Genomic DNA, 144,179 nt, shown 5'->3' with positions numbered 1-144,179 from the left:
ATATAAAGGTGCCCTATTCTCCTCTCAATCCTTATGCCCAAACCACCACATTTCCACACTCAAGGGTAACCAGTACTTAATCGTATTTTAAAAAGCTTTGACTAAGAACAAATTTCTTCAGTTGTTTTTAAGATATGAAGAGAAAGGGTCGGAGAAAGAGAATTCACTTATATCTTGCCCCTTGGATGGGCAGAAAGAGAGAACACTGATATAGAATGGACTCAAGGGTAGAAAGAGTCTTATAAAGGAGGTAGCAAAAAAAAAAAAAAAAAAAAGAGAGAAAAGATAAAAAAAAATTCTGAGAGAAAAGTGTATCTCCTAGAGAGGAATTCAATTTCTTGGGAGGAAATGAAGAAAAGATTCAGTATTAGCACATTTTAAGAATTGAAACTTTCAGAGAGAAGTAGATAGAGTGTGGTTCACACACCATGGGAAATGGCTCACTCAAGGGAATGTGGAGGGCACCCGCAGGATGGTGACAGGCCCCCAGGGCTACCAGGGAGATAAAGAAAATGTTGGTGACAGTGGATTGCTGCTTGCTCAATTTTAAGCCCTCAGGCACAACGCCTTCTGCATAGAGGCTAAGGGAAGATTGGATGGACTAAAAATGGTTGGTAATAAGAAAACGTTAAGCAGACTATAGAAAGCAGGACGTGAGAAGAGGGACATTAATGACCCCAATAATATATTTCTTTTTTCATACCTGAAGATGATGATTATAATTGGAAGGTGTGGCTAAGCAAATAAAGACATGGATGTTTACCAAGTAGGAAATATGAGAAAATCTTTTCTTTTGTTTATGGCTACAACTGTTTGCAAAGCCTATTACTGATTTGTAACTAGGCTTCTTAGAATTTCTTTTCCTCTCTCTCAAAAATAGACAACGTATTTTTGGAGATCATTATGTTGAGATTAGAGCCCTCAAGGCATTTTTTATGTGAAAATGTTTGAAAATAAAATCTTGTACAAGTTTTCACAGGACTAATTATGGGCTTGAGCCCATTCAGGAAAGAGAGAAAAATTCTCTTTAAGGGGAAGTGAGAAGAAAAATGAGGAACAAAACTATAAGAAAGAGGTAGGCAAGAGATGTTTATGTTCGGTAACTTTGCTTTATTGGTTTCTGACTTTATCGGTTTGGTGTGAAAAAATTAATAGACGATGATTGAATAGGAAGTGGCAAAGTGAGGAGAAGAGAATAAATTTGTCAAAATAAGGTTAAAACTCTTTTTGTTCTTATTCTTGTTAAGCAGTTATTCATTGAACTGGGTTTTTTTTAAGTGTAGGAATTAGGAAGATAAAAGAATTGATATGTAGGAAAACTTATTTTCTTATTTATGTTTTTAAACATATTTTGCAGCCTTTTTTTCCTACTCCAGTATGCCATATCATTAGCTTTGAAAAGTCAGCAGCCAGTATTTCCTTTAGTTATTCCATGGATGGATGCCCAATGGTTGAGCCTTAAGACTAGAAGAAGGGAGAGTGCAGAGTGAGCATTTCTTCAGGTGGGCGGGAAGCCCGCAGGAGCAGAGGGAGTGTTGAACAGAAAGGGACAAAACTAGATGTTCCCCCTCCAGTCCTCAGTAGCTGTTTCAACCCAGACAATGGGTTCTAAGCTAAAGGGGCAGTTTACTTGAACAACTCTTTGTAAGTCACATGCTAATCAGCTGCATGTTTAAAAAATACCCGACTTGCCTTTCAGTCTGTGGAGCATCAGGAGCCCCTGCTACTCTTGATTGTAAGGAACAGTGTGGTCACATGCTGACACCAGGACAATGTGATCACTGGACACAGGGAGGGGAAGAACGAATGCAGCTTTGGGCTCTGGCTACATTCTCTCCTCTTCTGACCTGCTCTCCCCTGTCTTTCCCTCCCACTTCCAGTCTTTCTCCTCCCCTTCTCTCCTCTCCTTTTCTTGGCAACTGTTTTCTTTCCTCTGTCTACTTAGCTGGTCCAAAATGGCTTCTTCTGGGTACAGCACCTTCTCTCCCTCCTCTCTGTGCATTTGCATGTCTCTTCACCCTGGACTGTTCTCCCTCCTCTCCACCTGGCTACATCCTATCTGCTCCTTCTAGGGTGCGGCTCTTTCCAGGTAGCTTCCCTCCATCCCCCAAGGCTGGGATAAGTGTCCCCCTGTGAGCCCCCAGGTTCGTTAGTGCTGTTCATTCCATCTTAGGTCTTTCTGCTTTCTGTATTGCAATTGCTCAACCTCTTGTGCTTTTCTCCCACGGCACATGAGCAGGACTATACCTTGTGCCCACAAGCCTTGCACAGAGCATGGAAACAGCTGTGAATGGCACGCCCTAGGATTGTGTATAGCTCCTTTGACCAGGAGCTTAATATACAGGGGGTGGGCAAAAGTAGGTTTACAGTTGCTTGTATGGAAAAATACATGCAGGTTATGATTAGTACAATAGCTTTATTAACTCTGTGTTTCATGTACTGACAACTGTAAACTTACTTTTGCCCACCCATGTCTTAAGGAATGGATGAATGAGTAAATGAATGAAATCTATTACTTACACTCTGAATTACACATAAATTGTGTTGTCACGACATCTAGGCTTTCCAAATTTGTCTTCCTTATCATGGCGTGCATCAGCTTTACTTGGGTCTGGAGTTTAAGTCCAGAATTCTATAGTGCATATTACTGTACTGAAACTGACAGAGAAGGACCCTGACTCATCCATCGTCTTGAATTCCCTGACTCAGGATTCCAGTGCTGATGCAACCTGGTGGACAAAGAAGCAGCCTCCCTCCCCAGCCCAACCCCAACCCACAGGGAGACAGCTCAAGATGAGTGGCTTTGTCCGGGAGACAAGGTCTACTTTGGACAGCAAAGGACTGCACTGGTTGCTATTCCCCTTGAAAACTTCCATTCCCAGCTGGAGAAATGCATGATGTGCCGAGAAAATAGTGGGTTGGGATGTATATTTTTGTGATCATAAGAATATTCCCAGGAGGCACCTTTGTATTCATCCTCTCACCAGGCTCGTAAACTCTTGTTTTGGGTCTTCAGTTAGACTGCAGAAATTGGTTTTAATGTTTCTGATTTGTTTGCATCATGGCCTGTGAGCACCACAAATTAGCCATGTCTCCAATGTAACAGTGGTCTATTTCACAGGTACTGGTTCCTCGGGAATCCATTACTACCCACTTCCATCTAGGCTCATGCTCACCTGTGTTGGAAGCCGCCCATTGTCTTCACTAGCAGAGAGGTGTTGACAAGGAACCCGGAAGGCTGGAGACCTGAGCTCTGAAAGGTCAGAGCTCTGCACCCACGGTTTAGTTGAGACAATGGTAGCTGAAGCAACTTCCACCTTTTAGTTTTATGTAAATACTTGCTGATTGGCTATTATTGGAATTGCCTGCCTAAGGGCAATGGGTGTATCCCAAAACCTAAATAAAAGGGATAGCAAGGCTAGAGCAAAGCAGAGTCCTTCCTCTTGATCTGGGCTCCCGCCTGGACCCCAATTCCCAAATTAGTATTTTCTTGTCTTGTCTCTTTCATTTGTGTGTAGCCTCCTCCAGAGCCCGAACCCTGAACCCCACGCGGGACGTGGTGGGTACACTCACAACTGGCAGCCCAACGTGGGGCATTCACACACCTTTCAAAGGAGAGTGAAGCGGTAGGTTTAAACCCTAGCATAGTTCACAGTCTGGAGGAAGTAATCCTATCCTAGCTTTTTTCCATAAGCACTGGGTCTAACTGCTGAGTTACAGGTATCATATTCCCGGTGGGGCTTACTGTGAATTCTTGGGGTATCAGCATCAAGAAAAATCATGCTCTCTTTCTAATTGGAAGCAGAAGGGGATAAACTACATTTCTTTGATAAGAAAGTGGGATTTTCCTGCCAGAACTCACGGGGAAATTTTTGGCTTACACGATTTTGCTGCCACAACCATGGAGGTCAGAATGTCCTTTTAAGAAACCCATTTCCAGTTGTTAAACTCTATACCAACTCCGGACTAATTTCTCTCTTAGCTAGTTTCAATGTCCTTGTCCCTAGTTATGTTTGTGCCTCAAGCATCCTTTTGTCAAAATAATAAGTGCAAAGACGATCTCCATGGTGGCCTGAGGGGCATTCTTTAAGCTCGAGCAGAGGAGGAGCTTCCAGGAAGCACATGAGGATCTGGCTGGGCAGGTCAGAAGAGAATCAGGTCAGTCATGATTAAAAATGGCTCCTTAAAGAGTGAGCCTCCACTATAGGAAACGGCATAAAATTTCTCAGTATGACAGGAAGCCATGTGGATGTCCACTAAGTATTTTGTTTTGTTAATTTCAACACCAGCTTTTGGTTTCTGGGATATTTTAGATTAGGCAGACGCTGAAAGCAGGTAGCTTACACATAAATTATTTCCTTTTACAGTATAAATAATCTACTGGTGAGGTGTTGGCTGATGGTAATGGTTTTGTTTTCTCCTGGGTTAAGATTTTTCCAGAACCACATTTAGGAGCAACTTCATTAGAAGGAGGAATGGAAAAAGGGGAAACTTACCTGTCAGTGGGGTCACTAAACACTCCATTCATTTTACTACACATATGACTAGAGATAAAGGGCAAGTTCAATAATAAAATGTTCAACCAAATATCAATGGTCTCATAATGAATGGAAACAGAAAATGAGCATTTTAAACTGTTTGCCTTTCCTTTTTTGCTTTTAACTCACTTTCCTCCATCCCCCAGTCAGAAAACACTATCTGGACATTATTCGAACTAGTTGCTCCCTTTCAAATTAAAAAAAATTTCCCTGCAAAAATTTTGTTGTGATTTAAAAAGAGTGAGTGGAAATCAATAACTAAGTGACAGGTAGCCTAAAAGACAATTAGAAAATAAATATCCTTAAGAATGGAATGACTAAATTGTAATTTTTGAACTAACTACCTAAGGCCACGAGCGAGAATTAACCATAAGCGTAAGAAACTTTAGGAAATTACTACATGTGGCAGAAATGGATTCTCTCATTGAATTTCTTAACATTTTAAAAATGTGCTTTTTGAGCAAGAAAATATATTTACATGGTTCAAAATAATAAAAGATTCAAGAGGACACACAATGAAAAGTTTCCCTTTACCCTCATCCTCCAATGACTCAACTTCTCTAGGCATAGGCCTCTAAGATCATCAGTTTATCATAAATCTTTCTAGAAACAGTTTACACATTTAAACATTTTACATGAATTTCTTCACAATATAGTCTTCTACATCTCACTTTTTGAAGCTTAAGAATATACATTTCAAACCATTAAAAGTATGTTTTATTTAAAACTATGAATCAGAATGATCAGTGTGCCTTCCCAAAGAGTATTCCCAGAGTAGTAGAGCATGGTAATGTAACTTGCCCTTCTATGAATAGTGCTGCAGCCATAAGCTTCATTATACCTAAATCTGCCATCCAATATTGGTCTCTTGCTATTAGAGAGAGAAGCAGATAAGCTGGTGCCTCCTGTGTATATGCTGGAGCTGGGTGGCTGAACATGAGGGGGCTGCCACCTGTCACTATCATCCCTTCCTGTCACTAGGAATCGTGCCAGCTCACTGGGACTCTAAGAGAATACTCATAAATGCTCATTTCAAACAACACTCAAAAGGGTCAAGTGGAAGCCCGTTGACTGGTGAGTCCTGGCTCTCCTCCAGGTAAGTCCACCTAGGACACCGGATCACTGTCCAGAAGGTAAAAGCAGAGGCAGAGCCTGAGGCATTAGTGGGTGATATTATCGGCTTTTGTCATTGAGTTACTCATCACTTTTGGTGAGGAAACTATGACTTGCATAGTTATTTATTTCCTGAACAGTTATTACTTAGGCTTATCATGTGCCAAGCAGTTGACTCCTATTATTGCATTCAGTTCTCACACAGTGCTCCAAGGTAGGTCCAATGCATATGTTACAGATGAAGAAGCTGAGGCTAAGAATGGTTAACCAACTTGCCCAAGGTCACTGGAAACTCCTGGCTAGTCCTCTCCACTCTCTCTTTATGATCTTTGGACAAACCCTCCAATTCACACATTCACTCCTCACACAGGCTAAAGAAATCTGGGGTCACAGTTCTTTTTATTACATCTCAGTCCTGGTGACACACCTGGTACTCCAGCACCCATTCCCTCATGCATCAGCATCACTGGCTCTTTGGATGCTAGAGATATAAGTAAGAAGGGGCTCCCACCTGCAGCCCTAGTCTAGGGGTGAGAAAAGACCCATAGACCAATATTTCAACGAAGGATACTCTCACAGAGACGAGGTGTATCAGACATTACCAGAGTGTGCCAGGAAATGACTAGGATGACTACCATTTATTGAGCACTTACCACATGCCAGGAACTGCTCTAATTTTTTTTACACTTAATCATTTTAACAGTCCCCCAAGGGAGGGACTATTATTCTGTCATCTTGCTGGTGAGAAAAGTCACAGAGGTTATGTAACTGGCCCCCGGTGGCACACAACGTAATCTAAGCATTTCCATTATGTGTTTTTCTGAGTTCCATTCAAAGGACAGCGTATCTGAGTTTCGTGGCACCTTGCCATGTCTTTAAGAGCTAACTGTGCTATGATAGCTAATGTTTGATGATGTGGTCACTGGGATAGTTTCTGTGGAGCAAGAAAGTATGACGGTACCCAAGGAAACTGCTTTGATTTCTAACAGTGTGGTCAGCTCACCCTTGAAGGAGAGATGGGGGGGAGGAGAGTTGACTCGAATGGCATAAGTCATTTTCAGAACTGGCAACTCATTTCATTTAGGGTGTGGTGCTATTGTGCCTGGATTAACTTTTCACTCCCTGCACTGGCCACCCAGCCTTCCCACAGGGGAAAGCCCTGTTTCCCAGTCAGCCAAAGGCTGTCCTGTCCCCCAATCAGTCAGTCTGCTCTCCAATGTGAGGTATTAGTCACAAAGGAAACCAGTATGGATGACTCAATGTGGCCCATCACTGCCGCCAGAAAAATAACCCAAGGCAAGACTTACTGGCTCTGATTTCCTGGTCTCTTTTCTCCAAAGAGCAATGTCATCTCATTGATTCTAAATGAATCCCCTCCAGAGAGGGGATTTCACAGGACAGTGTAAGTGTGCAGATGAACAAGAGTCCACATTTCTCAGGGTGGGACCTGTAGGGAAGGAGGATTCCAGAGACCTGTCAGCAGTGGGTTGATCTGGAATGGAGTGTGGACTGGGAAGGGAAGACAGGCATGGTCTATGCTAGGAGAAGGTTAAAGATCTGTCCCCAGAGAAGGATGAAGGGTAGGAGTTGGGGGAGGAGTCAGGGGAGTGGCTGCATCTTGGGACAGTTGTCACTCTCTCATTTGCCTGCTCTGAGAACTGGCCCCTTTTCACTCAGATGGACCCTCAACTGCCATGTCTAAATACATGACACTATTCTTAGCTATAGCTGATTGGTCCAGGAGACTTCCTGACCTCAATGAAGCCAATCCGATTTGTCTCTGAGGCATTTGGAAGTTCGAACTGAGAACAGGTAATAGGAAGGCATGCTGCTGAGTGAGGACAGCAGCCTGGAAGGGTTGCTAATGCCAAGGACTGAAACTACCTTGAGTGCAGCCCTCCCTCAGGCTGGTTGTTCAGATTTTCCTGGGACTTCTTGATCTATCTATCTATCTATCTATCTATCTATCTATCTATCTATCTATCTCTATGTATCTATCTACCTACCTACCTATCCATCTATGTTGGCTAGGGTAGAGTTCTGTAATTTGGGATCAGAAGAGCCTTATCTAAGACTGTCAGAAAGCTAGCAAACACCTCTTCAGGCTTTGGTGCGGTCTTCCCAATTCTGTAGAAGGAAACCAATTTCTTCTAAGTAAGATTGACAGGTTAATTAGCTGAAAATTAAGGCTCCATTGAAATCTGAGACTACTTGAGAGTGAAAATGAAGAGAAGTGATCTCTCTCTCCCCTGCCCTTCTCGCCCAAATCACTTAAATTACATCTCAGGGAATAAGCTTAAGGTCCAACTGTGATTGACTCCAGCCAGGGGTGACTGAGAAGTCTGCCACCTGATGATGGTTGAGATTTCTAGAATACGTGAGGGGCTGCTAAATCAGACTTATTGCGTCAGAATATCTACAGACTCTCTCTGGGGCTTAGGAACGTGTATTTTAAACATGCTCTCTCATGTGTTATTTTTTGTTTTATGTTATTTTTTACTTTATATATATAAATATATATAGTTTCTATAACAATAGGGAATTTATGCAAACACTTGATTACATGGGTTCTAGAAGTGGCTGAGGAGCCATCAGGGGAGGGGAGGTTACCCAGAGTGTAGGGGCAAAGCCAGTCTCATCCATGTGGGCATCCTATGGAATCTAGAACCACAACAGGCCTGTTGGGCAGGAACTGAAGTCCCAACAGTGGCTTTCAGAGGTGCCTCCCAAGGCATGGTAATAAAATTGGAAACTGGACAAGCAAACAGAAAACTATTAAAATCCCCTTTAACTTTACCACTTAGTGACAGCCACTGCTAGTAAGTGCTTCAGACGCATCAGCAAGTGCTCAGAAGCTGAGTGGAATTATGTATGAATCGTCCTATCACACACAAGTGAGAGCTGCCGTTCAGGAGAGTGTCCATTCTCTTTCTGAGCATTGAAGCTTCTCTTTGATATTTGTTCTCCTGACTTCTCGGACTTACCTCACTGTCAAAAGATACAGCATGACGCAACTCGAAAACCCAGGAAGTTATCCCACAGAGGCTGCCCTCTGATGTCCTGGCTCAGTGATTCAGCTTGCTGGACGGCAAGCGTTCGGAAGACCTTCCTCCTCGGCTTCATATCCCCAAGAGCAGCTCAGTGCAGGGCTCACAGTGTGTGTGTGTGTGTGTGTGTGTGTGTGTGTGTGTGTGTGTAACACGAGAGAATGAGTAGATGAGTATTCTCTTTGAAATTAACCACATCAGCACAAAAACACAGTCAGCATTACATAAACACGAAAGATAGGGAACCATTTTCTCACAGAACAACATGAAATACCACCCCTGGCAATGTTCTCAGAAACAGAGGAGGCTTGCCTCAGGCTCTGACATACACCACTGTCCAGAGTTCACCCTTCCCAGGCGAGGCAGCTTCCCTAGGCCTGTGTCTATACTGACTTAAAGTAACCCAGGAGCACACCCAGGATTCAGGCAGCATCTCCGCACATGAGTGACAGCCAGAGGACCTGCAGAAGGAAGCAGTTAGCTCATGTCGCAGCAGAGCCCGCGCTGGTCCCTGGCGCCCGGCCCTCGGCTCACAATGTCAGCGGCCCAGGCAGATCAGAGGCAGAGACTGCCTGCCCACCACCAGACTCTGATTTGTAGTTTCTTTCTTCAGGTAATTGAAGTGATGACAGAAAGCCCTCATAGGTGCCATAAGGGATATGAGGCACTTTGCAACTTTGAAATAATTTCCAGATACTTATTTTCCATAAAATTCAGAGTCCACATCATGTTTGATGTCATGCCACTTCCTAGGTACTCAGAAAGATTTACAGCTTTATAACATGTATCATTTGTATCAGGCCAGTTCAACTTCAAGAACAAATTCTGGCCCCAACATCCTACTTGGGAGGGTCAATATCAGTCTAACATCTGTCATTTTTCATATTCTCCTTTTCCTTTGCCTTGCACCTGGACTGTGGCTCCTCCTAGATGTGTCTCCAAAGATGTGCATGCATGTGCACATTTGTATGCATGTATGTGTGAGCATATGCACATTTGTGTGTGTGCATAAGCATGTGCACATTTGTATGTGTGTGTGTGAGCCTGTGCACATTTGTGTGTGTGCCTGAAGTATACATATTTGTGTGCATGTGTGTATGAGCATGTGCACATGTGTGTGTATGTGCACATTTGTGGTGTGTGTGTGTGTGTGTGTGTGTGTGTGTGTGTGTGTGTGTAGGGTCCCTGTTCACCCTTGCTGTGACTGGCCTTCTGCTGCACACTACTGTTGTTGAGGATGCCCCGATTGTTGGTGAGGCCACTCTAGACAGGTTCTAGCAGATCTCTGCTTCCACTGGAGGTCTAGACATCAGGGCCCAGCTCTTCCCTCAAGCCCAGCAAAGTCATTTGGCATCTGGCATCTGCAGGCATCGCACAGGTCCTGCGGGTTAGACCCTGACCCGTGAGGAGCGCACAAGCCCCTGTCTCTCCTAGTATCCTGGAAACCTGTGTCCTCAATAAGAAACTCTCTCCTCGTTTATCTTCAAAACACAAAAGACTTCCTCCATGCGGGGTCACCTCAGGCCTTGGAAAACAAGGCCTCTTTATGGTTGTCTTCCTGGGATCTGCCACTTTTCGTGTGTGTGTGTGTGTGTGTGTGTGTGTGTGTGTGTGTGGCATATAAAGCCACTGTTAACGCCCCTTTGAAAGTAAGAATAAAGGCTCACTGCTTAGCCTTTATTTGTGGGGCAAAGGGGGTAAAATACCCTTTGTTTCTTTCCAAAAGTCTAAAGTAAAGAGGGGAAAAACAAACAGAAAGGCAATAATTAATATTACAATAACTCATCTTGTTACATATTAATTTATTCCAGATTCGAAATCAGGTCACATCTGGATTCCAAAGCTGAAATAGACATGAGCCAAAAGAAAACAGTGGGGAGATGGTTTATGCTAAAGAAGTGGCACTCATAAGGGGAGGAGGCAGGGGCCTGTTGCAAATCTAAGTGCTCAGGATCTACACTCCTAGATCTGTTCAGATGACCCTCCTCTGACCATTCTCTGAGTCTCAATACCCATCTGAGTATGTGGATCTCAGAACAAGTCACAGCGTTCCAGGTGGAATCTGACCCCATTCACTGGAATATTACTTCCCTGCTTCCAGTCTTTTATATTTTATTCATGCTGCCCGTAAATGCATTTGTTTACTTTTTTTGCACATATTGACTTTGGGCCCGAGACTTCCAAACATTTTTTAAATAAACTATTCTCAAACTTAGCTTTCTTCCATTCTATGCTTATGTAGTAATTCTTTTTACCTCAACACAGGGCTTTACAGTTATTCTTGTTAACTTTCATCTGGTTTGTTTTATATTGTTTCAGCCAATTGGGTTTTTGCTTTGTAATAAGTCTCTTTATTATTTTTTCTTATAAAAGGAAATATTTGTCCATCACCAAAAATGTCATAAAATATAGATAAACTAAAAGAACATTACAAATAACCAGGCTTCACATAAAGTTGACTATTTGTAGATTCCAAAACCCAGTAGTATTATGCTATCCTACCTCCTTTCAAAAGTAGTCATTTGTCCATTTCCAATTTTCATGTGCCTTTTCCATCCTTTTTTTATTTTCCCAAAATTACTGGCAGTGAATCTACAGGTACTTTGGTTAGTTCTCAGCACCTTGGGATAGAATTCATCCAGGTCTGAAGGATGAAGTCGTTTACAAAGGCTTCTGTTCCCCCACTGTCCTGGCTCCTATCTTGGACTTCAATGACCTCCTGACCATGTTTATTCCACACTCCCAGGTTTGAAGGTCTTTCACTTTCATGAAGAAGATGGAAGCAAAAGAAGAGTTGAGAAGAAGTTTGATTTTCCTACTGCCATGCATTAGCCTTAGAGCATCAGCTTCAGTATACTGTCCTGGCCGTTTTGATGCCTAAAAATTTTTTCTTAAACTTTGATTCATTTTTTTGTGTGGCTTCAGTATTCCAACTGCAATTTTTACTCTTACACCAATCTTTCTTTTTCCCCTTAGTAATGCACTGTTCTCTGATCCTCTGTGTGTGTGTATGTGTGGTCTTTTATAATCTGACTAGAGGCCCGGTGCACGAAATTCGTGCACGGAGTGGGGGGTGTGTCCCTCAGCCCAGCCTGCACCCTCTCCAATCTGGGACCCCTTGAGGGATGTCCAACTGCCCGTTTAGGCCTAAATGGGCAGTCGGTCATCCCTCTCAAATCCAGGACTGCTGGCTCCCAACTGCTCACCTGCCTTCCTTCCTGATTGCCCCTAACTGCTCATGCCTGCCAGCCTGATCACCCCCTAACCACTCTGCTGCCAGCCTGATTGATGCCTAATTGCTCTCCTGCCAGCCTGTTTGCCCCCAACTTCCCTCCTCTGCCGGCCTGGTCACCCCTAACTGCCCTCGCCTGCAGGCTTGATCGCCTCCAACTCCCCTCCCTTGCAGGCCTGGTGCCTCCCAACTGCCCTCCCCTGCTGGCCATCTTGTGGTGGCCATATTGTGTCCACATAGGGGCAGGATCTTTTACCACATGGGGGCAGCCATATTCTGTGTTGGAGTGATGGTCAATCTGCATATTACTCTTTTATTAGATAGAATAGAGGCCTGGTGCAGGGGTGGGGGCTAGCTGGTTTGCCCTGAAGGGTGTCCCGGATCAGGATGGGGGTTCCCTTGGGGCGTGGGGTGGCCTGAGCAAGGGGCCTGTGGTGGTTTGCAGGCCAGCCACGCCCCCTGGTGACCCAAGCGGAGGCCCCTGTATCTGGAATTTATTTACCTTCTACAATTGAAACTTTGTAGCCTGGAGCGGAGCCAAGCCTCCTGCTCACTCTGTGGCTGGCAGCCATTTCTGTTGGGGTTAATTCACCTTCTATAATTGAAACTTTGTAGCCTGGAGTGGAGGCCTAGGCCAGCCAGGGCAGGTAGAAAGCTTGGCTTCCTCCGTTGCTGGGGGCAACCCTGGCCTGCTCTCTCCAGCTACGTGGCTGCCGCCATTTCTGTTTGGATTTGTTTACCTTCTATAATTGAAACTTTGTAGCTTGAGTTGAGGCTTAGGCCGGCAAAGGCAGGCGGAAAGCTTGGCTTCCTCCGTTGCCTGGGAAACCTTGCTCTCTGTGGCTGTAGCCATCTTGGTTAGGTTTATTTGCATACTCGCTCTGATTGGCTGGTGGGTGTGGCTTGTGGGTGTAGCGAAGGTACGGTCAATTTGCATATTACTCTTTTATCAGGAAGGATATCATTGAAGTGACCCATTAGCCACTTTTTTGCATCCTTACATTCCCCCCTCTTTTCCTTCACACCAAGATCTCTTTTGAAAATCATATTTTCAGATTTATATTTTTGTAAAATCTGAAATCTAATCTATTTCAAATTAGAAGTACTAGGAAAGACAGTGAGTCTGATTGGCCTGGCTAAGTCCAACGCCCATCCCTCGGCGAGGGGAAGGCAGAAATCCTGATGGACACATCCAATAAGACTGCATACAATGGCAGGGAAGTGATCACTCTAGAGGGAGCTAGGGTGCAGTTACCTGTAGCATGCCAGAATGCTGGAGAACAAATGTCCACTAGCTACTGTCTCCTCAGGTTCACCTCACTTCCACTTTACTAATAAGTTCTACCTTTTTTTTTTTTTAACGCAGAATTAAGCATTGGCCAGTGTTGCCTTTATTGATATATTTGCTTCTGAAAAAAGATTTTGTTAGCAAAGGGCATTAGGGATTTATGAGATACTCTGTCTTTAGGAAGATGGGACTTCCCGCAGGTATCTGAATAGTGGAAGTCCCAGAAATACCAGTAACCTCTGTGCCAATTTTAACAATACCTCTAAGATTCTATTTATGTTGTGGTCCCCAGTCTTTAAGAAGAAGTATCAACAGATAAATGCATTTACCTCATATTGAATTACTTTATCAATCATATTTTGGGCTTATTATATAAACTTTGGAAATTATAAATATTATTTCTGAATCTTTTCCCATTATTTCCTCCTGAAAAGTATTAATTATCCCTCCAGTATAACCCCTTCTATATAGGTGTACACTGGGCCTCCTGGTACTGTTTAATCTTTCTTTCATACCTGGGACCCTTCATAATATTTGATGTTATAGTTTTTCTCAGAATTTTTCTCCCACCCCATAGTTTCAGGAATGTTATTTATCCTTATCCTATTAAATGCATTTTTTCAAGGCTTCATAACTTTTGCAGGAACTTATGCCAACTGTGTAACTAGCTACTCATTTCTCATGACTATCTTTCTTTCAAGACAGAATCTTTAACAAGAAGGAATTAAAAACATTGTTGTGATGCCTAGTTCTTCAGTGTCCTATCTAGAATCAAAGGTATGTAGGTTTCTTCTAACTTTACCATTTGTTCCAGTGTGGCAGTTAACTTAAGGCAGGTTTTCCTTTTCAAACATCCTTCAAGCAGATGACCCAGTTCTAAATTGACCGGGATGGGTTAGCTACCATCATCTTCTTACCCCTCCCTACGGGTAAGCTTCACAAAACCCACCTCCACCTAAAAGTCACTGGGCATATATATATTGGAGGTGTAAGAGCCATTCTTAGAATCACTGATTCAAATGCAAGGTCTTAGGAGGTGGGGATAGTGGTTGGGAGGATGAGATAAAGGGAGTAACACGTTAATATGAAGAACACAATTCCTTGATTACTTGTTCTGTAAATGAGTTTTCTCACATCATCCTGAAGACCTGCCCTGCCTAACAAATCAGACTGATGATAGATCCAGGGGACAATTTTTGAAAGCTTCTGACTTCCAGAGACTGTATGTAAGACAGGCAGGGCAAACAAATAGTCCTAAATGTCACACACAGGTGTCATCATTCAGAAAGGCCTGGACTTCATTAGAGAAGTTGAGAAACCACAGCTGCCAAGATGTGTTGAGAGACTCATAAGATTTTACTCTGGAACCTGTTATTGACATGCTCTCTTTTAAAAAACGTATTTTTCTTTTCTTTTTTAAAATTATTTTTATTGATTTCAGAGAGGAAGCAAGAGGGAGAGAGAGATAGAAACATCAATGATGAGAGAGAATCATCAATCAGTTGCCTCCTGCACACCCCACACTGGGGATCGAGCCCGCAACCTAGGCATATGCCCTTGACCGAAAACGAACCTGGGACCCTTCAATCCACAGGCCGACGCTCTATCCACTGAGCCAAACCAGCCAGGGCTAAAAAATGTATCTTTCAATTACAGTTTACATATAATATTATACTTGTTTCAGCTGTAAAATATAGTGATTAAGCATTTATATATCTTACAAAGTGATCACCACAATAAGTTTGGTAACCATCTGTCACTTTACATAGTTATTACAATATTATTGACCATATATTCTCTGTGTTGTACATTACATCATTGTGACTTATTTATAACTGGCAGTTTATATTTCTTAATCCCCTTTACCTTTTTCTAAACACCTCCCTAACAGCCTCCCCTCTGGCAACCATCAGCCTATTCTTTGTATCTGTGACTTTTTTTCTGTTTGCAGCCACTATAGAAAACAGTACAAAGTTTTCCCCAAAACATTAAAAATAGAACTACCATATGACCCAATAATCCCACTTCTGGGGTTTTATCCAAATAAATCTAAACACTAATTCAAAAAGATATATGTAACCTCATGGTCAGTGCAGCATTATTTGGAATAGTCAAAATATGGAAGCAACCTAAGTTGGTACATATATGGTACATATATGTAATGGAATATTAATCACCCATAAAAAGAATAAAGTAATGCCATTTGTGACAACAAGGATGGACCAACAGGGTAATATGCTATGTAAAATAAATTGAACAAATAATGTTAAAAAACCCAAACAAAATTCCCTTTTAATTTCAGAGACATAATAATTTTGGAATTTGGAATTTGTGTATGACTTAGTTTTCCTCAAATCTCAGTGTTTTCATTTGTTTTGATAAAATGCACATGCTATTTCTGTACATCTAGTATTTCAGTGGCTTTCAAACTATTTTGACCATGACCAACAATAAGAAAGACATTTACATTGCAATCCATCAATCCATCCAGCATCCATCCATCTAAATATCTAAAAACAATCACCAAAAGTGCAAAGCCTTAGTATGCATAATATTCTCAGACTAGAGGCCTGATGCACGAAATTTGTGCAAGAGTAGGCCTTCATGGCCCCAGCTGCCTCGGCCCTCGCAGCCCCGGCTTCATCCAGAAGGTTGTCCAGACAGTCGTTCTGCTGTTCAGCTGTACGGTCGATTTGCATATTACCCTTTTATTATTATAGATTATTATTATAGATAGCTTCTATTCTAGTTTATTCTATTTTATTGAAATTCTGGTCTCAACCCACTTGATTTTATGACCCCTTAACAGGTCATAACCTATAGTTTGAAAAACACTGCTCTCTATGCCACACCACAAGCCTGGGTAAAATTCAGGTGTTTGCCTCGTGTAATAAAAATCTTAAAAGCCTCAGCTGTCTGCTTGCTAAATTGTTCTTTTACACGTTAAAGTTATCCTTGCTAAATGTACTGGAAGCAACATAAATCGGAGGCTGTCTCAGAAGTTGGCATTAACATGCTGTAATTTGGTGCTGGTGATGAGAATATCCGTCATTGCACCTGGTTCTGTCATTCCGCTTTGATTGTCTGTCACAGGTGGGAGGTACTTTCCCTCCAGATGCCCTTTGATGCAGCTCCATGAAGGAAATGCAAATGGTAGTCAGGCCTGGTCAAGGATCTGTCTCCCGAAGTTGACTGGGTTACATGGCAGAGAGAGCTGTGTGTCTCCGTCGCTCAGAAGAGTGATCTGTTGTGTGGGGAGACCGGGAGAATGGAGTTCAATGAGAAGGCAAGGAAAGGGGTGTGGGTGTGGGAGAATTCTCCCCAGTCGTATGTCCTTCTGCTATTTCAGAGCAATGCTAATGATCCTACATTTGTATTCAGGTTAGTTCAGGAGGATAAGGGAGATAAATTGGCATGCCTTGTAAGTCGCCTATGTGTCAGGCCTGCTCTAGGCACATTCCCATGTGGTCACTGTAGCAAGTGTAATAAGAGCTAATGTGTATTGAGTGTTTATTTTGCTTTAAGCATTATAAACATTATCCCACTTAAGTCTCACAATTCTATGAAGCAGATGCTAGTGATTCCCAATGTTGCAGGCGAGAAACTGCAGCAGAGAGAGGGAGGATAATTTCTTCTCTGGTGTAAGACAGAGCCAGGCCCTGAGCCCTCATCTCCCCAAGCCCAGAGCCTGTGCTTGTCACCACCACCCTGCACCATCTCTGTTTGGCAGATAGAAAACTGGCTCAGAAAACGTAAGTAGTCTGTCCAAGGTCACACAGCTAACAGGTAGCAGAGCTGGGATTCACGTGGAGTCTGTCTTGACAATGTGTCCTTGCACTCAGTACTCCTGCCTCCCAAGCCCACAGTGACCTGGAATAATTTAAGGGGTGATGTGGTTCTTCTAGAAATGCAAGCTCCTAGGTTGGGTGAAACGCCCCAGGGCTGCTACTGAGAAACTCTAGTGTTGATTCTCCACAAGGTTGCCAGGGGTGGAGGGTGAGGGAGTAGGATTCAGATCAATCATCCTGTATCTTTAGGCAAATAACAATGCAAGCCGGGGAACATTTCTAAGTTCTCTAAAGCTCAACCCTAAAGGTGTGAGGACTTTAAACAACTTTCAGTTCAGTATAAAAACTTTACTCAAATTTCCTTGTAGCCCATGCACCTTGTGAGAGGCCCAGAGCAGTGTCAACTTCATGGCTTAGATAATAGAAACAAGCCGAGGCGGGCAGGAACCATGCTGCGTGGTTCTTAGGATACTTAGCATGCAAGTCCTTCTCCACTGTTACCTTGTAAAGCTCCACAGAAGAAATTTCTAGTGCCAGGGAAGACAGTTAAAATACCACTGTAGCCATTTAAGGAATAGTCTTAATAGTTGTTAATATTATACATAGTTATTTTACATGGGCAGAATTATTTTGCTTATTATTTGGGAACTTTCTATATAACTGATGGATTGATACTTATTAGGGCACTTATATCAATAGCCTTTTAATATAATGGCCCCACAAGGCCATTTAGGATAGGGACTGCCTCTGTAGTGCTCGTTCTGCTGTCTCCACGGCCTCCCAGCCCAGTGCCTGTCGCATAGCAGGTGCTCAGTAAGCATTCCTTGAATGAGTAAATAAAGTTTTTGATCCCCTTCCATTTTAAATTTCAAAAGGGAAAATAATGGTCAGCTATTACTACAGGAACATTTTTGGCTTTAAGAGTAAGTGTCAAGGTTTTGATGAATAAACGCTGTTCTATAGTTTTAGAGGCTTAGTATAGGCTTTGATCATTAAGTGACTCTTATTAGTACTAAACTAGCCATATTGGTTCTTTCTCTCTAAGCAAATAAACAAATGTCTCATAGAGGTTTGGGGGGTATATTTTTTACACTTTTACAGTTTAAAATATGCAGGCTTGAAGAGGAGATGGACAGTCCCCAGCAACCGGAGTCCCGGTTGGATACAAGCTCTTCCACACTGCACACCCCTCACCACCACCAAGAGGAAGATGCAGTCTCCCCTCCCAGGCAAGGCAAGTCCCAGGGAAGACTAACCCCAATTTTTTTGGTTACAAACTTTACAAGGGCCAACCAAGGGTATAGCCAGCTTGCTATAGCTATTAGGTCACCCGGCAACTTGGGATAAAGGGAAAATAGGGTCACCCCCCTCCACAAATGAAGTGATAAAACAGAATAAAACAACTTCAATAAATACTTCTTTTCAAATCGCAAGCAGAGTCCGTGTGCTTTGAAGAATGGGAGGTGCAAGACAACAGGAATAAAACCAGGTAAGTCACTGGGCATTCAGCTGCTATTTGTAAGAAAGAAGTCCCAGTCCACCTTTTATTTTCTGTTTTTGTATTCATGACAAAAAAAAAACAACAACAAAAAACAAAAAAACAAGATTTGAAAACTAGATAGGGATCTCTGCATTAACAGCTGGACAGATTTTTAAAAATTAAAAATTACAATCAGGAGATACCACTTTACACCCATTAACATGGCTATTATCCCAAAAATGGAAAATTACGACAGTGAGAGAGGGTGTGGAGAAACTGGGACCTTTGCGCACTGATGGTGGGAATGTAAAATGGTGCTGCTGCTGTGGGAAACAGCTTAGCAGTTCCTCAAAAAGTTAAACGGAGACTCACCGTATGACCCAGCAATTTCACTTTTAGGCATATTACTCAAAACAATTAGACGAGGGACTCGAACAGGTATTTCTACACGACTGTTTATAGCAGCATCGCTCTCAGCAGCTAAGAGGTGGAAACAACCCAACTGTTCATTACAAAACAGATGAAAGGATAAACAAAGTGTGGCATATATGGAGACAGATATAGATAGGTATACAATGAAATATTATTCCGTTTTAAAAAGGAATGAAATTTTGATACATAAAATTTTGAACCTTGAAAACATAAAGCTAAGAAAAATAAGCCAGATACAGAGAACAACCGTTGTGCGATTCCATTTAGATAAAGTTATCTAGAGTAGTCAAATTCATAGAACCAGAAAGTAGAACGTAGGGTACCAGGACTAGGGGAGGGGAGAGTGGGGAGTTGTTGTTTAGTGGGTACAGAGTTTCTGTTTGGGATGATGAAAAGTTTCTGGAGATGGATAGTGACAGTGGTTGTACAACATTGTGAGTGTACTTAATGCCACCAAATTGCACACTTAAACATGGTTTAAATGGTCATTTTATGTGATGTATATTTTACCACAATAAAACCTGAGAACATATCAATTACTTTCACAATGTTGTACAAACATCACCACCAGCTGCTGCCATCTCCCCCTGAAAAGGTCTTCCAGAGCACAGAGCCAGGGGGAATGGGACCTGCCCACGTTCACTGGCTGCTCAGCTGGCCGAGGCCTAGAATAGCTTTCCTACACCAGGAACTGGGGAGGATGGGAGCTGCCACTTGGAATATCCACTTGGAGATCCACTGGAATCGCTTGCCATGACACAGGCCTGTGGAGGAAGCCCGGACTTCCCTTACCGGCTGTCCTACTCAGCTCCTCCTTACTGAGCAGAGGTCTGGGGGCAGAGACTGCCACCACTGCCTGGCCACCCACCCAGGGTGGGTCTTCTGCACGAAGCTGGGACACTGGGAGTTGCCACCTGGCTGTCAAGCCCACTGGAATCTTCCACAACATGGATCTGGTCGGCGGGATGGGGGCAGCAATCCTACTGGGTTCCTGTAGATTCCGTTGAGTAAATATTTCTAAAATTGTTGCAAACCCCTTGGTCAATCTCCAGAGATTTTGGATGATTGTATTTGCTAATTTTTACCAGTTTAATAGCTGTCTTTCTGGGGGTGAGGTTTCACTAGGATTCTCTCTCCACCATTCGGGAAGCCCCCTCCTTCTCCATACTTTTAATTGACCATAATGGAAAAATGCATATTTTTGAACAGCAGCATTTTGTACAGGTCCTCTACATGGTAAATACATGTGTCAATCTTATATCCCTTTTCTAGTTTTCCAAGGCCACATCTGATCTCAAGTCTGTCTAAAAACTTGCTGGAGATGGCGTAGTGGTGGCCAAGCCCTTGGCTCAGGGAGCTACCAATCTGAATAAGGTGAAGCATTTAATTACATAAACCTGAGATCAAAAGTAAAGTGTCCCTGCAGGAAGGTAAGGGGATTAGCAGTGTGGAGGCACACAGAGCTTGTGCAAAGACAAGCCCTTTGAAATCCACAAAATCACCTGTGCCTGCTCATAGCGGCTTAGAGTGACTTCTGAGGGGGGAGATTAGACCCAGTCGGCAGTGCTTGCTTCACAGAGGTGCATCGTTACACTCGATGACTGTTTTCTCAATGTCCGCTGGGATGCTGGCATTGTAATTATCTGTTTCTAAGGCTCTGCATCACCTTGCTTTGATTTTTTTGCTTTTTCTCCCTATAAAGACTTTGTTATTGCTGGGGATTTCATATTTCTTTTATTTTCCATTGGTTTTCCAGGAGTGAGAAGAGGCAGTTGACTCGATGCTCTATGTATACAGTCTTGCAAAGCCACAGCTCAGGATTTTAAACACTTTTCTGACTTGGATAACCTGCCACTCCAAGCGAAACTATGCTCTTTGCTAGACTTGCTGCAGGTTGGAAGGGAAGCTGTCCTTCAACAATGTCAAGTAGCACAGTCTCTGCAAGTCCAGAATGATTAATAGATTTTTACCCCATCCATCCCCTCATCCTACACAGCCTGGAGACCAGTTTCATTATTACTACTTTCTGGAAGAAATAAAATTATTTGCCAGTATCTTAATATGATGAATTGCTAAAATGAAATAAGTATCCTTGTAATCCTTTTAGATGTCTCTTAATTTATATCTCCATTCTCTTCTGAGACCATTTGTTTAAGATCTGCGCTGTGAAAAGACTCACGATGCATATTCTGAACATTGGTTTGAAATGGTGCTTCAGGTGTGATGGCAAGAGCTTCCGCAGCCCCCCTCCTATTGCCTCTGTGATCTCTGGCATGTCCTTCCAAACACCCCTTTTTCCCCCTCCCTGCCCAAGTGCATTCTGAATAGCAAGGATTTCTGGCTGGACTTTTTGTTTGGGTCAAGTTCAGAGAGAGTTCTTGCATTTTTTTTTCATCCTCTAATAAAGATGGGGGGTGGAGGTCAGGGGAAGCACATCTTGCAGATGAAGGGCAAGTGGAGATCTTTGATTCAAAGGCTGGCTGGGGCTCCATCACTTTCTCTTACGTAGAAATTGTATTCATCCCACACTTCCTGCTGCAAATCACTCTGGTAAGACGTGACAATGCAGCAGATACACAAGGACTTTTCCCACATCACACTACAAACACAGACCCCTCTCTCTGGGGAACCTAAGAGAAACTTCTGGGCTTCCACTTCCCCTCCATTTGTTTGAAGGCTCAAGAGAACACAGTGCATTTTCAACAAAAATTAAAAAGGAAAATCATGAAAAGAGCCAACCTCCTTTTTTTCTGTCTCTTAATATATTGTTGCATCCAGGGAAGAGGAAACAGTGAGCGCCACTGATACTGGGTCCCCAGGGACCCTATGAGGGTCACTCCCCAGCTATCAAATGAGCATGTCTTCCTCCACTTGTCGAGCAAGTGTGTGACGGGACTGGAAGTTACTCTTGGCTCAGCTCTGCTGTGCAAAAAAAAAAATGAAATGCCACAATGCTTCAGGGAACCGGCTGTGTTCACACCTGGGCTTTCACAGCGAGGACAGTTTTTAGCTTTAAGGCTTTGGAGCTTTGGAGAAAGGAGATTTGAAAAATCATTAGCCATGTTCCTGCCAGCCTCCCTAGGCCTGCTAAGAACTGTGTGTTCCTTAAGGGCAGGAACAAACTCCTTCCACACATTTTGTTTTTTTTTTATTGCTTTTTTAGATGCTGTCTGTAGTGCCATGGGCCAATTCACTTTAGGACTTAAACCATGACAACATCTCATTTATTCTGCCTTGTTACAAAATAATGTGCGCACTGGATAGAATTTTCCAGATCACTGGACTGCCACCCTCTGAGCACTGAACAGTTTAGAGTGAAAATGTATTTAGTTAATAAATACGGTCGAGATGAACTGTCCTTTGACCACGCAAGTTTATTATCAGGAACATGTATTAGTTCACTGGCTGGACCAGAGATGCCCTCGGCCCTTAGGGATGACAAGGGCTCTGCAGCCTCACGTAGGTCTTGGAGGTCTAGCCTCTTTCCATGGTTTTCTGGTCTCTAATGCTGTGCCCCCTTGTCTTCACTTCGGCCATTTATCCCCAGGACTTGTGTCCTCTTCCGTCTCAACTGTTTACTTCTTTACCAGTTGTACCTCAGGACAAAACTGAGGGACACCAGATGGACTGAATTATGCTTATATTCTGTCCTTGGTAAATATGCTCACCTGAAAACCGAGTGAAGACTGTGGGTTTTATGATAGCTATAAAAATCTAATTCATCCTTTCTGTCATCTGAGGAGATGAACCTTATATTGTCATTTTCTTTTTTGTAGAAAAATATCATTTATCTTCTTATTAAAATTTGCCTTTGGTAGAACAAGTCAATTGGACCTCCCAAACAGATTTTAAACTGTCCATTTCTAACTTCTTCTATGCTACCTCCTTACTCCAGGCCAATATTATCCCTCATAGACTTAGAGATAATGGTCCCCCAGCATCATCCTGGCTTCCTTCCAACCCATCCTCTACACTACAGACAGAACTAGCTTTAGAAAACGTCCATCTATTTCACCCTCTTGCTCAGTGACTCTCCATGCCAGCCTCACCTACATCACTCTCTCCCTCCTGCTGTTCAGCTGATCATGAGGAAGGGGTAGGGCTGTTGTTACAGTGGGTCAGGGAGGGATATATGAGAACACAGGTCACTCACTTGGGTTTCTTTTGGTCCTTCTTTCCTCACTTGTGACTGTAGGTGAACAGGAACAACAACCCCATTCTGACAAGGCCATGTGTCTGTTTGGGCTGCTATAACCAATACCAGAGACTGGATAGCTAAAACAGCACACAGTTATGTGTCAAACAGCAAACATTTAGTTCTGGAGGCTGGGAAGTCCAAGATCAGGGAACCAGCAGGTTCTATGTCCTTCTAGGACCTGCTTCCTGTTTTCAGGTGGCTGCCTTCTTGTTGTGTCCTCACATGGTGGAGAGATAGAGGGGGCTCGGGTCTCTCTTTTCCTATAAGGCAGTGGTTCTCAACCTTTCTAATGCTGCAACCCTTTAATATAGTTCCTCATGTGGGTCACAATCGTCGTGACCCACAGGTTGAGAACCTCTAGCAGGGTTGCCTAAGACCATCGGAAAACACAGATATTTACATTACAATTCATAACAGTAGCAAAATTACAGTTATGAAGTAGCAACGAAAATAATTTTATGGTTGGGGGTCACCACAACATGAGGAACTGTATTAAAGGGTCATGGCATTAGAAAGGTTGAGAACCACTGCTATAAGGACTTTGATCCCATTATGAGAGCCTTACCCTCACGATTTCATCTAAACCTAGTTACCTCCCAAAGGCCCCACCTCTAAATACTGTCATACTAGGGGTTAGGGCTTCAACTCCTAATTTTGGGGGGACACAAACATTGAGTCCATAGCAGCGTGATGATCAAGGCTCAGACCCCTTGGTGATGAGGATCTGGTCATGCCACCTGGAAAGGTGAGCGGTATCTACACAGGTAAGGAGGAAGGAGACAATGAGTATCTGTCTGTCTCTTACACTGATTGCTGCAGTGGGGGCTGAAGTTGGTCCCACTAACTCTGGTGTTCTGAGTTTTCCCTCAGGAAGAGAGGCCTCCTGGAACCCTGGAGGAGACGCTCCATGTGTGTGCATGACATGGATGGGCGTGGTGCAAGGGGTGGACTGTACTAGACACAGAGATGAGTCACTAGTCTCTCTTCAAGGAAGGACTCACACTGACCTGTGAGGGACTGCAATCAGTTCACAGCCCCCGCCACTGGCTCCTGGAGAGCTGGCCCCAGCTGAAGAGTCACACCTGCCTGAGGTCATGCCCTTCTGGTGGTGGTGGAAAGGCCTGGACTTCTGCTCAAGGTGGCACAGCTCTGATGGGCAGTCCTTCCCCAGAGCTGCCTGCTGGGGCTTGGTTGGGCCTACCTCACCATTTGGCTTCTCTCTTTGCTCAGTCTTCTTTCTTCCCACTCCTTTTAACTAATGCCAATTCCTAATTAGCACTTTGCACTCACATTTGTCTCAGCATCTACTTCAGAAACTTCAACTTGCTGCACCCTAAATGCTTTGAAGGCAAAGGAGGAACTTACCAGCTAGGTAATTTGAAGCAAGCTGTTTTACTCTCCTGAACCTCCACTTCTGCATCCATGAAATGGAGATAACAATGTTTGCTTCTCAGAGTTGTGTGAGGCTTAAGTGAGATCGAGTGTGTAAATGCCTGGCACAGTGGTCGGCATGTAACAGTTGTGGTGTTTAAAAGGGGAGCTCCCATAGAAAGTGACAGTTTCCCCTGCCCACACTGCTTGGTGAGTTCTCTGATGAGGAGAACAGAGTATTCTGTTTTCTGGCCACTTTGTTGATGATAATACCTATTAATAATATTACGTAGAAGGAACTGCGAACCAGACACATAAGTGTCTCACATATATTAACCCACACAACAGCCTGGTGAGGAAGGTACTGTTTTTTTAGTCCCATTTTACAGATGAAGAAACTGAGGCACAGAGCAGTTCACAAATTGGTGTCAGTTCCTAAAGATTGAAAGTGGGAGAGCTGGGCTTTGAACCCAGGTACCTGCCACCAGAAGCTGTGCTCTTGCCCACTAAAGTACACTTCCTCTTGGTTGAACTTTATTCTACAAAGAACCTGATACAGAATGGGCAACACCGTCTCTAACCTCCCACTTCCCCATGACACCCTTCCAGAACTAGTTTTTTTTGAATAGGAAAGATGGAAAGGATAGGAAGATGTCACCTGCCAGCAGGTGGGCCAAGGGTCATTAATCCATTCTGAAGGAGGGAGGGAGAATCCAGCATCTGTGTCCCTGGGCTGAGGTTCCAGACAATTGGACCCCCTCCCCTTCCCCCCCCCCCCCCCCCCCCGCAGAGGGTATAGGACAGGACTGAGACATTGACAATGGCAGCTTCCTTGCAAAATGTGGGTGTTTCCAAATAACTAACTCAGCTTTTTCAACATGTCTTTATTTGCTTAAATTAACAAAATATAGGCTACATGCTCTTTTCAGGTAAACTGCTTTTTCACTGAGCAGAAAGCAATATTCACAACCTGATGCTACTACATACTTGGAGTTTTCATTTTTAAATAGCAAGCCAGAATTCTGTACAAAATCAACATTTGGCGTAATGTTGTCCAAATATGTGAAGGATTTTAAATGTTAGCTCCGTTACATTTTGTTCCAGCAAAGCAGACAAAGATCATGATTCAAAACACGATGTTAATATTTTATTAGATGCCTCAGGGCTTAATAAATACAGTATGCACATTGGGCTTTCTCACGTAGCTACTCAAATGCAAATATACCAGTTATCCTTGCGGGGTTATGAAAGGTCAGCTTCAGTCTCAAGGCCAGTGGGGAGTCAAATTTTTAAAAAAGAAAGAATAAAAGATTTGAAAGGCAATAAGAGGAGGTAGTGATAGGCCTGAATCGAAAGGATAAAGAAAAATATGCCACTGGGCTGGTCAGTTTTTCGGTTCAAAGTGACAGTGGTCAAAAGCCTGGAAAGCATCTGGCAGTGACCTATTTTCAGAGTGTCACAATGTGATGAATGTCACGCTGTCCTGGCCCTGGAGTGCTGGTCACCCTGGATGATTTCATCCCTGAGGTTCTGTGAGGATGGACTCCGAGGCTCTCCTACAGGTTTTCATTCTGATTAATTAGCTCGTTAGGCAGGGTTGGCTAACTCTCTCCTGAGCTCTGCACCTAGGCATTGGTGTCCATGTAATTTATTACCCAAACTGGGACAATTGTCAGAGTTTAGGCGACACTACTGGTAATTACCCTGGAACAATAGGTATAAACCAGGGTTGTCCGAGGCAAACCAGATGCTGGTCACTCAAAAAACATACAAAACCAACCTTTTAACCTTGGTTCTCAGAAGGTCAGTGTATACTAACCATGGGGTTAGAGCTAATTAAATATCTCATACTCAGAGTGAAGAACTATACACAGGCTTTAGGATACGCTCCATAACAACTTTTTTACTACTTTCCTTAGACCTCTTTCTCCCTCAAATGAAATTTTACTGAGAAGTCTAACGTGTAGAACAGACGAAATCTGAACCCCTCTGAGTGACATGGGCACGAGCGCTGAGAGCCTCTCTTCTCCCTAGCGGCCCTGGAGGGGCTCCTCAATAGACCATGTGAAAACCACGCTCCTGGACCTTACTCTCTCCATCTCAACATTACCTTGTTCCTCAAACATTCCCACGTGATCCATTTTGGTTAGAAAGGACTAGAGCTAGATTCCCTGGTTCCTGTTCCAGCTAGCCAGATCCAGAACAAACTGGAAGTCTGCAGCCCTTATAGTAGCTCCTCCACTCACAACTACTGATAGCGTAAGTATGGACCAGGACCCTAAGAGCCGGGGACCTCACAGACCGCATGGTCTGCCTCCTGGGTGAGTTCATCGGGGCATCAATGAGTCATCTTAATAATGAGTGGACAGCAAGTTGCCCCTCTGAGGACTTGGGACAGGTTCTTGGCCCAGAGTTGTGTTTATAACTGCAGAAACCACACCATCCTTCAGCACCCCTTTGCAGGTGCTCTGACCTAAGGACATGGAAACCTAAGCAGCTTTGGCACTGGGCGGTAGTGAGGCTGAAGGGAGGAGCTTTAGGCACAGTGGCAGGAGAAAGGCATCAGGAATTGACAGAGTACCCAGGTAAAGGATGAGAACGAGATGAGGCTGATGGGGAAGCACCGTGGCCAAGAGAAAAAGCTAGCACCCAGCTGTCAAAGACGGGCCAGATCTTCTAAAGAAATGTATCAGGAACTTTGGGAGGAGAGGAAGCAAAATAATAAACAGTACCTAGCTCTACAAATAAGAGTTGAAACTACCAACCTAGAGGCAGTTTTTACATAAACACAGACACAGTACCAGGGGGTTCCTGCTTATGGTCAGTCACACGTAAGTGACATCCTGTCAGTACTGCCATGCCTAAGGGAAGCCTACCTGCGGGTCAGCCCACCCATTGTAATCATCGGCACTCACTGGAATCATGATTCAAGCATCTAGGAAGACGTGATTAGTCACTATAAGCTGGCTATGTGCTTTAAAAACATATTAAGTGACCATAAACATCTCAGGCATCATCTTGAACTATAGAAAGTATGTGCTCATACTGTGTGTGTGTCCCTTACAGAACAGGTGAAAAGCCCAAGTCAGCAGTATGATTGCGAGGTCTCCTGCTCTCTCTCCTAATGAGTCTGAAGCCAGACACAGAAATATTTATGGAGTCCCTGGGAGGGGGTCCTGGGAGTCACTGTTTTAGCCCAGTCCGTGTTTCTCAGCCCTGGCTGCACAGAAGAATCATGGGGCAATTTAGAAAGTAACCGAAGCAGGGGCTCCACTCAGGCCAATTCAATCAGGGTCTCAGAGGCTGAGGGCCCACATGAGGTACTGTTAAAAAAGGCTCCCCGCGCTGATTCTAATGTGCAGGCGCATTGGGAACCCAGCCCAGACTCTCCCCTGCTGGCGACTAGCTGCTGGTTCTTCTAATTCTCCAAACAAGTCAGACCTTCGATTTCAGGGCGAAGCCTTCCCCTACTGCCCCAGCTCTAGCCCCAAGGAGAAGCCAGCTGCTCACAGGGTGACAACTCCTCTTGCAGCTGCTTTAGCAAGGTCTCCAGGAGGGAGCTCCAATCGGGACACGGGCGCGAGCACTGGGCGTCATCTGCAAACCGGCTCCTAATGCCGCACCCAATGAAGGAGGCTGGGGCCCAGCAAGGCGGACCCAGGCAGGAACCCAAGTATGTCTGGGCTTTCCTTAGTCAAAATGATTCATTTTCTCTTGAAACGTTATCTTATTTCTGCAATGACTAGATGAGAACACTCCTTTTCAATAACTCCTGTGTCATTTCTGGTATTTTTTTTTTTTTTTTAATAAAGGCAACTTTTATATATACAACTACTCATATTTTCATCTATCTGGAAAAATATTGTAACTTTCACACATTCAACGAAACAGTCATTAATTAGGAAACATGTCAAGCACCATAGTTTTGCCACTTGAAAGAAATTTACCATGTATTGTATCTTAGTCAAAGAAAAGGAGAATTCCTATAAGCACCTCAGCATCGGCCTGCAATTAGATACCTAGAAGAGTGTGTACAGCGCCTGGCATTGGAGAGGCAGACATAACACTGGGGAGACCTGCCTGCGTGTTAAAAATCAAGGGCCCGGAATGACCCGAGAAGCATTTCCATGGCTGAGGACGTCCCTGCGCACGGAGTCGGAGCCATCTGTGAAGATGTGAGCCAGTCGCCAGTCGCCAGCAAATGACAGCTCATGCAGAAAGCTATATTTGAACTGCCTGCTTCTCATTTTCCAAGTGTAATTCTAAAACTGTCAACTTAGATACCTAAAAGCACTGCTTGTTTTTCCATTTTCCTCTCCAGTAATTCTTTTAAACTCTCATCTCTGTGCTTGAAGTACAAGTAATCAGAAAAGGAGGCCCCCCGCCGCGCGCTCTGCAGCGCCCTGAGGCTGGGACACTCCTCTCTGCCTGCGATGCCCTCTGCCCCAAGGCTGTCCTTGCTCTTCTCCTGGCGTCCTTCCTTCTGCACGGCCTCCTCCTTCTCCTCTTCTTCCTCCTCCTCCTCCTCCTTCTCTTCTTCCTCGCAGGCTTCCTGGGGCGCCCGGGGGTCCGTCTCGGGCTTGGTGGAGAGATCCTGGGGCACGCAGAGCTGCCTGCTCCGCGGGGCCGGGGCCGGGGCCGGGCCCGGGCTGTCCGGCTCCACCTCGCAGCAGCGGTCCTCATCCTCCTCTTCATGGCTGGAGCTGCCCCTGGCGCTATCCCCGTCAGACTGGAAGGCCCGGCGCTTCTGGGACAGGTCGAAGGGCTCCTCCTGCTCCAGGCTCCTCAGGACCCCCGCCTGCGCCAGGGCGATTCTCCCCCTTCCAAAACCTGTGAGAGCAAAGGCAGCCTTCAGGCCCTGGAAAAGCCTTTGAAAACGGGTGGCTGGTGGTACCCGGGGCCCTTCCGTGTAGCTTGATTTTACATTTTAAGCATAGATAAAGTCCCCGAAAGAATCTACAAGGTGAATTTGGTAACATGCACCAAAAGCTAAAAACAAGCCTGGCTCTGACTTAGCAATTACACTACTGAGAATTTAAACTATGCAAATTTGCAGGTGAACAAATCTGTGTGTGAGTGTGCTCATCACCACATTTTTAATAATGAAACTGTGAAGACAATTTATCTATTTAATGGTAGAGATTTGTTTAAATAAATAATAGTACATCCACACAATGAACTATGTGTGGGAGATGCAGAGCCCTAATAACATAAAGAGGTATTCTCTCTATATATTTAAGTATAAAACATATATATTTATTATGTACTAGAGGCCTGGTGCATGAAAATTCATGCACTGGAGCGGGGATCCCTCAGCCCAACCTGCCCCCTCTCACAGTCCTGGAGCCCCCAGGGGTGGGAGGCAACCTGGCGATCAGGGAAGGTGATGCCCCCATCACAGCTCTGCTGCTGCCACTGCCGGCAGCGCAAGCCTCAGCTGGCCCTGGTTACCTGTGCTTCGGGCTGGCCCTGGGCAGCTAGGGGGCTGAGGGGACTGGGGGACTCCGGAGGCAGGTGCACAGAGCGACTGAACCCGCCTGGGGGTGGGCCCTGCCATGCGCCTGCCGCCCCAGCAGGGCTGAGGGGACTGGGCGCCGCCATCTTGTGGCTGTGGGCGCCGCCATCTTTGAGGGTGTGGCAATTAGCATATTCCCTCCTTATTGGCTGTGGGTGTCACCATCTTGTGAAGGTGTGATGGTCAATTAGCATATTCCCTCTTTATTAGATAGAATATTTATAGTGTAGACCCAGTTCACTCATTCTCTCTTCCTGTCTCTGTCTCTTAAAAAAAAATGTCAAAAATCTAAAAAATGAAGTGATTTTTGACATTTTTTTATTTCTAATGTTTTTATTTTATTATTTTCAGTGAGCTTTTACCATAAGAAAAAAGATAAAACAATAATACAAATATTTCCACCCTGAAAAAAAAAAAGATATCCCATAAAGGGGTCCTCTGGGGACCCCAAAGCCCCTGTGTCCAACTACAAGTGTCCCTGCTATCAGGTACAGTGATGTGAGAGGGTCTCACTGTTAGTTTAGTTTGAGGACTCTAGACACCCGCTTTTCAGGAGCCAACAGGCCCGTGGAAGGGCTCCACCTGATTTGACCTTGGCCGTAGAAAGGCCCCGAGGAACAGGTGGGGGCGACTGGAGAGGCGAACTAGGAGGGATGGGCCTGGGCTTCAGCCAGAGCCTGCTGTACCGCAGGAGGACCAGGCTTCCGGGTGGGGACCCACAAAGCAAGCTGATGTCCAGCGCTGCCAGCCTCAAGATGCCGTCAGGCAAGGAAGCTGTCTATAGCTTTCATCTTGTCGGGGGCACAGGGAGGGCCTTTTTGATCTGGGCCTTGGTTTTTGAGCCATTTCAAAAACCGGAATGAAAAATGAGTGACACCTTTTGTAGATGAAAACATTAAAATAGTTGCAAGTCTGTCAAAAATTTTCAAAGCAGCTCTGTGATATATAGTGATGTTCTTTATTTCTCCAGGATGATAGAATTGTCAGGTGCCTGCTAGGCTTTGAGTGTCCAAACGGGGCGAGTTGTGGTGAGCAGGTTAGGTTATCAGTGCAGGCCTGTCTCATCATGGCCTTCTATGTCTCCAGCCCTGGAGACTGAACACATTTCACCTGTTCTGGAAAAATCCAGGCCTAAATTGGGAAGCCGCTCAGGCAACTAGAGATGTGAAGAAGAACTCAGGTGAAAATCATTGTCAGGGTGGAAAAATTGCTTTTGTTTTTTAACCAGAATTTTTCAGGGCTTTTGCACCAACTCTGGGCCTTGCTTTATGACCACAGTTCCCTGTCGCCCAGGAGTCAGGGCGACATTGTAAAAATCTGAAAACCACAATCATTCTGTTGTGTGCTGCTTACTTGTGAATATGTGTGCCAATCTGACCATCTCTTTTGGAAAAGGGTGGGAGAAAGAGCAAACACAAATGAATCACCTGTGTTTTTACCTAGTGTGGTGAGCACTGGCTTGACTCAGAAATTCTTGAATTGGGACCCCAGTTCTGCCTTCAGACTTGCTGTTTGACCTTGAGCAGTTTATGTCATCCCTCCCGGCCTTGGTCTCCTCTTGTATAAAATGAGAACTACACAGACTACTTTGTGGAATTGTGGGAATGAGCTCTAACGTGTCTAGCCCTGTGCTTTGATTATATTAGTGACCAGAAGGGAGTGGCCAGCTAGTACGATTTAAGTTACCTCTATGTATGTCTTCTCTCCCTACACGCAGACCTCCCAGAGGACAAAGCTGGTCTCCGTCCCTCACTGCTGCCCGGCTCAGAGCACACGCCTAGGACGGACTGCACTTACTGCCTATTGAAAGACTGCCTGATTAGGTGACAAAGGAGCAACCTGCCAAGTTCAGCAGATCTGGAACATGAACTCTGGGGGCCCTGGGACTGACAAACAAGGCGAGAACTTTCCATCCGTTCAGTCAGGACTCCGGGAGGGAGACAGCCCCCACTGAGCAGGAGAACGGCCCTTGAGCCTGTCTGGTCCTGAACAGGTCAGAGGAGGCCTACCTGCTACAGACACACCTTTGCTGACCACAGAGCTTGCAGACCTGTTTTTCCAAAAGGGGAAAAACACCACATGCCCTTTAACAGCTGTGTGGTGAAGTGTATACAAGACAGGCTCTAGAGTCAGAAAGGTCCGTGTTCAAATCCTGACTCTGCCACTTTTCAGTTGACCAACTTCTGGCAAATTAATGTTGGGAGGCCTCAGTTCCCCCATCTGTAAAATGGGGATAACAGAAGTCCCTCCAGCCTGAGGCTGGCATCATTACAATGTCCCAATTGACTTTCTAGACTTCATTTGTACTTACTACCTTCAGATCTTAGCATTTTATTTATTATCATAACATTGTCAGCTTGCTCCTGCTACCCTGCTGTAGTCTTGAAAGTTGTACTCCCTTTTCAACCATAAGAATAAAGCGAAGCCCCCTGTAAACAAGGTCACTGCCCATTTGTCACCCACTGGCCTCGCAGGCATGGGGACTTCTTGGAAGATTAATACCTTGAGAATGGAGGCCCCGCTCCATGACACCATGCTTGACTTTCATGTGGCGCGTCAGGTTCCCCTTCAGGGTGAATTTGCTGGGGCAGTAGAGGCACTTGAAGGGTTTGCTGTCAGAGTGCAGATGCATGTGGCCCATTAGGTTGTGCATCCGGTTGAATTCCTTCCCGCACAGCTGTCGGAGACAGAGACAAGGAGAACACAGGTTACTTGCAGGCAGGGGACCCCACCCAGGTGAACCCACAGCCAGGCTCATGTGAGGCCCTTTGCTTGGATCTGGGCATTTCAAGTGGCTTCCAAAGAAAATGTCCCCATGGAAGTCAAGGAGGGGGTGGATTGTGGCCAGGCTCAGATGAGCAGCAGGTAGGGATGGACTCTTGAGATTTTGTTCCTGTGGTAGAGGATTTAAAACTCCAAGTAAAAATCACTAAGCTATTAAAGCTTCTTTTGAACCTTTTGAAAAGGAGAAAAGCTGATCTGAAAAGCAATTGCTCAAAGTGTGCTTCACTTGAATAATAATGATACAGTTACTTGCTTAATATTTATGGAGCATGTGCAATATGGAAGGCACTATCCTAAGTCTGCCATGGAATATCACACTTAATTTTCACACCAGTCCTATGAGGTGTGTACTGTTGTCACCCCCATTTTACAGATGGACAAACTGAGGGATTAGGACTGGCCAAGGCACATAGCTAGTGGGTGCTGGAGTTGGGATAATGAACTCAGGTCATTGGACACCAGAGGCCACATGGTCAGCCACCACACCATACATTTCTAATTCTTAAATTTGCTAATTATTGGAATGAATTTCAAAGTCAAAAGGAAAATGGAGACATGTAAAGGAAGGAGTGTGTCTTTTCTCTGGGTAGAGATTTGAAGTACTGAAAATATTATCTCAGGTACACAAGAAGTAAACATGTTTTATTCATTTTTTTTCTTTGTCATTTCTCTTTATTTCCGTTAAAGTGCAAATGCATGATGGACCACAACAGTGGTTCTCCAACTGCTTTCAGAAGAGACACTGTCTTTTCCAAGGCACTGTTTGCAGGTGGGGGAGTGTGCTTTGCTTGCTCTTGTTGTCCCCAAGCCTTAGCAAGGCAGGGCTTGGAGACTCCAGCCCTTCCTTGGCTGTGCTTGGACACAGTGTCAAGGGAGGAACATTCCCCGTCCCACCCCAACCCCAGAAGCCAGTACGGAGTGAGAGATGCACGGAGAGAGGACCAGGAGTACCGCGTCCTCTAAAGCTGACATCAGTTTTCCTCTCTTCCTGAGAGGTATTTTCAGGGCCGTTGTTGGGGATTCTGGACTGAATTTTTGTTAATGAAGGCAACGTTTTCCTCATGTGGCTATGGAGGTGAGAGCTGAGCTAGCCTTGGCAGAATGGGCAGACCTAACAAATGGTGACCTTGAGAGGTTAGCTCAGAAGAATGCTGGATGGTAGGAGGAAGCCAGCCCGGGGTTATACATTTGTCACCGATAATCCACACATGGATAATGAATGGTTGGTTCTGTATTTTTAAATGATTCATATTTGGGAGTTTTAAGTACTTTTTCCCTTTTTACTTCCTTACTAGCAAAGATGAATTCCCACACTCAGTACTCAGAGTATGTGCACACCACATTCATTTGGAGAAGGTGACCCAAGAAGGGAAAGGCTGAGAGAATTGGTCTAATTTCAACATCCTCGGGAGCCCTACATGTGGAATGGATATTTGCTTTCTTTTATTTACAACAGAGACTATGTATTAAGATATTATCAACCTGTGGCTAAGTTTTGCACATGTGTGCAAGTTCTGGGAACCTTTTGTGATCTATTTATTAGCTTAGCTTATGCAGTTCTCCGTTCTGGCTACAGAAAAACAAAAGCTTTGAATCTAAAGATTCTGAATTAGATATTCAAGTCATGGTCATTTTAGAAAAAGTATACTTAATTTGGTTCCTGATTATTTGGCATGATGCTGCAGCAGAAGACTCGAAAACAGCAAAATTAGCTCTACCTCCTTCCCCCTACCCCCTCCCCAACAGCAAGCCACGCAGGGAGAGAGGAGCTGGAGGCTGGGGGATCAGTTACGCTACTGTGCTAGTCCAAGCCTAAATGGGTCTCACGGTCCTACAGGCCAACCGAGAGAACTGAAAGGACGAGATGGGTGCCTTCTGCACTTGGATCCCATGAAGGGCGAAATTCCACTGTTAGTTATTATCTGTGGTTGCCGAGATATTAGAAGCTGGACTTCTGAAAGGGTCTTATAAAAGCGATAGAATTTTAGCCTAACCTTGAAGAATGTGTAGAGTACCCTTTTTTTTTTTGGGGGGGGGGGGTTGTTTTGCCACAAGAATAGTCTTTTCATTAAACATATTTAGATTCCTCCCTCAATCTTAGACACAGGCAAGGTCACTGTCACTGTTGCTGCCACAACTGCTATAACTTTCGGGTCAGAGAAGACCCTGCACTTCACCTTCCCCAAGGTCCCACCTCCCTTCCCCTCACCCCTCTCCCACCACACACACAGAGGTGTGCATACATCACAATGGCTACCACTGGGCATTTCCTAGAATCTTCCTCAGCCTTAGACAGGCAACATTTTATGAACCTTTATCAAAGCCCAGTGTGTGTTTTTCTATTCTAATGTTTCTTTTCTGACTCAATTCATTCACGACTAAACTTCCTGGGACATTTCAATGCTATGTGGGGACATTGGGACATTGATATTGTCCCCCGAAGTCAAGGCCTATGGCCTCAGGGAAGGTCCATTGTGGGACATGACCGGGAAGCTATATTTTCTAATGTGTGATTGGTAAAGGAGACTGCTTTCTGTGCTATTGGTAAAAATTAATTTTTATTTATTAGAGTTATCCTTCATGGTTTACGTAGCTTACTGGGCCGCCAATGGAGAGCTTTCCCAGCCTGAGTGGACTCTGAAAGATGGTGGGGCACTGAAAGATGCCAAGCACCTTCAGAAGTGCTAGGGCTACCTTCCTTGTCTTTGTGGCTAACCTCAGCATCCAGCAAAGGGGGACCAGAGAAAGAAGCCTGGGTCCATTAAAGATGATGCTGTGGTTTGAGATATGAGCTCCAAGCATAGTCACTGTAGCGGAGGAAGGGAGTTAGACTAGAAAAAAGAAGTCAGGGTGAGAGGGAGCACCAAAACCCTAGTTTCTTCTTCTGAGAAAAGCAGCCATCTATGTCAATGCCCCCTTTCATCACGACAGGCGAGGCTAAGAGTTTGCTCAAGTCAATACTTGCTGCATCATTTCGTGCCCAGGTCTGCGAAGATTAAGATACGGGCAGGTATTGGTGGGGAAACTGCTGGAGTGGAGTGGACAGCGTTCCTCTTGCAGGTGGTCATCTCAACCGCCCACCCCTCTTAAACTCTCGTTCTCTGATGAGGGATATTAGTGAGCCTGATACGAAGCCTCAGCTTTCCCATCGATGCCCACATTTATACCTACTTGTAAAGAAGTAGGTGGGCCTCAACATTTACTAGGAAATTGGAACAAATGTTTTGAACTGTCCTTTAGTAGCGGATTGCATGGGTCATTAGGCTTTGAGAGGGCAGAGCAGAGAGGTGATAGGGAGACCTCAGAGGAATAGAGAACGAGCTCTCCATTTTCTCTTCCCTAAGATGTTGATGATAATAATAGTTTCTTATAACGGTTGTTATAAAGATCAAATGAGACAATTCATGTAAAGGGTCTGGCAAATAGAGCTCAATAAATATGAGTTTTTATTACTATCATTATTATGGACTATGCTCTTACATTCCAGAAATAGGGAGATCTTTGAAGATGGGGGTGCTGTCTTTTTAAACTAAATAATTTGCAGGGAATACTGAAGGAAGTGAGGGATCCTTTGTGTAAATACCTGCCAGGTTACTCGAAGCATAATAGAAATGGAGGCAGTTGTGCCTGACACAGCACTGGGAAATGTGGATGGAAAAAGAAGATTCCTCTTAGATTGCAGGTTTTGGGAGAACCCAGTATCTGGCTGCCTGATCCTCAGCCCTCTAAACAGCTGACAGGCACCCTGTTCCTCATCTTCATAGGAGTTTCAAATTCCAGCTCCCTGGTGCCTCTTCCCTCCCTGATCCAGGGCCTGGAGATGCCTCAGGCAACTTCCCATGAGTCCTAGCGATGATGCTGACAGCCAGAGCCACGGAGAAGCCCAGGCAGCTGAGTGCAGCGGGCAGCGGCTGGGCTGGGGCCAGAGGCCCACGAAGCCAAGAAGAGCCACACTGCTTTGCGCCAACCAGCCTATGTGAGCCTGAGGACTGAGATGCGCCAGGAAGCCTGTGTTTTCCTATTCTGGGAGAAAAGGTCAAAGAGCTGCAGCCTGCAGCCCAGGAGAATGGCCTCCGCTAAACTGCCCTTCCCTTACATTCTTTTTTCTCTCTCTCTCTTTTAATAAGAAGGGTGTTCCTTTCCTCAAAGGGAGAGAGAGGGAGGGAGGGAGAGAGAGACTGTAAACTGTCCAAAAGGGCCGTGAGAAAACAGGAAGCTTTGAAAAGTACAAGAGAAAGCAAGATGAAATCTATTTGCAGGCGGGCCCCTGGGGACATGTGAGGCATTGTTAAGCAGGCAGTTCATACAGCTATATCCTTCCTTCTGCTGAGGAGGGCTTTGCTGCCAAAAGGCTGCTATCTGGTCACTGCCTTAACCCCCTCAATGCCAGCCTGAGAACCTTGGTTTCCAGTACTGAGCCCCAAAAAGTCCCCACATGTTTTCTACCTCATGAGGCATCCAAGAGCCGGAAGGGAAGATGGGGCCTGTTTGGCAGAGGCGGTGGGGACCCTTTTCAAGGAGACCTCATCCTCTTCGATCAGCTCTGCCCTTGGCCTTCAGGCCTCTACTTCAGACCAGGCTGCAGATGACCTGGTGATTCATAACTTAGGCAGCTCCCGGCTTCACCCATCTCAAAGGAGAATGTGTCCCGGAAATTCTGGATGGCTGCTTTTCCTGGACAGGTTTCCCAAAGACGGCAGCTGGTTCTTTGCTTTTATGGAGTGTGGCCGCTACAAGGATAGCATCCAAGTCGACCCCCGCGTGCTTACGCAGAATCTGGGAAGCATCTTTCTGAAACAAGCTTAAGTGCACAGGCGCAGGTCTCTGGACCAGCTCCAGCTGGCTCCAAGAGCTAGGAGTCCAGGAGCCGAGCCAATAGCAAAAGAGCCCAGAAGGGCAGTAATTTCTTTTTATAAGGAAAGAAAAAGAAACAGAATGGAAACCTTTCTTCTCCTCTAATTTTCCATTCTATTGTTAATGCTTAATCCCACCGTGAGCGAACTTTGCTGCTTGCTGAGGACAGCTGTTTCCACTGAGCACGGTCTGGAGAGAACCAGTTCATACTGCAACAGGGGGAGGGGTTTATTTTAGGAAGGATTTTTAGTGGCAAAAGTCCCAAGAAATTAGAATCTATTACTTAAAGAATCTCCTTTTTTTTTTTTTTTTTTCTTGCAAGGTTGGGGTAAAGGAGACAGAGCCACCCCTCTCAGAGTATGGCAGGAGCATGGCCTGCCCTTCTCCTCCCCCCTAACCCCACCCCAGCCATGCCAATCCTGTGAAGGAAATGTCTGCCCTGTTACCATGATAAAGCCTTGGTTTAGTTGTCTGGCCCTGTTCTCCACCATCACTATGTAGCCTGCCAGCCACTCCTCTCCGAAGGCTATGGATTACACAGCAATGAGCAAATGGCCTTCCATTCCTTTCTCAACTCTCAAATCCCCAACAAGCTCCACCCAGGATCAGAATTCCAAGAATCCAGCACAACATGGATGGGAATCAAAGTCCGCAGGACACCCTCTCAAGGTGACCCGTTTCACCGTGGCATCTGGAGCTAGTTTTCCCACACACAGAGGCCCATTACATAGCCTGTGAACTCAGACATGCTCTGAAATGCCTTTGAAGTGAGGAGGGTGATAGTAGGAAGGGGACACTGAGCAGGGTGGCACTTTGCAGGGAGATGGGAACAAATAGAGGGAGAACCTGCGGTATGTTTCTGGCACTTTCCAGGAGACACAGAGCTCGTATTCAAGGTGACTGACACCTGTTCTTGTTTTAGAAATGTCTAAGAATGGAGAAGGGCCACCTGTGTTTGATTTTTTAAAATTTCCCCTTTAATATCCAATTCTTTTTGTTCTAATGATACTAGTTCATGCACTCTTCTAGGCGGCCTCCTGACCTACAGCTGCTGAGAGAACCTAGGCCCCAGGAAGAAGTGACCCTGAAGATACCAGTTCAGTTCCTGCTCCAGGCCCATCTCCCCTTGGAGAGTATAAACTGTGCATCGTTTCAGCGTTGGCATTTTATGCTACAAGTCCCTCTCTCATGGTGTGACCAGATATCCAGAGCCTAATGCACACTCAAGGAGAAGTCGAGTTAAGTTTCTGAACCATAAAGTTAGCCATCAGACACCCATGTACGGTGCACTATCATTGGGAAAGAGGGGGCAGTTGTTTATGAAGGGAGGCCTGAAACATCAAGCCAGGCTGGCTCACTGCATCACTGGGCCCTTGTTATACTTGCATTGTACAGTCTTCTATGAACTGGTACCAGAGAGAACCCTCTAAATCCTCAGATATCACCAGGGCCATGAAATCACCCAGGCTCCTATGATGCCCTCGATATAAAGAAATAGGACTGTCTCTGTGGCCCCAAATCACACATAGCTTGCAAGCCCTTGTCCTGTATTGGCTCTGCCCCCTGACATATCCTTCCGTTTCAGAGATGTTTTCTTCCTGGTTTAACCACTACTGCTGGACCTGAATTGATGAGGTGGAGGTGGGAGTTGGTTGGACTGGACAGGTGTGAAATTTTAGGGAACTGCTAACTATGCAATGGCTCCCTTCATATTTTAACAACTTTATGTGTTCTCTACCAGCAGTTGATAAGATAAAAACTATAGAATGTGCTTGAAGTCCAAGAGTAAATTCAACACAGGAATGAAGAGCGGAAAAGAGCTCCTGTTTGCACCTCCATTGTAGGAGACAGGAAACCCTGGCAGGCAGCAACAGCTCTATTAAAAGTGCAGAGGTCAAAGGGCTTAGTGAAGTGGGTAGAAAAATCAAAGAAGTGCCTAGAGAGAGAGGACTTGGTCTGTGGCGTCCATTGGCTCACGCAGCAAGGCATGCAGCCTAGGCTGTCACACAGGAGCCCACACTCAGAAGGGTCCTGAGTTCTGCATAATGCTCTGTTTTTACTATCTTAAATTCTTCCTAACATTTGAACAAAGGGCCTCACATTTTCCTTTTGCACCAGGTCCTACATGCAGCTTCCTCCCTATCAGCTCAGATGACTCAAGATGGACATAAATTGACTTTCAAACTACTAGAACTTGAAGGAAAGGAGGGGAAACACAAGTGGGTGGCAGGAAAAGGGCTGGAGGGAGAAATCTCCCTCCCCCCACCTCCGGAGAATGCCCACACAGGTCTAGGGAAGCTCTGGTTCCTGACCCCTCTCACCCTGTCCAGGAGTGGCCAACACAGGAAAGAAGTTGGCTTCACAGGGGGTTCCTTCAAGTGGGGAGACATGCTGCAGGGGCATGAACGCAGGAACAGCCCCTGGAAGCAGGACACCCTACTTCAGAAATAGGGGTCGACAGAGAATATCATTTGGACCCCGTCAGACATGCAGTAACAGAGAGAAGGGAAACCTCTGTTTCCAACAGAAAGGCTTAGTGTTAGCTGAACATGGTGATTTCCCTCTTCTTCCCCTCAGCTCCCTCCTCAAGACGTGCATTCACTGACACTTGCCGGTACATTCCTTGGATGAAACTACCCAATCCTGAGCAAGACTCCTTTTCCTCTTAGAAGTGAAGAGCAGCAATGTTGGGAGGGGACCGCCTGGGAAGCCCAAGCATTTCTGAGTGACACCACTCAGTGCCTTGGGTTTTACAAATCTTCAGCTCACGCATTATCTCAGCTGATGAAAGAAAAATCCAAGCAAGTTAATGTGACACGGAGACTTTAACAAAGATGCTCCATGGCCCTTAGGAATAAGTGAGAAACGCTTCAGATGACTGTGCTCACAGTCATTCCTCGGCCCAAGCAAGCATTTTTGAGGTCATGTGAGGGCTAGCCTCAGAATATCTGTCATCCTCTCTGGAAGACCTGCCTTCAAGTTATGCCACTCAGCCCAAGTATCAGGAGGGCAGGAGGGGAGGGGTCAGATGGGAGTGGGGGCAGTGCTAGAAGCTTCTCTGACTCCTTTCTGTATTCTACTCATTGGCTTGTATGGGGAAGAGGGCCACACTGGATTGCTCTTTTCTAGAACAGGAGCTCTCCACATCCCTTCATCCTTGAACAACCTCATTTCCCAAGTGGTCCTTCCACCCTCAGACCTTCCCCTACTGGTGCCTCTACCCCCAGGAACTGATTCCACAGTGAGACAAGCAGGGCCCAGCTGAGGGTCGGTGTGAGCAAAGGTGTGGTGGAAAGTGAGAAAGAGCAGCAGATGAGCCTGGGGTTGGCCATGGACCTACTCTGATGAAATGGAGTGTGAGGTTCCCTGGAGACTCTTCCCCGTTGGGCGTTTGCACAACCCTCAGAGTCCCCCCTTTCCGCACTCTCCCAGGGCCCCCTGCCCACCTTGCATTTGAAAGGCTTCACGTCAGAGTGGACGATCATGTGTGCCTTGAGGGTCTGTTTCTGCACAAAACTCTTGTAGCAGAGGTGACACTGGTAGGCGCGGATGTTGGTGTGGATCAGCACGTGTCTCTTCATGTTGGCCAACAGAGTGAACTCCCGCCCGCAAATCCCACACTTGTGCTCCTTCACACCCTGCAGGGAGGCAAGATGCAAAACAACTGTGGTTAGCAGGTAACCTGCTTTCATCTGGGTTGTAGTCTTTGTTTTTCTTTCTGTTGCATAAATCCATGATGAGCTTGCTGATAGATATTTAGTTCCAAATGGTGTGGCTTTAGCCTTGTTAAATTGCTATTTTTCCTGAAAAATGTTGATTACATAATCTTTTTTTCTCTCCAAAAACCATGAACTACATAAAGTTAGAGAAAAGGAAAGCTAATACTTTTGTTGTTCCTGCTGCTGCTGGGGTTAATTCTATAGTAACAGTTCTTGGGGATTAATGGGATTTTGGTAAGAGCACTGTGGAATGATATTCTAAATGAATCTATAATCCTGCTTTCATGATAATGAGAAAAAACCCTCCCAAACTGATAATATCATTTCCCATATCTTGAGTTCTTACTAATGAACTTGAAAATCCCAGAAGAACAACTTATATCCACACTTCCATAAAGTACAACTTGATAATCATCTCTTGAGATGGTCCCCTGAGTTCCTATAGGCCACAGTGACCTCTGTTTGATTTGGGTATAGAACCTCCTCTAAGCCAGCTTCTGTCCTATAGAGATGATAGCTTTCCGAATTAGAAAAGGAGATTTTCTAGTTTCCTTGCTGTTTGTGGAGAAGTGTTTGAGTAACTTAAGCATCAATGCCCTTAGTTGAAAGCATTTCTAGGGACTCTTAGCATGAATAGAATATTAGCTGATCCTGACTAACCAGTGCTTCCCTGAAAAGGCCTTTGCAAGGAATCTTGATCCAGGATGACTTTTTGGAAGGAAAACTTAGAGAACTATAGCATTAAAATTAAGGCGAATACAGGCTTAGATCAAGTTGCCTCGCTAACAATTGTACTTTATAAATCCCATATTGGCTGGTATCCATAGTGACTTATAGAGGGAGGGGTTCCGTGCTTAGCTCTGCCTCTCTCTGCCTGTATTTTCAGTTCTTTAATTTGGGACACGGTAAGAAAGTACCATTCCTCAGTTTTGATGAGCCCATGGCACTGAAGGGTGAGCTCAGATCTCTGCCCAGCCACTTCCTGGCTGCAGAACCTAAGGCAAGTCTTGTGGCCTTTCCTGGTGAAGGCTTCCTCATCTCAAGATGAAGAGGTAAGCCGTGAGAAGCTGGAATGCTCTCTAGTCTAATTATTGCAGAGGAGTATGGACTGATGCTAATGAAGATATCTCAATTTAAAATATGTGTTGCATATTCAAACAGTGAGTTTAAAATTATGAAATTAATGAAAACTATTTTCTTGATGGCTTGTAAAATTTACTTAGGATCTTTCTCTTCAAGATTGTCTCTATACTGGCTATGAGTCAGTCGTGCTGGGACCAAGAAGTACCTACTTATCGCTGTTTTGGAATTTTCTAAAGAGAAATCTGTGTCCAAAGTAAAATTCACATGTGGGGTGGCCTAGAACCCAAGTGAATGGGAGCCTGGACACAACTTTGGGGAACACAGGAAGCTACTGTGTCTCTAAAAGGATCAGCAGAATCACAGAGGGGAGTTTGTGGAGTTGTTAGGGGAAGGGAGGGAAGTGGGTGAAGAAAGGGAAGTCTTGGCAATAGGGTTCAAGAGCTCAGGTACTGGAGTCAGAGATTCTGGGTGACCTCCCCATGCCTCAGGGTCTCATTTGCAATTATGAAGTATTGAAACCCACAAGTAGCTCTTAGCATCGTTCAAGTGGATTACATGCAAAGTAAAGCAGCTGCCACATAGAAGCTTCAATAAATACTACCTCTCGCTGTTTGCTGACATCCTTTATTAAAATGCATTCTGTTTCCTAATTTAAATGAGACTTATTTCAGATACCAGGCTGTTGTCCCACTTTGACTTCAGTTTCTACTCTTACAGAAAGTTTATGTTTCAAAATGCACCTTTGAGTCCTTATCCACACATGTAGGAGCCCCATAAATCAGCAAATGATCCCTTTGGTGGCTAACGTCTAGTTTCTTTGTTGACGGTCCCTGCACTCGGCAGGCCCCTCTTCTCTGGATGCTATCTTCAGGTGCCTTGTGTGGGGCAGGAGCTGTTTGCACAGAGTTCACAGGCAGCCACACATTTGACCTCTGCAGCAGAGCCAGAAATGCCCTGTGCTATGTCCTAACCCAGTGGTCGGCAAACCGCGGCTCACGAGCCACATGCGGCTCTTTGGCCCCTTGAGTGTGGCTCTTCCACAAAATACCACGTGCGGGCGCGCACGTACAGTGCGGTTGAAACTTCGTGGCCCATGCGCAGAAGTTGGTTTTCGGCTCTCAAAAGAAATTTCAATAATTGTACTGTTGATATTTGGCTCTATTGACTAATGAGTTTGCCGACTACTGTCCTAACCTATCAAATAAAACCCATCATGGCAGAATATAAATGGCATCTTGACTGGGGAAAGTCCTCCACGGACCTTTAAGAACTAAAGAATGTTTTAGGAACTCTGGCTTGCTAGAAGTCTCTCCTGCCAAGAAAACCACTTGAGGTCAAAGGTGTGAGGGTAAAGGTCAGTGGGGCAAACCTTCCCTCTCAGAAGCTCAAAGCAGCCCCAAGTCAGCTCAGCTGGTAAGACTTTGGGACACCACTGGGGCCTTTTTTTAGTTCACCCTGAATGACTCCAGGGCTTTGGTTACAAACTCAGCTGAACGGAGAAGGATGCTCTCTCTGCCTCCTCCATACAATCCACATGGCACCACAGTCAGCTAGGCAGGGGCTCCCCCAGGGCAGCACAGACCCTGCTGGACGCAGCTTCTGTTCCCCCAGAGCCACCTGCACATGAAGCAGGTCTCACAGTTGAGGGAGAAGACGGGGAAAGGAAACCACTGCTTCAGCAGCAAGAAACCAAGCGAGTTCTCTAGAAAAAGGCCCTGATTAATGTATCTCGCGCACAGCGCTGGTCTCCGGTAGATAAAGCCTGATGACACACTCCTGCTGGCACCCTGAATGAAGTTTCCAGAAACAGAATTTTAGAAATTCTAGGAAACCAAGAAGCAAGAGCACAAAGAATTTATCTTCCCTGCTGTTTCCTTCCTCCTTCCCACCTTCTTCTCCGAACAGTCCCCATTATTTACTTCTAGGCCCATCTCAGACCCCAGAGGGCTGGCTAGGAAAGGACTTGATTGCTAGTCTCGTCATTCTCCCCACTGGCAGGTGAGGGAGGACATCAGGGCTCAGGGGAGGGGAGCCGCTGTCCAGGGTTGCAGAGGTGGGGAGCAGCGTGGTCTCCTGCCCCCCCGCCCCGACCCCAGGGCAGGGCGCAGCCGGCCCCTCCCCAGGCTGGGGTCCCGCCGCGTACCTTGTGGGTGAGCGAGTGCTGCTTGAGGTGGTGCGGCTGCACGAACTCCATGCCGCACTCGGAGCAGATGTAGGGCCGGATGTCCTTGTGCTTCATCATGTGGTTCTGCAGCTGGCTCGGGTACTGGAAGGTCTTGTCGCACTCGGAGCAGTTGTACTGGACCGGCCCGCGGTGCGTGGTGAGGTGCCGCTTCAGCTGCGCCAGGGTGGGGAAGTCGAGGCCGCACTCCACGCAGATGTTCTCCCGCCCGTTGGCGTGCTTGGCCTCGTGCGCCTTGAGCTCGCTGGGGTAGGCGAAGCCGCGGCCGCACACGCGGCAGTTGTGCGGCTTCACCTCGCTGTGCTGCATCATGTGGCGCTTCAGGTGGCTGGTCTGGGTGAAGGCCTTGTGGCACACCTGGCACTTGTGCGGCCGCGTGCCCTGGTGCGTGAGCATGTGCGTGTGCAGGTGGCTGAGCTGCTTGAAGAGCTTCCCGCAGCGGGTGCACGCGTGCGGCTTGATGCCGCTGTGGCCCAGGATGTGGGTGACCAGGTTGTACTTGGACGTGTAGGACTTCTCGCAGGTGGGGCACTGCCAGCGCTTCTGCGCCCCGCCCACGTCCACGTAGTAGCTGTCGTCGATCTGCACGTTCACGTCCATGCGCTCCACCTTCTGCTTGGCCTCCTCGCTCTCCGGGGGCTCCGCCTTGCGGGGCAGCAGCGGGTCGGGGGGCTGCTTGGGCAGGAAGGTGTGCCGGCTGAAGGGGAACGGGGAGGCTGCGGGCACGAAGAAGGGGAACACGAGGCCCGGGGGCACCTTGGGGTAGTAGGGGTAGGGCGCGGGCAGGAAGGGCGCGGGCGCGGGCTGCGGCCACACGGCGCTGGGCTTCACCGGCTCCTGCTTGACGCGCTTGCCCCCCAGGTGCTCCAGGGTGCGGTAGAACTGGAAGCCCACGTTGCACAGGTCGATCATCTGCGAGTCGTATTTGGGGCGCGGGGGCTGCGCGAACAGCAGAGGGAAGTTGGGGTGGCCGTGGAGTTTGCTGTCCTCCGAGTGGAGGGCCAGGGCGGCTTCGTCGGAGGGGTGGGTGTAGGGCATCTTGGTGGGCACGCTCTTCCGTTTCCGGGACCCTCCTCCTTCAAAGACCCCCGGGAAGCCATCCAGGTCTCCGGGAGGAGGTTCGTACCGGAACTGGGAGAAGGGCCCCCTGAGAGCTTCTGGGAAGGGGTGTCTTTGGGGAGCCTTCCCTCGGGACACCACTGGCTGCAGGCAGTGGGGGAAAGAGGGGGCCCTCTTCACCCCCAGGTTGAAATGCACATCCTCATCTTTGATCATCTTCAGTTCCTTCTGCATCCTTGGCAATGTTCCTTTAACGATAAAGAAAGTTATTGTTTAAAAAAGAACCTTTTTTTTTTTTCCATTAAGGGTTTTGGCTAGATGTAAGAACTAATTTATGAAGAGTAATACTTGCTTAGTACTGACCCTCATTTATCCTAGGGCTGTTCAAAATATCACTGCCCTCTCCCCCCGCCCCCTTTCCCCAGCCCCTTGCAAACCTGGTGTCAAATGTGGAGAGCACTGGCCTGCTGAGGGGAACCCTAGGGCTCCAGGACCCCCTCAGCCACAGAGCCATAGCTGGGAGGGGGCTGTGGGAGTGGACTTCATGGGAAAGAAGAAACCTGACACTCACCGGGCTATTGTTCCCACTTAAGCTGAGGGTACAAGGCCCACAGAGATGCAGTACAAGTCCCACAGCTCTTCAACGGAGCAGTCAGAGCTGGGACTTTTCAGCCTGAGATGGAATTACCTTCGCTAATGGTGACTTAATTGTGTCTTTAGGGTTGTTTTTTCTCTAAGGGAACCACTGCCTCTCTCTGTCTGGGGACCTTTGCTGCTGAGGAAGGGGATATTCAAGGCCACGTGGGAGAGGGGACTGGAATGATGCACTCAGATCTCAGATGCTCTGAGTACCCAGCCTGAGCCAGGTGTGCTGCTGGGATGTATGGAGTGAATGAGATCAGTGTGATTAAGAAAAGCGTATAACCCAATGTTACAAAGTCATCTTAGCATGTGTGCATTCTAATCCAACACCTGAAACAACGTCAGGTGGAAAATTCCAGGACGGAGAGTCTCTAAAACTGCACTGCATTTCCCCCTTCACACAGGTGTCAGCGTAAAAAACGCCCTTTGGTGACTTCTGCAGTCCCTGACATTTCTCTGCTGAGCCCGTCACTGCGGCCTGGTTGACTGCATCATGTGTGTCTAGGACAGGCCATGGAGCCACCATCTAACCAGGGACCGTGCTCTCTTTCACATGTCTCCTTGCCATGTTTCTATCCTCCTCACATGGATACTGGTGGGATGACTAAGTGGCTGGTTCCACAATTCCGTTGAGAGCCGTTTCTACCTAAATCTCTTACGTTTTAATAGGATGGACCGTTTTTGCTCATTAGAGGTTCCCTCAGAGCCAGTCACCCTGGCCAAGTGTAAGGTCTGGCCTCGGGACACTGGAGACAGGGCTGGGATAGGGTCCTGGACTAACTCAGGGCCCTGGCCCTTGGGAATGGCTGCATGCTTAGCAGTACAGGTTGAGGGTCCCAGGGGTGAGAAGGCCAGCAACTTCAAGTGGTCTTCTGTAGCCCTTGGGAAGACAAATACAGTTTTTACAATACCTACATATCCCCACATCGCATGCGTGTTTATGAGAGGGTTGAGAACTGTAGCACCGTTTTTAAAAAGTAGACTTTTTATATTGTATTCCCAATTCCATATACAGACAATCCAACTGAAGGAAAAATTATGGGCCCTGGTAAATGAACATCTGGGCATTATGTAAAATTGTGTTGTGAAAGTGTCAGTGACCTAAACAATACTATCCATTAGTCTCTGTGTCTGTGTGAGTGGGAAGATAGCCCTGTACTGTCTTCTTCCCATGGGTTTCGGGCTTAGTAAGTAAGAGGGAGAGCTGGCATGTCCAGCAAAAGGAGGCCCACTCCTGTGTCCCGCCCTCCTGCTTTTTTCTAAAATTATTAGCTAAATGCTAGGTCTTCTACCACTGCTGCCTCCAGCACCGGGCACTTGTAGGAAGTGATCAGCCTAGCAGCAGGAGGAGATGGCGAGCTTTATGAGGCTGGGAGGGGTGTGGGAAGGGCAGCAACGTGAGGGGAGTGGTGCTGTCACTGTCCAGAGCACCAGGACCGAATGGAGAGGGCAGGGGCTCTCTGGTGGTTTTTCATGTTGACTAGATTGCTTCTTGGCTTGCAAGTCAGTAAGTCCTGAGCCCTAAACTCACATAGAGTTATAGAGGTTGTGGCCTGACCCAAGACTTTGTTGCATCAATAGAAATAATTGGCTTTTAAACTAGGCTAATGTGTCCTCTTGAAATGGAGGAGAAATGGCAGCTCCTTTCGCGGGAATTTCATTTTGGCCACTGTCTGTTTTATACCTTCTTTGGAGATAAGGTCTTATTTGCAAATGGGCTGCTCAGACCGGAGACAACTCTTCCACGTTACAGGTGACTATGGCAAACCACAGCAGAGCCCATCCACAGGCACAATGGCTCTGTCTGTTTTATTCTGACTGGTTAAAAGAGTCAGTTGGTTCTTACTTTATAATCCAGAGCTTGACCGGAAAATTAAGCTCTCCAATATAAATGTCAGAACACTGGCCAGACTTACTGAATTTTTTTTTTTTGGGGGGGGGTGCATTTTATTGTTACAAAGGTATTTGAAAATGCATGGCTAATGATGTCTAGTATCTTTATATTATGTTTTATATCTTAGACTGGGAAGCTACATAATTGGGAAGTAATATTATCGCTAATTTTGAAACTGAAGATATTTTAGTTTATACACATTATTGTTACCTTTGTTTAATATTTTTTGTTTCTAGTTATGACATAGTCTACTAATAGACTCATCTTAATATATTAGGAGTGACATTTATAATATAATGTTCTTTTCAAAAGCATACTGATTTTCAGTGTCTGCATTTTTATTTTATCACCATTGACCTAGTTAAAGCAAATAAACATTGTTAAGCAGAAGTATGTGTTTTTTTAACATAAAAGGCAGAATTATGTTCCCCAAACCCTGAGACTTTACATAGGTACATTTTAATTTTAGTATAATAAAAAGTTTTCCCCAAACCCTGAGACTTTACATAGGTACATTTTAATTTTAGTATAGTAAAAAAAATTTTGACTTCTGCATATACACACCTCACTCCCAAAATAGTAGTTATTAACTCAGGAGGTTTAAAAAGGCACTGGGATCCATCCATGGACATTTTCCCGGGACTTTAAAAACAGCAGTTCCTTTCTGCATAAAGATCTTAAGTAGCACTGCCAATCCCTGCAGAGGCCAAGGAGGGCTAGATCTGTTTCAATTATTTTTTATTGATTTCAGAGATGAAGGGAGAAAGAGAGATAGAAACATCAGTGATCTGAAAGAATCATTGATTGGCTGCTCCCCGCTCACGGATCGAGCCTGCAATCCGGGCATGTGCTCCAACCAGAACCGAACCATGACCTCCTGGTTCATAGGTCAACGCTCAACCACTGAGCCACACCAGTCCCTTGGCCTTCTTGGTAGATAATGCTTCTACCTCTTAATATCCCTGTCTTCTAAGCACAGGGTGTAAGGCCAAGCCGTAGCGGGTAAAAGAAAAGCACCTGAAAAGCAAATCCATATTGGGGATGAGGAGTGTTGAAGGAAAGAGCAGGGGAAAAATGTCTTTCTCAGGAGGTAATTTATCTTGAAATCAGTCAATTTAAAATTCTGAGCAGCCTCTGCAAAACTATTAATAGATTCCTAGAAAACCTCGTTGTGTGCCACCCACATGTTCCCCTCTATTTCTAAAAGCAGGTTCACAGACATCCATGATAGATATGGGGTTCCTATGGGAAGCAAAAGAGGTTTGGGGGCAGCAATTATCTGCTTGGACAAGACAGGACAAGGAGCAGGGGAGTGATCTGGCTGCTCCCAGAAAACTGACAGGTTGTAGGATAATTGCCCATCAGGACATGCTGAAACAATGTGCAAAAAGAAAGAAGACCTAAAATGATTAGAGCAGAAGCTCCAGGATAGTGGAAAGCATGTTGGTTTGGAGCTAAGGATCTGGGTTTGAGCATTGGCTTTGCATTACAGCTGTGGAGAACTGAACATGTTTTCTGGGAGGTTTGATTTTCTCATCTATGAAATCAGGGTTGAAATATCCTCCAATGGGTTGTTTGAGACTTTAAAATAGTGTGTGTGAAAGTGTATTTAACACTAGACAATATGGTGTCCTTGAGGGGTAAGAAAGAGTGGACAGGAGAGGGCTGCGCTGATGATCACTGGATTGACGCTGACTGATATCATGTTTCCCAAGCTGAAGCTCTTTTCACCATTGACTGACATCTCTGTTTGCAAGTTCAAAACCAAGGCTTTTCCTATTTACCCAGAGTTGGTCTTATCACAGCAGTGAATGTGAACCACATTCAAAGAGGCCAGTGTGTAAGGTCAGCATGAGTTTCTTCATTCAGTGTGGAGATCAACCTTCTAGTTAAAGAATACCTCTCATCCCTTCTCTATGGCTCTCTTTCTTATTATGGAGATATATCTGGCCTTCATTAATAACAGATGGCTTTGGTGAGTGGGGACAAAAGGGATGGGGTGGTCTTGTGTGCTATTTTATGGGAAGTGGAAGAATTGCCCCTACTGTAATATTAAAGGTCACCTTCGAGGCACAGGAGGCCCTATTTGTCAAACCCAAAGTCTCAGGCACTGGGACAGTGCTGGGTCAACACTGGCTTTTGCAATTCCTGCTAGACCATGGGGACAGGGTCTGTTTTATTCACTGCTGTGTTCCAGTCCTCAGCATGGTGCCTGGCACATAGGATAGATGCTCAGTAAACTGCTGTGGGAAGAGCAAAATTCTATATGGAACTTTAAAATGTATAATTTTATCTTACATTTTTTAGACCACAGATGACTTTTGGGGGTAGCCCTAATTAGATCATGATCACACTCACAAATTCTAGGTAGTTATTATGGGAAGACCTCAATATACACACTTTGTATGTGCTGCTGCTTACCCTCCTCAGTTTCTAAGGGCATCATTCTTTGAAAGGACCCTCAGATTTAGGATAAGCCCTAGCTTCTGGCTTCACTAATGCTAGGGAGCCATCCTTAAAGTGCCACAAGTAGTCACCCTGTACCCTTCCACTCTTTGTGACATTAGTAGCAGTTTACCCTTTGCACTAATGTGGGGGTGGGGAGGGAGAGGCCTTAGAATAATCAGACATTTTTATTGCCATTGTCAGGGAATGTTCTAAATTCCTGACTTTCTTCCATGTATACTCAATCACCAAACCCAGTAGGCTCTACATCAGGAACAAATTGTTGGAGGAGAAAAATATTGGGTTGGTCTGTGTTAGAGAAATCTAGGGCTCAGGATGTCTTCTTTAACAGGTATTATCCATGGGAGTTAGTTATAAGGAAATGGGGAATGAATGGATTTTAAAAACAAAAACAAAATTTTCTCTTTGAACCAAAACAACCAATTAAAAATGCAAGGCCTAACCAATATGAAACTACATTTGGGGGAAAAATGCTTCTAATAATGCCCTTTAATTGGGAATTCACCTACTACACCAAAATATAAATATTCCCCAGATAAAATTACTGGTATTTTGTGGTTCTCATTTGAATTGAAGGTCATTCCAGTAAATGCTAGAAGAGTCACGTGAGTCAGCATGACAGGGGCAGACCTATTTATCTCCTTTCTGTTCATCCTGAAATTCACGGAACAATATTCTCTCACATTCCTTATTCCTTGACTATTTCCAGTGTTTCATTGGAAAGTGTTATAATGAGAGAGAATGGCACTTTAATCATGTGGTCTACTTTCAAGAAAAATGGAAGCAGGAGGAGGTAAAAGTGGAAGAAAAGTTTAAGAATGGGAAACAGTGCTAAGAGAAGCAAAGGGTGGGGAGTTGTGGGAGGATAAGAAGAAGACAGATGGGAAATACATGGATGGCTGCCAACCTCTCTGCTCAGACAAAGGGATCCTGTTATAAGACTCCTCTGATGTGGGATTTTATTAGACCACCTGGTTATTTCTGAATTTGTGATAACAGGAGACTTTGCATCTTAGAATTAAATTTTCTAATGATTCAACATAATTATCTTAATATATATCTAACTGTGCTGCTGAGTTCTTCAGCTGCAGGTATTTGGCAAATAATCATTCAGTCTTGTATTCTTGCAATTGGCAGGACTACAGAGTCTCTATGAGTATCTGGAAGATAGAGCAATAAGTTCTCAAAGAAAAGAAAGGTCTGTCTTCTCACTCCCTGGGTTAGTGGTAGAGTAAAGTAGAGGTGACCAGACCTCAGGGCCCTCCAGGATACCCTTGTGGCCACCATTTAATTTATAAACCCAAATTCCTCCTATCTATCTAATAATAGAGTAACATTTAAATTACCATCACTCCGCTACGCCCACGATTGGGCGGCGGGAGGCTGGGGGGCGGGACTCGGGATGGCCTATCCTGCCATTGAGAGGCACGGATCCGCTGCCACTGAGGGGGGCTACCCTGCTGTTGAGAGGCACAGGGGGCGGGACTCCTGCCCCCTGTGCCTCTCAACAGCCAGATCCGAAGCCGCTGAGGGGGCCTGCCGCGGACACCCAGCTGCGCCTCTCAACGGCAGGGTAGCCAGGTGTCCGCGGCAGCCCCCCTCAGCGGCCGTTGAGAGGCGCAGGGGGCGGGAGTCCCGCCCCCTGCGCCTCTCAACAGCAGGGTAGCCCCCCTCAGCAGCCGCGGACCATCAAAAGTGGGGGAGCTGGGTGCCTGTCTGCTCCGGCACCAGGCCTTTCAGAAGCCTCCACCGAGCCAGAGGCTTCTGAAAGGCCTGGTGCACCAGCGGACAGGCACCCAGCTCCACTGCGAAAAGTGAAAGCGTGTAGGGGACCCTACACGTGCATGATTCAATCATGCACTGGGCCTCTAGTTTTATTATAAAAGTAATTTGTCAGCCTATGGCATGGACTGAGTCCCCTAGGTGGTCAGAAATATTAACAAGACCTGTTCATATGTGAAATAATTCACTGAACTCACACAATTTATTTTTTAAGTTCCTAAATACCATCAAGACATAATAGAGTTGAAATGAAGTTTAGTTTTCAATTGTTTAAACTGTCCATAATGAGGATGCATATGTACCATTTATATATACATACTTTTAAAGAGCCTTTATTAAAACAACAGCAATAAATTCAGTTACTAACTTGCATAGGTTAAATGGATGCATGTTTTACTTAGGAAAGTTCTTAATGCCTAGACCTAGTTTCTGGAAAGCAGGAGTGGATATAATTACTTGAGCACTGGAGCAGCTTCTAGTGTGTTGGGGTTATCTCTGTCCTCGTGACTCATTTAAAGGAAGGAAATGAATTGGTGATATGACTTAGCAGTTCTCTTTCCCAACCCTCAAAGCTAATATAGTTCTTGTGGATAGAGTTCCAACTGGAATGTTAAAGTTTTTCTCCTACTTTCTTTGGGGGAAATGTCCTTAGATATATGTCAATTTTTTTGTGTTTTGTTGTAAGTTCACAGATCAAGTAAACTTGATATACTCACTGCTAGCTAAGCAGATATTCATACACATATTAGAAAACCCCATTTTATCTATCTCTAGGAATGACAGCATATTTGTCTGGTGAGTTTCATAACTGGTAGATAATGCCAGAAAATATAATCCTCTGCAAACAAAAATGTTAGAACACATAATAGAGGTTAGCCATCTGTGGAAGGAATCTATTTTGAAAGTGTAACTCAAGGTAGTATTTCTTTGGGGGGCGGGGGGAGGAGTGAAGAACTGTTTTATATCTTGATTATGGTGGTAGTTACACAACTCTCTATTTGTCAAAGCTCCTAAAATTCAAAGGGTGAATTTTACTGTATATATATTAAAAATAAGTTTAAAATATAAAGGAAACATACAAAAATGCTACTTTGCACATTATTATGAAAAGAGTAATAGAGGATATTTGGGAAATATCCAATGACAGTTAAGGCGACCAGACTCCACCCTCTAATCAGTTCATATCTATGGAATACATCCAATATGCATATAGCCTATAAAGAGAGGAACTGGGTTATATGAATTGATAACAAAAGAAGAAACTTTAAATGGCAGAAAACAGCTTTGTTTGTTTTTTTCTTGTATATATTCTATTCAACAAGAATATCATGAGGTAGGGATGGTGCATTAAGTTATCCTTCAAGGTCTTCTAATCTTTGGTCCTGATTGCATTCAGTAAACAGTCTTCTATAATTGGCCCAACGTTCTTTGATGTGTAAAGTAGTGAACAAGATCATTCTGGTCATTAGAATATATACTCCTACCCATTGTAAATCAATAGATTGACATTCAGGTTCACAGATCACTCTTGGAATCATTTTCCCTAAGCCCAATTAATTGAGTGCTCTTACAAAATGAAACTCATGAATCTCCAAACCCACAAGCCAAATTCTGAGTTATGGCAACTATACTAGGCACTGCCTTCCCATGAAGTCTACCTGAGCAGCCAACTGCCTTCTTTCTTTGATACTTTTCGTTAGGTATATCAACCAGACTGTCCCAAGAGTCTACAGGGCAGGGAGTGGAGAGAACCTCATCTACTGGAGGCTTTATAGAGACCTAGAGGTGAAACCTTCCTTTCCATTGGAGCTGGAAGAAAATTCCTCACTTTCCTGAAGTCTATCACATTTGTTTGATGTTCCAGTCATTGATAGGGTCCCGTGCTGTTCATCACCTTTCCTTGTGAGTGTGTATCATATATTTCTAACAGGATCTGGTTAGAACATCAGAAACTTGCCTGGTACCTTATATGTTCTTAGAATCCAATAATTACTTGGGAATTTATTTGACAAATACTCATTTTCTAGGTTGCTCTTGCTCCCTGGTCCCAAGCAGAATTTTGGTATTACTGGGAAAAAAGCAATAACTGGTTGACTTGGACTTTTCCAATTCACTTCAAGTAAACTTTATATCAATAAACTGCCAAGAACATCTCCAGTGAGGCAGACAGTTTAGCTAAATTAAGGCATAGCAATGAGCAGGGTAGTGCTCTTCAGAAAGCATGCCCCATCCCCACCCCTTTGCTTCATCCTGGCTCAGGATCCTTGCCTAGTGTGTGCCATATTCCTTTGACCTGAGAGGTAGAATGTCTTATTACACTGAAATAATATGAATATATATGGGAGGGTTCTGGGGATCAGATGCCACTAATTCTCTGAGGAAGTGTGTCACCAGAGAGTAGAACATGCCCACATTATAGCAAACACCACGATTTCTCTCACTCAACGACTGCAAGTTCTCCAATGACCCTCCAGGCAATGTCCATTGGCTTCGAGGAAATGCCCACCCTAATGAACAGATGGATCTATGAACTCACCTTTTTTTTTTAAAAAAAATGTAGATAGAATTCCTGCTGCTCTATTTCTGCCTTCTGATGAGTGATCGCTCTTCATCTTGGATACTTTTTCTCCCTTGCACTTTATAGTTCAAGATCTTGATTGACCTACTTTATGATGATTTTTTTCTATTGATTCTGTTCACTAAAATCATTCTTGGAAAATATATATACTTACAAAATATATGTACTTAGCTCCTCATGTACATGGGCACATATCCTATCTCTGGAAAAACAAACACACACAAGAATCTGGTAATATTGGTTGCCTCTGGGCTGGAACACTGCATGGCTGAGAGAGGAAGTATGGGAGCCCAACAGCCGAGTTGCCAACTTCATAGTCTATAGCAGTGGTCGGCAAACTCATTAGTCAACAGAGCCAAATATCAACAGTACAACGATTGAAATTTCTTTTGAGAGCCAAATTTTTTAAACTTAAACTTCTTCTAACGCCACTTCTTCAAAATAGACTCGCCCAGGCCATGGTATTTTGTGGAAGAGCCACACTCAAGGGGCCAAAGAGCCGCATGTGGCTCGCGAGCCATGGTTTGCCAACCACTGGTCTATAGGAAGGTGTCCAGTTGCCTGGGTGGAAACTTGTAATTTTATACCTTTCAACTTAGACTTTTGTACACTGGCTGACTTAACTATTCAAATACTTGTGTTTAAAAAAATCTATATTGGTTTTCAAACAGCAAACGTTTAGACAAAATTAGTTTTGGGTTCTCTTCTTTTTAATAATTCTCTTGGAGCATTTCTTTGGACTACTCGATTTTTCAGCCAAAGGTCTTTGGTGCCCCTGGCAGAGTTCACTCTAGTGTGTACATTGGGCATGCAGCCTTATGACCCAGGCTTATGTCATCAGGGAAATAAGTATAAGCACCTGAAAAGACTCTGACTAGGAGAAGCCTCCGCAAAGTCATTCACCTGGTGAACCACTTCAGGTGCCTCCTCTGTGCCTGCACTGTGCTGGAAATCAGGAAGACAACGTCTAATAAGCCACACATTGGCCTCAAGGAACTCACCCACTGGAAGAAGAAAGTGACAAGCAGGTGTGGAGAAAAAGTCCCAAGAGCAGTACTAGAGGAATCTTGAGTAGGTATGTTGATTTGCTGAATATGAGAGAACAAGAAGAATGACATTGCTTTCACATAAAATATTTTCTTTCAAGATACTATTTTCCCCCATTTTGTCATTAAAACCTAGGTTAGAACAACATAAAACAGATGAAGCAATAGCTGTGAGAGTGAGACAAGCAAGGGAAACGCCCCCCTCCCCCTACCAGTGTGTTCTGTAGAACAGAGGGAGACTTTGGTGACTTGACAACTGAGTAAACTGAATTAGGAAAGCCAGGTGCGTGTAAGTAAAAAATAAATGACTTTCAACCTTGAAAATTCAGACAATCATGAATCTGATCTGAAGATTCACAGTAATTACAAATTACAGAACACACATGGCAAGTACAACTAATCCAGTTTCTCTGTTCTATCCATCCCTGAGATTTTCCTTGGCTTCTTCCCCAGTGCTGACAAGAAACTCTGGGATGCTAAGAATGAGACTGTTGGATTTGACACCATGTCCGGTCTTCCCCTAGGGTCCTAAGGTAGTTGAGTTGTTTAAAGATTTCTTTAAGGCTAAAATAAAAGTCCAAACCTACTTGTGACACTGCAGAATCATAAAATGTCAAAGCACAAAGTCTAAACTTTTCTGTGTCTTAAATGCCGCGTACAATGACTGACACTTCCATTTTTAAGAATGAGCTTTCAAATTATAGTAATTTTTTAGTGTTAAAATGATTTTCTGTTCTTTAACAATAACTAGCAGATAAAACTCCTCCCTTTCTGCTTTCCTTCTAACAAATAGGCAGAATGCTTTTTTGTTTGTTTGTTTAGGATTAGTCATCAAAAGGAACATAATTTGTTTTCAGATCTGGTCCATCTTGCTTTTAAACATAGATGTATTCTAGAGGCTATCCGATGTGTTGTGTTTAGAGAATGGTCCTGGAAAGCAATGCTCACATTCCCAAGAAGGAGCACATTCATATTAGAACCCCCTAACTTTGCTCCTAACTCATCTCTTTTCTGTGCCTCAGGTGCCTATTATAATTATAATTATTAAAATATAATTATACTTTAGGATTCATTATTGCTTCAACATGTCTCTGATTCTTAGATTGTCCTTTATCAATTTCTTTTTCTAGTACGATCTCTTCCATTCACTCTAAATGTTAACGTTATGCATAGAGAAACAAAAAGGACCAAAGAGTCACTTTGCTAACACCTTTCACCTTGACCATTCATTCTTGGATGGTTTTTACAATATCTTGTTCGTTGTTTCTTGAAAATAACTATTAGCTTCTCTCCTTCTTCCCATTCCCATATCCAGATCACTCATTCAAGTGGCTACTACTTCACCCCTAGATTATTTTCACCAGTTTCCACCCACTCTTCCAGATCTTTCTTCTCCTTCCTTCCAAATCCCTCAAATACCAATGCCAAATCCACTTTCTAAAAATTCACCACTTTTTCTAAGACAACTCTATTATTGCTAATTATTGCTATTAATTAGCAATAATAGTGTGTAGAGATTGCTGCTGTACATAGTGTTACTATTGCTAATTGCTGTTTCAATATTTGTTCCCCCTTCTCCCTTAAGAAACAGAACCCTGATTTATTTGTGGTGAGAATGTCCCAGCAAAAACACTAGCTTTCCCAGACATCCTTTCAGTTAGGGGTTGCACTTTGCCACAGTTCTGGCCAGTGAGATGCAAGCAGAAGACTGTTAGGGATTTCTGAGAAAGCTTTTGCATTCCTAATGCAGAAACCACCTGCTTATCCTTTCCTGTCTTTCTTCTTTCTTCTTGGAATGTGGATATGAGGCTGGAGGTGGCACCATCATATTGGGGCTGGGAAGCAACACAGTTACTGACAATGCCTCCTACAAGGTATGGTAGAAGGGAAGAGGGAATGTGTCAACATGGAGCTACTGTACCCCCTTGGTACTGGTTTTCTTGTTATTTAAGAAAATGAATCCTTTATTTAAGAATTTGGTTAAGAAAATATATTCAGAATTCTGGGGCTTGTAGCTAAACACAAAATCCACCTGAAACACAAAGCAAATCAAGTGTAAACTCCTCGCCCTGACCTTCAAAGTCCCCTTCTCTCCAAAGTCTTCTTAACCCAAGCTTTCATTATTCAATTCATGCCTCTGTTTAGATTGGCCTACTTTTGGAATATTCTTTCCATTGATCCATCCCATTCTTTCAAGATGAACTCAAATTCAGCTTCTTCCTGGAAGCCTTCCCCACCCCCACCCCCACCCCCGCCCCCAGTCTTATGCCCAATTACCTCTCCTTTCTCTTGAATCCTATTGCATCATCTCACAGAACCCTGGTTAAATACAGTGTTTTCCCCTGCATTACACTCTGGTTATTTCATGGTTAGGTTGTTTTTCCAACCAGCACATAAGCTCCCTTCATCGTGAGATCCACACTCTTCTATCTTCCATTGCATCTTACATGATACTGATCACCATCAAGATACTCAGCACAGAGCTGTTGCCTGGTTGGGATTCAGTTAGTATGCACTGCTATATTTGCTTTTAAAAAACAGATTTGTCAGTGGCTTTAAGAGCACATGTGAATTTAGGCTGCATTTCCATCTGGTAAGTTAATATACTAGAAATCATTGGTTGGCAGTTCAGAATCAGTATGAATTAATTTGCCATGGGGAGAAACTTGGAGTAGCAAACATGATCACTGTGGTTTCTTTATCGCTATGAGTGTTATGTTGGACTCACATTTAATAGAGCATTTACTGGGATTGGAGATCAACTTCTAACCCATGAGATCTGGGTTTTCAGCATTAAAAGGTTATGAGATTAGGACTCCTTGGTGCCCATTGCTCCCTGTCTCAGAAGGGAGCAAAGTCCAGTTAAAAGACTCGGCTTTGGCAAGGGGCCACACATCTGCTGCCAAGCTCCTGTACTGAGCCAGGCAGGGCAGCTGCAGAGGCAGATCAGCCCAAAAGCCTCCTTGTAGGGCAGGTTTCTCCTTGGAAGGCAAAGGAAGAAGGGAGAAGGAAGAGGAGAAAATGCCAGTGAGGCTTAAACCTCTAAGGTTTTAATTAAAATGGAAGTAATCACAGGACTTTTGTTTAGACAGTTTTATGTTCTTCCATAGGCACTTAACTGAACATCAACAAGGACATCAGTGCAGGGAAGGGATATCCAAATTCATAAATGAAGGTTATGTAACTTCTCAATTTCTACATTAATTTCCTTCAGCGAGGTATAACTACATTCATATCCTTGCTTTCTTCCTCTCTGTCTCAAACATAAACACACATACATGCACACACACACTCACAAGTGTTGCTATATTCTTTCTGTGTGTGCTATAGTAACAAAATAGAATTATAGACACTATGAGAAACAGTATAGAGGTTTCTCAAGAAATTGAAAATGGAACTACCATATGATCTGGTAATCCCACTTCTGGGTATATATCCAAAGGAAATGAAATCATTATCTCAAAGAGATATCTGTGCTCTCATGTTCATTACAACATTATTCCACAATAGCCAAGGTATAGAAACAATCTAAGTGTCCATCAATGGATGAATGGATAAAGAAAATGTGATGGTGTGTGTGTGTGTGTGTGTGTGTGTGTGTGTGTGTACGTGTGTGTAATATAATGGAATAATATAATGGAATATTATTCAGCCTTAAAAAAGAAGGAAATCCTGTTACTTGCAACAAGATGGATGGACCTTGAAGGCATTTTACTAAGTGAAACAAGCCCAACAGAGAAAGATAAATACTGCATGTATCACTTACATGTGGAATTTTTTCAAAAGTCAAACTCATAGAAACAGAGAGTAGAGAAGTGGTTACCAGCGGGGAGAGGGGAGATAGGAAGAGGTTGATAAAATGGTGCAAACTCAGTTTAAGATGAATAAGGTCTGAGGACCTAATGTATCACATGGTGACTATAGTTGATAACACTGCATTGTATAATTGAAATTTGCTAAGAGAGAAAAACTTAAATGTTCTCACCAAAAATATGTGAGGTGATGGATGTGTTAACTAGATGGGGGCATATTTTCACAATGTATATGTGTATCAAAACATCATGTTGTACACTTTAAATATCTTATAATTTTATTTGTCAATTATACCTCAATGAAGCTGAAAAAATAGGGAATTATCTTCAAAGATATAGTCCCTCCAAATACCATAAATAGCACAAGTCTGCCTTATGGAATAATAATCCTCAATCTAGGAATTGCAATGATTTCCTTATTTGCTGTTATAATCTCAGTGTGTACTTTTTTTTAAAATTTAATTAGCAAAACAACCAACAAAAAGAAGGAAAGCATAAAATAATTGTTCCTTTTGGATTTTCAATGGGACAGACCTTGGGGCAAATGCCCACAGGAACCATTTATAAATGTCTGAGTTACTTTGGGGGTCTTTCAAAGGTGAGGATCCCACTGGGCAGTCTTGAACATGAAAGAAAGAGTGTCCACGCTTATGAGCCACATTAATGAGGCCTGTGGGCCTTGAAGGCTTCCTCAAATCCTCAGGGACTCAGGAGTGACAGCCAGGCTGCCTCCACAGGTGGATCTCTGATGGTTTAATTGCCCATCACAAGCAAGGCTTGTGGGGGTGAGGAGAGAAGAGGCTCCTGCAAAGATGTATAAGATACAATACCTTTCCTCAGGGAGCTCGCTACCTAGTTGAGGAAATGAGCTAGAGAGCACAAAAATAACAGATTCTCTGAGTTAGAGAGGACCTAGAAGGTCTAAAAAGGTAAGCCATGTCATAACTCTCTTAGCCTTCAAGAGGCTTGGTTTCCAATTGATGGGGCTGATAATTCCCCCTTTGCAGTGGATTAAATGAGATAATGTATCTTGAAGAGTGCCTGTACATATTAAGTATAGTTCAATCTGCTTTTACTATTATCATTATGACAAGTCAGCAAATTGTGTTCAATAAATGATGCTGACAATAGGATATCATTTTAGAGTGAGGTGGTCAATGAGGTCAAAGGGGAAGAGGATGGGGGCATTCTCAAATTAGAGCACTGAGGATAAGGCACACCATGTGAGGTGGCTTCTGGTTACAGTGGTTATCTGGGCTATCCAATCAGGGAGGGTCCCCCATGTTTCATCAGCCTATAGAAACTTGGTTTTAGGGAACAGTGATCAAAGAGCAGGCATCTGATCACAGCCTGTTGCTAGATCTGAGTGCTAACAGAGCTCATGAGCAAAGAAGGAAAGTATGACCTTTCAGATAGAGATGGCCTGACCATGCTATCTGAAGTTATGCAATCTAAAGTTACAAATCTCCTCATCTTCTAGTTCTTTCTTTTACAGCCCCACATTTCATTTTCCTGGTAGCATTGTCACAACATATCTTGGCCATTCATTCATTTATTCTCTGTCTTGCCCTGCTAGACCATGAACTCTATGTGACCAAGTACCTTGCCTGTACTATTCACTGTTGTACCCACCTAGAAGAAAGACCCAAATATAGTAGGCCAATGTGTTAGAATCACTTGAGAAGTTTTAAACATACCACACTGCCCCACCCTTGCCACACACACAAAATGTGATGCCTAGGTGCCTCCCCAGATAAATTACATCAGGATCTCTGGGGGTGCAGGCCTAGGAATTGGTGTATTTTAAAAGCTCTGTAGGTGGTTATCATGGCCACCCAAGGTTAAGAACTACTTTAGAAAGGTGCTCAGTAAAGCTCTGTTGAATGTAAATGACAGGACCTATACACTAAGGGGAGCATGAGTGGGCACGAGGTGCGAGAGAAGGGATTCTGATGGAAAAAAGCCCTGTGACTTGCACTCACCCCTGCCTCACCCACCAGGCTACTAGAGGAGTGTGGGGGTGAGAAGGTTCTCCTCCATGCCAAGGCTGAGTTGATGAAGCACAGCCTATGGAAATGGCTATTTTGGAGGCCAGATAATCCACAAAGGGAAGGTTCCTGAACAGGTCCTGCTGTACTCTGGTAGTGGTGAGGGTACCACTAGCACATCAGTTGCATGCATATGAGTCTTAGACTGGAGACCCTTCCCCACCCCTTTTCCTCCTCCCAAGCCTTCACCGCACCCCGAGGCCATGCCTACAATGCTTAACAATGAGGAAGAGGATCAAGATGGTTTTCTTCCTGCATGACTATGATACTTCTGAAAGGTTGAGCTGTGGGATTTTTTTTTCTTTTCACTTCTCTCTTGGAAATCACCTCCATATGCTGATTGCACTGTTGTACAGGACTTCTTCTTTACATTGAGAAAGCATTCCCCACTATATTTAGGAGGCAAAGTGGGGCTGCTGTTATTTCAGCTTCCTTAATAGCTTTCAATGCCATCTATCAAGGTTGGTTTTCTTTAAAAAGTTTTTTCCCCCAAATAAACAACTAAATGTAAAATCTTCCCTTATACTTTGATTGAAGGTGCACATCTTTTGGAATATCTAGCTCATATTTTTAGAAAGAAGCAGCTGGTTCTTTTCACATTTAATTCCAACACAACGCCTCATTCAATTTTCCACTCTCCCGGATAGGGTACACAAACTATAGGAAAATATTCGATGACACTAATCCAAATGTCTACAGTAAGTGTGGGAGAAAGGTAGAGTATACTTATAATATCCTGGACTCTGAGCCAATGGCATTGAAGTGGCTGAGTTTAAGAAAACATAATTGTGGCAGAAAAGGATCTAGCTACTATTGCTATCCACAGGGAGGAACCTTTGAAACTGGGGTTGAACAATCAGGTTTTTGTTCCTGGTTCAGGGTGAGTGTTTTACCCAAAGGGCTTTGCTAAAAATCAATGGTATTAGTAGTAATTGTGACAGCTATCATTAACTGAGGATTCACCATATGCAAGGCTTTTACAAGGATTCTCTCTTTCCACTGCTATCATCCCTATTTTATAGATAAGGAATTTGAAGAACAATGAGTATAAATGATTTGTCTAAAGTCACATAGCCTGGAAGTACCAGCTCTTAGCCAGGGTTTGGCAATCTTTTACTGTAAAGGGTCAGAGAGTAAGTATTTTTGGCTTTGTGAGGCCTACAGTCCCTGCTGCAACTACTCAACCTTGCTGTTGAAATGAAAGCAGTTGTAGGGGCCATGTCAACAATGGGAGTGTCTGTGTTTCAATAAAACTTTATTTACAGAAACAGGCTATGGACTGGATTTGGCCTTGTGCCTATAGTTTGCTAAATCTTAGCCATGACACTAAGCTCTCTTTTGAGGCCTATTGCTGGACTCTTTTATTTCAATAACCTTCTTTCAAGATCTTTTACATTTACATATGAGTTATTGCAAACACTCATTGAGCCTGCGAATACAATAGCCTACTGAGAAAATAATTGAGGTTTTAAATTAACCATATCCCTCAATGCTAGCAACATTCTGAATGTTGTGATGGGAAAGGGCTTTTGAATGAGTGGGATTATAAACCATCCAAGGATCCTTCGGAGGAAAGCCTACAGGTGCATCTCAGCCCTCAGGAGTTTGTAGGTTGGCAGGGTAGAGGAGAAGTTACATTTTTTGCAGTATCTGCTCTGTGCCAGGTCCTGTGCAGGATTCGTCATGCTCTCCTATTTCTTCTTTGCCACTCCTTCCATGCAAGTTTCAAGGAGGCACTCAAAAACACACCAACAAAATCAAAGAAGTTAGGAAAATGGAGCATTATCTTTAATCCTTACATCAATCTTGCGAGAAAGGTGCCATTATTCCTTTTACAGATGAGAAAGAGAAGCTCAGAAGGGAAGTTACTTGCCCGAGGTCAAAGAGCAAATGAGTGGCTGAGCTGGCATTTCACCCCAGATCTGCCCAATTTCTCAGCCTGTACACCTTCCATTAGGCAACACTGCCCCCTTCTAGTGGACTGCACACCTCACCTTGCTTCATAACTCAATACTAAGAGAGTTTGGAAAGTCAGTTAAATTTGAAATTCTATTTAATTCTACACTGTAAAAAGGAGAATAAGAAACCTTAACATATCCTACTTGCTTCACATAGTTGCTGTAAAAATCAAGGAAGATGGAGTATGTGAAAGATCCTTGCACTTCTAGGCATGTCTGGTGGTGGCATCTGTCAGGGAATTGGTCATAGCTGTGGCATCTCCTTGCCACACTGCTGGCAACTAAAAGGGTTCCCCTGCACCCAGGGGACCCCAGTCACTGAATCATTCAGACTGACCAAGTCTGGGAAGGAATTGACCCCCAGAAATCCCCTGAAATCAGCCCAAAGCTCAGGAACTTGGAAAAGGTTACAAAATAGTCATCCAACTTCTAGTCACATAAATGACTCTTATAAACACACACATAAGTGTCATCGCCATCCCTCCGCACACCACCTTCCTCCCAAGAGACTCTCCTCCTACTTCTATTCTTCTAGTTTCAAATGGGCTTTTTCTTGCTGGGATGAGTGTAAGTCCTTTCTCCCTGACCCAACCCCAGCCCAGTGGTTTCAACATTGTGGTGGGGAACATGGTATCAGCTTCATTCAAATCCCACAGCTCCAGCTCACTGGCTGTGAGGGCTTTCGTGTGTCTTTGCCTTAAATATGTGACCTTTCAAAACGCTTGGCTAAAAATGAGAAAGTATAAAAGTTGAATAGCTTGATTATATAAGGAAAAAAATTCCTGTGTATAAAAATTATAAAAAATTAAAAAGGAAATGGCAAACTGTAGAAATGTTTGCAACATACAGCAAAGAGATAGTATTATTTGATATCTAAGAGCTTCTACAAATCAATCACAAAAGTAACTACTTAAAATGGAAAATAGACCAAAAGCCATCAGAAGGCAATGCACAAGAACAATTCTAAAGAAAAAAAAATTAAAAATCCTTTTGGATAGTTTCAAGTAACACCTGACACCCAATTCTCATGTCACTACCAGTAATGGAAATGTTTTGACAAAACATGCAGAATTGTATCTGGCATATTTAAGATGTGCATATGTGTGTGGGTGTGTGTAATCTCTCTCTATAAACCTGCACCTGTCTGAGACATTTCAGATGACTGGAGAGAACGATAATGGAGGAAAAGATTGGACTGAATTTCAGATTTAAAGTGTATGAAAACAGCATATACAAATAGAACCAAGATTTCAACTCTGAGAATTTGGACAAAGGGAGAAAGAAATATTCTCAGTTAACCCTCTAACAGCACAGGCTTGAACTGCAGTGGTCCACTTATAGGTGGATTTTTTTCAACAAATATAGAAAATGTATTTTCTTTTCCTTAAGATTTTTTCCATAACATTTTCTCTCCTTTAATTTCCTTTTATTGTAAGAATACAGTATATAATACATATAACATACAAAATATGTGTTGATTGTTTATGTCCTCGATAAAGCATTCAGTCCACAGTAGGTTCTTAGTAGTCAAGTTTTTGGGGGAATCAAAAGTTATATGAGGGTTTTCAACTGCACAGAGCCAGGGTGCTGGCACCCTTAACCCCCACATCGTTCAAAAGTCAGCTATATATATATATATTTAGGGGAAAAGATGGAAGCAGCCTCACAAACTCTTCTTTTGCAACAATGTCTGGAGTGAAGTATACAAGATCTGAGGCTCATCTAGGGCAAATCACGCTGCGGAAAATCCATTCGTGAAACTAAATCATCCTAAGCAAATGACATTTCAGGAATAGAGACCAAAACCAAAGTGTGAGGGACATTTTCCAAATCAATGTAAAAGTGTGCAGAAATAGCGGGTTCTAAATTGAATTAGTGTTGTGTGACAAATTGATGAGGTGATAAGGAAAAGCCAATTAAGATATCCATGGGCCTATTCTGAGAGTCTGAATGCTACAATACTATATCTAGAGGATTCTGAGTAAAGACTATTTCCTTGGAAGGGTTAGAAAAAGTGCTTTTCAATAGCCTATTTTCTATTCCTTTCTCCTCCTCCTCCTCCTCCTCCTCCTCCTTCTCCTCCTCCTCCTCCTCCTTTCTCTCTCTCTCTCTCCCCCGTCTCTCTTTCACCCACCCTCCCATGTTACCAGCAACAGGCTGATTGTGTTACATTATTAACCTTCTCTGAGTTTCTTATAAAAGGATACATTTAATAATATTATTTAATGGGGTATTTGGGAAATGGCCTCTTCAAGTTTTCATGTTAATTTGTGCTGAGTGAAGAAATGGTGAGGCTAATTTAAGATGGCATTAATTCATATGAGTGAAAAATGGAGTGAATAAATAAAAAAACACCTTTCTACTGAGGGTATCACCTGGTAAGAGGTAACTCAGTTAAATCCATTTGATAGTAACAAATATAAGACAATTCAATCTAGAGTTTAGGGAATTGCTTATAATTTCTAAAAGTTTTAGGTTTTCAGAGTGAAAAGTTATTCTCTATGGATTAATGGGAAATTCAACGTGAGTGGAGACTGTTCCTGCCCAAGAACTTCTTAGGGAGAATCAAGCAAGTCACACTTTAAGAATGTTGCTTGGTATATCTTGTTCTATAAGTATCAATTCCTGGACCAATTCATGTGAACTTCATGTGAAGAAAGACTGTGTGGGATAACTAAGGAAGGAATGAGCACCATATGTAGACACCCTAAAACTGACAGGTGACTCAGCTCTTTGGGTGCTATCTAGGCTGCTGGCAAATGACAGATGCAGTATAAAGCCCACATGGTGTCACGGTTAGCAGAAGAACAAGAAGAAAATCATGAAAGCAGTTGAGAAAAGCTGACTGTTATTGATCAAGAAGTAATTAAAAAGACAAAATTAGTTGGCACCAGGATTATATTAAGGGGACCTACTCTACACAATTTATTTTTAATGACCTTTAGATAATAGAAATACATTACCCTTGAAAAATTTAATACTAAAATGTTTTAAAAATAAAATAAAAATAATCAATAAAACCCCCAAGAGCAACTGTTAATATTTTGGTTTGTTCCTTTCAAGTCTTTTACATTCATGAATATGTTTTCTTTCATAATACTATTTACCATACATCTCTATGCAATACACAAATAATACTGCAGTAAACAACTTTACACATAAAACTTGGTTGAGTCTCTATTTCCTTAGGTTAGATTCTCTAGAAATATAATTACTAAATCAAAGGATATAAAATTTCAGGTCTTAATACATATTGCTAAATTTATTTCCAGAAAGGTCACCTTAACTTAGACATAAACTACTCATTTCTTTAAGTGTATTTTGACCGACTTTTTCCACCTGAAATTAAATAAGCTCCTAGAGTTGAGCCAACATTTTTGTAATAGGGTTAAAAAAAATCCCAGATTTATTGAAAGGATTATTTTATGATATTTGTGGTAACTTATACTGAGATAATTTTCAACATTTTCAAAAACTTTCATACCCATTATTACATTTAGTCCCCACACAAATCTCATGAGATGAAGAGAATTAATTGTAGACTGTTTGGAGCATGGGAGAGGATTTCAGACATCACCTTGTTCAGATTTTATTAATGTTTCAATCAGAGGATATGAGAGTTTTAAAAGTTCTAGAGCATAAGTGTCTGGAATCTTACTTCATATATTACCTTCCCACTAGTGACCTTGACTCTATACTGGTCCCAGTATGTGTCATTCCCAATTTCCTCCTCCCCTTGCACTGTTTTATCAACCTATTGGAAAGCACACCATTCAATCTCTCCCTTTCATGAGGATTTGCAATAACTAGAAATCTGAACTCAGACTCATAAGCAGAGACAGAGCAATCTTTAAACAAGCACTTTATCTGTGATATGTATGATGACTCAGAAAGGAAACCCAAGAGCATGTGGACAACAATGAGCCAATGAAGTTGATAGTCAAGCTCAAACTTGGGGTGAACTTGATAAACTGAAATGGTCAAAGGAAACTTAGTAAGAACAAGTCTAGAGCTCCAAGCTCAACATATTTTACTACCAGACTATTTTGATCATGAGGATGGTGGAAGGCTGTAGCATGCTGAGACACAGGGGAGATTGTTTTTGCTAGATAATTCTCACCTGTTCATGTGACTTAGGTAGCATAGGTGAGGTCTATCAACAGACAGAGAGAGTCCTCAAGGAAAATTGTCAAGGCTTTTGAATATTCTTTGCAGATAATCTGGTTAATGCACTATGGAATTACAATATGTTGCCTAGAAACTAAAATAGCATTCTGTTGATTTTTGAACATCAACCAACAATCTACGATGGCCTCTGGTCAGCTATTGCCTCATTATCCCCCTGCCCCCCTGCAGGGGTCAAATTTATTTTATTTAGAAACATCTCAGCATTTCCATTTATTTTTTGTGTGTATAATTTTAAATTCAGAGAAATCATTTCTTAAAATGGCTGACATTAAAGAAAACCTGGCACTGTATTGACACTACTGAAGCCAAGTAACATGTATGGAAAGAAGCAGGGTTTAACATGTTGAGTGCGCCAAATTTTCCTTAAAATTAACATTTGTGCCATATGTTGGTACCCTAAACCCAGTACTCCTTAGGCTGATGAAAATGCAAAAGGAAAACATTCTCAGACTGCGTCCTGTTCTCTCTCTTTGTAGACACTATTTTATCTGGATATTAACAATGATCTTCCTTTGGGAGTGAGAATGAGTACCTACTCTCTAATTCTTGGTGAGAGGTCAAACATTCTGATTTAAGAGGTTCAATTTAAAGTATACTTATCTTTTAAATATAAAAAAGGGGCCTATATTTCCAGTGCTTTGTACATGGCTGCTTTGATGGTTTAGAGGTGTGCTGTCCAATTTAGTACTCACTAGCCACATGTAGCTTTGAGCACATCAGATATGGCTGATCTGAATTGAGACATGCTGTGCATGTAAAAGGCACACTGGATTTTAAAAAGTTATTTAAAAAGTAAAATACCTCATTAACAATTATTGTATTGATTACATGTTTAAACAATATTTTTATTTATTGGGTTAAATAAAATGGATTATTCAAATTAAGCTCACCAGTTTCTTTTTATTTTTTACTTTTGTAATATAACTACTGGAAAACATAAAATTACACTTATGGCTTGCATTATATTATATTTCTATTGAACAACACTGGTGTAAAATTTGTTTTTGATGAAGGATTCCATCAATTTATTATACAACCAGGCCATGGAGCTGGAGAGGACTCGGGTGGTCATCTATCCCACCTCCTGTTTTCAGTAAGGCTGGACTCCAACTAAATAATCCTACAGTAAATCTTATTTTAAAGATTTGTCGAAAAATAAATTGTCTAACTTCTGTGGCTTGATTGAATATAAGTAGTATAAACAAAACACAAGCAATTATTCTTGAACTCATCAACCCTCATGGCCAATCCCAAACCAACTTATACTTGCTAAGTACGTCTTAGATCTCTACATTCGTCCTCACCAACTCTACGGTCCAAGCAACCATGATCTCACCTGTGCTGCTGCATTTGTCTCATCAGCGGTCTTCCACATCACACTCTTACTGCACTGCTGCAATCTCTTCTCTTCAAAGCATCGTAAGTGAGCTTCTCAACAAGCATGTGTGACCATGTCATCCCCCTGCCTGAAGGCCTCCAATATTTTCTCAGTGATGTCCGGGTGAAGCTCAAAATTCAAACATGTCCCACAAGCCTGACACGGTCTGACTGTCATCCATTTCTCCAGCTGCATTTTGCCCATGTTCCCTAAGCTTTCTGCATTTTACTCACATGGCCTTCTTTCAGTTCCTCATCCATACTATGCTCCCCCTCCCTAAGAACCTCCAGACATGCCATTCCCATTGCCTAGAACACTACTCCTCTCCCTCTGCCTTTTTTGCCTAGTTGACACCTATTTATTCAGATCCCTGAGCTCAAGTGTCCCTTCCTCAGCTCCTCCTGACCAGGGCAGATATACCAATTTTGACACTCAGTGTGTATCAGAGTGCTCATTTTACATTTACTTGTGTGATTAATTACTTAATGTCTGGCTCCCTTTGTAGACTGCTCCATGAGGGCAGCAAGCCTGTTAGTTCACACTCATTATTGTCTCCCAGCACAGTGCCTGGCACATCATAGGCCCTCAATTAACAGAAGGGACAAGGGATAGAGTACCAACAAGAATCCTGGCTCTTCTTCCTTTACTACTCTTGAATGGAGAGGGAACACCCCTCATCACCATTCCTTCACAGCTCACTTACCTACTCAACAGAGCACCTGAGTGATTGCACCAGTATAACCATTAGCAATGGGTTCTGTTTCCATTGTCTATCTAGAATCCAACCATTTCTTACCACCTCATTGCCCCTACCTTGGTCTAAGCCACAACAACCTTCTTCCAGGAACTTTGGCTTTTCCTCTGAAATAGGTAGAAAATCACTTCCTAATAGCCTCCTAATTCTTCTCCTTACTTCCACCCTTGGCTCCACTTACCCTACTCAACAGAATAGTCAAACTGACTTCATTAAAATGTAAGTCGCATCTTGTCACTCCCCTGCCTAAAACCCTCCAACAATTTTCTATTTTAGAGTAAAACCAAAGTCCACCCACTAGCCTACAGGCTTTCCATGAGATAGTTACCTCTCGAACCTCATACCCGACCACAATCTCCCTTGCTTACTCTACTCCAATCCCTCTGGCCTTTCGTGGTTTCATACACACACCAGGCATTGGGCTCCTCAGGTCCTTTACACCCACTATTCTTTCTGCTTGCATAGCTCTTCCCCAAGATACCTACATGGCTCTCTTCTTTGCTTCCTTCAAGTTTTTGCCTACTATCACCTTTTCAGTGGGGCCTGCTCCCCCCCACCCAGCACTCCCTAATCTCTCTCCTTCCTACATTGTCTTTTGTTCCCTAATATATTCCCAGTGCCTAACACAGCGTCTGCCAGGAAGTGGTTGCTCGAGAAATGTAGAAATATTGAGGCTCAGCTTATGCACCTGAAAAATAGGTGTGCTTGAACCCAGCCATCAAGCGTGAACATGCCGAGTTGGCCTGTGTCCATAGGGGGACAGACTTGGCTCCACCTTGGATTCAGGAGTCTTGGAGGCTCCCTAAGCCCTGACCAACTGCTTAACCTTTCAGCTCATTTCTGCAACTGTGAGGCCCCAGGAAGCAGTTTGGATCCAGGGAGCATCTCAACGCTCCTTCCAACATCCTCCCTCTACTCCCTCTTCCATCCCCACCACACACAATATACCACCCAACCCTCTCCCTTTCCAAGGACACAACTCAGGCTCTTTCAAAAACTTGAGATTCGGATCCAAAACAGTAGCTGACACACAGTGCTTCTGAATGGGCACAGGAAAAGACAGAAGACCTCTGAGCAATTTCCTGGCCCTATATTTTTCCATTCCAGTAAAAGAGGTCTTCTTTAGCTCAGGAATCTCTCTCGGAACCAAGCCAGTCCCTTAATGGTGCATGGCATTTTTTTTTTTTTTTTTTTTTTTACTGCCTAGGCTTGTTTCTTTGTTCTTTTATTTTCTATTTTAAGTGATCAACACCTGGGTCTCTTCTGTCAAAAACATTTTGACAACCAGCTCTACCAGGTGTTGACTGCTAGTTCAGGTACATATAAGGCTAATGGAAAGTTCCCATCCTAAACAGGCATTTTATTTAATGATACATAATACTTAAATTGCACTCTCTACCTTCAAAGAGTTTTGCAGATTTTACACTCCATTAGGCGGAGCAGGACTTGAGTTCATGTCTGCTGGCTGGGAAACAAGCAAGGTTAAACAATTTGCCTAAGGCTATAGCTAGCTGTGCTTCGGACAAAGTACTTTGTGTATTTTAATGGATAGGAAAATATAACTGATTTTTTTTTTTAAAAAAGTACTTCTTTAACAACTGTTTTCATCAGTAAATTAGTTCTGAGTTCTTCCTCCAAGCCTTTTTAAGCCATATTGTGATTTACACCCTTGGCTGTACTGGCTCCTGGCTGTCTCCGGATACCATTTCCCATTCCTCTTCTCCTTTTTACCCTCCCCCTTCTCCTTTCCCTCTTCCTTGCCTTTATCCTCTCCAAGTTTCTGGGATACTCTACCTGCTGAGGGTTTGACGAACCCTTATCCCTGTCCCTCTAGGACAGTGATGGGCAACCTTTTGAGCTTGGTGTGTCAAACTTCGCCAAAAAACTGAGCATAACTCGGGTAGTGTGTCACATTGAGGAAAAAACATTATTTCGTGATATTTATAGTTTAAATAACATAAATTTATAATTGTTATATATAATTGTATTTAATAAATCTCAGTGGCCGCGTGTCATCAGAAATGGCTATGCGTGTCAGTGCTGACACGCGTGTCATAGGTTCACCATCACTGCTCTAGGACCTACTTTCAGGTGCTAAGCATATTATTAATGGATGGGATCAAGTTCCTAAGGATGGTGAAAACCAGGGAATAAGTTGATGTATCTTCCTGGCCTATCAATTTTATGTGGTGGTGAGTAATAGAAAACATTTAAAATGCAAACAAATATAGATATGTTCTGAAGCAGAATGCAAGAAATCAGGACAGGTTAAAGTCTGAAATTCCACCTGTGGCAGACCACTCAGGATTTCTTTTCCAGGTTTTTCTCTCCCATTAGGGGTACTTACTAGTAGATTTTAAAAGTCTGAGAAGAACTGACATAACAGTCTTTCCTCTGGGCTCCAAGGAAATGAGATATTGGGATTGATTTTTCTAGGGCTTATGGAATCAGTCTCATTTTTTATTGTTCCTGTGAGCAAGAATTTTTTTTTCCTGGAGACTCTTAGCAATGGAAGAAATCTGGGCCATCCCTTCCCCTGGTCCTTGAACATCCACCAATGAGATAAAGGCAGCAATCTGACCAAACTAAGAGCACAGTGGTCTTTATCTCATTGCTCAGCAAATAAAAGCAATAAGCAAGGAAACCTATTACACTTGAGATTATGATTAAAAAGAAAAATCTGGCATGTGTTCAAAAAGAAAACTTCTATTACATAATGATTTCACACTGAATGTGTTGGTCTTTAAAGAAAATGGAATGGGTAAAATAAAACAAAGGCTGAGCCACAATAAGTCTGATTTGGCTTTATCTGTCCACACCCAGGTACACGTGCATATGTATCTCCTTAAGCCCCAAGGACACTTTAGCCTAGCATGGCATTTGGAGAGAAGGTACAGCATCATGTATGTAACATCATGTAGGAAAGCAGAGAGCTCAGGAGACAAAGTCAGAAGACCTGACTTTGAATCCCAGCTCCACCACCTACTAACTTTCCTAAGCATCCATTTTCTCAGCCATAATAAAGCCTTATTCATTAGATACTTCTAGCTGTTGTGGGCACATGGTTGGGTTGCATTTTTCTATTCCCTTTATATGTAGACATGGCCATGAGACGTTCTTTGGCCAATAAAATGTGAGCACAAGTGACATGTGTCATTTCCTTGTGGAATCTTTGAAAAGCAATCCATGATTCCACATAATTTTCTTTCCCTTTGCCATAGCAGCATTTCCCTCAAGCATTTTCAACAATAGCTATTCTATCAGCCGGGAGCCAAAAGTTAGCATGACCCAAGTCAAAGCTACCGCTGAGTCATGTAATGGACATGTGATGAAATGGAAAATACATCCTTGATTTCTTTCTTTCTTTTTTTGGAGGCTGTTTGTTATTAAAGCATAACACAGTCTATCCTGACAAATACGCTATTTCATGGATCTGGAGAAAGATTAAAATGGGATACCTAATAGGTGATATGCATAGCACACAGCAAATGCTAAATAAATGTTAGTTCTTTCCTCCCTCACCAATGTCTCTGCGTTGTAATCCTTCCCAGCCCTTTCTTATCAGCCATGAGCTATGCTGCTCTTCAGAGAGTTTTTTCCATGAAAGAAAAATGAAAATAAACTTTAATTCAAGAGTTCTTAAAGTAGTTCCTAATACCCTGGTGAAAAGCTGAGAGAGCCCCTGCGTGGAGCCGAGTTGGGAATTCCCAGGATGGGAAGAGAACCTGGTTCTCTGGAATTTACAAAAAAGAAAGGAGCTAACGGCCTTATGAAAGAAATCAGCCAGAAAGTAAAACCAATGGACTCTGAAAATTTCCAACCACAGAGAACACTCCACCCCCCAGCACTGTGCTGCTATTGTGGAGCGGGGATCAGGGCGCGGGGACCTCTTGGGGACCCAGTTCTAACTCTCCTTTAGCAGGTTCTCTGTCCTGGAGGGAGGTGGAGTCTTCGTTCTACTTAGTACCAGCCTTCGTTTCAGTGAGAATGATGAAGGTGGTCAGACCTCAAGCTTTTAGCTGTTTCCTCACTGGCTCCTTAAGAGGCCTGTGCCTTCCTCCACCTGATCCAGGCTGTGGCTTTATGAAAGGAGAAGCCAGCCGGGCCCTGCCGCTGCTTTGAATAAATGCTTAGAGTTCATCACTTAGCAACTCACTCAGTTAGGCCACCAGCCTGATGCCTTTTTCGGGTGTTTTAGTTTACTCAGGAGGGAAAAAGTTCCTACCTAAAATTACTCTGAAAAGCCATGTCTTTGAGCTTTACTCAAAGGGTAAATCCCAATTAATCCATTCAGAAGGCATTCATTACAGCTGTGGGTCTCCAAATTGTTGAAAATGTGGAGAAGACGGGAAGGAAAAAGGAATGGAATACAGATGAGACAGAGCTGTACAACCTTTGAAGTTGCTTCAACTGTGACAAGTTGCTTTAATCTCTAAGCCCCAATTTCCTCACATGAAAAATAGCGATAAAAAATAATAACCCATCTCACAGGGTTATTATAAGATTTCATAAAATAAAAATTAGAAGCCTCTGGTATAAAAAAAAAGGCATTCAATTAATAGTAAGAATACTAATATTGGACTTCCTAACAACTCTGGTAAGAAAATACTTTCATGGTTGTAAAAAGGAAGGAGGAAGACCTAAGACAAGATTAGGGGTGGGCAGATAGAAAAATAACAAGGCAAATCAATAATTCTCAGTCCAAAGTCCTTACTTTTTACTCCGGGCCTCTTCATCTGGATCTTTTGAGGGAGAATCCCAGCAGCTTCTGTAACCCTGGAAAAGGGCCTCGGGGAGCCTGGCTCTGCTGTGCACTGGCCGAACCATTGGGATGGGGCGACGGGCCATTCTGGGTCAAACATTTGGAGAGGGCCAAACTAGAGAGTTCATAGAGGTGAGGAGACATGAACCCCTATCTTACTGAGATGCTGACGGAACCTGGCATGTCATGAAGGAGGTGTGTTGGAGGCCTGGGGCCTTGATAGTGTATGCTTAAATACCTCAAAGAGCTGAGGCTTAAATGGACTGGATTTGTTTCCTGTGATCCCGGTCGGCAGAAACAGGGCCAGTGGATGGAGGTGACAAGAAAAGCATTCATCTCCATTCGCCATAACCGTTAATTTACTGGAAACTTCTGGAAGGCTTAAACTGGATCTTATTTCTTATTCCCTTTCGTGTCTATAGCACCAGGACAGAGCCTCATCACAGGGGACAGCCAAGGAGCAGTAGCTGCCAGGAGTTCTACTGGCTGGTCTTGGGGAAAAAAGCCGATTCTGGGAAGCTGATATCTCTTTATTGACCCATCTGTCCGAGACCTTGTTAAAATAACCATGCCAGCCAGCAGTGAAACTCAGGGCAGCCCATCTTTCAAAGTCTGGCAACATGCACTTATCTTCTACCTTCAATACCACATTTTGCAAACACTGAAGAAAAAAAAAAGTTTCTTTCCGGCTCAAATGTTATGTAATAAAGCTCAAGAACTACCAGTGGGATGATCTGGAAGTGAAATCTTAAGCTACATAAACATTGAGCCTGCTATGAAAGGTCATCCTAACTTCCTTTGACCTTCTTATAACTGTGGTCCTCAGCATTTTGATTTGTGGCAAGAAAGCATTGCTTCTCTCCAGCTATCTAATGGTCTACTGGCCTTGTTTCCTCTTGAGGAATAAAGCCTGTGCTTGACACCAGTTCCAAGCCCAGACACTTTCTGCTTGATCCCTTAAGTACATGTCTTGATGAATCTAACACATGAAGTTGATAGGCTTGGAAAGTTTGCTGGACCAGAAGGAACATTATCATCTCTCTAGCTTGAACTCACTGAAGCCAATATTCCCAAGTGTAGCATTTGCCTAAACGCAGGTGCCCCAACTGCCGGCCTGTGACTAAGGGAATGTAGATGAGGAATTACATATCTAGAATTGCCCTTTATTCCTAGTTTACATTTATTCACTAATCGACTCCAAGAATGTCTAGCAAGTCTCAATTATGCGTCAAAAACAGTGGCAAGTGGTGCCTAACACAACAACAACACCAGCAACGTTTGCTGCGTGTTTCCACTGCAACAAGAATGTGTCAAAAATGTCAACTCATGTGACTGTCACAGCATCCTATTCTTTTTCCTCATTTTGCCATTGAGGAAACTGGGACGCATGTAGGTTAAGCGAATTGCTCAATAAAGGAATGAATCAGTTTTTTTTATAGATAGTTGTTAGAGGGAAGAAATTAAACAATAATGATGTATACTTCCAGAAGCTTTCTAGACTTCTATCAAACATACAAACTTACTCTAGGGAGCAGTTTAAGAACGGGAAAGCTCATTGCCACCAGAAGACCAAGGTTATTCCAAGTACCTCCCTACAATGTATTGGTGAACCCAGCTTTGGCCTACTGCAGCGGTTCCCAGGCCTCTCAGCGGGCGGACTCCCTTTGTAAATTTTAAAAATAAACTTATTTTGCAAATCCCCAGTAAGTTAGAAAGAGTTCAAAATAACCAAAAGCTATCTTGAATTCAGTATCATCTTTAAATTAATTTATGTTTTATTAATTACCACACTGTAACCAGATTGGAAAAACAGAGGTTCACATACTTTCAAAACACTGTTTTAGTCAGTATGCAAACATTAGACACTTGACATCTAAACACCTACTCCTCGACTCCTTGCAATAACTCCACAAACACCCCCCCCAGAGATCCAAATCCTTTATCTTCTCTGAGCCTCGGTTTCCTCATTTCTAAAGTGAGGACAGCAAGAGGTTTTTCAGAGGATCTCAGAATTAACGTGGGACCAGAAAGAATTTAGACAGCTCTTATTCTGGAGAGTAGAAAAATGGTTAATAACCCAGCCCCTGACAAATATTGCTCCAATGTAGTTAGGGAGAACAGACACACGTGAAAGAATCATGTGTGCAGGGCAACCCACTAAACTAAACCATGCCTTTGTGATCTAGTTCTAGAACGTGATCTGCTAATCTGTAAGGCAGGGAGTGCATGCAAAAGGGTACCTTACATACGGGGAATTCAATTCACTTAAGAGCTATCACTAAGAGCAAATATATATACACACTTTAACAGCTGGTAGCTCAATTTTAAAAATGAAATGTACTTTAATAAATATTGCCTTTATAATTATTCAAAGTGTGTGTATACATTTTTTGGGGGGACACTATATACATAACACTATATGTAGAGATATATAGAGAGATCTAGATAGATAGATATATAGATAGATAGATATAGATATAGATATAGATATAGATATAGATATAGATATAGATATAGATATAGATATAGATATAGATATAGATAGTGAGGGGAGGGGAGTTACTGTTTATGGCTGAGAAGCTTGAAGTGACGGGAACCACACGTTGCTGGTGCAGATAGTACCTTACTTCACTGCACGGAGGCTGGAATTGAGAAAACAGGCATGTGCACCTCATGGTGATAGAAGATTTCTGGTTCAGTTTGAAGCTGCAACTCATATTTATTAAATGGCTACCATGGAGAGGGAGTGATACAATGGCCCTAATATTAATATTTAATACTGTTTTGATTCAAATGTATTTAAGGCACATTTATTATGCAAATAAAAACTTGCTGCTTAACTGGTTCAACCCCCTGCATAATGTCACAAGCTTGCAATTTTACAGCCTGCATTCATCACATTTTCAGGATATAATTGCCTCCAAGGGATGAAATCTTGGAAGAAGTTTCCCTCAATGACATTGACTTAGGGTCAGCAGAAATTACTCCAGTCTGTCCTTTTGGTTGTGGATTGAAAAGAAAAAAAAAATCCATTTCATCACTCCCAGTTCATGATGTTAATGAGTACACAGCTTGATAACTTCAATGCCTTCAGGAAACCTCCAGGGTCCATAAGCAGAGGAGTTCAGATTAATAATTAAAAGGGGTAACATTTATTGAATATTACCAGGCACTGTGCTGAGCAATGACATGAATTATCTTTCTTAATCCTTACAACAAACCCTAAGAGAGTGGTGCAATTTTATACCTGCCATGCAGCTGGGGAAATTACAACTATCCGTGGTCTCACCATGGCAATCAAGGGCTTTGGGATTTGATGTCAAGCAGTTGCCCCTAAGATGTGGGTTGTAACCTCTCCTCTATGGTGTCTTGCTACTACCTCATACCTGGCTTTCTGGGATGCCTTCTCACCCTGGTTGACACCCATATTTTACATGTTGTTAAGAGGATGGGGACCCAATAAAGTCAGAGGTATCTGAGTGAGAAAAGACAAAGCCTTTGGTTGTGGCTTTATACTAGTACTAGAGGCCCAGTGCACAAAATTCATGCATGGGAGGGGGGATTCCCTCAGCCCAGACTCCACTCTCTCCAATCCAGGATCCCTTGGGGGATGTCCAACTGCCGGTTTAGGCCCGATCCCTGGGACATCCTTCTCACAATCCAGGACGACTGGCTCCTAACTGCTCACCTGCCTGCCTGCCTGATTGCCCCTAACTGTCCCCCCTGCCAGCCTAATCACCCCTAGCCGCCTCTGCCTGCTGACCTGATCGCCCCTAACTGCCCCCCCACCCCCGCTGGCCTGATCGCCCCCAACTGGCCCCCCTACCGGCCTGGTTGCCCCATGCAGCCTGCTGTTCAGTCGTTACTGTGACAGAGTTCTAGACATTTGCATATTTCTCTATTATTAGTATAGATGTGGCAGTGATGGCATGCTGGCAGGGAAAGGATCAGAGGAATGTGATGATCACCCTTACCTAAACTCTCAGAGTATGGAACTTAAAATCAGAAGTTTCCTTAGGGACCAACTGTCTAACCCCTTCATTTTACAGAAGAGGAAATAGAGTCCTAGGTAGTTGCCCTTGATCACAGAGCTGGTGTGGGACTCAAAACTAACTCTCTATCTCTCTCTCTCGCTCTCTTTCTCTCTCTCTAATTATTTTTGATCAAGTACAAAAGGATATACAGTGAAAATTTTCCCCTTACACACCTTTTCCCCATCCCAGCCATCTCATGCCCTGCCCAAATACAATTATCTGTAGAAAGATGCAATTTATTGCATCTTTCTATAGATATTCTATGCATGTCAAAAATAGGCTTCATTTTTACACAAAAATTATAGTGTTCTACACACTGGCAGAATCTTGCTTTTTATAACTTAACTATCCAGGTTAGAGATTGCGCCATTATCAGAACATATAGAGCTGCCTCATTCTTTTTATTTTCAACTTTTTTTAACAGCTCTATTGAGGTCAATTTATATAATATAAAATTCAAACATTTTTAAGCGTCAGTGTGATGAGTTTTTGAAAACTTATACAGTTGTGACTTCATTAACAAAATACAATTTTGAAATAATTTTAACACCTCCAAAAAGTTCCATTTTGCTAATTTTTAGTCAATCCCAATTCCACCTGAGCCCCAGGCAACCACTAATCTTTCTCTCATAATTTTGTGCTTTTCATAATTACATATGGATGAAATCATCCAATATTTATTGTATATCTGGCTCCTTAAATAATATTGTGTTTGCTTAGCATGATGTTTTTGAGATTTATCCACAACTTGCATATAACATGAGTTTCTTTTTATTGCTGAGTAGTATTCTGTTGTATAGATATACCACCCTTTGTTTACCCACTCACCAACTGCATGCTAACAAATGTTTTATCGTTTGTTTCATCGAGTAGGTAAAGAATGGCATCTCATCATTTTAATTTGCATTTTCTTATGAAGTAAGATGAGTGTCTTTATTGTTTACACATTTAAGAGTTAACTATATTTCATTTTATGTGAAATGTGTGCTTCATGTCATTCTCCCATATTCTGTTCATAGTAAGTTCTTAGTGATACATATTACAAATGCTTCCCCTAGTTTTTTGTTTGTCTTTTGACCTTGTTTATTGAGTTTAGGCCCCATAGGAGATTTTATTTTAATGTAACAAAATATAAAATAAATGCTAAGCCTGGGTAAAACTAGAAATAATTCCCCCTACCCAGAGATTAAAAAAAAATACATCTTCTTTTTTTTTCTAGTATTTTTGTTTTTAACATTTTAAATCTTTGATCTGGAATTTATTTTAATTTAAGAAATAGGGATATAAGTTTATTTTCCCCCAAATAGCTACATAGGGGTCCCAATATCAATAATTATATAATAACTTTCCTCTTTGAAGTGCAATGATATTTTTTATCATATATTAAATTTTCATATACATTCAGGTTTATTGGTTTTCCATATTTTTATGTGTCAACAAGCACATTCAAACCTCTATTCTCTGGATCAAAGTTTAGCCTTCTTTTTTGCAACATTCTCCAAACAACACACAGTAAGTGAGTGAAACACATATGAATTGCTTGCAATAATACTTGAATCTTCCCTCACCTTCTACCCCACTGCCATTAGCTAACAAAATGCAAGTTCTCTTTAACATTGCTAAGAAATATATAATTACAACAGTAAACCTGTTTGGAAATAGAGGGGACTGAGAATTGGATACTACATTCTTCAGTCAAATAACAATTTGGTACTATCTCATGGTTTTCTTTCAATAATTTTGGATAGGCTGAGCGTGTGTGTGTGTGTGTGTGTGTGTGTGTGTGTGTTTATACACACATGTGTAAGGCAGATGTTCCACATACAGAAGAGATAGTACTTTACTCAACCAAATCCATATTGGTCCAAGAACAAATAAATTTGGTGCTTTATGTCCTGATCCTTCTGATAGGATTTGCTCATAGTTCAATGTCCTTCCCAACTGCAGGTATTAAATATGTGATGCCAAAACTCCCCTTCCAGGAGGCTTAGAAGAAGCAAACAGGAGCCAAGGTAAGCCATGGCAAAGAGTGGGAGATATGAGCACTTAGAGGTTTTAAAGACACACCAAATGGAATTGCCTTCTTCAAAATGATATGGTTTGGGGCGGCACCTTCATTTCCAAAAAAGGGCTCTCCACTCTTTCTCTAACATTGCCTTTCAAACCCAGGGCCTGGGCTACAGCCAGGAGATAAGAACTCTCCATCCCTGGGAACCTTCAAAGAGCCAGAGGTGGGTGATTGTGCCAGGATGGGACTTGGGTTCAGGAGGGCTGTGGATAATGTTGGAGGAGACGCCAACTTACTGGCTGCAATCTTTGATGTCCCCTGATGGTCAAAACGATACTCAGAATAGTCCCTCCTTGCCCATATCTCTTAAAATATCTGGTAGGAGGCAGGATTCTCGATATACCTAGGAATTACTATGTAGAACTTTTTGCGTGTTCCTCACTCTGAGAGTCCAAGTTCTGGTAGCTCAGAAACCCTGTCTTTACGGATTAAGTATAGTGCTCTTTAGCACCTTAAAAGTGTCCAGTATACACAGATTTTAGGATAATGCTGGAAGACCTCTCTTTGTCCATTTTTTTTAACTGAAAAGTTCTGTAGGGGCGGGGTGAGGGGAGGAAGTTCCACTAGGCCGTGGGAAAGAAAACTGCGTGAACTAGAGAAACAGCAAGAAACAAAGTGGCGTTGTGCTGTGGTGGGTGTTCCACAAGACAGTGCTGGAGACCTGAAGCTTTTCCTCTCCTTTTACTTCCCGTGGACAAAGACCAGAGGGGCTCCACGAAGGGGGAGATGCCACCATCTCCATCCAGGCAGGGGCCCCGTTGTGTCCAGGCTGAAGCAAACCAGAGGCGATTCCGGTCCTCTCCCTCGCTGTCTTCCGGCCCTGCTTCCTCTCCCCACCCCTCCAACAATAGCCCCCTCTTGATTTCTGTTCCAAGAGAGAACGGTGAGTCCCCAGTGCAGAGGAAACTGGAAGGATCCTTTCCGCAGGGCTTTCTAACTGGGGAGAGTGAGGTGTGTGCTCTGGCATCTGCCCGTCGGTGTTGATGCTGGAGACCCAGCCCCCCTTCTTCCCGAGGACACGAGGCAGATGCAGGGCTTCTTGTCCCCTTTCTCCAGCAATCAAGGGAGAAAGCTGGCAGAGTCTCTCTCTTTCCTGGAAGGACTCTGAGCTACTCTCTCTTGCACTGTTGCTTCTAAATATTTTTTTCAAACTGCTGAAAAAGTTGAACATCTTTTTGGGGTGATGTCCCTAAAATACTTGCCACTGCCCCTGCTGAGACTTTCTTACCCTGGGCCAATATTTTTGTGGACTAGACAGAGACTTGGGCTTCTCCCCAGATTTGTTAGATCTGGGGAAAGGCCTAGGAATCCGCCCCAGGTGATTCTGAAGTTTGGTGCTCAGAACACCCTGGAAAAACAGTATCCCAGACCTTTCCTCTCTGAGACTATCAGGATCCCTCGGGATGGAGTTAACTTGCTGAGTGAGATCACAGAAATCATGCCTAATGCTGCTCAGAGCTGAAGAGACCCAAGACTTGTCCAGTAACAGCACTATCCGGGAGGGTTATGTTGTCTCAGACAAGGTCAAAGTTAACCTTGTCACTCTTTGGAACAGGGTCCTACACTCCAAAATCAATCTGTGTACACATCAGGGCAAAACCCTAAAGTAGTGCTGCTCAGACCTGAATCACATGGAGATCATCTTAAAATGCTGATTCTGATGAGGGAGGTCTGGGACGAAGCCTGAGAGTCTAACAAACTCCCAGGTGATGTTATGCTGTTGGTCCTTGGACTACTTTTGAGGAGCACTGCCTTAAGGGATATTTAATTTTTTAAAAAAAAATATTAATTACAGATGACACTTTCTTCTTAACAAGAAACCGGTAAACAAGCATATCAATCTGGTGACCTCGAACATATCACTCACTTGTAGTTTCTCTGTTAAACAAGGTGGTTGCCTTTCTTCATCTCTACAATGGGGGTAATAAAGCACCTACTTCTTAGAATGGGAGGATTAAGTGAAATGATGTCTGTAGAGTTCTCGGCAGGCCCCAAACTTGATAGTGACTCCTCCATAAATGCTGTCATTGAAGGTGGTGGTGCTCGTCTGGCTATCTCATTCTCCCACTTACGATCAGCCGCCATCAGAGAATGAGGTTTAAGTGAGGCCTTAACATAGCAAAGGAAAATAGGAGAATGGGTCAGAATTGCCTGTGTGCGCCCTGGTACTTGGCACTATAGAGACAGGCTTTATCGATGTGACCAGAGAGAGCTTCTTTTGTTTCTACCACAAATAACAGAAACCTTAGACCCCCCAAAGTTATTATTGTATTTATATTTATCACTTTAAATTTGCCAAATAAGTGCAGAACTGCCTCCACCCAGGACTTGGTCATTTGGCTGTCTCCATGGCCTAATTACATAAAGGAAAGGGCATTGTGCTACACAAGGATGTCACACTTCCCTCCCTGCATCCACCCCCTCGTGTTTGTATAAACTCAGCCCAAGTGGCATCCCTTTAACTTGGATTTACAGCCCTGCCGAAAAAAACAGGGAGCGCTGAGCGTTTCCTACAAGGCTGAATCCTGGCTCACGGCTCTTTTAGCCACGGAAAAACAAATGACCATTCTGTCTCCCGTGCCAAAAATAATCTGCTAACCCATCATCTGCCCAGAAAACATATGAAAAAATAAAATGCAACCAACAGTGTTTTATGTGTATCTGATAAATGTTTATCTCCACGAACAAGTGAATGGCACCCTTCCCAAGCTGACACGGCACCTACATGGAGCAGCCCATGCACAGAATGGTGGTACGAGCCACAATTCCAGTCAGTGTAGAGGAGGGATCAATATGGTGGGCTGGCATGGCATTGTCCAGACCCCCAAAAATGTTTGACTAATTTTTTCACTTATTAACTGCTGCATTTGCCAGTATATAAAGGTAGTATATTTTACTCCACAGACCACTTATTTATTAAATGGTCTATTCAACAAATATTTATTGTGCACCTACTATATCTACATGCCATGTGTTATTCTAGGTTCTGGGCATACAGGGAAACACATGAAGTCCCTGTCTTCATGCTTGCTTTCTCGTGAGCTTACATATTACACATAACTTTGGATGAAGATGCATTCTTATTCTTTTATCTAAATGTTGTTGTTTCGACTATGGTACATCTACACAATGGAATACTATGCTGCCATAAAAAAGAAGGAATTCTTACCATTTGCAGCAACCTGGATGGAATTGGAGAACATTATGCTAAGGGAAATAAACCAGTCAATGAAAGAAAAATACCACATGATCTCACTCATTTGTGGATAATAAAAAAACATTATAAACTGATGAACAAAAAGATAGATCCAGAGGCAGTAAAGCATCAAACAGACTGTCAAATTACAGTGGGAAGGTTAGGGAAAGGTGGGGGAGATAAGAGATCAACCAAAGGACTTATATGCATGCATATAAGAATAACCAACGGATGCAAAACATTGGGGGGTAAGGGCATGTATGGGAGTGGGGTGGGGGGGGGAATGGTAAGATATGTACACATATAATACCTTAATAAAAATAAATAAATGTTGTTTCATTTAGATGTAGCTGGTATTTGGCTAGCTGTTTCTGAAAGTGTACATCAAAATATGTGTTGTCTCTCTGTTCCTGTCAGATGGAGACCTGTGTCTGTTGGTGCTTTGCTTAATTGGCCATGTAAACATAGGAGGAAAAATATCAAGTGATTTAGGTAGAAATAAAATCAGGAAAATCAAAACAATTTTTCCTATAAGTTGCAGATTTTTCTTATAATTAAAGCAGACTTAACATGATGTCTGAGTGTTGTTTTTTTAAACACTATTATCAATTTGCCCTTCCAATGTAGAAACAAAGTAAAAACAAAAGAAACTTATGAGATTGACTCTACCAATATTTTTAAATAGTGAATAGAAAAATGTAGTATCTGTGTTATCCTTGATTACCGAAAGAAGGCATGTTCACTATAAGATATAAATAATACAGAAAGCATAAATCAAAAAAAGGCTATTCATACAGAATCACAATATTTATAGATCTCAGTAATTGCTTTTTTACGATTTATATATCTATGGCTAAAGAGTATTGATCAGTCTCATCAGATTGCTTGATTATCATATTCTTTACTTTATAAGATTTCTAGAATAACTACTGATATATTTAAGACTAATTTCCAGAGAGAACATCCAAAACAGAATAGTAATTCCACTTAGAAGCATGGTTCTTAAAACATATGCTTTTATTTATTGTCAGTGCAACCCTGAAGAAGACAACAAGACACTGACCATCCGTTTGAGAGAATCGCAGGATGTCAGCGTCAGAATCTCATAAATCTTCTAGTGCAGGGGGCAGGAGAGAAGAGTGGTAAACAAGCCCGAAGATGAGCTCTGGTACAGTCTCTCTCTCTCTCTCTCTCTCTCTCTCTCTCTCTCTGTACACACACACACACACACACACACACACACACACCCCACCTTAGGAATCACTGATTTGGTCCAATCCCATCATTTCATAGGTGAGAAACTGAGGTCCAAGCAAGTGAAGAAACCTGTCAAGTCTCACACACAGGAGGTGGCAGAACAGAACAGAAACGTCTGACTCCATCTGGCCTTTGTCTACTGCACTGAGCTACAGTGGAAGACACCTTTTGCTAGAACAACCCAGCTTCAATTTGCTCTCTGAAGGTTAAGTTGTCCACACAGTCTCATTGTATCAGAACCTCTAATTCTAACTAAAGAACCTCATGGGTTTGGATTATTGGTGGTCGATTTGGGTGGGTATTGCAGTTGTATGTTTTGCTTTTGGAAAGTAGAGAGGGAAGTTGAACTAAGACCTAAGTTAATGAACCATTATTACTTGACAAACTAATCAGCATATATGTTTTAAAGTTTAGAGTGAGAGAAAAATAGCAGCTGGATAACCTCCCAAACACACACACACAATGGTGACACCTGTGTTCTGTGTTCTGTTTATTGGTGTGAAGGTAAGTGGCTCAACACTAAAATGTTTGAGGCAGGATCTCCAAGGGCGTTGAGCCCTTGGTGGGTGGGGCAACATGTTACTTCAAGTCCTTTTCTCTCTGGTGGTCATGGAACTGCCACGATGGTCTCCAACAAAAGTGTTTGCAACCCTGCCCGGCCAGGTCACCAATGACCCAGAGCTGGAGAGCTTGGCAAGTGGGTGAAAGGGAGAATGAAATGTCTACAGCATGACTGCAGTCTCTTCCAACATTCATCTGAATTGAAAACTTTTATCCCAAGGCAAACTTTCCCCTGCACGGAGCTCTGCTGAACACAGATGGCCTTTTAATGAGGCTAAATCTGGCGTTTCCGCCATTATCGAAGGAAACATCAAAACATTCGCCTCTACCTTCCTTTATTTTACAAGAATTTGGGGTTCAGGGTAATAATCTGCACTCAATGTGTGCCCAACTCGAAACGAGGAATAATTTTTGTTCTGATAGACCCTAGGTATAGTACTGATCAAGAAGTATGAAACAAATTAAAATAGATGTATTCCAACCCTGCATTGAAAAAATACAGTACCCGTAAGTAGTAACACGACTCTTAAAAAGTCACAACTGACATTGACTCCCACTACTTGCCACGCATTGTTAATTGCGTTGCATAAATGACATTATTTAATCTTCACAGCAAGTCTATTATGTTGATGCAATTTTGCATTTGGGAAAACTGAGGCTCAAAGGGGTTAGTAATCACCTGGAATAAGGCTCACAGTCAGTAAGTCACAAAACTGGAATTCACACCCAAATTTGTGTAACAACAAAGCCCATGCTTTAGTTGCTCTGAGCCACATCACAGCACACAAATATGTCGCATAAATGCGGTTAGGATGTGTCCTGTACATCAAAATACGTGTTGCCTCTCTGTTCCTGTCAGATGGAGACCTGTGTCTGTTGGTGCTTTGCTTAATTGGCCATGTAAACATAGGAGGAAAAATATCAAGTGATTTAGGTAGAAATAAAATCAGGAAAATCAAAACAATTTTTCCTAAATTACAAATACGTCGCATAAATGCGATGTTAGGATGTGTCAGGACACACCCTAACATCGCATTTATGCGACATATTTGTAATTTAGTTAGAGTGTGTGTACAGTTTTGGCACCAGTTAATTAAAATGTTCTGTGTGTCAAATTCTGGATCATCCCAGGCTGGAGTTCCCCTGATGATATCACAGAAGAGCCTCTGATGACCCCAGAGAAGAATCACACACTGGAAGTTTCCACAGATGCCAGCTCACTCCCTGGAATGGAGTGAACACAGATTGGCACTAACCAGACTAAACTAGTCCATGGCTTTTTCTCTTTCAGTAGCTGAATTTTTTTTCCTCCCATCAAATATTCTCATGGCAATGACAACAAAATGGAAATATTGATTATATATTTTTTTTTATTTAAGAGAAAAGAAGATCCCCCGAGCTCCTTACCCTCAGGCTGCAGTGGAGACCCATGTTAGAAGCGGGGCTGCTGTGGGTGCCACTGGCACATCACCTTTCTCCTTGCTCGTCTTTAGTCAATGCAACGCTGCTGTCACTTTTTAAAAATAGTGTGCTGCATTTTATGCTTTTATCCAGTAACCCAAACTGGAGAGCATTCTGTGATGTTGTTTTAATTGGGCACAAAATTAAATACATTATCAAGGAAAAGCGAAACTGAAAGAAGCAAGTCAAGATCGCAGTCCTGAGTTTTCTACTGGGGTCACAATTGCTGATAAAAGATGCAAAGTGCCCATTCCAATCCGTTCCTGCTACCTTCTGACCAGAAATGGGAGACTAGGGTAGGTGATAGGGGAGCTGGAAAGCACTTCCAACTGGGATTAGAATGATTCTGCATCCTCAAGCAGGCACTCACTCATCACGTCTCTTACACTGCACATTTTATAGTGCTCCTAAGAAAGTCTCTTGAAGAAAGGAGAAGAAAAAAGAAGTCTGCTAATGGAAGAAGACCTACATAACAATCCAGTTCTATCATATTTTCTCACTCTTATTAAGAGGATGGCTCTTGAATAAAGATTTTGAGTAAAGTTTTGAATAAAGATTAATTACTTGGTTGTGGTTAATGTATAGTCGATCAAATTAATTTATAAATGAGAGACTGACTATTTTTATTACACTCTTCACATCCCAGGTGACTTCAACCAGTAAATTTCATGGAAATGAATATTTAAAAAAAGAAAAACACAAAACACCTCTGCATGGTTTTTGTCTTTCAACCATTCAACGATTCTTTGAATTAAATGATTAATATTAGTAAATTTACACAGTCTTTCCGAGGGACCTTGCTGGCCTATTTTTGACAATGTGATCTTGCCTCCCTCCTGGCTTTCCACGATGAGTTCTTGGTAACATTATCCTCTCTAACGAACTTGATTGAAACAATTTAGACTTTAAAAAACAAGTTGTATGCTTTTAAGCTTGACTGGTTTGCTATGTCATCCTATTTGGAGTTTGGAAAACCAGGCTCTGGGTGAACATGTCTCAGTTACATCTATAGCTTAGTTCTTCACTCCTCCTGACACAAGCGATCAATCTCAATCCTCCCATTCAGGTCACCTGGTGTTTTCCAAAACTAAAGCAATAAGCCCCCAAATCTTTGTCTTCTTTTGTGTGGCAGATGACATCTTCCATGGACAGTGGATAACCAATTTACACCCGTCCCCCATGTGGAGCCTGAATACAGAAGCATCCCACACACAGTGCAATTCAAAGTGGCGTTCCCTTCCTTTTGCCCTCCTCCCTCGGCGATGCAGAATAACCGTCATAAATGAACATTTCTCTTTTGGAGGGTGCTGAGAGGAAAGAAGAGAACAAGAGAAGGGCACCTCAATCTAGACAACGGGTCACAAAAGCCCCAGAGCAAACCACAGATCTTAGCAGACATCATGGTAAGGTTCCCGAGGCAGAGCACCGAGGAGGAGTTGAATTCTCCAATGAGCCACTTCACACGTTCCAGTGGCTCCTGGTTAACCCAGCCACGTTACCTATGCCCAAACTCAGATTTAACACAATGTCCTGCTCAGCCCCAATGCACTTCTATTTCCAGTTCTGCCAGCCTCATCTCTGCAATGCATCAATTTTCTTTTTTTGAAAGAATATTTAAGTTTAAATCCTGGGCCATCCATCAGTCGTCCCCTTTGATTAAGGATCACACCCAGTAAGGCATTTTCTGTGGAGACGCCCCTGGCAGCGCCTTCCCAGGGACGCTGGAATGGAAGCAGAAAGGGTTGCATGGGTAACTTACCAGCTCCTGAGTCTGAGTGGCTGCAGCAGCCCCGTGCTTTACCTGGTCCCCCGCTCTCTCTGTGCCTCTCCCTCTCTCTCCCTCCTTTTCTCGTGTGCAGATTGCAGGGAACTTAAAGAACTCGCAGGGACAGTGTTTCAAATGACTTAAGAAAGAGAACAGGAACAATACTTCGTTCTCTTTTTCTCAGATGAGTACCTTCGGGAAGAAGGAAGGAAGGGAGGGGAGAGGGAGGAAGTCAACAACCCTTTGCTTTCCTGAAAAAAAATAAGGAAACAGAAGATAGACATCTCATTTTCTCTTAAACAAAATGTTGGAAGGGGCAAAAAAAAAAGAAAAGGAAAAAAAAAAAAAAACCTTTGAAAAAAAGGAATTCCTCAAAAATGCTCTGGGCCCTGGGAGCTTGAAAGAGATGAAAAGCCTCCCAGGCCTGGCCCGTCCAAACAAAGAGGGTTCCAGAAGGAGGCTCTCCTGAGCTTGCCGGCTCTGCTGTCTGGTTTGCAGAACTGACACAGCCAAAGGGGAACAAATCATTCTCGTCGACTTGGAGCAAAGGAAAGCTGCGTCTTCGGTGCTAACTGAGGCAGACCTGCAGCCGGGAGAGCGGGGCGGCCCTTCCCAGGCCCTTGCAAACACCAGCGCTGCTGCAAACCGCAGCCTGACTCGGAACCCGCAGCGTTCTCCCGGACCGACCGAGGAGCACAGTCTGCACTGCTCACTGAGCTTCATGCCCTGGACCAAGCCAGGCTTCCATCTTCGCTGATAGTTATAAAACATTTAAAAAGCAGCGTACCACACTGGTGCTGGACATAGTTTTCTCAGAAGTGTTCTTTCTTTTGTCCTAGCCTTTACATTCTGAATGCTTCTTGGATTCACAACCTACTCTGAAGCAGCATAGGCCTTAGCCCCGCCAGCCTCAGGGGTGGGGAGGCTGGACAGAAGGAGAGAGAACATGGAGGGAACATCCTTTACCAAGTTAGGGGCACTTGGGAGTTCAGGGGGCAGGCATGAGCTCCGATTAGGGTTAGGAGCGTAGGAATAAGCTTGGCTTAAAATTCTCTGACTTGCGCCCTTCATTCATTTGCTTAAGACCATTTTCACCGCCAACAGGAACCAGCAGTTATGTGCACCTCTGTGGCAGCAAAAGAAAAACCAGCTTTAAGGTAGTTCCCTATTTCACTCAATTGTGAAAAAAGGGGGTGGAGAGTTACACCTGATCACCAAATGCAGTTACAGTAATAGCAGGGAAAGAGGGACTCTGATTCCGTCTCTCTGTAGGACTTTTATTGGGTCCCATGGACTTCTATGATTAATCTTTCATCACAACAGTTTACTTCCCCCATTAATTATATTCATCTATTTTCTATCTATCTATCTATCTATCTATCTATCTATCTATCTATGCTTTGATTTAGTCTATGTATCAGAGAGAATAGAAAGATATTGTGATTCAGTAGGTTTGTAAGAGCCAGGACAGAGTCTTATTCTTTGCATTCCCCATGGCACCAATACTGGCACAATACATGGGTTTTTGGCATGGGTGACCCAACCCCATCTGCCAATGAGAAAGCTGGCACCCAGAGAAGAATCTGTATGGTTTGCCCAAGGTCACACATCAGGGACAAAAACCAAAATGCTCCTCTGTCTCCGGGTGCAGCTCGGCGCTCTTTGCCCTCTGCTGGCCTTTCTCTATATCCTGCCTTTGTAGACATGGAAGCAAAATGAAAATGAAAACCCAAGAAAGCAAGAGAAGAGCATGAGAGACTGGAGTGGACTGGGGGGAGGGACAGCAAGGAGGACTTTTTAAAGGAGTAGCAATATTGGGACAACCTTGGAGTAATTGTGAGGGTAGAGAAGCAAATTCAGGTAAAGGCTGAAACGTAGCATAAAACGTGGAAGTAGGTGGAGGGAGGGAGAGGGAGGGAGAAGCAGGGAGAGGCTGCTCCGGGCGCTGTGGCAGCACCACCAGCGACAACAAGGGGATGTGGGGGACAAAGATGCCCGGGCTACAAAATCCTTGCAGGACAGAAAAGTCTCTGATCCCCTGAAGAATCGGTGGCAGCAGGGCACAGCCCCTTCCATGTTTTTATTCTTCCTGCAGCCTCAGGGCTGGCCAGGCTGAGCCCCAGGAGCCAGGCAGAGTCCAGAGGATTTCCATTTTAAGTCGGCAGAATGTGGGGTGTCACGCTGAGGCGCGTGGTTTCCTCCCAGCCAGCTGAGCGCCCAGAGGAGGCCTGCACCGTCTGGGCTGCGCAGCTTCCATGTCACGGAGTGGCGTCCGGTTGGGGCCTGGGGACATCACCTCTGGACGCACTGGAAGGCGATGTCTCATGTTTTCAAAATACCACCGTGAAGCAGCTCGGGTCTTAGCCGTTCTGCCACAGCTTTTCCAAAGGGAGCCGCGGCCCTGCCTGTGCCAAGCTGTTCCCTTCAGACAGCCCGTCAACCGGTTTCTCCCTCCTTCCTGCTCTGCCACCACATGAACAGTCCGCCCCTGATACCTGTCAGCTCACCCACTGGGTGTCCAGAAGCCAGAATTCCTCCTTGGGTTTCACAGGAGAGATTCCCATCAGGCTACTCCCGCTGGGAGTAGTTACTCCTCTGCGCTAGCTCGTGGGAATGGATGCAGACAACGAGGAAACCATGTGCAGAAACAGAATATGGCCACACCGCTGACCCAGCAGGTAAGCCACACATTGCGTTGGGTATTAGAGATCATTTGAGTAGAGAAAGGGAGCTGCAAGACCCTGCGTCTGGATCCGGGACGAGGAGAAACACCCAGGTGTAAAATGCGGGGCGACCAAAGCAATGACCGGACTCAGAACCACAGAAACACAAGCTCTACTCAACATGGCTCTCCGCTTCCGAAGCATCCTAATTGGCACTGGTCCCGCTTCCGACTGACCAGAACTCTAGAGCTATCTGTCCACCCACGACTAAGTTGACCCCGACCATGGCAGGTGGTGGAGCGAGGGTGGATTGAAATAGGACATATGTTCTGAACAGCGTACATGTCAGTGACCTGTCACAAAGTGAACATGTCTCTGTAACAGAAACAGAACAGAATATCCCCTGCAGCCCTCTAGCCACTACCTCCCCTCAGGGTCACAGGATCCTAACTCCTACACCTGACCTAGATGTGGATTACCTAGGATTAAATTCACATAACAAATGACATCTGACTGTATGTACTTTGTGTTCTGGGTCTCTGCCTCAGTATTATATTTGTGAGATTCACCCCTCGTGTTGGGTGTAATGGGAGTGCATTCACTCTCGTGGCTGGTGAACACTTCATTTGGTGGCTAGATCACAGTTTATGCATCTGCTCTACTGAAGATGGGCATTTGGGTTGTTCCTAGTTCAAGGCCATTTCTAATGGGCTGCCAGGAATCCTCCTGTTCCTGCCAGACGTCTTTTTTAAGTCTGGTGCAGGGCTTACCTCTCTCCAGGAAGATGCCCACTCCAGTGATTCACAACCTTTTGTTTGATTTCCTTTGGCACCTATTTCCTCTCACATTGATGCGTGGCATACGTGGATTTTTTAAAATTCAAATGGCTTTGGTTTGAGGACATGGTGATGTAGGCAGAATTCCTGTGGAGCTTTGGGAGGAGTTGGGAGCCACTGCTCTCACCTCCGGCTGCAACCTGGAAATGCTGCTCCTCCATCAGCTCTCCATCTCCCTCCAGATTTCCCCCCTCCTCTGGGCTTCTCACGGACAGGCTAAGTTTCATTACATTAATGTGCAGAAAAGATGCATTACATTAATGTGCAGGAAAGATGGCCAAGTCTCAGGCCTGAAACTGCTTTGACACTTCCTTTGTTTCTTTGATTTATTCTCTTCACCTTGCCAAACCCTGATATTCTCCAAGTCCCAACCCTCAAAACGTGAGAACATTCATTTCTTTCTTCCTTTTTAGCTTTTTTTTTTTTTAGCATGAAAAGATTATATGAAGAATTTACGTAGACAAATTGTTGAAGAAAGTCTGTTTTATGCATCTAGTTTCCCCATTTGGCAAGTGGGGATAACAACATAACACCTATTTTTCACAGTATTAGGAGTAAAGAATAAGAAGGATAGCTAACATTTCACATACTTACCATGGGCCAGGCACTGCACTAAACACTCTACATGTCATACCTTATTTAATCCTCACAACGGCCCTACGAAGCAGCTGCGATTATTGTCCTTTACCTCCCCTCCTTTATAGATGAGGAAACCGAGCATGGAGAAGTGATAATACTTCCCCAATATCACACAATTTAGTAAAATTTCAAACCCACTGTATTCTAGCTTGAAGCCCTAATTTTTAACAGTCAAGTTAGTTTGCCCTGCCCTCTAAACAAACACTGCCTGTCACACAGTAAAAACTCAATAAATTGTCCTTCAAATTGGAAAACAACATCTTTTATAAAACAAAAGAAAAATGGCACAGAGGCTCATTCTGCAACCATTCAGCACACATGTCTAATGGGCCAGAAAGTCCTATGCTAGGTGTGATTAACATGCTTCTGGATTTCATTGCCAGGTAGTGGAGAGACACACTACCTGAATATCTAAGCAATGTTATTTGCAGATGCCTTTTTCTTACAGGCTCCCTGAATAACCACACCTGAATATCTAAGCAATGTGGTCAGTGCTCTGAAGAGGAAATCTGGGAGTTGAGAGAGCTTATAGTCAGGTACAAAATCTGGACAAATGATCAGAAAATATCTTTCTAAGTAAAGGACATGTAAACTGGAACCTGAAGAATGAGCAGGCATGCTCCAGGCAATGAAGGGGAGGCAGCAGCTTACACAAGGGGCAGCCTGGTGAGTCCAAGTTCAGATTCTGAACTTGATCTTAAGATGAATGAGAAATCATTAAATATTTTACACATGAATAGGATATGATCAGATATGTATTTCAAAAAGCCGATTTTGATCATTATGTAAAAAATGGATTGTGGAAGGCAAGAGTAGAATCAGATGAAGAGTTGTAAAGTCTAGTCTAAGTTTGATCGTGCCAGTAAGGACTCTTGGGAGATACAGGTGGACATGTTAGTTGCCTGGAGAAATCATGGGATGATACAGTTTGTGAGCTACGCAGATATTTTGTACGACGAGAGTCTGATGGAGAATAAATATAGGCAGTGCCTGGTACACAAACAGCTAGCTTATGAAAGTTCATACTTTCAAATGGCAACACCTCTACCATACCCCCACCCCATCCCCAATTCCCAGAGTCTCCAAAGCTGAGTACCTATCTGCCTTCACCCCATCCCAACCTCATGGTCTACTTGCCTTGATATCACTCTCCTAAGATGTATCCCCATGCCTACATTTCTTAACAGTCACCCAACAGAGTTTGCTTTCCTCTATCACATACCCAGTGCTATTAGTGAAAAGCTGATGGCATCTGCAAAGCTGGCCCAAGAGTGAAGAATTTGAGGGATGGAGTAGAGCTCAGTGTTTGAATACTAGGATTGAAGAAAATGTACCCTTGGCATTCCATGTTAGAACCCAGGCTGAGATTTTCTAAGGAAAGTCTCTTAAACGTGGTGAATTGGCAGTGTTACAGTTTAGTTACAGTATATTATGGGTCTTACGGACTGGCCTGTGGACTTAGTCACCAAGGAATGTGTAATTTCTACAAGAAAATGCATTCTAAGCTCCAAATATCTCATATAAGCAAATGAGTATTTTTAAGTTGGGGAATAACAGTAGTTGCATTAAAAAGCAGCTGTGGGTTTATTACCAGGTCAGAGGTGAGCGAGCATTCTCCTCCGGTATTCACTTTCATAATTCAGTAGAGCTCATCTTTTCCACTCTTCCTCCAGAGTGGCTTTTTCTTACAGGCTCCCTCCAACATCCTAAGATTGCATGTGTCTGTGGCAAAAGGGACAGGAAATAACTTTATTTCATACATTAAATTCTGTTTGATTAGAGTTCTCGCTCCTTGGTAAAGTTAGCTAACAGTTATAGATCATTATTTTTCATGGCTCTCACTGCTTCCTTTCACAGTTCTAGACATTAGCCCTGAGCATTGATCAAGGTTGGCTGATTCATGGTCTCCTCAGAGGTGGCTGGTTCTGCTCATGGCTCACCCTCAGGGCCAGGTTCTTTCCTAGTAGCATCCACCAAATCTTCTAAGACCATGTTGACTAGTGCCCAGACCTCTCCCTTTATCCTACATCTCTACAGCCTTATATTGGTGAGACCCAAGGTTACTGCTACTCTATGAAAAAAACACAATTTGTCTCATTTCTCAATCTTTTGGGACCCAGCCCACACAGGGGGTTAGGTTTTCCCTTCTTCAACCCCATTGCCACACCTTTCAGTTTCTTTGTACCTCTACCAGTGGCAAAATTAAATATTAAATGAAGTAGAACTCAGTGCCCCATGTTTAATACAAGAGGGTATGGTGGGGAACATGGCAAATCAGAGTCCATGTCCCATCTGAAGTGGCTTGTGACCATGTGAGAACATAGGCCGAGGGTGACCAGATTATCTTATTTTTTAACAAGTAAGGCAGAAATCTGGTTTTGTATATGAAGTCTCTTGACTTTAAAATTTTAGAATTAAAAAAGGCTATTTTTAAAAGATATTAAGGAATTATTAATCTGAAGAGGTCATGATAATGGTGTGATGGCTTTGCTCTAAAAATATATAGGGCAGTATTACCAGCTGAAATGTGATTTGTTTCACAATTCTACAGAAAAAAAATAAATTTTATATGCAAAGGGAATCTAAATTTGGTGGTTTAAAAATATATGTACATATCTTAAATTCTTTGATATTCTTCCCCTTGAGAGATGGCCCCAATTCCCCATCCCTTGAGATCTAATGACTTAGACTTAGTGATTTATTCCTAAAAATAGAGTAATGGGGAGTGACTGAGGAGACCAGGTCATAAGGATTGAGGTTCCTCCCCGTTCACTCTCTCTCAGATGACTTGCTCTGGGGGACATTAGCTGCCATGTCATGAGAACACTTCAGCAACCTGTGGAAAGGGCCACGTGAAGCAAAACTGAGCCCTCCTATAACAGCCCTGTCAGTGCATCCTGGTAATGGATCATCCAGCCCAGTCAAGCCTTCAGATGACTGCAGCCCCTGCCACATCCTGACAGTAACCTCATGAGAGATCCTGAGCCAAACCACCCAGTTAAGCTGTTCCTGAACTCCTGAACCGTAGAAATGGGGAAACAGGGGCGGGGGGCGGGGGGGGGTGGCTTTGGTAATAATAATTTTTTTAAGCCAGTAGATTTTGGGGTAGTTTGTTATGCCCCAAAAGATTATGAATACATTAGCACTGGGAAGGCTAATCTACAACTTTTGATCTTAATTTTTCAAATGAAAAATCCTAAGTGGAAATATTTGCTGGTAGCAATCACAGTTTGACCCTGAAACTCAACAAGGCTGTTAACTGCTACACCCACCTTCACACCACCACCAAAGGGGGTCAACTTTAGAGTATTCCCAAACCTATCCTCTCCTACCAGGAACACCTGTGAGGAAAATGCATTAGTGACCCCTGGCACGTATATACCAGAATTCAGCTCACCGCCTATACCATCAATTTCTTATTTCTCTCCCACATTTGTCAGTGAGTAGAGGTGATACTGTCTGGGGCAAGTTCTCTTTTTAGGTATCTTTACTTGATAGGTTTTAAATTGCCAGGGATAGGAAGATCAGTAGCTAATCTGCTTTATGTGGTGGTAAAATCTCCACTTAGTGTTGTGAGTGTTTGATGAATACCAGTTAATCCTTTGAAAGCTAAATATTGGATTTTATTTAAAAGAGAAAAAAAAATAACAGAAACCTTTTACCAAAAAAATAATCCTACTTAGAAACTACTACAGACAATAGAATGTAAGTTGCACAGGAACCTAGACTTAGCTGATTCATTGCTGTATCTCCAGTGTCTAAAAGTCACCTAGCTCATGGAAGTTGCTCAATAGACATTGTTGAATGAATGAATGAGTGAGTGAATGAAAGAATGAAACCAAAGAGAAGAGGCTCCATTGGAGGAGGAGGGTGAAGTAGTATTCACTGGGCATCTTCCTTCCCCCTCCATTCCCCCATCTCCTCTCAAATGTCAACATCTCTGAGGCACCTTCAAGGAGGCAAAGACTTCTTTTTTTTTTAAATTTCTTCCCCCCCCCCCTTTTTTTTATTGTTTAAAGTATTACAAATAGTAGTACATGTCTCCTTTTTTCCCCCCATTGACCTCCCCCCGGCCTCCCCTACCCCCCAGTACATGCCCTCACCTGCCCCCCCCCCGTGTTTTATATCCATTGATTATGCTTATATGCATGCATACAAGTCCTTCCGTTGATCTCTTACAGCCCCTCCCCCCCTCCACCTCCCCTGCCTTCCCGCTGTAGTTGGCAGTCTGTTCAATGCTTCTTTGCCTCTGTATCTATTTTTTCCCCATTTCTTTCCTTTAAAAAATCTTGCCTCTGCAGACTAGAAATAAACATATAATAACAAAAATATGTTTGAGTCCCAATTTCAATGTCCAACAGTTCCTTATGTGTACATGTCAGCAATGATATCTGGATGGTGGGCACATGGTGGCAATGCAGGTCCGACTCTCTCTGGTTTGGTCCTAGGCTTCTTGAGAAACACAGTTTTAAGAGCAAAGACCAGGAAGAACCCTTTGGGGCTAAACGTGAGCATACCTGGCCCCTGTCCTTCCACTTACTGGCCACAAGGCCTGGCAGTAGGCTTCACAGATCTTCTTTGGTTCTGATTGCTGCTTCTGCGAAATAAGGTAGAAGCTTCCAGTCTCAATCCCAGAGGTGTCATGAGCTGTCCAGGCTTCCCCTCCTTTTAATATTCAACCCGAAGGAGATAAGTCACCCTTTGTGAGGCACTTTGAAGCTGACAAACAGGAGGCCTCAGCGCGATGTGACCTGAGGCGCACAGCTTGGCAGATGACCTGTTGTGACTGGTGTTCAAAGCAGCTGTCAAGGAATAGAAGGCGACCTGCACAAAGGAGCCAGCCAAAAATAATGAGGGAGGTGAAAAGAAAAAAAGAAAGAAAAACCATGCAGGGCAGGGCTCAGGGTCACTTGTGTTTCCTCTGGTCTCACCACCACCCTCTCCTCCTCCACCCAGTCCTCAAACAACCCCCTCCGGCCTCCTCCAAAAGAAAAGTTAAAAGCTTTCTTTTGGAAAAAGAGTAGTTTGCTTAGACTGCTGCTGTTTACCTTTGGTAGGACAGCCATTGCTGGCAGAGTTCAAACACAGGAAAAGGCCTCTGGTTACAGGAAGAGTTGCAGACAGGCTGGAAGACTTGCTGAGATGCTGCGGGCGGTGGTACCTTTTCCCGCGGGTGAGCAGCCCGGGGACTGACACTGGGCCCTGGCCTCCACGGCAGGCAACCTGCCTTCAGCTCTCTCTCAGACCGCACTCCCTCCTCCCTTCCCCTGAGGATGTTAGTCCTAAAGCGTAAAGACGGTGAGGGATGGAGGGTACGTGGGCAGGGAAGGGGAACAAAAAGAGGAAAAGAGGCTTACATTAAAAACAAAACCACCATGACCTCATTTTCAGGCTAGTATAGAAAATATAATTACAACAAGTAGCAAACTTTGGGTTTACCTTTGGGAATTTTATTTGTTTTCAACCATTAGAATCATCTGCCATCAACTAAAGAGGCCACATTTGCCAAAACAGAGCCACAACTCTGCCCCCAGAAAACCAACTTATCTATAGCTGCCACCAGAACCCTGTGATTTCTTTGTGAAGGGAAGGGAAAGAATCTGCCTTCTTATGTTTCAAAGCACTTGCTCATGAGGCCTACCCACCCTGAGAAAAGTTAGACTAGATCAGTGGTCGGCAAACCGCGGCTCGCGAGCCACATGTACATGTCAGCTCGCGAGCCACATGTACATGTCAGCTCGCGAGCCGTGGTTTGCCGCTCTGTTGACTAACGAGTTTGCCGACCACTGACCTAAGCATTTAAAAGAGGAACACTGTGGGTCAGTAGTTGAACTTCGACCTATGAACTAGGACAGTGGTCGGCAAACTCATTAGTCAACAGAGCGGCAAACCGCGGCTCGCGAGCCGCATGTGGCTCGCGAGCCACGGTTTGCCGACCGCTGGACTAGATGGTGAGAGAAAGGAAGAAAATCGTGCTGAGGAAACAAATGTTGTCAAATAATCAAAATGTTCTGGGTCTTCCCCATTCTCCCCAAATTTCTTCCCTCTAATTCCACTTCAGAAAATCCCCTGGCTCCAAGAAGCACTATACTTTCTGGTCAGGCCATTTTCAAGTTTACCATGAGGATCTCACTTCTCTCTTTCCCTGATTTTAGAGCTACTTGTATCAAAATCTTTCTGTCTTCCTGAGAGCCTGCAGCATGTTATCTCTTCCAGAAAACCTTGCCCAACCGAAATGAAAACAACAGGCTGCTAACCTCCTGTCCAGCCACCCACCTCCTTTTACCCAGCACTCACTGCCAATGAGCTCCTTACATATAGGAGGTGCTATGTAGAGAAACAGCAATTTCTCCACTGAAAGATTTTCCCCAATACTTCAAGTTCACTAAACTTTGGCTGCATTATTTTACTTGGTGTGGAATGAGTCTGTAAAAGAAATCCTTTTGGATTCTTTCAAGATTGTTCTCCCAAGCATTGATTGTTAGCAGTTGGACTCTAATATGCATGTGTGTGTGTGTGTGTGTGTGTGTGTGTGTGTGTGTGTGTTTAAATCTGTGCTGTGTGGGGATTGATCTCCTTTTTAAATCTGTAAATTTCTCTTTTTCTCCAAACTTCCTTTTTTCCCAAATATTCTTTCCTGCCCCATTATTCTCTCTTCGCCTTCAGTGACTCCTATTGAACATTCATGAGAACTTTTTATATTGTCCACAGGTTTCTGAGGATCTGCTCTCTCTCTCTCTCTCTCTCTCTCTCTCTCTCTCTCTCTCTCTCTTCTCTCAAATCACTCTTCTCTCTGTCCTCCATATTGGATCATTTATATTGACCTATTTTAAAGTTTGCTTTTTTTTCCTGTTCTTTCTATTTTACTGTTAAGCCCAACCAGTAAATTTTTTTGATACTATAACTTTCAGTTCTAGAATTTTCATTTAGTTCTTTCTTGTTTTTAAAATAGCTTTGTAGAATCACTTTCTAATCTATCACCACACTCATCTGTGAAACATCCATATGAAGGATGGTGGGCTACTTTTCTTAATCCTACTTTATATCTAAAGAAACCAAGGAATTGAGAGGTGAAGACCATTTATCAAGATCAGAGAGGCAGTGATAAATAGATCCAGGATATGTAAGGTAGTAGAGGATGTGAAGACAAGGATGGGAGGAAATTAAGAAGTGTGAGAATGAGGGGTAGTTTGCTATTTCAAACAGGATGTTTAGGGAAGGCCTCATTGAGAAGGTGAGAACAGAGAAAACATCTGAAAGAAGCAAAGGAAGGGGAAGAAGCTTTCGTTTAGTAGGAAAAGCAAGGGCCCTTAGTGGGTTATGATATTATGTATGTAGGTTGTATATGTACCACAGGATCTTCTATTATATTTTTATGATGGGGTACAAGTTTATTATATGGAATCCCAAAAGCCAGAAGTAGTCATGACTTAAAATTATCTTATGAACTATTTCATATCAGACCAGATGGGGTCCTTTAAAAGGATTTGATGATTGTTGCATAATAACTTTTGGTTCTGTGGGATATATTACATCCTTGGTATCTGTAAAGTGCTCTATAGGGACTAACAATTCATAAACAGGAAGTAGAAATAGAAGACTATGAAAAATTTCCTTTCCTCTGATGAATATATAAATTATAACTTCTATTCTCAGTAATTGATGACTAGAAAATTTGGACCAACCCTCCCATTAAGAAAACCTAAAGAACTAGACAAAATACACAAAAACATTTTCTAAAAAGCATCAAAGTGTTAAAAAGGTACTGTCAAGTTTGAAAGCCAAAATGTAGAAGAGGAGAACCCAGAGAAGAAGACTGATATTCAAGTCTTTAGGGCACTTGCCAATCCTAAAGAAACAGCTGCAAAACTGTACTTTTGACAAATTCCTACGGCCAGGGGCCAAAAGGCAAGACCTGCAACCTACCAGAAGTGGGGATTCTAATAAACCACCTCTACTTCAAACCTACCAGAAGTGGGATCTAAAGAGTTACAGCTTCACGTAAGGTGAATCACTAATAAGTCAATCCTTAAAAAATTTCCTTCTGCTTTATGTCATTGAAGGGTTCAGGGAACCTCAAGCCTTGAACTTGGTTTGAGATGGATTCAGACTGGTAGCACCTCAGGCATCTGGCAGACACAAATAAAAATCCTCCTTGGAAGAAGATACTATCATGCTAAGCCTCAAATTGTTCTTAGAAATAGTATTTAAAATACAATGTCCAACACACTGTCAAAAATTGTCAGTCATACAGAGAAACAAAACATAGTAAGCAAGAACCCGCAGAAACAACAGACAATTTAAATAGGCCTGTAAGAAGTGGAGATAATGTGTGCTGGAATTATTAGCCACAAATTATAAAACCATCTTGCTATGATTGAAGAAGAGAGAGACTCTTGTTTAGAAAAGAAAAGAGATATCTCAAGGTAATGTTTAATATGTAACAACAGAATATTTAGAACTAATGAAAGACATCAATCTGAAGATTCTATATAGTATGTCTATACAACACTCTCAAACACAGCACAGTAAAACCACAAGAACCCAAAGAAATTGAACTGTATACATACCATATATTAAAAGCAGCCATAGGGAAAAGTCCATATTACTTTCAGAGACATAAAGTTAGACTGACATCTGATTTCTAAAAATCAATAATGTATGTTAAAGGACAGTAAAATATTTTCAGCATACTGAAAGAAAACAAATGCCTGCTGAGAATTCTATTCCTAGAATTCTATTTCATATATATTATCAATAATAAAGATGAATAAAGACTTTTTTAAATGAGAAAGTTTAGTAAAATTTAAAAGATATATTTCAGGATGAAGTAAAATGACCCAGATGGAAAGTCTGAGATGCAAGAAGAAATAAAGAACAATAAAAAGTACATTGTGGAATTTAAGTTACATAGAATTTAAAATTTCGACAACAGTAGCAAACGAGTTGGATAGTGGGTAAATAGGATTAAAGTGTTTATGTTTCTGAATAGTATAGGCCAATGATAAAGATCAGTATTTATATTAGATTTGGATAAGTTAACAATGCAAGGTTAAAAATAAATTAATAGGAAAAATAGTTTGTAAGCTAGCCACTAAAAAAAGAGATAATTAGTGTAAATCTTTCAAAATAGGAAAGGCAAAAAGTAACGATAAACAAATCTTAGTCAATCCAAAAGAAGTCAGAAAACAAAACAAAAAAAAAATCATAGAAGAGGTAGGACATAGAAGAGATTGAAATCATGGAACAAGATGATAGATTAAAACTCAAGTATATCAGTAATTGCATTAAATGGGAAAGGGTTAGCCTTACTATTGCTTACCACTTGTACATCAGACAGCTGTAAGGAATGTGAGAGAGTGCACAGGGCTGAGGGGAGGAGCCCTGAATTCAGGTGTTGGTTTAGTCATCAGCTAACCATGGAATTCTGAACAGTTCTCTGCACTTCAGCTCCCCAGGAAATGAGCACATTAAGTTGGATAATGAGTGAGCAAGTGAGTTTCATTCATCCCTCACAGACATAGAGATGCTCTCATGATCTCTTTCCATAGGTCCCAGGTCTTAAGATAGCCTCTTGTTGCTAAGGGCTTGTCACATTCCTAGAAGGAAGTGACGCCCTCTGCTGAGATAAAATTGAATTCTGTTAAGCCTGGGTCTGCTACTGGGCAAGATACCTGAGATGGCATATGGAATATGGAAATGGTAGATGTTAGAGGTGGAGAGGACATACTTAAACATCCTATACTCATGCCAGAATCTTCAACAATGATTTATTTGAGTTAGCAAATAAAAAATGCAACTCATTGTCTCTAAAGAAAGATGGACAGAACTTTCAAAGCTATTTATATGCATCTTCCCCCATAAGAAATTTAGATTTATCAACTTTTAATACACCTAAGGACACTGTTGCCCTCACTTGGTCCATATGTAAGATGGCCACAGATCACTAACAGAGCTGAAGTTATCCTGAGGGAAAAAGGAGAATTCTACACTGTGAAATGGTTGACCCTCATACTGTCATTTCTTCATTGGCTCTCATTGTACTGCAATGAAATACAGCTTATATTTTGCCAACTAACAATTTGGACAATTGACTTAAAAAGATTCCTGCCAAAATAACTACAAATTAGTATTAATAGTGCAAGCTCAAGCAAAGAACACGAAAATAGCGGACCAGACATTTTTCCTATTCCTTTGACCATATCACAAAGCAAAAACAATTATAATGTAATCAGATCTGCAAAGAAGTCTGCTAAAAGTACTAACCACTATCAAGAAGGCTTTTTGATAAATGAATAAACAAAACAGAAATAGACTCATAGAGAACAGACTGGTGGTTGCCAGATGAAAGGCAGGGGAGGGGTTAGGAGCTGAGTGAAAAAGGTGAATGGGTTAAGAAGTACAAATTGGTAATTATAGAATAGTCTCTGGGATATAAAGTATAGCATAGGGAATATAGTCAGTAATATTGTAATAACTGTATGTGGTGCCAGATGAGTACTGGACTTATGGGAGGATCCCTTTATACCTAATGTCTACAACTAGTCCTTAATTCTTCTGTAATTAAGCAATTCTAGTATACTACTTAATATAATAGTGTCAACTGTAATTGAAAAAAATAAATGCAAGAAAGGTTTTTTGAAATATAGATTTATACCCCATGTCATTAATGAAAACCTCAATACCAGCTATTAGCTCATAATAGAATGGGTTCATCATAATTAGCAGGAAACTTGAAGAGTATAGTTTATTACATTTTTTCCCATTATTTAAAAAAATTTGTCTTATAATGAAATAATATGATAGCTTGTGTATATAATTAGTAAAAAAACCCAATTAGGCAAGTATTTTGGAGCTGTTTGCTCAAATGAGAGCGGTGGGGGTACATTACACAAACAAAATAATCTGGAGGCCCTAGGCACGCCGTTGAATCAGTGCATTAAAAGCCAGATCCCTGGCATGAATCCTAGGCTACCACGAACTGAGCAGCCGAGGTCCTTGGACAAGAACGGTTGGGCACTGTGGTGTAGAGGCTCCGAAGGCAGGCAAAGGCTCCAGTTCCAGTCCGTGCCTCTCTGGGCAAGTGCACCATGTCTACTCACCCAGGTGGTCAGGTGGTTATTTGAGTTCCAGTTCCCTGGTTGGAGTGCTGTCCCAGCTCCCTGCTTAACTCAGACAACCAGTCTGCTACAGGCGTAGAGTCCACTGGCCTCCATCTCCAAAGGAACTTTGACGGAGCTTATGTTCCACATGCCCCATGACTTCAACTTTCCAAATATTTGCTATTTTTAATTGTAAAAAGAGATTTTTTTCCCTTCTGATTCTGAGTGTGACATGTATTTTTAATGTTTTATATCCCATAAATATCACTAATTCCTGTTTGTATTACAGTAGAGAGATGTATTCATGTGATTACTTTGCCATCTTGACTCAAAATCATTGGACATAAAAGGTTAACCAGCTGAGGCCCAGGTTAGGCTTCACAGATGCCAAAACAAGGTGTTAGTAAAGCCCAGTCTCTTGATTGGAATACAGTGTTCTCTCCATTTCCCACACTGAGATACGAGATTTTATTTGCTTTGGTTGTCTGTTTATGTAAAGTTATTTATTAAGCTCCAGTAGCCTGGGGATACAAACATATACAGTATATTTGTGTTTCAAACTAAATTAGTTGCAATAGTGACATGTGGAATGGCCCTTGCAAGACCTGAGCCCTCTCCCTGAATTGTCCAAGAACATCAGCAGTTATTTGGTCCAAAATAGCCATTCCTCCTATCCTGGTTCTTCTCTCCCTAACAGATGTCTCACTCCAGATAACGCCAAGCCATTCAGTGTCCAATTACTTAGCCAGTGAGTGGCACAGCATGAACTATGTGAGCCAATTCTGGCCAATTGGACAAGAGAGCAGGCTGGATACTTCTGGAAAAGATTTCTCCACTCCTAATGAGAGGAATAATAAAAGGCAACTCCCCTATTGTTTCTTCTGGACATTGAAAATGTCTGCATGTGACTTTTGGGGCTTCCACAGATATACATATCGACCTTGAACTGAGCCAGGTGAGAGGAGAGTGGAAAAGTGAGACGCACCAGGTGCTAAGGATGCCGTTGAGCCAGCGCGTTAACAAGCCTTACTTACTACTCTTCCCAGCCTCTGACGGTTTTCTTTGTGAGATAATACATTTCTTTATTATTTACACCACTTTGAGTTGCAGTTTCTGTTACCTGAACACGAAAGCATCCTAACTGACAATCCCTGCTTCCAAAAGGCTCCCGCAGTGAGAGCAGCGTCATGTAGACCAGCGTTGTCCAGTGCAAGCCACAACATAAGCCAAATGTGGTATCTAACATTTTAGTAGCCACATTAAGATGAACTTAATTTCAGTAATATATTTTTAACCTAGTACATGCAAAATATTAATTATCATTTTGACATGCAGCCAACAAAAAAATTAAGATATTTTACAATCTCTTTTTTGATGTGAAATCTTCAAAACTCCATTGTGCATTTTACACTCCCAGCACATGTCTCTGTTTAGACAAGCCACATTTCAAGAGCTCAAAGCCACGTGTGCTAGTGGTTGCAGACCTAGAGGGTTCAACAGCAGGCTGTGTTGGAGACTGCCATTGCCCCTCACTGCTGGGTTTGGGGTTGGGAATGGACCAGGTAGGGCCCCCTGCTGGGGCTCCTGAGATAAGCATTGTCTTTGAGCTCCTTCTGCCTGAGGTCTTGGGGGTATGGTGTTCAAGCCTGCCTGAGCCTCATTCTGAGCTGCACTAGCTCTGCCCACAGGGACACCCAGGCCTACTGCTCAGCCCAGGCGTGGGCCAGACACCCTACCTCCCTGTGGTTACCCTGAGGGGGCCCTCCTTCTCTTCCTGCTGCTGCAGTTCAGGCAGGACCACAAAGAACTTTAAAATAGAGACGATCTGATCTCTCTCTTCCCAGAAGGCATCTTCACCTCCTTCCCTGTAACTTTTTCTAACTCTTTATGGGCCACCGCATAAATACTTTAATGAACCTTTACCTCTACATAACAAAGGCTAAAGGGATGAGCAGTAAGATTTTTCATCCCCCCCCCCCTTTTTTTTAAGGCCATAAATGCCATTTTACTTTCCAGGGTATTAGGTACCTACTCACCTTATGTTTGGATAATTGAGTAGGGACACTTGAGTCCCAGAAAGGCAAACAAGTCAGTAGCAACTTTTAAAAGGAAGCTTTTCTGGCTTAAGTTCCATCTAACCCGCTAACACAGTGGTCGGCAAACTCATTAGTCAACAGAGCCAAATATCAACAGTACAACGATTAAAATTTCTTTTGAGAGCCAAATTTTTTAAACTTAAACTTCTTCTAATGCCACTTTTTCAAAATAGACTCTCCCAGGCCATGGTATTTTGTGGAAGAGCCACACTCAAGGGGCCAAAGAGCTGCATGTGGCTTGCGAGCCGCAGTTTGCCGACCACTAAGCTAACAAAAGTAAAAACAAACTAACAACAACCAAAAAAAAACCTTTCGTGTTTTCTTTCTGTCAGACATTTGGAAGAGTGAATAAATAGACACAGGGGGTGTAACCATTATTTTTATAATAGCTGAAAAGCTACTGCTGTTGCTTCCAGCAAAGGCATCCACGTAGCAGCAGACCGTGCACGAACACCTACCTCACATAAAGGGCATCAGGTGGCAGTAACAGAAGTAATAACAGGAAATGATGGAGAAGTGAACAAATCCCACGCTTCTTTCTCTGTGGGATATTTAAACCAGGACTGGCCCTTTGGGCTGAGGAAACTAGGGGGTTTTCTTGGACAATCCCAAGGTCAGAATAGGGGGGGAGGTCTATAGAGGAATGTGGCATTTTCTATGAATTCGTGCTGATTAGGATGGGAGGTCAGATGGGAGGGAGGGCTCCAATGATTATTTTGTCACTACAATTGAATTTTAACCTTGCTTGTACTCATGGTAGGCCATACCGGAAACGGCAGATAAAAAACACCAGTTACTGACAGTCTGGAGCTATTGACATTAGCTTTTAATTGCAACTATATTTCTAGTTTTCTTTTCTATGTGGAGTGTGTAAAATAATCATGGACTATGATGATGGTTCTTATATTTTCCTGTTTATAGAATCAACTGCAGAGCATTTAAACATCCCAGACCAATTAAACCAGACTCTCTGGAGGAGGGGCTCGGCCATCAGCATTTTTTTAAAGTTCCCCAGATGATCGCGACGTGCAGTCAGGCTTAAGAACAAGTGGGTCATGAAATGCATGGATTCTGTTATTAACAAAGATTAAAACATATCATATCTAAATTGGTTTAATAAAGAATATCCAGGTGAAGTTGATGCTGTTGACTGTCTGCTCAATAATTCTTCCCCCTTCTTCTTTTCCAAAAGAGCCCTGTTTTGTTCGGCCTCCTCTGAGTGGCCGTGTGCTCCAAGGAGTAAATCATGATCGCCTTTCCTTGGTCATAGGGATGAGAGGACTGAGCGTCACACGTTGGGAATGGGGATGCCATCCCTCAGTGTATTTCCTGCGGCCTGGTCTTTATTAAAGGACAAATAACACTCTTACAGCAGAAGCAGAGGAGAAGGTTGGGAGAAGGACGTGTCACATTGCTCATTGTGGGTGGAAAGATGCCAATAGAGCACGCCGAGTGGTTTCTTCTCAGTCTAATGATATTAGACATAAGAATCCATCTCAATGGAGCGTACAGGATTCTGAGAACATAAGCTTTGTCCTTCTTTCCCTCTCCGATGTCTGTGATGGCTGGTAACATTCCTTCATCAGGAGAGCTGCTTTGAATTCCTGCCACTGGGAGAGAGTGTGGATGCTTCTGCCAGCAGGGTGAGCCAATCACCAGGCTGCGAAAATGGGTCCAGAGAGACAGGCTTCCCGGGGAGCCCCGCAGCCACTGGGAGAGTCCAGCACAGCACACAGGAGAGCAGCTTTTGGTTCTGCCTCTGGGAACACACTTTCAAAGGACTGCTGTTCTGGAAGGCTGGCTCAGCCTGCCCTGCCCTCGCCTGTGGGAGGAATCTGTGGGCATTCTTCTGTAATTAAGCAAGGAGTCCTGGCAAATGACCTCTGAGAGGGAACTACCTTGTTTAAAAGCCTTTAAAAACTAACAGGGAACCCATTCTAGAGACACATATGTGCACGAGTTATCATATGATCTGTAAGAAAGACTAACGTCATGTCTCCTCTCAGACCCTCTGAATTGTTGGAGAAACTGGAAATCTCCCACTTCCAGCAACGTCTGAGGAGCTCCAACTGAATCAACACTCCTGCAAAGAACTGTAAATACCAGACGGTATATTAAAAACCCACTACCTGAGGGCATTGAAGAATAAGTAAGGCCCCAGAGATATAAGAGAGGGTTTGAAAAAACACAAAATATATGCAATAGCTCTACACTGAAATCTAGAAAACATTGCTGAGAAAAATTAAATAGCCTGATAAATAGAGCAATATGCCATACCCAATATTGCAAGACTCAACTTTGTTGAAATGTGACTTCCCCTGAATTGATACATAGATTCACTGCAATTCCTATTGAACTCTCAAACCCCCAGCAGGCTATTTATTTTATTTTATTTTATTTTATTTTTTGGTACAAATTGACAAGGTGATTCATACAAAGAACCTAGATGAACCAGAACAATTTTGAAAAAGAACACTGCTGGAGGATTTACACTGCCTTATTTTAAGACTCACTGTAAAGCTACAGTAATCAAGACTGGTATCTGTGAAACAACAGGCATATAGGTCAATACAGAGTCAGGCATAGGCCCACACATAGATGGCAAATAAATTTTTTTTAAAGGTGCCATGGCAATTCAATGGGGAAAGGATAATCTTTGCAACAAGTGGTATTAAACCAATCAGATAAGCAAAACATGAACCTCAACCCTAACCTCACATTATACATGAAAATTAACTCAAAAGGAATCATGGATTTAAATAGGAGAGCGAAACCTATAAAACTAGGATAAAACACAAGTGCGCCTTTGCAAATTTGGAGTACGCAAAGATTTCTTAGGACACAAAAAAAACACACAACAACCCACGAGAGAAAAATTTATTAAATTGGATTTCATCAACATTAAAACTTCAAGTTATTTTAGGAAATATTACTAAGCAAATGAAAAGACAGGACACAGACTGGGAGAAAATACTCATGTTACATACATCTGATGAAGGACCAGAATAAAGAACTCTTACAGCTCAATAATAAAAAAGGCAAGTAATCAGCTAATTATGGGCAGATTTGAGTAATCACTTCACAAAAGGAGACATAAATAGCAAATAAGCACATGAAAAGATGCTCAACATTGCTGATCTTCAGGAAAATGCAAATTAAAATCACCAGGAGATATAACTACATACCCTCTAGAATGGCTAAAATAAAGACGGAAAAAATACCATGTATTGGTAGGGATATGAAGCAACTAAACTTCTAATACATTGTGGGTGGGTGCATTTTATTATATGCAAATCAATCTCAATAGAACTTTAAAAAATGAGTTAAGCCAATGAAGTTTTTAAAAAAACAGCAATAGCCCTAGCCGGTTTGGCTCAGTGGATAGAGCGTCAGCCTGGGGACCAAAGGGTCCTGGGTTTGATTCTGGTTGCAGGCTGCTTCCCGGCCTGGGCCCTGGTAGGGGCTTGTGCAGAAGGCAACCAATCAATGTGTTTTTCTCATATGGATGCTTCTCTGTCTTTCCCTCTCTCTTCTAGTCTCCCTAAAAATCAACGGAAAACATCCTCAGGTGAGGATTAACAAAACAAAAAACAGCGGTAAATGATTTATAAGAAAAGCAAAAAATGGAGTAATTGCTAATATTTAAAGAGGCACTATACTAAATCTGTGCTATATCTATTTTTTTCCCTCATTCAATCTTGACAAAGAGCCTATGAGGTTGGTATAATTATTTTCTCCATTTTAGAGATTTTTTAAAAAGATGATCCAGTCATAATGTGGACATTTATGGTAGCAAAAAAACAAAAACAAACAAAAACCAGCCTTGAATTAATGTCTTCATTTCACCAAATTTTGAAAAATAAACACCTGATAGCAAGGAGCTACTAAAGTTGTGGTTGACAATTAGAAAGACATGAACAGAGCAAGGACGATGGGCCAGGTTCAGGTCACCAGGGCAGAAAGCCCCAGGTGCCTATCTATGGGCAAAACTGAGAAAACAAGGACCTCATCCCTGGGGCACCCTTTTCTCCCCAAGACGGTCCCTGGTCATGTGGGTCAGATCCTTCTCCTGAACAAGGGGCTGGAGAAAAGCCTCATATGAATCCATACAAGGACGGACATGACCAGACAGGCCGCTATCGGTCAACTCCAAGGAGAAAGCAGTTACCCGCTCCGGAAGGTGGAAAGGAGCCCTGGCCCACACCCGGGGCAACTCTTAAAGCCGCCCCCGGGAAACTCTTCTGAGTGTGCTTTTGCTTTGCTTGATAAATAAACTTTCTCTTGTGAGTTGGAATTTTGGCTTTGAATCCTTTCTTAGCCAGAACTCAAGTACTGAAGCCCATTTGCACCATGTACAAAGACTCAGGGTTAAGAAACATTCTGATCCAAAAGTCTCTTGGCCATTTGTATGTCCTCTTTGGAAAAGTGTCTATTTCGGTCCTCTGCTCATTTTTGAATTGGATTGTTTGTCTTCCTTTTTGTTGAGCTGTATGAGTACTTTATGTATTTTGGAAATTAACCCCTTATCAGATGTATCATTGGCAAATATGTTCTCCCATGCAGTGAGCTCTCTTTTCCTTTTGTTGATGGTTTCTTTTGCTGTGCAGAAGCTTTTTATTTTGATGTAGTCCCATTTGCTTATTTTCTCCTTAGTTTCCTTTGCCCTAGGAGATGTATCAGTAAACATATTGCTACGAGATATGTCTGAGATTTTGCTGCCTATGGATTCTTCTAAGATTTTTATGATTTCATGACTTACATTTAAGTCCTTTATCCTTTTTTAGTTTATTCTTGTGTATGGTGTAAGTTGGTGGTCTAATTTCATTTCTTTGCATGTACACATCGAAATTTTAGTTCTAAGCTACATGGATGGATGGATGGATGGATGGATGGATGGATGAATTCATGGATGACCTTTTCCTCTGAATAAAGCAAAGTGCTGCACCTTCAATATTTTCTCCCAATGTTTTCTTTGCTCTGCTTCATGTTTGTTTGTTTGGTGCCCAGAACACTCCAAGGTAACAATGCTCCACAGTAAGATCCAGGATGGGTGAGGGGTCTGTCTTTCTCCATTTTCAGTGGGAGAAGGGAAAGGGGAGAGAGCTGTGCTCTGTCTGAACCCATTTGCTCCACACTTTCTAAAACTGTGCACAGACAGTTGTGTTTTAAAGAAGTTGGGTCACTTTATTTTCTCATGCTATTAGGCCAACTGTGGTCTTTATTTCAGATGTAAAAGACCCAATGGGAATCTAAAAACTAGACAGAGAATAGGTTTTCCAATCTCTCAAGAAAGGGAACTGTAAGAAATTTCCTGATAGGATATTTGCTTACCTGGCACTGGGAAAGTGAAAAACTCTCTCTCTCTGGATTATTCTATTTTGCTTATTTATACTGTGTTCAGGTGTTTTCTTGCTAGTTTTAGAATCAGCACTGTTATCATTTCTTAATTATCTAACAATATTTATGCTGTTCATTACCTGAGGTCAATTTTTAATTCAAGTTGGCTTTTTCCTGAACTTAGCACAACAAACACCTTGGCTCATTTGCCCCCCACTGCTCAACTAGTTTGAGCTCATGGAATGCAAACTAATTTAAAAATAGGCGAGGGATTCCAAAGGCAAGCTTTTACTTCCAAAATAATAATAATAACGCATTAAGAGTCAACTGATATTACTCTGACATCTGGCACATCCTATTCTTCACAACAGCTGCAAACCTGAAAATATCCCCAAAGGCCTCTAGGAGCGAGCACTCTGGGAAGATTAAAACCGTGAAGGTCACAGAAGACACAAGGCAACCATTTCTTGCCCCAGACAACAGCGCACACTCTGAAGGTTATAAAAGCCAACCTTTGAGAATATCATAACCTGGTAGTTCAGGAGAATTAAGTGGGAGAAAAACAGAGGAAAAAAAAAAGTGATGAAAAACTGAGAAGCAAGTGGCAAAAAGAGAGAAGCCAGAGCTAAGTCTAGAAATGTTGATGATTCCGGGAGAAATAGACCCAATAAGACTGAGGAGAGGAAACTTGGGAAACCTGGAGAACAACCAGGGAAAAGCAGTGCAGCCCAAAGAGCAGAGCAGATTGGAGACCTGCAGTGTTGGCCCCCTGGCCTGCACCACTCAGACCTCTGACGACCTACACACGGTATTCAGGAAGGGTCTTTATTCCTTCCCCCCCTTTTTTACTTTAAAGAACAGAGATCCACTCATAATCTGGGGGGGGTGTTTGGGGGGGAGGAGGTTATTGAAAGAATCCATGTGTATTGAAACACACTTTCCTTTTTACTAAATAGGAATAATATTTTTTATCCCATTGAATTGAATGAGTATTAAATAAGAACATATGTGCATCATTCAGAGTCCTTCATTGTAAACACAGACTTGCCCTGTTGGCTTAAGCACAACAGTGATTTATTAAGGGATGCTGAGGGACCACAATCCTAGGAAGGCTGGGGAATCGGGCATGGAGGAAAGGAAGCCAGGAAGGCTTCCCAAATTACACCACCACGTGCTCCTGGGAGATCCTCTTGCTGCAGCAGCTGGCACAGGCCCCAGAGCTGATCCCACCAGTCCTGGGCCAGCCACACCTCATTAGGGCTTCTGCTGCTGCTTCTGAGAGTTAGGCTTCTCTGGACACCTCCTTCTCAGCACTGCCGTCCAGACCAAAGTCTCACACAACCTAGCAGTTCCCTCTGTTATCCTCCCTGTGGGTCTCTCTCTGGTCATGGCAGCCCACCTTTTGACCCATTTTCCTCTCTCTTGTTTAATTTATTTGAGACAATAAATTCAGGTTGATTTAATTTAAGGTTGATTCCATCCTTGGGTGAAATTTAGCTTTTTAACTCTTCTTTGGGAATACAACCGTGTGACCTTGGCAGGAATCACCAACTTTCCCTGCAACCTCGCCACTTCACCCCTCACAGCCCCAAGTTAGCACCTTATCCCTCCCTGCTGTGAAGCCTACACTATCTTTAGGCCATCTGGTATATTCCCATGTCTGGTCTGAGTCAAGTTCAGTTACCAGCTGAGCCACTACCTGGATATTCTTTGATTCAATATCCAAATGTTTCCAAGGCCTAGACTAGTGGTTCTCAGCTCCTGGCTGAAGATTAGAATGAAGGGTGGGTAGGAGTCTGATTTAATTGATCTTGAGTGTGCCCAGGTTTAGGCATTTTTAATAGCTCCCCAGTTTAGTTTATCAGAGAAACTGTCTTTTAAAATCTCAATAAGATTTTTAAAGGTTTAAGGAAGAAGTAAAAATTGAAAGCATAATATCAAACAAACGTGGAAGAGGGAACTATATCCCCAATCTCTAATAACTATCTGCAAATATAAACTTTTAACAGTTTTGCAAGTAGGAATGACGAATTAGATTTTGGTTCATTTTAGCTTCTGAATTTGAAAGTCATATGAATTTCTCCTAAGTCATTGTGTACCTATTAAAACTGAATTTAAATAGAAAATGGATCGGGGAGAGAAGGGATCTTTAAGGGACGTGACACAATGCCTTGCTGTCCAGTCTCTAAAATAAGTGAGGAATGGCAGATTCTAAATTCTGTTTATCTCAAATGTTTGGTTCATTCAATAACATGAATCATCTCACAATATGGACAGCTGTGAAAAAACCGGGGTGTTTATTACTCATCCCTGAGTCCATATATCTCTTCAATATCCCCATCTATTCACCATTCTGAATTGTCAATTATAGTGATAAGAAAGGAGCAGAAGGAGGCGATCAATATGCCTCAAATGATAGAATGGGTAAAGTGTTATAGAAAAATGGAAATAGCATCTCAGCATGACTCACATTATGTACCTGAATCATCAACCTTGAGAGGATGTAGGGTGGGTAACTATGGGAACAATGATAATCCGTTGCTGCTGACATTGCGGGAAAATCATGAGAAGACTTACCCCAAACTGCCATTTGGTGCACAACCAGGCAGAAATGTAAGGGCTAAGGGACAGGAGTGTTGGACTTGTCATTCCTTTTGGCAAATTAACATTTTGAATCCCTGTCCTATAGGCGGGAATCACTCACTCGCCTTCATAGAAGCTAAGAGTGTCATACACTCATTTAGTCTGTTGCCCTTGTAGCGAGGGCATGGACATTGCTGCCTGACCTAGGCTCCACCAACCACAGGTAAGCTCCAGTCCTACAATTAGAAGGCCAGTCAGCAATCAGAAGTGGCACGTGATGACATTAAGCAGTGGTTCTACCAGAGGGCACTGGGGTGTGGGCTACAAGACTGAGGGTGCGGTGTTGGCAGTGGAAGGGCATCATGGGGCCGGTTCTACACTATGATGGGGCTGGCTTTCAGACCACTCAGATATTTGATCAGCCACCCAGTCTCCTTTCAATAATATTTTTCTTTTCTGCTTAAGTGAACCTGGATTTTTGTGGAAGTTGTGTAAGTATTGCTCTACTCAATCCTTGCCCTTCTATCGTCTGTTCTCAAAGGAGCTAGCATGTTCCTCTGAAAATGACGTCATGGCCTAACATTTCTCATTTCCGAACCCTCCCGCGGCATCCCTTCTCACTCAAGGTAAAAGCCGAAGACTTGACAGTGGCCTAAGAGTCCCTACATGGTCCCTCTGACCACGTTGCCATTACCTTCTTCCTCACTCAGCCTGCAGCAGTTGCTCACATATACCTGCATCAGGGACTGTTGGCTTGCTGTAATTCTCCTTGGAAAGTCTTCCCCCAGAAATCCACATGACTCACTCCCTTACCACCTTCAAGCCTTTGCAGAAATATTCTCTTCTTGGTGAAGGTTTCCCTGGCAATGCTGTTTAAAACTGCATCCCATCATCCCTGGCATTCCCTGTACCCTTCCCCTGATCAACATCTAACCTCTTTCATACTTGACTTATTTGTTTGTTTATGAGTTTCTCAGCCCCCACTAGAATATGAGCTCAAAAAAGGCTGGGCACACCACCACCCTGCCCTTTCTCTCAGCCCTTTGTCAGTTTCATTGCTCTTACCAAGTACACAGCTACCTAACTTACTTTCTGCTTTCCTGTTTCCAGGCTGTGCCCCCTCCCCATGCACACAAATCTATAGGTACTAAGAAGATGGGGATCATATCTGGTTCCCTCCTTTTTCATAGGTATCTATCTCAGTGCTAGTTCTCAACAAATATTGAATAAATAGTGAATGAATTTAACATCTTGAATCTAAAAAGGGATTTCTCTGGACTCTTCTATCTGGAAAAAAAAAAAGGTGAGGGGGTGGATCTGAAACAGTAAAACAACAAAAACGTTAGACACAACCTCTGTAATATCCCAGTGTGGCCATGAGTGAGCTTCATACCAACACTTTTAAGATTATTAAATGAAGATCTCCCACCTTAAATGTGAAAAACAGTGTGATTTTTTTTTTCCGAGAGAGAGAGAGAGAGAGAGAGAGAGAGAGAGAGAGAGAGAAGAGGAAAAAACTTTGATGAGATGAGATCTAAAATCTCCTGATCTTTCTGAGAGGAGAGGAATTGGGTTCTTTCTTCTCTTTACCATTTTTGTCATTTTGATGTTTAAATTTAAATTGTGCCCTCAGCTTCTAACTGAATCTGTGCCCTGTGTGTCCCCATCCCCCACCCCACCTATGTGATTGAGTACTAGAGTTGGAAAGACTTTGAAAATAATATTGTCCAATCCTTCCTTTTGTTGACAAGGAGAGAGAAATCCAGGCCACACTGTGAGAGGGTGTCAGGACCCTGAGGGGGTCCCAGGACCCTTGACGCTTCAGCTAACTCCTCTATGTTAAATCCAACTCACTTTGACTTGTTCCTTCTGGTTCACCAGGGCCCCACCCATTCTTCAACCCCAGGACAATAGTTCAGGAGGCAGCTAGTCAATATTCCGGTCTGGTCTGAAGACAAGAACAATCCCATTAGATGTCAGCCAGGACCTTTCTTTTCTGGCAGCACTAAACGAGCCTTTCTTTCTCCAGTCAGCAAGTCCAGCCAGAATATTTCCAATGAGGGAAGTCTTCTTCCCTGAAGACAATAACCTCACTCCTTAATCAACTGGGTTCATTCCGTAAGTCTGACAAGCAATGGAAATAGGTGTGCGGCTAGGGAAAGCCCCGCAGTACACATGCTAATCCTTAGAAAGCTTTGCTTTTCTCTCTCTGAGACTGTCAAGGCCAGACCTTTCTCGTTTCTCTTTTGTTCTATCCTCAACTCCAGGAAGAGAGAGGGCTCCAAAATGCTTTGGTGGAGAGAGCAATAGGTGTAAGTCCTGACAGGCCATAGGGAGGTTGCAGAAAAACCGTATCCTCATTCACAGCCAGTCTGGGGCACTGCTTTGGACCCTCATAGACCCTGAAGTGTGGGGGACAGAGCTGAATGGATTAGGTCTGCCTCTCCCTCCTCTGTCCACCTTCACTGCAGAAACTAAGATGCGCTGAGAAATGCTTTGCTGTGATCCTTTCCTCCCTAGAAACCCTATTCACTTAGCAATAAATTTCATGTACAAGTTCATTTTTTCACATGGTTTCATATATTTCTTGTCCCGGTTTATTCTTGACTTTTATGTTGATTGCTTTGGGATTTTTGGCCAGTGCATGATGGGTAGAAGCAAGTAGGATTTGATATTTTAAGACAAAATATCTCAACCTCATCTCAGTTCTAAAATTGTTTTTGAGCTCATTTTCCCTTCATCCCTCAGCACATCCACTCATCCACTTGTTTATTGATTTTATTGTTGTTTATGAGTTTTTGTTATTGGTTTGGTTTGTGAGAAGGTTATTGATTTTAAGATAAGCAGCCCACATTTACCTCCGTCTCTAAAACTGTCTGTGCCTGAGTTATATTCCTCACAACACTCGAATTTAATTTTTCAGTGATATCAACATCTTCACGTTTTCTCAATCTGTGAGCTAGATTATCTTCAACTCTTTCCTCCACTTGGTCGCCCATTCTTCTTAACAGAATTTCTTATAAGAACTTAATTTTGATAGCTTCCAGCTTTGTATCAGTAATAAAATTTAGAAAATATTGGCATAAATTCTAATCAATATGGTGTTGCAAGTTCAAAATATGAGGCTTTGCTTTGTCCTAAAAGCATTGCTGTGATTTGTAAAATAGAAAAAAGCATGGCTATGTTCACAATAAGACACATATCCCTATGTACTATAGTAGAAAGAGGAAAAAATGGAGAGTGGGACCACTGGGTCTGAACCATAAGTAAGCAGAGGTGGCCAGGCATTCTAACTCCTGTGGGGCTATGGGAACCAAAATGCCCCATAGAAGGTGGGCACAGAAGTGAAACCGCAGGCTATTACTCATCCACAGCCCCATCTAATGGGACCGTGCTGGGCAGCCATATTTTGGACCATATCATGCTGTCCTACTCCCTTCAAAACTGCTCCCTGGACCAAGGGCCAAGGCATCCAAGCCATAGGGCTCCTAGGGGGGGCCTGGACTGAAAACCTCTATCAAATGCAAAAGAACTGACCCCAAATGACTCTTGTTCCAATGAAATTAGATCAGGAAACATGTGGAGAAGTAAACAATTTTCTATGTAAACTAAAGCTGAATGATCTGGAAGCAGAGAGGGGCAAAGGTCTCTGATGAATCACCATCAAGACACAGTCACGAGGAAGCAGAAACTCTGAGATCACAAAATGTGTAAGCTTTACAGTGGAGGATGAAGATACCACTTGACAGCTAAAAGAGGAAACCAGACCCATAGAGAAATTTGGAGTCACATTAATGTAGACAAGGAAAGTGAAATTCTACAACTCCCCCCACTGAGATCCAGAGAAGTGCTCCAGATTCTGAAGGTATTTCTGATTTCAGCCTCCGGGAGACCCAGCTCTGTAGTCATTCCTGCTCTTCCTCCCAGAGGCTCCTGATTTTGGCTCCTCATCAATTACTACTAAGCTTGGTCCTGGTCTTGGACCTCAAGTTCCTTGGTTTCACAGGGATCTTTATAATTATCTCCCCTCTACAACCCCAATTATTTGAGGTTCTTTGAATGAGACTGTTCCTTACAACCAAGAAAACCCAGCTGAAACATATGTTAAGTCATTTAATCCTCCGACAACTCTAAGAGGTAGGAATAATATTCCCATTTTACAAATGGGGAAACTGAGGTTACAGAGCATTAAGAAGCAAGATTACATAGTTCCTGGGCTGGTCATTTGCTTATTTGCTCTCACATTTATTTTCCAGCCTTCCTCTGCTTTGCCGGCTGTGCAAACTATATTTCCCAGGTTCCCTTGCCACCTGGCTTCTGACTCACCAAGAGGTTCATTGGCAGGAAATTAAATAGCAGAATAAAGGGAAAAGCCCACCATGCTTCATATATCTGGCAATAACTGCCTCTTCTTCATGTCTCAGATCCCACGAGAGTGCCTTTCTCCCGTGTTCCCAGCTACCACCGGGAAGCCCCGTCCTCCCTTGCACCCTCTAGTCCCAGGGGTGAAAACAGCTTCCTTCCTTTGATAGTCTTCGGATGGCCTCACTGTCTCCTGTTTAGCTTTTTAGCTCTCTCATTCCATGTGTAATTAGTTCTCCATATTAAATTTCACCTAGTAACTGGCTCTGTTTTCTTGAACAGATCCCAACTGATAGAGCATTTACTAAGGGGCTGAGTGAGGATTTGAAGTTCAGTCCATTTGATTCTAGAACCCACACTCTGAAGACTCATTATATTGACAGTTAAGTCACACAGAGATTCTCTGAGCTTCAACTACAAATTAGTGATGCTTGTTTCCCCCAGAACAAGCCCATGAGAATGATTCCCACTTCGCGTTGTCACCACCCACAGTCATGAGTTAACTTTACCATGCCACCAACCCACCGACCAAAACGGGGATGGAAGAGTTCATTTCTAAGGGCTGCCTCAGGCAATGCAGCCCATGACTCTGTTTTGCCTCTGCTCCCTGATCCCCCAGGGCCAATATAGTAGAACTGGATTTGCTATGAGATGAGAAAATCTCACGGCACTGAGTGTACACCATGAAGGCAGGCTGGAATCCCATGTTGCTCAATGGGCTGCCAATGCTGGCGAGCAATACAGTCTGTTCCCAGTGCTCCAGGTCCTTTCAGCTTCAACCCTTTGAGAGCCCATCCTTTCATGATAATCCATTCCACTTACACACAAGGTCTAAGTATTTTGTTTGTGCACTTTCTCTTGCATGCTTGTTCTCGTTCTCTCTCTCTCTCTCTCTCTCTCTCTCTCTCTCTCTCTCTCTCTTTCTCTCTCTGCTAGAAAATCTTTTTTTTTTAATCAAAGAAAGAAGCCTCAAATTCATGGTCTTTAAATAAACCCATAATCGCTTCCCTAATTATGAATGCCTCCTGCACCTGGTCTCAATCCTTTAAAACTAAGTTTAGTCCATTCATGGGTGAAGGTAGATAATTTCAGCATTTATTTAACAAATATATGATGGGAAATATGCTAAACTCTTGAAGTTTATACTATATAATATCCTATAACTAGTGATGAGTGAATTCTCTGTTTCATAGACCACAGTTGAACAATCTGTACAATTATTTGCAAAAATAACCAAGTCTTGTTATAAAAATGGGTGTTATCTTTGGCGTCTCCCTCCTCACTGCCTCCAACTACACCTCCCACATCCCAGCTGTCTTCTAATCCTATGAGGGTTTTTGTTTCCCCCAAAAGCTTTAGTGGCTTTTCTGTTCTTTCTTTTTCTCTCTCTAAGGGAATCTCAGTGTTACTAGAGATTAAAATGGATGGCCATATGTCAGAGAATAAAATATCTTTTCTGAATCCTGTCTTCTGGGCAGACCTATAAGCCCAGAAGCCAGTGCACTGAGACAGAGGATGGACTGCATGGCCTAGGGAAGGCTCCTCACCCTCTCCACTCCACCATCAGGTAGCCAGCTCCTTCACCATTCAGGTCTCAGCAAGAGTGACATCCTTGGGAAAATATTCTCCAACCTCCAGCCAAAGTTGGGGTCATAATAGTAATTATCTCAGCATGTAAATATATCCACAGCTATTTATCTGGATAATAGCTGTCTACCTCATGCAAGACTCATAAATATTCATGTCCCAAACTGTATTTCATGAAAGCAGTATGTGTGTGTGGGAGGGGGTTGGGGGAGGGGTGAGTGTCTGTGACAAATAAATTTGGTAAATACTGGATTAAGTCAAATTAAGCAAATTTCTTTACTGTAGGACTTCCTTGAGCCTTTAAAATACTAATGTGTGTAATAATCACCAGCATTTTGCAAATCATATTGACAATGATCCTTTCTTTATAATACATGTTAACATTTGGAGGAACTAGTGTTGTGTGGAATATGGTTTGGGAAAGGTCAATATAAAAGGAATTACAATTGATAGCAGAATGGTAATAGTCACTAGCACACAGATCTCAAATGACCTTGGAAGCAGCAGTGGAAAACTGTGACAAAACTTCAGAGACAGTTAATCACATAGAAAGAGATAGGTGGGCTAAAGGTAAGTTTGAGGAAAATGTCCCAAAAGAGGGAGGGGTGATGAAAAAGAAAGCTGGCTTATAGAGCATGCAATGATGGAGTTCCAATTAAAGTAGAATCTATGCCAACCAGCTGACTGAAAAGACAACTGATAAGATTCTCCTCAGCCCTAACTGGTTTGGCTCAGTGGATAGAGCATTGGCCTGCGGACTCAAGGGTCCCAGGTTCGATTCTGGTCAGGGACATGTACCTTGGTTGCGGGCACATCCCCAGTGGGGGGTGTACAGGAGGCAGCTGATTGATGTTTCTCTATCATCGATGTTTCTGACTCCCTCCCTCTCCTTTTCTTTCTGTAAAAAAAAAAAAAAAAAGTCAATTAAAAAAAAAAGATTCTCCTCAGTACTTGATGCTTATGAGTGAGAACCAAAGTGACACCTGCTACACAAGACAATAAGGGGAGGAGTGGCGACCTTGCCCTTGGCTGGCTTTCACATATAACTGAACCATATGGTCAACTTGTTCATGATAATGTGAAGTTCAAAAATTGTGAATTTCAAGTTCTGTGGAGTTATAATATTCAGGAACACAGCATTATACAAAATTATAATTGATTATCCTATATAATAAAAGGGTAATATGCAAATCGACAAATGGCAGAATGACCAGTCACTATGACACGCACTGACCTCCAAGGGGCAGACGCTCAATGCAGGAGCTGCTCCCTGGTGGTCAGTGTGCTCCCACAGGGGGAGTGCCACTCAGCCAGAAGCCCAGAAGCCAGGCTCACAGCTGGCAAGCACAGCGGCGGTGGTGGGAGCCTCTCCCACTTCCATGGCAGCACTAAGGATGTCTGACTGACAGTTGGACATCCCCCGAGGGCTCCTGGACTGCAAGAAGGCACAGGCCTTGCTGAGGGACCACCCCCACAAGTGCACTAATCTCGTGCACCGGGCCTCTAGTTTTAAATAATTTAAAATGTATAAAATATGTAATTTTTTAGATTTAGATAAAATCACTTAGGTATTTTCTAAATAAAAAATTAGTACCACTGTGAGCTTTGTTACATGTGTGAGGTGGAGATAGATGTTTATTGATTTTCCAAAGGGCTGCCTCAGATCCGTTATGGGAACAGAGGTATAGGTTTAACCCTTTGCACTTGCTTGCTTTTTTCTCGAGCTGCTACTGATGCTAACCGTGTCGAGTCACACTCAACATCCGAGTGCTAAAGGTTAATAAGTGAATGCAGAAGCAATTATTCCAAGTTGTGTGGCTAATAAAGTAATGACTAGGAGGCTACCATGGATACATTATCTTTTGGAATTCATCCAGAGAGTAGGAACTCCCTTTTTTAGTTTAGTTTCACAACAAGGCATGTGATCACATATGAGCAATGGGAACCCAGAGTGGAAACCTTGTTTTGGAAATCAACAAACATTTAGTTTTTCACTTCAGTCAATCAACTGAGATGACAGTTTTTATGGTGAGGACTCAAAACAGTATCAAGGAAATTTTCCCTTTTTACATATGAATAGCAGACAAAAAGTAGAACTTAGTTGTTTGAGAGTCTGAAGACTTTCAGGCATTAGCATTATTGTTCAAAATAAACTTAATTCTTCATTAATGTGGAATATATCTGGATGATACATAAACTGGTAAACTTAATTCTTCATTAATGTGGAATATATCTGGATGATACATAAACAAAGGCAAAAAGAAGAGAGTTTTGGAAAGTGCTAAACAGTGAGAATTTGGCTTCCCTGAGGCTATCTTTTATGTCGACACTGGAATCTGTCTTGACTTTAAAAGGTTACTATTAAAAGAGGTTTAATTCTAAAGGATGGCTATTCTTTAAAAAGGTTCCTGGGTTTAATTCCAAAGGATGGCTATTCTTTAAAAAGGTTCCTGGACACTTAGAGGCAAAAACAGAACTTGCAAAGTCTGGACAAAAAGATGGTTGGTACAGATTGTTTTAAGCCCCTGTGTTAATGAGATCATGGCTATTTTACTAAGCTCTGAACTGAGGAACCTGAATGCTCAGTGAGAAGTCAGAGACAGAGTTAGTGTGGAGTGGGAAGTAAATGTGTCCCTAAGGGTGGGAGGGTGGGCTGGATCTAGTGACCAAGTGCAAATCCAGTCTGCTTTCTCATACCGCAATCCCCCATCTGTTCCTCCTCCCTCTTCCCAGTGTCAGGGAACTCCCCCAGCAAAGCCTGTCAGGTCTAGCAACTTCCACCTCACTGACTCAAGACCTACCCTCTCTCACCCTCAACCCCCCACCCAGAGGGACTACTCAGTTTAAACTTCCTCAAGGGCCTTTAAAACATGAAAGCTCTTTACTTAGCCTGTGTGTGTGTGCACCTGTGTGTGCCTGTTTGTGCGCCAGTGTGTGTGCCTCAGACTGGCAAGGTTTAGGGCCACAGTGCTTGAACCAGGCTGGATTTCTCCCTCCCACTTTCCGTCTTTTTCACCCAAACCAGGGACCTACCACCAGTTATGGTGTAACTTGCCCCAGTAGTTTCCCAATAACCTTTTCATAGCCATCTTAGCCTTTAGGTTTGTGTAGGGCATGTCACCATGCAAAGTCCCTCAGTTCGGCTAACAGTGATTTTACACAGTGCATGTACACAAGCTGTCACAGGATGAAACTGGTATCCCAGCCAGCCCTCCATCTAGACCAGAGCTGGGCCTGGGCAGCCTCTCTGCCACAGGGGACACTAGGGACAGGGCAAGCAGCCTTTTGCTCCACGTGGGCCCTGGGGCATCCTGAATCTCCTTATTTATCTTCGGGGCCTTTCTTTGGTTCTGGAATAAGCAATAGTGTTTTGCTCAAGGTTCAGTTCCAGAGTCTTATATATCTTTACAACCTATATTCTATTTCATTCAAAGAGATGGCTTCATGGATTTCTATGGGACTGTGTATTCTTTCAACTTAAGTGTATAGTAATGAATAGAATAAAGCCAAAGAAAAACTGTCATGGCCTTTTAGGCACCAAATTTAATACCCATTCATCTGAGAAGCAGCGACATGGAGGCAGCTTTCTGGTCTTTCATTCTGAATGGGACTATCGGCACCGTGGAAAGGACAGATGGGCCACTTTCTCCCCACATGCTGCTCATCACTGATCTGTGCTCAGGGACATGAGCCTAGATCTAGTGTGGTTCCCAAGCCCTGTTCCGGCCACCCTACCTCTTTGCTCCTTCCTTCCTTCCTGCAGATTTCCTTAGAGTCACCTCACTGAGCCCTTCCCTTACTTACCACCTTGTATAGTATCACACCCCTTTGATTTTCTCTATTCTTCCTGGCTTTATTTCCCTGAAACACTTTTAACCATGTGGTGTAATATATACTTTTCATATTCATCTTGTTTATTTTTATATCTCCCCTCTCCCCCCAACTCCCACCCCCAGACACACACTCTAACCTAAGCTCTAGAAAAACAACATCTTTGTTGGGTTTCTTCACGGCTTTATCCACAGGGCCTGTCATATAGGCATTTACTTAATACTGCTGAATGACTAGTGACTTGGGGCATGAGTCAGCCACTTGAAGGCCACGTGCAATATGAGCAGGCAGAGGGGGGCAGAGGAGAAGAGAACAGATGTGGGGGTAGGGTGAGGAGGAGAACAAAGAGAGACTGTGAACTCCTGAGAGACAGGAAGGGTAGCCTTGATATTTGATTGAGGAATGGACCTGTTCCCAATTCTGACTCCCATTAGGCCCCGGACAGGTAACTTGTTTCCTTGTATACAAAACAATACCTTGTATTGTCCACGTATGTCCATAACATTACCCACTCTTTCCTTACAACAGCACTCTTTAACTCGAACCAGCCTGAAGGGGAGAAGAGAAAGAAAGGGCATTAGAAAAGGAACACACAGGCCAGAGCACCTACGGCCTCGCCTCGTGGGCCTCACCTTACGGGCCATGTAAATACTTGGCTCTTGTGCTGTTTGAAATGGAAGACGATTGGGGCATTTCTTTGACCAGAGGAGTGGCATGCTGGTTGTCCTTTTAAGGAGCTCCCTCTGACTACTGTGTGTAGAGAACCGTCATGGGGAATGGTATTAGCCAGGGTTCTCCAGAGAAACAGAACCCATAGGCTATATCAAAATCCATATTGCATGCTATACCACCTCACACCATTTGGATGGCTACTATATATTAAAAAAAAAAAAGCCAAAAAACTTGGAAAAGAACAAGTGTTGGTGAGGATTGGAACGCTTGTGTGCTATTTTTAGGAATATAAAAAGGTACCGTCCTGTGAAAACTCTGTGTCATAATGGTGTTTTCAATATTGAGGATTCTCAAAAGGAAGCATCCCTTTAAAATGTTAAGGGCTGATGTTTGGCTTTTCTGAGCACAGCCTGCTCTCTTACCTTCATCATCGTGCATGTTTGGTTCTGGGCTGCCCCACAATCCCCCTTCCTGGGTGAAGTCCAGCCAAGTGTCGCCTCTCTCAGGCTCTCCCCAGTCCGTCCCCACACCCTCTGTCACTCTGACACTGTCATTTTATTCCCATATTTGTTCCCATATCTGTCTCCACTGTGAGGCTGTGCACACTTTTAGAAGAGGGTCTACACTTATTTTGTGTGCCAGGGCCTGCTACCCGGAAAGCTCTCAGTACATCTTGGTCATATGATTGATTGAGCCAATTAGATAGGATAATCCCTGTTCTCAAAGATCAGAGATTCTCAATAGAGGGAGGGTGGAGTCCCTCCTCCTTCCCCATACACACACACAGGGACACCTGGCAATGTCTGGAGACATTTGATTGCCACAGCTAAGGTTGTGGGTTGCTCCTGGCATCTGGTGGATAGAGGCCAGGGACGCTATTAAATAGCCTACAACTCAGAGAACAGTCCACCACAACAAAGAATAATCTGGCCCAAATGTCAACAGTGCTGAGGCTGAGAAACTCTTTCATAGATTAAAAAAGAAAAATGAAGTCCTGAGATACACACACAAAAACACACTTCTGTTATTTCTCTCATTCTGATTATTCCTAAAGCTAGGATGCGGTGATATGTATTTCATCAGATTGTGGGTTCCTTCTCCAACAGCTGCAAAACTGAAATAGTCCCCAAAATCAAAGCAGCTCTAGCCCATTACCCTTAAAATTAGGTTACATCTCCCCAAATCCAATGCTGAAAACAGCTCCTAACTTCTTGTCTTTCTACCCTCCAAAATCCTCTCAGGGATTTACAGGACATTTAATAATAAATACATCAAGACTATCTTCATACTCATTCTAGAGTATATGGGGTCACCACTGCTGGTAATTTCTGCATCAATTCCCTCCAAAGCCACCATATCCTCAAAATATATAGACAAAAATTTTCCCGAGCTTGCTCCCATCCCCAACTAGAGAAATGGGAAAAAGAAAAATACTCCTTGGATGCCGTTCCCTCCCCAGCAAATACACAGAAACATTGGGTCAATATTTTAACAATATTTGTCAAGTTCAAAAACAAGAGAAAGCTCTAAGTGCCAGAAGTGAGGAGGGGCCCCTTGGTGCTGTGTAGAATTGGCGTTTTGTGCCCCAAGGAGTAAGCAAACCTAACCCCAGGTTTTCTCACAGTTTATAGGCTGGGGCATGTAGGAAAGGGGGACAAGAGCAGAGGCCATAGTCCCTGGAAGTGGGGGAAATGGAATGGACTCCCTGGACAAAGCTGGAGTTGGGGAAACCTTTGTCTGTAGTGCAAGGACTGGGCTTGGAAGAAAGTGACAATCCCTGTTATTGGAGTAAGAGTCAGCCTTGAAAGACCAGAACTCCCACACTGCTCTGCATGCATCTGGGTGGCCAGACTTTTGAGAGAGAGAGAGAGAGAGAGAGAGAGAGAGAGAGAGAGAGAGAGAGAGAGAAGAGAGAGAGAGAGAGTTGAGAAACTGGCAAACCTCTTAGGACCCTGTCAGAAGTAAGCTCAAAACTGAGCTACAGGGCTGTCTCTGCAGCTCAGGTATACATAGGACACTTGAAGAAGGTAATTTCCACTGCAGATGAGCTGAAAGCAAATAAGGAAATTCACTTTGCTCAGCGATAATCAACTGGTGCAAAAAAAAAAAAATTATACCAAAAGAACTACAAATATTAGGTTAATCTGAAAGTGATTTTAAAATGAATATGTTTAAAATGTTCATCAAGATGAGGTAAAAATAGAACTCATTAGGCAAAATGGGGCATTTGGGGGAAAAAGAGCAGAGAGATTTGTAAGATAACCAAATAGAAAGTCTGATAATGAAAAAACATTTTTTTTAAATAGAATCTCCATGGTGGGGAAGCAGCAGCTAGCAGCAGTTTAAGAGCCTCCAAAACAAAGCACTACCAACACTGATATAACTGGATTACTGAGCACTTAAATGGGATATAAACATTTAAAATTTTTTAAATTTTTCTAATCACTCTTAAATAGACTCTCTGACACCTTCCTTTCCCAGCAGGTAACTGATCTATAAGTACTTTCAGGGCAGCTTCTGTAACACTTACCCCTTAAGGTTATTGGAATCATCTCATTTGGATAGAGTGTTCCCCCCTTATCCATGGGGTATACATTCCAAGATCCCCAGTGGATGCATGAAACTGCAAATAGTACGAACCCTATAGATACCTTGTTTTTTTCTATACATACATGCCTATAATAAAGTTTAATTTATAAGTTGGCACTAGTAATATAACAGAACAATTATAACAACCTATTGTAATAAAAGTAATATGAATGTGGTCTTTCTCTGATAACCAATGTGATCACTGAGATGACTACTAGGTGACTAATGGTGGGTACGCATACAAGGTGGACATGCTGGACACAGGGATGATTCACATCCCAGGTGGAAGGGGGCTGGGCAGCACAACATTTCATCACGCTACTCAGAAGTAATATTGGAGGAAGAAAAAAATGAAAACTTTAGGAAGAATTTATTTGCCCCATGGATGAATGATTGGCCTGCCTTGGGGGTCATGTGTGAAAGAAAGAAAATAGCATTTAACCCAAAGGGAAAGTTCTGAGTCAGAGAAACCTGTTTCTCACTTTCCCCCACAATCCTCAGCTGGCCAGAAAGGGAAACAACACCATTTCATTTAAGGATGTTTCTAATGAGAAACTAGGCCAGTCGCCATCTAGCTGCTGAGGGCCGTCTATTGAAGGAAATGGGGCATGTTTACCAGGCTCAGACGGATGTGTTCTGAGTGGTTATCTAAATGTGACCTCTAGTGTCCAACTTGTGTGGCATGTACAGAGGAAACCTAGGTGATTTGATGGGCCGGGCACCATAGAACCATGAAATGGCACTAGAGAGCATCCAATCCAGTTCCCTGTTTTACAGATGAGTGATTACAGCCTAGGAGTGATGAAGTGACTCGCCCAGGGTCAGTCACATCAATAGTGGCAGAGGAGGAACTGAACCCAGCTCTTCTAAGCCCCAGTCCAGTACCATTTCCTATACTCTTGAGAATATTTCCCATCAAATGCAGTTGGCTTTATTTAGGTCATTATAGGACCTCTCTATGGAAGATCATGAAAGCTAAGTGTTTATTTACTATGGGCTGAATTATAAAGAGGATGGTGACATCATTTATTTGATCTGAAGCAGTGCTGAATCTTAAATTGTTCATGCTAAGAATTGTTAACAAGATTTCAAACTCTTTCCATATTTTCCCCATTACACACCACACATTTAAGTGATAGATTATGCCATTTCTTCTCAGCCCAAAGTTCATAGTGATTTTCAAAGGAATGAAATTACCCCCATGTAATGGGAACAATCAGTCGGGGTGAAAATCAGATGGTTCAAGCCTCCTGAGAGTCCCCACCATGGCCATTGTGTGGGCAGCTGTTATTTTCCATTTCCTGTCCCTCTGCTCACAGCCAGCTGAGTGAGGCCAGAGGGCATCATGCCACCATGCACACTTATTCTCCAGCACACCCAGGCGATCGAACTTCAGCTGGCTCCTCTCTACCATCAGGGGTGTTGGGGTCCCTCCCTCTCAAATTGCTTCCAACATCTCTTCCACCTTCCAGTGCCTTCTTGAATGCCCAAGGAGTGTCCAAAGTGTATGTGGATGGCATGACAAACGGAGTGTGACCTGGAGGTCATGTTCTATGAGACTTAAATTTCATCATCCTCTCATTCTCCCTTCTTCCTTTTCTTTTTGGTCTGAAGTTATCTTTGTTCTCATTGCTTCACTTTCCAGGACTGTGTAAAAGAACCCAAGTATGGCAGGTGAAGGTGGTATAGCCAAGAAGCCCTATCTTATTTTAAACCTTTAGAAGCTTTCCTTGGAGTAGGAGGGGTTTAAATGCTAGATCCCAAGAAAGCAAACACAGATGCATCCTTCCAAGAAGTCAGCAAGGAAGATATAATGCTGTTTCTCAAATAAGTCCGCTGGGATTGATGGAAAATTATCTCCTGAGAAGGGAATTGAAGGGCCAGGTGACAATAAAGCTTACACTGGTCCTGTATTCATGGATTCGGGCCTGAGTTCTCCGGAAAAGTGCATGTCATTGTCTGAAAATGTGTCATGTACATTGTTACCCTTACTGTTGTTCTGGTTGTTATTATTTTACTTCTACTAAACCCAACAGCACTGCTAAGGACTTATCCTCTGAGCTAAAAAATCCTAAAAGGTTTGTATTTGATGCCAAACAATAAAATCCTGCTGAAAATGGTTTAAACTGATAGGGGTTCTTCTCCCAAACAAGAAGGCAGCCAGTAGACATGGGGCTGCCTGTTCTGTCCTCCTTCACACATGGCTGCTGCCCTCCAGCCAGGCAGCCTGGTCACTTTCCAAGCAGGAAAGGACAGAAGGACAAAGGAGCAGAAGAAAGGTGGTCAGGCCACTCACATCTGTCCCTTTTAAAGAGGTTTCCCAGAACCCATATCCAGTTATCCCACTCAGACCTCATTGGTCACATGACCATACCTGTAAATGAGTCTATAGGGGTGATTTTTGTTTGTTTGTTTTGTGTTGTTTTTGTTTGTTTGTTTGTTTTTGCCTCTTTAAGGGAGAAGAGTTGTGAGTCAGCTACAAGAGATCTTGGGTAATTCCATGACTCTGTCCTTCTGCCTCAAGCTGGATTATTCCCCAAACGTAATTGTCTGCATGAAGGTATGTAGTGAATACTGGAATACAGAAAGGGATCTCTTGCCCTGTTTCCCCTTCACAGCAGAACAAAAGAGCAAGATTTGTCTATTAGAAAACACATGCCTTGGGAGTTGCTTCACTGGGGTCAAACCTGTACTCTCAGCAGCAAAGGTGATTATTTTTCTTAATTACCAGGGCTTTGCATCTTGTTATGTGAGCTGCCAGCGTCTTAATTTAGCTGATGACTTTCCACAGTCATTTTAGATTTATTTGGTACCTAATTTACTTAACATAGCTTTTGCTGTGAAAGTTAATCAGAAGCCCCAAAACTCTTAATAAGCTCAATATTTTACAGTGAACACCACCCTGAGGAATGCTTTATGAAAATGATGACAAGGCACAGGTCTGTAGCTTTCAGAATCAATAAGTTACCGACTAATGAATTAAGAAGGCCTTGAACTTACACTTCACTACAGGCTTCATGAAGCAGAGGCACAAATGAGCATTTGTAAATGGAGCTGGTCCTTAGTAGAAAAAGTCCATTAACCCAGCAGCTGGGTATAGGAGAACATGTGCAGTGTTAGAAATAATGACTAAAGAACATATACTGCCCAGCCAGCATGGCTCAGAGATTGAGCGTTGATCTATGAACCAGGAGGTCAAGGTTCGATTCCCTGTCAGGGCACATGCCCAGGTTGCGGGCTCGATCCCCAGTGTGGGGCATGTGGGAGGTAGCCGATCAATAATTCTCTCTCATCATTGATGTTTCTCTCTCTCTCTCTCCCTCTCCCTTCCTCTCTGAAATCAATAAAAATGTTTTTTTAAAGACCATATACTATTCAATAATTAAAATGATTTTGCTTTTGCCACCATTTACTTAGCTATTTCCTTTGAGATGAAACTGTTTTGCTTTCAGGTTTCTACTAGTCCTGGCTTTTGATATCAGTGGAAATCACAGAGTTAGACAAAAATGCCCTGTTGAAATCTCTCTCTTCATGCACCTACTAGGGGTGAGTTCAAAATGCAAGAACCCATCCTTGTGTAATTTACAATCCAAGGCTGGAAATTCCAATGTAGAAAAATAAAGAGTAATCATAAAAGACCTACCACTTAAAAATGCAAATAGCTGCCCCCACCAACTGTACTGCCACCTTCACTACTAAATAACTAAATAGTGCCCTGCAAAAAGTAGAAACTCAAGGAATATTTGCTGAATAAACACATGTTTTTCATAGTGATGCTGAGTAAAAGGGAAGAAGGATGGCAATGGGCAGAATACCTGGGGAAGAGTAGGCACACAATATATCCTTATAGAAAAGCTAGGACTTCTCTTCTTCTCCCAGATAAAGAATTATAGACAACCTGAGATAAAAAGGAACAAGAGAAAACATTTGTCTGTAGGGTGGGGTGGGAAGACCAACCCAAATTTCTAGGCTCTAATCTGGAAGGCACAGAGGACGAAGAAGGATCTGAGAAATTGACATGTGAGCCTTAGGAGAGGCAGGGAGAGAAGCAAGGGAGTTAGAGATAAAAGATGTGAAACATTCCTGGACTCTGAGCCTTGGTTCCCTCGTCCCTAAAATACGAATAAGAATAATACTTGCTCCCACTATTTCAAATAGGTGCTGTGGGAATTAACTGAAATGGTGTGTATGGAAGTGTTTTCAAAACTTAAAAACACTATGTTAATGCAGTAGGTCCTTCTGGCCCGGGAACAAGTGAGCAGGTGCTCTCCAGAAAAAACTCCGCCCAGAGGCAAGTCACCAAGGGATTGTGACCCTCAGCTATAAATAGCCTGGGGGCACTTTAAAAGGTTGTGGCAGGAGTCTCAGACACCCTATATTTTTAGGGACTCACACTTCCTGAAATGTTTTCACATAAAACGTGTTTATTGCCAGGGAGACTTGACCGGTATAAGGAATCGGGAGTCTTGGACTTAAGAAGTTAAGGGCTAATTAGGCACACATCACAGAAGTTAAGGGCTAATTAGGCACACATCACAGCAGAGCCAGGACGAGGGCTCAAGCCTCCTGGCTCCTAGTCTCACGTTCAGGAAAACCCTCCAGCAGATTTAAACCGTCAGCACAGTTTCCTGTGTTAGTGAACAGGAACAAGGAGAGCTATCACTTTCCTGCACTTCTGATACCTCACCTAAGAACAGTGTCCACAGGGAAAGTAATGGGCACCATGTTCCATCTAAATTGGTCTCCTTTGTGCAAAGCTGACTCCATCTATTTCCGGGAGGAAAAAAAAGCTGGGCGCTTGCGGCTCCCTGTAGAGTTCTGCACAAGGATTGAACCAGAGGGGAGCATCACAATTGGCCAGCCTGCCCCGGGTTCATAATGGAAGAGGTAGCCCTGTATTAGATGGTGGATTGAGAGGCTCTCTGCTTTGAGCTAGATTTCTTTATCTGGGAGCTGGGCAGAACACTGATTTAGGTTTTTATGCTAAAGAGTTTGTCTTAATCAGTTCAGGCTGCTATACCAAAAATACCATAGACCGGGGTTTAAACAACAAACATTTATTTCTCATAGTTCTTGAAAACTGGGAAGTCCAAGATCAAGGCACCCGCAGATATGGGGTCTGTTGAGGACCTAGCTTGTAGGTAAGTTACCTTCTCCCATATCCTCACATGGCAGAGAGACAGATCATCTCTCTCCTGTCTCTTCCTACAAGGGCACTAATCCCATTCCTGTGGGTTCCACCCCCATGAAATCATTACCCCACCTCCAAATACCATCACATTGGGGATTAGGCTATGACATATGAATTTTAGTGGGAAACAAACACGCCGTCCATAACACAGTTATGAGTGGTTTTTCTTCCTTACCTTTCCTGTTTGACCCGATGCTGATTCTTTCTGATTTATATCCCTCTAAAAAGTGTAAGCAATGGCCCATTTTTTGTTTCAATTACACAGACTATTTTCCTTCCTACTGAAATGAGAGTAGAACGAATGTGCAATAAAATAGTTTTGTGAAGTAAGCACTGAAACTAATGAAAGCTTGTTGCCTGACAGAGGTGACCTCCTTCCCCCTTCATGGTGTAAGTAGCCAGCACTGCCAAGGCAAATGTGTATTACAAACTTATTATCAGGGAATTGCTCATGCATAATTGATACATGTACACATATTTGTGGGTTTCTATGAACCTTAGAAAACCAACCTGGAAATATACTTCATTTGCTTTTGTAGTCTATACTACACAATTACTTAACTATGTAATAATTCTTTCCACATGTTAATTTTGAAGTTGAAGATCATGCACTAAACTTCTTTTATGACCTCCATAAGACCTAACACAATCTTAAGCATGTAGAAGGTGTTCAAGAAATATGTTTAATTGGTTGATTCCAGTAGGTAAAATATTAATTCTTAGGTATTAACATACAGCTGGAGAAGGAGGGTCCAGCTGATGAAGAGCTCTAAGTGCCATGTCAAGGAAGGTGATGACATCTGCAGCTTAGGAAGATGCCTCTGATGGTCGTGTGGCGAGTGGGGCTAGAAGTGGGGAGGAAAGTGGAGAGATGATGGAAGCTGTTGAATGGTCCAGGTGGGAAAATCTTGGCAATGACAGGAGATGTGGAACAGACAAGACAGATGCAAGAGATACACAATAAGTACAATTAGTGGGATCTCACTGAAGTGGGAAGGGCAGTGGGCAATGATTCCTAGGTTTCAGGCTTGAACAGTGGTGTCATTATGCAAAGTAGGAAATGCAGCATGATGCAGACGCCGGGAGTGGGAAGAAGTAAACTGTTTCATGTTGGACATTTTGAGCTTTGAGGCCAGCAGGAAATCCAGGTAAAAGTATTTAGTTAGAAGTTATAAATGTGTGGGCCAATATCAAAGAAAAGGACGTTTGAACTATGGATTTCAATGTTGGGGTCGTCAGAGAGTGGGTGGTAGTTAAAGGCACGGTTTTCAATGAGGGAGTGAATCAAGGAGGATGTTAAGAAGAATCAAGGCAGGCCCATAAAAGAACTTGAGAAAGAGCTCCTACAGGCACAGAAGGAGGCCTGTGCAGGTAAGAGCGCAAGATGGTGACTACAGGTAATAAACCCAAAGGCCCACAGTCTCAAAGAGGTAAAAAAGCTGGAGGAAGGGAATCCCCAAAAGAGCAGCATCAAGTGTCTGACAGTGTCTTTTTGTACCCATGTCCTTGAAACACGGGTTTAAGCAAATTAGGATCACAACCAGACCTTCTCTAAGCCCATCTAGTGCTCCCTTGTCAGACACGGTCTGTGCCAAGAGGATCACAGTGAGAGCTTTAGGGTCTCGTCCTTGCTAAACTGTAGTTAGGTGTCTAGCAAACTGTTGGAAAATAATCAAGACCAGTGCATATCATGAGCAGATTTGCATGAGGGGGAAGCTTTGAACATGCTCTCTGGAGGAAAGAAGGAGACCTGAGGTGTCTGTCCCTTGCCAGGCCCCAAGGGAGGGCCATTTAAGCCCTGTGGAGTGGAGTTTAGGAAAAGGCAGAGCGCTGTTGTCTTGAAGCGCTCTCTGACTTATAGAAGCTCAAGTAGAGTTGGGGACAGAGTTCAGGAAAGACGAGCCTCTCCATTTGCCCCCAGAGCACAGCAGAGAGATGAGACCAGAGGAAATGTGGGACCATGAGGTCATCTCGTGGGGTTTTTGGCTCGGGGGCCCAGTGCCAGTGGCAGAGGGAGCCACCGGCCATGCCCACTGTGCTCACTGACTGTGCTGCAGCAGGCACCCTTCATTTGAATGAGGGCTTCAGACCATGATGAGGGGACTGGCGGGAGACATGAGGGAACTCTGGGAGCTCCTATAAATACACCCAGGTGTCCCAGAAGTAACTGGCAGACATTTTCTGACGGGGGCAGAGAAAGAATTTGACCTCTTTTATATGAAGGCAGGAGTTAAATTTGCGACTTAAAAATTCCAAATCAAAGGTTGGGAAAACCTGTCTTGGTTTACGGTGGAGAGGCCGATCCAGCCCAGTGCTGTTTGACAGCTGCTGGGAAACCAGAGGTGGGTCGGTGGTCTTCAGGGTCCCAACCTAAGTCAGATCCAGCCTGGGTAGAGCATGCGGCCCCTGGGCATAGACAATGACTTCCGGCCAGAGGACCTAAATGTTTCCAAAGGCCAGTCGATCAAACTTTGATTTTAATTGTGTCCAGCTCATCTTCAGGACTTTTCACTATTATTATAAACTTGTTTTAATATTGCACCTTTGTCCTTAGCTATTTTATGCATGGGTGCAAAAGCAACTTACATATCTAGGATCTTTGTCAGTTTGAATTAGGGTTGCCAGAGTTAGCAGATATAATACAGGATATCCAGTTAAATTTGAATTTCAGATAAACAGTGAATAATTTTTAGTAAAAAAAAACTAGCATGCAATATTTGAGACATATTTATACAAAAATTATTCATTATTTATATAAAATTCAAACTTAACTGGGTGTTCTGTATTTTATCTGGCAACGCTACTCTGACTGGATCTTTTCCTAGAGGGCAGAGCAACAAAACATCTGGAATAAAGGAAAAGTTCTGTGGTCCTATTTCCTGCTGGGTAAAACTGCTGTGGCTGATAGATTTGTCTCTCTTAAAACGTACTCCCCATTTACTTCCCCCAAAAGATGAAAATGGCATCAAATTAAAGGCACAAACCCATCAGGCCATTAGAACAGAGTTAGAAAATCAAAGGAAACACAAAGGGTTGGGGAAGTTTGAAATCCAAAGGCCTAGACTGATGTGGTCATGGTTGATCTGTATTTTTGTTAGCCCAAAGCCAAAAGAAGAGACTAGCTAATACAAGATCACAGGTGATTAAAGCTTTTCTCTGGTCCTAATTGTTAGAGGACTCTTCATACAGAATAGAATGTTCGCCAGTGTGGTCCCCACCGTATGGCAGGTTAGAGATCTCGAACATCTGGAATACCTGGACGTGAGGCTCAGCTCAGCCTCACACCATCACTTCAGATCTCTCACCTCATTTATTTATCTGTAACATGACTTGCCCTGCTGAACACATTACAAATGTAAGATATTGTTACTAGAGCTGGGACTAAGGGTATTAACACCAGCAATAATAATGTGTCCTGTGAGGGTTTTATAGGAAGCACATAAACATTCTTCAAATGACAGTTATTCCATTAGCCCTTGATTTTAAAAGACTAGGACACACGTTAGCAATAATGTAGCAGTTCAGCAAAGCCTTTCTCACAAGGTGGGTCGCAGAACCAAAGTCATCCTGGCTGACCTCTCTGCTCTTGAATTTGCAGACAAGATGACGCTCAGAGCTGGCTGTGGGTGCTGCGACTTCATAGAGCACAGGTACAAGTCATTTCTCTACCATTTGCTAATAATCACCCCGGCTTAGAAGCTGAGAATAAGTTGTCTTGACCAAAAAGCAAGCCAGAAGCAAGGGGGAGCACCCATCCGAACCTAAGGCAGCGCTGCAGGCAGTGCTTCTCTCAAGGAATTGGCAACACTTGGCCAGAGCGGTAAGAGAAGGGAAGATGTGTGTCTGTGGGCTCCACTGGATTTGCAGACAGGCTATGGAATGCAAATGCTTCCTCACTGAGAAATGGCTGCCAGGAGCCCACGGAATAGCACTGTGACTCCCACTGGGTCCCTTCTGCATCAGCCACATTTGTAAGGTGCCCTCTTCTCTTTCAAGGGGAGAGCAGAGAACTCCCATCTTGCTCACAGAATTCCTAGAGAAAATATGCTTCATTTTAGAAATAACACTATATAATATATATATATATATATAAAGCCAGTGTCCATGATGACCAGGACAACCAAACGACCGGTCACCATGAGTTGCATTGAGCACCTCTTGGTCCCACCCCCGTGGCCCATAGGCTCTGATTGCAGCAAGGTGGGCGGCGGCGGGCGGGGCAGCGAGCGTGGTGAGCAGCAGCAGGCGGGTGTGTGGGGCGGGGCAGCGGGCTACCACATGTGATTTTGTGCGCTGGGCCTCTAGTAATAATAATAATAGCAATCATTAGATGCTGTGCTGTTTCATATGCCTGACCTCATTAAATCCCTGTAAGAAGGTTCTATTACTACCCCCATTTTACGATGACAAAAGAGGTTTGAAGATGATCCTTTCTACCAAGTGGGTACGGAGAGAAAAAGACCCCTGGGATTCAGGAAAGAAGATTTTTCATTTCTGTTCTTATTTGCAAGGCTGGTTTGCTGTAACTGAGAAAGGTGCAAGACCTGAGGGCCAATTATTCACAAAGTTAAATAGCAATTAAGTACCTACTATGAGAATAGCCTTAAACTAATCACAGGAGAATGCCCAGATGGCTGCTGTCCACACACCTTACAATCTAGTTGGTCTACAAATTAACGGAAGTAGAATATACCTGCCATCGGAAAGGTACCTAGAAAACCTTGGGTCACACTACATCCCTCTGATCAACAGCCTTTCAGATGGTGAATGTGAATATCAAAGGCAGCCAGAGGTGCCTGATGAGGGGACCTTGCTTGGTAACTGCTTCCCCAGGAGAGGGTGGATTGAAGCCAAGTAATTCTCGGGGCTTCAGGATAGTTTGGCCCAGGGGGCAGGCCATTATACTGGCGCCTTCAAATGAGGTCCCTGATTCTCCTGGGTACATGAAGGCCTTTCAAACTTGGTGGGGGTGGGGCGGGGGCGGGGACGGGGATGGGGAAAAGGGGGACGTTCAAAGTGACCTCATCCCATTGGAGATACTGGCTCACCTTATTTCCCATCAAGAATAGTTACCATCACCTCTTGGATAGAGAGCAGAGGAGGAGGTGAGGGGTGGGCACTATAACTCATTCTAAAAATGGACAGCACTGGTCAGCGAGCGGAGGAGTTTGGCCGCAGAGGTAGGGGCGGGTGGCTCTTCTCTCCTTACAAAGGGTATTCCTTAGCTGGAGTCAGAGCCAGGGAGCGCCACCAAGAGCCACAGCTGTGGAGGAAAGACGCGACGGCCCTCCACAGGACACAGAGCTCCCTGGACCACCTGTGGCTTTCTCAGCAGGCACCTCGGGGTGCTCCGTTTTCCCAGCCGGGGGCCTGCACTACAGCGAGCTCCTGCTTTGCTTTGTGTACTTCTTGCATTTTTAAACAGCAGTTTCTCGGAACAGAGCTCGGTTCTCCCTTCCCGGTGGCCTTTCTGCACAAACAGCAGATTGCCCGCTTCTGTCTTCTTAATCAAAGGAAGGAGAAACATGCTAATCGTGTTATTTTTCTCTTCCTTCTGCTGCAATGAGCTGTGGGAGCCAAGGGCCCTCCCTTCTCCTCAGCCTCTCCCCATGCCGACACCCCACATAGGTGATTTCCCCGGGGACACCTCACCACGCCTGCTTCCCTTTGACCGAAGGTGTCCTTTTTAAACAAAACCTTGGTTTGGTGTCTTTTTTTTTAGATCTCTACTTTTTTTTTACTTCCTAGGAGTCAGGTTGCCATGCGGTCACTGGTATTGTCTTGATTTCTACTTTCCTGTATATTAAAGACCCCAAACTAGGTTGAAATCTATGGAGACCATCAGCATAAAATTGTGCTCGTGCCTCCTTTTCCCAGGGCCGCTGCCCCACACAACTCCAGAGGCCATCACTACACAGGACTGTGTATCTATCGATAGTGACACAACATGATGCATAGATGTTATGAAAAACAAACAACCTTAGGCCATAAAAAACTTTTTTTTTTCTCATGATCACTTGTTTTGAAATGTTACATATAGGTTCCCTTCCAACACTCTTTGCTTGGTGGCATATACTCTGAGCAGTCCACCCACTGAGCAACCCACCACAAGGCTGCTGCCAGCTAGCTCGCTGCTTTGGCAAGTGCCCCAGGTACCAGAAAACTAGAATGGTCACACTTACTCCTGAGAAAGAAAAGAATAAGATGAGCATTAAGACTTGGCTTCTAGAAGAGAATAATACCCGAAAGAATCTGAAATCAAAACTGGCCAGATTCAAATGCCTTCTATCAGCCTTGCAGAGTTGTTCAGTGAGGCCATACATAGGGATAATAGGGGTTCCCTGCCCCTGCTAGATTCTCAGTTTACATAATTTGCCCCAGGCCTACCTGTTGGGGTTGCTCTGAGGAACAGTGGCCTGGCAGGTCTCCGCCCCTTCCCAGCAGGGTAGAAAGGGAGGCTATGGCGGGTGCATTAGTTGGCACCTAACCAGAAAACAGAAATCACGCAAGTACTTACAGAAGAGAGAATTTAATGCAGGAAATAGGTTACACAGGTTTCTTGGTTGAGAGCCCCAAAAGACGCAGATTTGAATGCAAGTAGATTAGCTGGGAGGTGATCCCAGAAACTTAGAAGGAGAGAAGTAAGATGGGCAAGAGAAGGAGGCCAATCCAAAGGGTTATTTATCAAGCACATGCCCCGTGTGTTTGGGAACCAGTGTGGAACAGCTTTAGGGTGTTTATCTGCCAACACTCCTGAGTTGCAGCTGCTTCAGGGAACATCAATTCCCCAGCTCCCTCTAAACACAGGCTGAGCGTGCTCCATGGGTCAGAACCGGACTTGGCCAGCGGGTCTCAGGTGTTCCGGGAAGCAGCCTTCGGCTTGTAAACACCTAGAGCAGCTCATGACACACATAAACAAACCACTGAAATTCTCCAGCACATCAAAAAATAAAATTTTGCCGCTCTGACCAAAAAATAGGTATCATTTTGATTCATTCACACTGTACAGCGTTTGTTGTGTTGGCTGTTGTCATTTTTTTTTTTTTGATTTGACAATCTAAGGGAAAAGAGGTCAGTGCCCCTGGCTAAATAGTCAGGTATCGCATGTTTTAAAAATTCTCGTGGCTGACCTGCACCACAGTGTCTGCGACAGCAGGTAAAAGAGCCAAGGAGCCAAACAATAGAGAGTGAGGCCACCCAGAGGAGAGCGGCAGCAGAAAGTGTCTACCAATTCTAGGCCAGAAAGACAACCGTGGGAAGCCACATTCCTGGTTAGGACCACATGGTACGAGCTGGAACCAAGAAAAAAGGGATGGGCCTACAAGAACAGAACAATGGAGAGGGTGCATCCACTCCAGAGACACTGCCCGAAGCAGAAGTGGGGACAAATACCTCGATTTCTCTTTTCCTCCCTCCCTCCGTCTCTCACCAAAGACCAAACCTGGCTGGGAGCCAGCTAACAGGGGAGCTGGGAAATGGAGCCTTCGGAGGTTAGTGATCTCCTCTCTTCTCTGGTAACCCCCTTCCCACCATAACACAGAGCAAAGCAGAGAAAGGGTAAGGCCTGCGTCTGAAAGCAAACTGGCCGAGGATGGCACGAGAGGGTGTGAATTAGTCTCCCCGCCAACTTCCTCTACACGTGCTCCCCTTACAGTAATAGGGCAAGGAAGACACAGCGACCTAGGAACTGTGTGATCAGGGCCTCCATCCTGGGGAGATAATAAAGTGTTCGTTAACCATTTGATCCACACGGGTTGACACCCACATCTCTAGGAGCAGGTCAAGGACCATGGTGTGGAGTGGGGATCTCCAGGAGAGGAACCCTAATCTGCCCTTGTAGGGACTTGGGAAGAGGTACAAAGATGGCTGTGGTGACATTGCCATGTTATCCAAGTCAACTCACAGTGTAGCAGCATTTTCTAAACTATATCCTGCTAAATAAATACAATAACCGAACATTATACACTCTTTTGGAAGATTCAAAATGTATATTATCGGCTCTGAGAAGTCTTAAAACATTTCTCAAAACTTCTTGGAGTCTAGAACACCATACTCCCCATTTGTCTTAAAGTGGAGTGCCTCTTACATCTCAAAGAAAAAATATTTTCTAGCACAAACTTTAAGCCCTAAACTAAGGAATTTGCAATGAGAAGAGTGAAATCTCTAGGAGGGTATAATATAAAGTTTCTGGTGGGGTCTTGGACTAAAAACAAGTATGATGAGCCACTAAAGACTGTAGCATCCACTGGTGTCCGGAAGCCAACCTGCACTGGCTCGGGAGAGCCAATGTTCAATTTCCTGGAATTTTAAGAGCTGGTTGCTTAACACAGCCATTATTAAAAATTAAGTCCTATGAACTTGTAACTGAATATATTTTATTAAAAACAGAGGTAATAAATATTCAAAACTCATCACTATGTAATTATTTGGCTATTAGCTGTGTTCTCTGGTGATTGCTGTCTATTGTGTCAGGAAAGTGGAGATACTGTATGGTGCCAGTGCTACTGTGCTTCTCCTCCCAACTCTGTGTTCAGTGATGTTACATCGTTAGCTTGAAATCAGTCATGATGGGAGTATTTACACCATGGAAATCAGAAAATGCTATACCTCAGGGCTTGATATATTATTTTATTATTTATCTAGACTTTTAAAATATAGAGAAAATGTTAATAATGCAGATTAAACTTAAAAGTTGTTGTTCTTTAGGCATTGCTCTGTGAATAGCGCACACACAAAAGTTGAGGAAATATTCTTCCAGTTTTCAAAAACTATGGGGAGGCATGAGACTTGGTTGGAATGTCTGTAAGGAGGGTTCTCCGAAAGGTCGGGGGCCTCTGAGGGGACCTTGCCGAGGGCGGCAGCCCCTACCTTGACTTTTCCAAACAAGTCTGATCCCCCGGGGTGTTTTGCTAGAATCTCTATCTTTAGTCTTTAAAGACCTGACCTTGTAGGAGCATATACTTTCTCAAGGATACTTACCCTGCTAATTGTATCTAGAGGTTAATTTTAGTTCAAGCTGTTATGACAATAAAAACCTAAGGAGGCAGGCGAACAGAGCTACTTGGCAGCGATAGCTAAGTAGTGCCTTAGCCCTCTCTTTCACAGAAATGTGTGTTAGAGTACTCATTCATCCATCGTTCAGGGTCTGCTGGTCAGCCCCGGCAAAAAAACCTATAATTCAATTCAGCAAAGAAATTGCTAGCACCATTGATGAATAAATGAAGTTCTGATATGTATAGTGCCAAAACTGAAAGAAGTTTCCGTTTAATGGATGTCACCTTTACAAGAATAAGAAATAGTGTAACAACAGATTTCATATCAGAGTAATGATGATAAATTTACTGGGAAAAGAGAAGACTGGGATGCACTCCATTTATTAAATCATGGCTCAGTTGCAACATAGCTTGGCTGCAGACACAAGAGTTCAGCAAAAAAAAAATGCAGATTTTGGTCCATAGGTCTTGGGTGGAGATGAGACCACGTTTCCAGCAAGCTCTCGGGTGCACACCACAGACTACACATTGTGCAGCAAGGACTTAGCACACAGGCTTGCTCACTGGACAAGACCTGCTCCTGGAACCCAGGCTCACAGAACACACCCCTTCTCTGCTTTCTAGTCCTAGAAGAAGCACTTGACATCATGTGGCACTGGGTCCTCAGCTGAGGGAAGATACATTCTGTTAAAAATTCTCCTTGACTAACCCCTTATCTTCGATGGAAATGCACACCATTGTTGAGTCAGAATGGCGAGCAGGTACAGGTCCTCGGGATGGACAATGAGTACCAGGGGGAAAAAACAACAATCCTCAATACATTAATGAGTGTCCTTGGTAGGCAGAGGGCCCTTCAATAATTGATGAATGGGACCATTCAGTGTTTGCGGCAGCTCTGGCCAACACTGCTCATTATGGAGATGATTCACTCAGTTTTATGGAACAAATTGTTCCGAGGTCTAACTCCACTTCCATTACTTTTTTTTTCCAAATAAAAAGCATGCACCTGTGGAATTCATATGCATGCAACTGTGTCCAGAATAGATAAAAGATAATTCATTCATGTCCCAGGGCCCATAATAGAGAAACCCTGAGGACACTGCCAGGGGGCTTGGCTTTGGAAACAACTTCTTTCCTCAGAGAGAAGGAAAGATAGAGACATGTAGAGTCTATGCAGGCTGCTTAGATTCTAAGAGCAGCAGGAACTGAAATGAGATCGTCTTCCCCAATAAGGCTTGTTATTTGTTAGGTTTGGCAAAGGGGCCATTGGTATTCAAATGGTATGCCTATAGTTTAGATTGTGCATCTGGTAGCTAATTTAGTGTGTCCAGTTCCTGTTGGCCATGTGTTTCTAAGTGCTTAGGGTTGCCTTGTGAATTGGGTCCAGAGAACAGTTTAATTTAGCTCTCAAAGTCCGGTGGTTTAACAAGCACATATCAAGCTGCTCTCGTTCACCTATATCCCTGCTCTGTCCCCCAAGTTTGGAAACTTCTCTGTTTCCTCTTTTCGATTTATAATTTTCAGGAAAAGATGCCAATTTGTTCTGTAAAATGAAGTAAAAACAATAGTTTCACTGGCCACATTTCTGCAGTGGTTCAAATGTGTGCAGATTCAGCCCTGATGAAACCCTTGGTGAGAGGGCAAAGTAATGGCCTGAGACACAAGGTCTCTTCCTTATGCAACCAGAGAATCTTCACAACTGAGAGAGTCCGGGGTGATCCAGCAGAGCCTAATGGTGCTGAGGCCCAAGTGTGATCCCTGGAAAACATCATTTATCCTTTTCAAATCCTAAATCCTGCTCCAGTTCACAGATGCTAATAGGACTCTGCCCAGTCCCCAGTGTATAATCTGGGTTGGGTTGGGCTCAGAAGCTGTACCCAGCTGTGGCTCTTTTCTGACTGTCTCCAACAAGGCCTTGGACTGACTAGCTCTCGGCCCACTGGACAAGGGACTAGATTTTCCTGCCAGATTGGAACAAACCAACCCCTGAGGAATCCCAGGGACTGAGAATCACACTTCTGGTGGAGCTGGGCCACCAGAAAGAAAGCAGCTTTCCTTCCCCACTTGATTCTAACTGCATCTTAGCACCTCAGGAGTCAGTGACCCTTTGAGGGTGGAAGATCTTCACTTTAGGATCTCTGTTCTACTACTTCCCTGTGAGGTTGTCAATAGTTAGCTAAACTTAGGATCAAGAAATGCCGTGAAAAGGCAAAGAGCCTCAGGGTCTCCTCTCTTGTTCGCTGGCTCCTCCAGCATCCACTGCCTCTTGTTGAAAGTTGACCTGGCCAGCAAACTCTCTTCCTGGCCCCCGGGTGCTCACTTGGAAGCAGCAGCGTCTGCACAGCATTCCTTTGTCTTCTGGCTG

The 144,179-nt window shown here is 43.3% G+C and overlaps 1 protein-coding gene across 2 annotated transcripts; it reads right to left on the bottom strand.

The window, feature by feature from the left end:
• Window positions 1–28,493: 28,493 nt before the first annotated feature.
• On the bottom strand, window positions 28,494–89,526 carry ZNF366 (zinc finger protein 366). 2 transcript variants are annotated; one of them, XM_079788169.1, is made up of 5 exons: window positions 89,328–89,526; window positions 44,586–45,931; window positions 41,087–41,278; window positions 32,505–32,679; window positions 28,494–29,317 (listed from the first exon to the last, which is right to left on the bottom strand). In XM_079788169.1, the coding sequence occupies exons 2-5, from the start codon at window positions 45,915–45,917 to the stop codon at window positions 28,764–28,766; spliced, it is 2,253 nt and encodes a 750-aa protein (XP_079644295.1). In that variant the 5' UTR covers window positions 45,918–45,931; window positions 89,328–89,526; the 3' UTR covers window positions 28,494–28,763. The 2 variants fall into 2 exon arrangements, with proteins under 2 accessions (XP_079644295.1, XP_079644294.1); XM_079788168.1 differs by lacking the exon at window positions 89,328–89,526 and adding an exon at window positions 83,031–83,122.
• Window positions 89,527–144,179: the final 54,653 nt, after the last annotated feature.

The sequence above is a fragment of the Cnephaeus nilssonii genome, assembly GCF_951640355.1.
Source record: "Cnephaeus nilssonii genome assembly, chromosome: 2".
In the NCBI taxonomy this organism is placed as follows: Eukaryota; Metazoa; Chordata; class Mammalia; order Chiroptera; family Vespertilionidae; genus Cnephaeus; species Cnephaeus nilssonii.
This window is presented reverse-complemented; position numbering and strand designations above follow the sequence as displayed.

Coding starts and splice junctions, on each gene's coding strand:
- ZNF366 (XM_079788168.1), bottom strand. CDS start 83,121: ATGACAGCATTTATGGAGGAGTCACTATCAAGTTTGGGGCCTGCCGAG. Junction 45,932..83,030: donor TAATCCTCCCATTCTAAGAA/GTAGGTGCTTTA, acceptor TTATCGTTAAAG/GAACATTGCCAAGGATGCAG. Junction 32,680..41,086: donor TGAAGCCTTTCAAATGCAAG/GTGGGCAGGGGG, acceptor TGTCTCCGACAG/CTGTGCGGGAAGGAATTCAA.